The 133,475-nt window shown below is 33.8% G+C and overlaps 2 protein-coding genes across 3 annotated transcripts in view; one reads left to right on the top strand and one right to left on the bottom strand.

Annotated features, from left to right (window-relative positions):
- Nucleotides 1-26,759: 26,759 nt before the first annotated feature.
- Nucleotides 26,760-113,643, bottom strand: LOC124371855 (KAT8 regulatory NSL complex subunit 1). Of its 2 annotated transcripts, XM_046830225.1 has the most exons (12): nucleotides 113,292-113,642; nucleotides 111,111-113,052; nucleotides 89,291-89,820; nucleotides 61,371-61,580; nucleotides 54,271-54,369; nucleotides 46,967-47,132; nucleotides 44,712-44,819; nucleotides 43,884-43,968; nucleotides 40,420-40,585; nucleotides 39,887-40,047; nucleotides 38,841-38,972; nucleotides 26,760-32,402 (listed from the first exon to the last, which is right to left on the bottom strand). In XM_046830225.1, exons 2-12 carry the CDS (start codon nucleotides 112,472-112,474, stop codon nucleotides 32,325-32,327), a joined length of 3,099 nt encoding a protein of 1,032 aa, XP_046686181.1. In that variant the 5' UTR covers nucleotides 112,475-113,052; nucleotides 113,292-113,642; the 3' UTR covers nucleotides 26,760-32,324. The 2 variants fall into 2 exon arrangements, with proteins under 2 accessions (XP_046686181.1, XP_046686187.1); XM_046830231.1 differs by lacking the exon at nucleotides 54,271-54,369 and having other exon boundaries at nucleotides 113,292-113,643.
- Nucleotides 113,644-129,445: 15,802 nt separating this feature from the next.
- LOC124371848 (zinc transporter 7) overlaps nucleotides 129,446-133,475 on the top strand; it is an 11,980-nt gene continuing 7,950 nt past the window's right edge. Inside the window, exon 1 of the mRNA XM_046830211.1 lies at nucleotides 129,446-129,636. The gene's annotated coding sequence lies outside the window, so the exon portion shown is untranslated. The remainder of the gene's footprint in view (nucleotides 129,637-133,475) is intronic.

Genomic DNA, 133,475 nt, shown 5'->3' with positions numbered 1-133,475 from the left:
GCAACCGCAATTTTAAGAGACCTCATTGGTCAAAATAAGCGCGTCTCTGATTGGTCTAAAATAGCCGCCAAGCACTCTGATTGGTCGGTGTTCTACACAGGCGGCAGAGATTTCCCTGTCTCGCCAGTCTGGAGGTGGACGTCAAAGAGGTAAGACCTATGTCGCTCTGTTCCTTGATATTGCACAACATTGTGTATACAGAGTCGATATCAAGACAAGAAATTTTATAAAAGTAAATTAGCTTATAGGAGTTTTATTACATTTTCAGTTTATTAAGTGCTTGTACTTTATTTAGCGATCACAGACATTAAACTCCTTTACACTGTGTGTGTTCTTAAAGTGTTTATACTATTGCTTCTTTAAATCTAATACAGTGTTATTGTGTTTTTATGAAAGTGAACAAGTTAATTCGTTGTGTTACTGTGTTTGTATCGTAGTGACAAATCCAACATAGATTTCATTAATTTATTTGTGTGTCGTATTTATAATCAAGTTTTGTGTAATTTATTTCGGTTATTACATCATACCACAGTGCACTGTAAAAAAGTTTACTGCGCATGCGCACCTCCTACACTTACTTAAATGCGTGACGTGGTCTTCTTGTCATTCTTAGACGTGACGTTGAACAGTCAACACCCATTCCAAAAGCTTGTATCAAAGCTGCTTGCTGTATTATTTTAGAGCTAATTACATACAACATGGATCCCGTAAAAGTTTTGCATACCGGTGAAACCTACTGTAGAAGGTTTAGAACATATGGGTCAGAAACAGTTTTCAAGTTTAACCCAGTACCCAAAGGAGTGTCCGAACTTGATTGGATTAAAAAGGGTTTTGGGAGTATTGTCGAAAAGGCGAAAGCCGGTACTACCGAATATGACTACCTAGGCTTCACTTTAGATTCTCTGAATTTTAGGACCAAAGATTCCGGATATATCGCTTATAGACCTGCAAATCAAGTTCACGGGGATATAATTTGGGATATATTTGGAAAACTTATCCAAAGTAATACGGATTCGATTAAGTCCATGGACACATTTAGAGTTAAGTGCACCCGCACCAATATTCCAGTAGGTAGTGGTGGCCTCAGAAGACCAGGTTTGTACAATAATTTCCAAGAAGAATGTAAAGCACGTAATGGTATCGTAGTCATTAAGAATAGTGATAATCTGTGTCTGCCCCGAGCTATAGTGGTAGCAAAAGCCTATGCCAAAAAAGATCCTCAGTTCAAAGCAATAAGGCAGGACATGGGTAAGCGACAAACTTTTAGAGCCCAAAAATTGATGACTAAAGCCGGGGTCCAAATTTCTGAACAGGGAGCGGGGATCCCCGAACTTAATAAATTTCAAGACCACCTCAAAAAGTACAATATTACAGTTTATAACTACGATAATAAGGGTCGAGATGTTTATTTTTCAGGTACTAACTCCGATGCTCAGTACAAAATAAAATTGCTGTATCACGAAAGCCATTACAACGTAATAACTAGCTTAACTGCAGCTTTTGCATGCCATTTCTATTGTGAAGCATGCCATGTCCCTTATGACCACAAAGCTGAACACAGATGTTCAAATATCTGTCCTGCATGTCAAACCGTTTCTCCACCCTGTAAAGAGGAGCATGGGGGAATTTTATGCCCTGACTGTAACATGACCATGAAAAATCAGATCTGTTTCGCAGCCCACAAGAGTCAACGATGCAAGTCGGTAAAAAAATGTTTACAGTGCCAAAGGCTTGTCTTTCTCAACAGTCGTAAGTCAAAACACGTGTGCGGGGAAGTTTTTTGTAAAATATGTAACGATTTCATGCCCCCGAACCATCAATGTTACATGCGGGTCGACACAAACAAACCAAAAACCAAAGACTTTCTTTTCATTTTCTTTGATTTAGAGACCCGTCAAGATGAAATTTTAACGGAAGAATCTAGAGTTCATAAAGTTAACCTTTGTGTTTCTCAACAATTTTGTTGGAAATGTATTAATGGTAAATCTTGTGAAATGTGCAAAGACCGAACAAAGATCTTTGATAGTGATCCTGTGAATCAATTTATGAATTACGTAATGGAGGAGAGAAAAAAATTCAAAAACGTATGTGTAATGGCTCATAACGGTCAGGGTTTTGATTTTCAATTTCTGTTAAAGTACGTTCTCGAACAAACAAAATTCACTCCAGAGCTAATTATGCGTGGCACTAAAGTCATTCTTATGGAACTGGATAACGTTAGATTTATCGATTCGCTAAATTATTTCCCCATGGCCCTCTCTGCACTACCCAAAGCCTTTGATCTCCCCCCGGAGAAGAAGAAGGGTTACTTCCCTCATCTTTTCAACACTTTGGCAAACCAAAATTATGTGGGCCCCATACCACCCAAGGAGTACTACTGCCCTGAATCAATGTTTGAAAAGACTTACAAAGATTTTGAAAATTGGCACAACGACCAACTTAACCAAAATGTAGTTTTTGACTTTCAAAAAGAGTTGGTCGAGTACTGTATCTCCGATGTGGAGATACTGGCGCAAGCGTGTATTAAGTTTAGAAACATGTTTCTGAAAGAATGTAATGTAGATCCATTCATGGAAGCCGTCACCATTGCCAGCGCCTGTAATCTGGTGTTTAGACGGAATTTCTTAAAACCCAACACTATTGGCCTAGTCCCAAAGAACGGATACCGTATGGTTGATAACCAATCGCCTATTGCTTTACAATGGCTGAGCTGGGAGGAAGAACAGCGTAGTGTCCGCATTCAGCATGCGGGGAGGGACAGAGAAGTTAAAATCGAGGGATTAAAAGTAGACGGTTTTGACGGAGAACGAATCTATGAATTTCAGGGCTGTTATTTCCATGGGTGCCCGAAATGTTTTCCATTTAATAGAGAAGAACCACTCAAAGAGGACCCTTCCGACTCCCTGCACTTAAGGTTCGAGAGAACCAAAGCTAAAATGGCTCGTCTCCGAGCATCTGACTATGAAGTAATTGAAATGTGGGAGTGTAAATTCAATCATTTAAAGAAAGAACAAAAATTGGATTATCTAAATTTTCTCCCCATTCTAAACACACTCCCACTCAATCCCAGAGAGGCCTTCTTCGGGGGCAGAACAGGCAATGCAAAATCTTATCACAAGTGCGAGGACGGGGAAACAATTCAGTATGTAGACGTTTGCTCCTTGTACCCGTTTGTCAATAAGTTTTCTCCTTATGTTTTATCCCATCCAAAAATATATGTAGGGGACAAGGAGTGTAGAGAAAGAGGCATGGAGGCCGAAGGTCTCATGAAATGTAAAGTATTGCCTCCACTAAATTTGTACCATCCCGTCCTTCCAGCACGCATGAACAATAAATTAATGTTTGTTTTATGCCGTACATGTGGTCTAGAAATGCTAAACACGGACTGTAACCATAACATCGAAGAAAGAGCATTGACAGGGACATGGACAATGCAGGAAATGAGAAAGGCCGTAGAGAAGGGGTATACCATTTTAGAAATGTACGAACTTTGGGATTATAAAATTATTACTTACGAAGACGGTGGTCTTTTTACGGATTTTATTAACAAATTTCTCAAGATTAAACAGGAGGCATCGGGCTACCCCTCTTGGTGCCTCACTGAAGAGGACAAGGCTAAGTACGTTCAAAATTATTATGAACACGAAGGTGTCAGACTTGACCCTTTCAAAATTGAAAAGAACGGAGGTCTTCGCTCCCTTGCTAAATTGATGTTAAATTCTTTCTGGGGTAAATTTGGTCAAAGGGAAAATCAGACAAAAACATCAATCATAAGAGACCCCTTTGAATACTTTCAGTTGCTGTCCAACCCTGAAATAGATGTAAATACTACTCAAATTATTAACGATACTGTACTAATTGTGAACTGGCAGCATATTGAAGAAGCCGCAGAAGCCCTAAGGACAGTGAATGTTGTGGTTGCAGCATTTACAACGTCACATGCTCGATTAAAACTGTATGAACACTTAGAAAAGTTAGGGAGGCAAGTTCTTTACTATGATACAGACAGTGTCCTTTACGTACACAGGGAGAGTATGCACAAGGTCCCCACAGGGGACTACTTGGGCGAAATGACCGACGAGTTGGCTGACTATGGTCCAGGGTCATACATAGTAGAATTTGTTTCCGGAGGCCCCAAGACTTACGCCTATCTTGTCTGGTCAACAAATAAAAACGCACTAGTTGAAGTTTGTAAAATAAAAGGCCTTACTCTAAATTTAAAAACTAGCGAAAAATTAAATTTCGAAACATTGAAAGCATTAGTTCTGAGTAATTCATTTGACTCAGTGGACATAGAAGAGAACAGAATAAGACGAACCAAGGACAAAGACATTGTTACAGTCAAAGAAACAAAGTCTTTTAAAATTACAGGGCCCAAAAGGAGACTTGAAGGACCCTACGATACTGTACCGTTTGGATTTAAGAAACAAAAATTAACACTCTAACATGTTTAAAAAACTACATTTTCACCAATCACAACGTTAAAATTTCATTACAAATCCTGAGACATACATAGAGAGAGATTAAATGTAATTATAACCCACCACATCCGTTGGTTGTGACCGAACGTTCGTTAAACCGCTTCCTTCAGATGTGTACTAGTATTGAATTATGTTATGAGAGCTGACAACGAGTAAAAATTTTAAATTATTTTATTATACAGGTATTTCAATTACGTACAAAAGAACTTTTTAAATACTAGATAATTGTACTGTATTATTGCAGCCATTACATATAATTTTGCACTCCAGACCCTTCTTTGGGTGGTTGGCCGAAAGTGCAAAATACAAATGTTTTGAGTGTATATCTCCCCCCGTCATCTTTACCTTCAAATGTCACATAAGTGTGAATGTTTGATCACCCTCGCGTCAAGGGAGCTTCTGCTTCTAAGGCCGGCGTAAAACCTGTAAGTCCTGGAGCAGTTCGACCTCTTTCACGGCCGGCTTAAAACCCGTAAGCCCGGGAGAGGTTGACCCTTGGACAGTGTGAAGGGTGAGACTGATTTGAAGGAGTGAATGTGGGAACTCAGTAGGATGCGTGGACTTGGGCATGGAGATGAACAAGTCTATGCTCCGAACGGCTCAGCATGAACGAGGTCTCTAAGGCAGGCCTAAACTCTGTAAGTCCTGGGACCGTGATCGTGTAATATAGTGACCACATTGAATGTGTACTGATGACGGAGCCGATAAACGCTGATTTCCCTCTTCTTAAGCCATCTGATACAGCAAACTGTTAGATACGTCATTACATAGTTATTTGCTCGAATGTTAGCATTTTATATTTGTTTATTGTTTTTAATAACATAAATACCTTCCAGTGTATGGATAAAGTCAATTATCACAAACATTTTACCATACCGATTTTTCTACGTCACTTAAATATGCTCTTATGTGTGATCTCAGGTCCACTTCAATACATACACGCTGACATATCCATCAAACACTATTCACTCTGTAATTTCACCGCAAAATCAGAATGTCTAGGAGCTTTAAATAATTATGCCCCTCAAACACTCACATGCACTACACAGGCTTACAGGTGGATACCAACAGTTTTATTTATAAATTTGTAGATGACTCGTCTCATGTTCATTCGCAAATGAGCACTCAGAGCGTTAACATGGCAACCTTCCTTAAGCTTGAATCTAGAAATGTGGTTAACAGAAGTGAGAGGTTTCGTACCACACGTGAAGAACTAACGTTTATACTGACCTCTCCCATTGACTCAATAGATTGGCCCCTAGCATTTTCAGAGTACATTGTCGATCATATAAAGGATGGAGCCTCACCTACTGATCACTTTGGAATTACAATTAAACATCAAAGTATAGCCAAAGAAGGGATTATACCTTTCATGGCAGCATCTAAATTAACCTCTTACGTGTTTGATGATGCGCTTGAGAAGACATTCGTTAATGTGGAAACATTGATAGGGCCTTTAATTGTGACAGCAACTATAGTAAAAGTACCTGAGCAGTTTCTTCAGTAATAGGCATTTAGTATATCTCCTTGTATTATTAGTAAAGAGACAGAGAGAGGTTAGGCATTGAGTTGAGGATCACTTTGTGTTTGCTTTGAATAGGTACACGGAGGAGGAATAAAAATAAGTACAAAGACCCATTTTACGTTTTTTAGTAGAGTGAATTGAAAGACTTCTCCGAGTATAGTGAACTGTTGAACTTGCAATGGATAAAATAAAAAAAAATAAATAAAAAATAAAGTATAAAATCTATCTCACCGAGAGGTGAGGTACAAAAAAAAAATATGTTGGGAGGTAGCAGATTTGTCATGGAATGGCTACCACCGTAAAGAGCGATGGTTGGGGCTCTTTACACACGTGGATAGGCCTACTGGGGAAGGAGCCACGTAAAAAATCTCCTAACGCGCCATGGTCCTACGCCCTGGTCACGCGGCAAGCACGTGTGTACCTAGCGTGGTGGGGAAATGTGACCACTCGTCACAACACGGTTGTTAAAACATATAGACCTCACCGAAACATACGAGTATTTCTAGGACGTCAGATTAACATATATAGTGACACCATTTAATCTACATACCAATAGCATGACTTGTCTGGTTCATCTGAACCCTCATCTGCACCCTGCGCCTAACACTGTTGCCAGTTTTACTTGTAGTGAAAATTATTGGTCTCTCTCAGCATATGTTGCAATAAACAAACGTTATCAATTGTTACCGTAAACAAATAAATGTACATTTTATTTCACTCATCTATTTTACATTCATATACATTAAGCAGAGCCAGTATATGACCATATCCAGGTCATAACGGGATCAGCTGGTGATCAGCATCGATATGGTAACACCGTCTCAAATGTCATTGAACTATTTTAGTGCAGACTGTTTTAATTGTTTAAACAAATGGGTAAATAAAACAAAAATTTCAGAAAATCTTTTGTCAGTAATAGGTCCATTACCCGCAGGTTAGTGAGGCGGTAGAAGGCATCCAGCGAGACGGTGCAGTTGTTCATGTGCAGCTCCTCGAGTGTACTCTCCACAGGTTTGAACGTGTTCATAGACAGTCGGATTTGCTGTAATGTTAAATATGTATTTTTAACTTAACCCCTTGCGGTCGAATGGTCAGTAGTACTGGCCATGCAACGTCTTCAGACAGCCCGTTATTAGCTTCATCATTGCTTGTTCTCGCCGCTCGAATGGCCAGTAGTATTGGCCGCGCTAGTTCCACTCCCAGCTAGTCGCCATGTTTGTATACTTTCCCAGCCAGCTCGTAATTCTTTTCAAATGACCTTTGTATTAGAAACATAGGTATTTAAAAATGACGTAAACACCATTTATCGAATTAAAGAACAACTTTAATGAAACTAACTTATTCTAAGATAAACAAACTGTTTATTAATGTTATTTTTATACATACATTTTTAAATTCAATAATTAAAATAAATTGCTGAAATTACAATTTGATATTTACATATGACACAGTCATAAAACATTTTTCAACATTTTTAGTCTTTGAACTTTTTGGCGGAGTGGAATTTTTCAAAACATAATCCCATGTGAAGTCCTGGGTTGTTAGGACATGTTTTGCAGTAAGATTTGCTGCGTTTTCTGTCCTTGCCAGGTTTCCTATCACTACAAACTACGCAGTCCTTAGTCTTGCCACCATCAAGTGGATAGGGGATGTGCAATTTTCCGTTTAGTCTTTCTTCTTCATCTGAAGTGGAAGGCCTTCCTCTTTTCATTGAATTTCTTACATCTCCCACTAATTCTTTAATCAACATTTTCCTGAATTTTCTTTGTCGTATATGTTCTTCACTGCTATCTGTATCATCTACTGACAACTCACCACTGTCCTCCCCCACATTGTGTTCATTTGTTATATTTTGAATATCCTCTTCATCATTTATGTTTTGTTCCATTATACGATAATCGGCGGCTTCACCCAATTCTTCACGGAGTTCGTCTTCAAATTGTTCATTGAAATTGGAATCCAAATCACTATTGTGTTCAGAACCACTGTCTTCATCAATGTCACTTTCATCGGCCAATATATTTCTAACTTCATCAGAACGTAAACAGTCATTAATTGTTCATTTATTAAATAAATGTACTAAAAATATACAATATTTACAAAATAATAAACTTAACAAATTGTGTTGTTCACAAAGCCTACTACAAAAGAACTGTTCCAAATGTAAACACTAACTATTCACAAATATTTACAAAATAATCAATTGCACAGCTGCCATTTTATTATGAAAGATGTGTTATAAATATATTCAACTATTATTTACATTAATAAAAATTCACAGCTAAATAACATCAAACAGTACGAAACACAAGTCAAATGAACACACAACAAGTAGTAATGGGCGAGGGTGACTGACCTTCGAAACATCAGTTGTCTGAATCTTCTACGCAGAAATGTAATTGGCGGGAAACCATTGTCAGCAGATGTCAAATTTAGTTTAAGAGTTCCTCGATAGGTTACAGCACTCGCCGGACATAGAAGTATAAATTAAAATAATAATAATAAAGTGTTTACGTAGTGTCCAGTAGTACTGGCCATACGAGCAATGGTCGTATTCTGTACTGGCCAGTACAGGTGGCCATTCGAGCAGCCAGGACATAGCGTAAAAAATTAAAACCAAGCTGAGGCGGAAATGTCAGCGGGCTGTACAGCTGGCCATTCGAGCACCGAGGGCAAACTATAAATATTGCTTCCGAGTGCATAGGGTTAAAATCTATGAAAACAACTTTATAAAAAGGAAATTTTACTCTGGGTGATTTAGGTTAAGTTGGAGCGTAGGGTTTTAGGTTGATTAAGGACTACCTAGGATATAAGGGAGTAGGAATGTTAGGGCTACCAGGAATAGGACTACTAGGATACTCCAACTTAACCTAAATCACCCAGAGTAAAATTTCCTTTTTATAAAGTTGTTTTCATAGATTTTAAGTTAAAAATACATATTTAACATTACAGCAAATCCGACTGTCTATGAACACGTTCAAACCTGTGGAGAGTACACTCGAGGAGCTGCACATGAACAACTGCACCGTCTCGCTGGATGCCTTCTACCGCCTCACTAACCTGCGGGTAATGGACCTATTACTGACAAAAGATTTTCTGAAATTTTTGTTTTATTTACCCATTTGTTTAAACAATTAAAACAGTCTGCACTAAAATAGTTCAATGACATTTGAGACGGTGTTACCATATCGATGCTGATCACCAGCTGATCCCGTTATGACCTGGATATGGTCATATACTGGCTCTGCTTAATGTATATGAATGTAAAATAGATGAGTGAAATAAAATGTACATTTATTTGTTTACGGTAACAATTGATAACGTTTGTTTATTGCAACATATGCTGAGAGAGACCAATAATTTTCACTACAAGTAAAACTGGCAACAGTGTTAGGCGCAGGGTGCAGATGAGGGTTCAGATGAACCAGACAAGTCATGCTATTGGTATGTAGATTAAATGGTGTCACTATATATGTTAATCTGACGTCCTAGAAATACTCGTATGTTTCGGTGAGGTCTATATGTTTTAACAACCGTGTTGTGACGAGTGGTCACATTTCCCCACCACGCTAGGTACACACGTGCTTGCCGCGTGACCAGGGCGTAGGACCATGGCGCGTTAGGAGATTTTTTACGTGGCTCCTTCCCCAGTAGGCCTATCCACGTGTGTAAAGAGCCCCAACCATCGCTCTTTACGGTGGTAGCCATTCCATGACAAATCTGCTACCTCCCAACATATTTTTTTTTGTACCTCACCTCTCGGTGAGATAGATTTTATACTTTATTTTTTATTTATTTTTTTTTATTTTATCCATTGCAAGTTCAACAGTTCACTATACTCGGAGAAGTCTTTCAATTCACTCTACTAAAAAACGTAAAATGGGTCTTTGTACTTATTTTTATTCCTCCTCCGTGTACCTATTCAAAGCAAACACAAAGTGATCCTCAACTCAATGCCTAACCTCTCTCTGTCTCTTTACTAATAATACAAGGAGATATACTAAATGCCTATTACTGAAGAAACTGCTCAGGTACTTTTACTATAGTTGCTGTCACAATTAAAGGCCCTATCAATGTTTCCACATTAACGAATGTCTTCTCAAGCGCATCATCAAACACGTAAGAGGTTAATTTAGATGCTGCCATGAAAGGTATAATCCCTTCTTTGGCTATACTTTGATGTTTAATTGTAATTCCAAAGTGATCAGTAGGTGAGGCTCCATCCTTTATATGATCGACAATGTACTCTGAAAATGCTAGGGGCCAATCTATTGAGTCAATGGGAGAGGTCAGTATAAACGTTAGTTCTTCACGTGTGGTACGAAACCTCTCACTTCTGTTAACCACATTTCTAGATTCAAGCTTAAGGAAGGTTGCCATGTTAACGCTCTGAGTGCTCATTTGCGAATGAACATGAGACGAGTCATCTACAAATTTATAAATAAAACTGTTGGTATCCACCTGTAAGCCTGTGTAGTGCATGTGAGTGTTTGAGGGGCATAATTATTTAAAGCTCCTAGACATTCTGATTTTGCGGTGAAATTACAGAGTGAATAGTGTTTGATGGATATGTCAGCGTGTATGTATTGAAGTGGACCTGAGATCACACATAAGAGCATATTTAAGTGACGTAGAAAAATCGGTATGGTAAAATGTTTGTGATAATTGACTTTATCCATACACTGGAAGGTATTTATGTTATTAAAAACAATAAACAAATATAAAATGCTAACATTCGAGCAAATAACTATGTAATGACGTATCTAACAGTTTGCTGTATCAGATGGCTTAAGAAGAGGGAAATCAGCGTTTATCGGCTCCGTCATCAGTACACATTCAATGTGGTCACTATATTACACGATCACGGTCCCAGGACTTACAGAGTTTAGGCCTGCCTTAGAGACCTCGTTCATGCTGAGCCGTTCGGAGCATAGACTTGTTCATCTCCATGCCCAAGTCCACGCATCCTACTGAGTTCCCACATTCACTCCTTCAAATCAGTCTCACCCTTCACACTGTCCAAGGGTCAACCTCTCCCGGGCTTACGGGTTTTAAGCCGGCCGTGAAAGAGGTCGAACTGCTCCAGGACTTACAGGTTTTACGCCGGCCTTAGAAGCAGAAGCTCCCTTGACGCGAGGGTGATCAAACATTCACACTTATGTGACATTTGAAGGTAAAGATGACGGGGGGAGATATACACTCAAAACATTTGTATTTTGCACTTTCGGCCAACCACCCAAAGAAGGGTCTGGAGTGCAAAATTATATGTAATGGCTGCAATAATACAGTACAATTATCTAGTATTTAAAAAGTTCTTTTGTACGTAATTGAAATACCTGTATAATAAAATAATTTAAAATTTTTACTCGTTGTCAGCTCTCATAACATAATTCAATACTAGTACACATCTGAAGGAAGCGGTTTAACGAACGTTCGGTCACAACCAACGGATGTGGTGGGTTATAATTACATTTAATCTCTCTCTATGTATGTCTCAGGATTTGTAATGAAATTTTAACGTTGTGATTGGTGAAAATGTAGTTTTTTAAACATGTTAGAGTGTTAATTTTTGTTTCTTAAATCCAAACGGTACAGTATCGTAGGGTCCTTCAAGTCTCCTTTTGGGCCCTGTAATTTTAAAAGACTTTGTTTCTTTGACTGTAACAATGTCTTTGTCCTTGGTTCGTCTTATTCTGTTCTCTTCTATGTCCACTGAGTCAAATGAATTACTCAGAACTAATGCTTTCAATGTTTCGAAATTTAATTTTTCGCTAGTTTTTAAATTTAGAGTAAGGCCTTTTATTTTACAAACTTCAACTAGTGCGTTTTTATTTGTTGACCAGACAAGATAGGCGTAAGTCTTGGGGCCTCCGGAAACAAATTCTACTATGTATGACCCTGGACCATAGTCAGCCAACTCGTCGGTCATTTCGCCCAAGTAGTCCCCTGTGGGGACCTTGTGCATACTATCCCTGTGTACGTAAAGGACACTGTCTGTATCATAGTAAAGAACTTGCCTCCCTAACTTTTCTAAGTGTTCATACAGTTTTAATCGAGCATGTGACGTTGTAAATGCTGCAACCACAACATTCACTGTCCTTAGGGCTTCTGCGGCTTCTTCAATATGCTGCCAGTTCACAATTAGTACAGTATCGTTAATAATTTGAGTAGTATTTACATCTATTTCAGGGTTGGACAGCAACTGAAAGTATTCAAAGGGGTCTCTTATGATTGATGTTTTTGTCTGATTTTCCCTTTGACCAAATTTACCCCAGAAAGAATTTAACATCAATTTAGCAAGGGAGCGAAGACCTCCGTTCTTTTCAATTTTGAAAGGGTCAAGTCTGACACCTTCGTGTTCATAATAATTTTGAACGTACTTAGCCTTGTCCTCTTCAGTGAGGCACCAAGAGGGGTAGCCCGATGCCTCCTGTTTAATCTTGAGAAATTTGTTAATAAAATCCGTAAAAAGACCACCGTCTTCGTAAGTAATAATTTTATAATCCCAAAGTTCGTACATTTCTAAAATGGTATACCCCTTCTCTACGGCCTTTCTCATTTCCTGCATTGTCCATGTCCCTGTCAATGCTCTTTCTTCGATGTTATGGTTACAGTCCGTGTTTAGCATTTCTAGACCACATGTACGGCATAAAACAAACATTAATTTATTGTTCATGCGTGCTGGAAGGACGGGATGGTACAAATTTAGTGGAGGCAATACTTTACATTTCATGAGACCTTCGGCCTCCATGCCTCTTTCTCTACACTCCTTGTCCCCTACATATATTTTTGGATGGGATAAAACATAAGGAGAAAACTTATTGACAAACGGGTACAAGGAGCAAACGTCTACATACTGAATTGTTTCCCCGTCCTCGCACTTGTGATAAGATTTTGCATTGCCTGTTCTGCCCCCGAAGAAGGCCTCTCTGGGATTGAGTGGGAGTGTGTTTAGAATGGGGAGAAAATTTAGATAATCCAATTTTTGTTCTTTCTTTAAATGATTGAATTTACACTCCCACATTTCAATTACTTCATAGTCAGATGCTCGGAGACGAGCCATTTTAGCTTTGGTTCTCTCGAACCTTAAGTGCAGGGAGTCGGAAGGGTCCTCTTTGAGTGGTTCTTCTCTATTAAATGGAAAACATTTCGGGCACCCATGGAAATAACAGCCCTGAAATTCATAGATTCGTTCTCCGTCAAAACCGTCTACTTTTAATCCCTCGATTTTAACTTCTCTGTCCCTCCCCGCATGCTGAATGCGGACACTACGCTGTTCTTCCTCCCAGCTCAGCCATTGTAAAGCAATAGGCGATTGGTTATCAACCATACGGTATCCGTTCTTTGGGACTAGGCCAATAGTGTTGGGTTTTAAGAAATTCCGTCTAAACACCAGATTACAGGCGCTGGCAATGGTGACGGCTTCCATGAATGGATCTACATTACATTCTTTCAGAAACATGTTTCTAAACTTAATACACGCTTGCGCCAGTATCTCCACATCGGAGATACAGTACTCGACCAACTCTTTTTGAAAGTCAAAAACTACATTTTGGTTAAGTTGGTCGTTGTGCCAATTTTCAAAATCTTTGTAAGTCTTTTCAAACATTGATTCAGGGCAGTAGTACTCCTTGGGTGGTATGGGGCCCACATAATTTTGGTTTGCCAAAGTGTTGAAAAGATGAGGGAAGTAACCCTTCTTCTTCTCCGGGGGGAGATCAAAGGCTTTGGGTAGTGCAGAGAGGGCCATGGGGAAATAATTTAGCGAATCGATAAATCTAACGTTATCCAGTTCCATAAGAATGACTTTAGTGCCACGCATAATTAGCTCTGGAGTGAATTTTGTTTGTTCGAGAACGTACTTTAACAGAAATTGAAAATCAAAACCCTGACCGTTATGAGCCATTACACATACGTTTTTGAATTTTTTTCTCTCCTCCATTACGTAATTCATAAATTGATTCACAGGATCACTATCAAAGATCTTTGTTCGGTCTTTGCACATTTCACAAGATTTACCATTAATACATTTCCAACAAAATTGTTGAGAAACACAAAGGTTAACTTTATGAACTCTAGATTCTTCCGTTAAAATTTCATCTTGACGGGTCTCTAAATCAAAGAAAATGAAAAGAAAGTCTTTGGTTTTTGGTTTGTTTGTGTCGACCCGCATGTAACATTGATGGTTCGGGGGCATGAAATCGTTACATATTTTACAAAAAACTTCCCCGCACACGTGTTTTGACTTACGACTGTTGAGAAAGACAAGCCTTTGGCACTGTAAACATTTTTTTACCGACTTGCATCGTTGACTCTTGTGGGCTGCGAAACAGATCTGATTTTTCATGGTCATGTTACAGTCAGGGCATAAAATTCCCCCATGCTCCTCTTTACAGGGTGGAGAAACGGTTTGACATGCAGGACAGATATTTGAACATCTGTGTTCAGCTTTGTGGTCATAAGGGACATGGCATGCTTCACAATAGAAATGGCATGCAAAAGCTGCAGTTAAGCTAGTTATTACGTTGTAATGGCTTTCGTGATACAGCAATTTTATTTTGTACTGAGCATCGGAGTTAGTACCTGAAAAATAAACATCTCGACCCTTATTATCGTAGTTATAAACTGTAATATTGTACTTTTTGAGGTGGTCTTGAAATTTATTAAGTTCGGGGATCCCCGCTCCCTGTTCAGAAATTTGGACCCCGGCTTTAGTCATCAATTTTTGGGCTCTAAAAGTTTGTCGCTTACCCATGTCCTGCCTTATTGCTTTGAACTGAGGATCTTTTTTGGCATAGGCTTTTGCTACCACTATAGCTCGGGGCAGACACAGATTATCACTATTCTTAATGACTACGATACCATTACGTGCTTTACATTCTTCTTGGAAATTATTGTACAAACCTGGTCTTCTGAGGCCACCACTACCTACTGGAATATTGGTGCGGGTGCACTTAACTCTAAATGTGTCCATGGACTTAATCGAATCCGTATTACTTTGGATAAGTTTTCCAAATATATCCCAAATTATATCCCCGTGAACTTGATTTGCAGGTCTATAAGCGATATATCCGGAATCTTTGGTCCTAAAATTCAGAGAATCTAAAGTGAAGCCTAGGTAGTCATATTCGGTAGTACCGGCTTTCGCCTTTTCGACAATACTCCCAAAACCCTTTTTAATCCAATCAAGTTCGGACACTCCTTTGGGTACTGGGTTAAACTTGAAAACTGTTTCTGACCCATATGTTCTAAACCTTCTACAGTAGGTTTCACCGGTATGCAAAACTTTTACGGGATCCATGTTGTATGTAATTAGCTCTAAAATAATACAGCAAGCAGCTTTGATACAAGCTTTTGGAATGGGTGTTGACTGTTCAACGTCACGTCTAAGAATGACAAGAAGACCACGTCACGCATTTAAGTAAGTGTAGGAGGTGCGCATGCGCAGTAAACTTTTTTACAGTGCACTGTGGTATGATGTAATAACCGAAATAAATTACACAAAACTTGATTATAAATACGACACACAAATAAATTAATGAAATCTATGTTGGATTTGTCACTACGATACAAACACAGTAACACAACGAATTAACTTGTTCACTTTCATAAAAACACAATAACACTGTATTAGATTTAAAGAAGCAATAGTATAAACACTTTAAGAACACACACAGTGTAAAGGAGTTTAATGTCTGTGATCGCTAAATAAAGTACAAGCACTTAATAAACTGAAAATGTAATAAAACTCCTATAAGCTAATTTACTTTTATAAAATTTCTTGTCTTGATATCGACTCTGTATACACAATGTTGTGCAATATCAAGGAACAGAGCGACATAGGTCTTACCTCTTTGACGTCCACCTCCAGACTGGCGAGACAGGGAAATCTCTGCCGCCTGTGTAGAACACCGACCAATCAGAGTGCTTGGCGGCTATTTTAGACCAATCAGAGACGCGCTTATTTTGACCAATGAGGTCTCTTAAAATTGCGGTTGCAGCTGTACCGTTACTCGTCTGGGTTTTTACATGTAACCGCAAACCTCAATCATCGCATCCTGTATGATTAACTAAATTCAAAGTATACGAAGCGGTATACGTTTTTTTTTGAAAATAGACTATAAATAAGTTAAAGCTCTTTACATCACACTCGGGAGAAAAATTAAAACTTATTACACACCGAATGCAGTACCTATGTATTATTCCGACTGTATTCAGGATGGCAGATATCCCGTGCTGTACTGAAGATGTTATAATAGTTATTAGTTTTAATATTGTTGTAGAAAATGAATTATCAGAGTCCGAGGATGCAGGTAACCGCAAACCGCAAACTGTCCGTTACGAGCAGTGTCATGAGCCGGTGCAATGGGTAAGTCACTGTGGTCGAGATTTCATAAAGTGCTAGTATAGATTATAATATAAACATTAGTATAACGCGGTCTCGAGACGATTGGACTAATACCTCTGTATGCGTCTCTTTATAAATAAATTAAAGTAAGGGAACAGCTAGGAAACCAGAGTGAGGTATGATGGGTCTTTAGATGTCCAAGTATAAGCGACATATATAATTACACACGGTAAAGCTTAAATTGTATGGGATGGTATTCCGTATTAAGCTACGCCCGCTTGATATTATGAAAATGAGAGCCTGGCCGTTAGAAAGTGATGGTGGATTTAACGTGGATAAAAAGTTGGAGTGCCGTAAAGGGAGGCGTGGGTTAAGTGAAAACAAAATACTTGATTAATATGGAAACTAAATGTCTAAGCAGTAGTTGAAATAAATGTATGGTGCTTTGTTAATAATGAAATACGGTTCTTTTAATTACCGGTTAAGTCTGCTTGAGAGTTGGGTCCCGGAATGAAGTGATAGACATCCAAGTGAAAGGTAACAGAAATTAGGGTCCCGTGATGGGTTGCGTGGGATAAGAGTATATGAAGTACTTCGTAGACATTAGGTGTCCAGGTATTGAAACATATGCACGGGCATTGATCGGCAAATAGTAGTCGCTCAGAAGGTACGCCTCGTGTTATAAGCTGTTAGCTTGAGACTAGGACCTCGGGCTGAGAATATCCTGTTGGGAAAGTACTCGGTAAATATTAGCATTACACTTTCAGGTAATGTATGAATATTTGTCAGTAAAATGAGAGTCCCGTGTTAGGCCTGGTTTTTTTTAATGGGGACCTCGGTATGTTAGAAATTGAACGAAATGCAAGTTTGAACCCTACGAAGGTAAGGCTAACTAAGATTGTGCGATGTGCTCGGTAAATACTCGTATATGGAGATTAATACGGTAAAGGTGTTAACTATATGTGTGGGAACCAGTACAGGGTATTAATGGTGGGAAGACAATTTTCGAATGTGACGCTACGCGTAGTAAACACTTTAGAGTGTGGAGTCGTGGAGTATGTGTAAGGGCTAAGAGACGTGGTGTACGACATATTATATGGATGCCTGTTGGACTTTGTGGATACTAGTCGGTAATGTGTAGGTGGTCTAAATTGGGTATGGGTGATACCCCTGGGTAAGAGTACGGGAGGCATTTGGAAAGTGTTGTTGTCCCGTCAGTGTGAGGGTGAGGGCCTGAAGACGCTAGGGTACACGAGATATAGGCGCATACACACGTAAAGCTCGGGGAGTTAGAAATCATAGTATGTGCAATATCCGTAGTTAAGAGCGAGGTATGGGAGACAATAGGAAAGTGTGAAGCCTCTGCAGGATCCGTTAGAAAAGTAGGTCTTAGCATGTACAGGAGACGGACTATTGCAGGCCTATGTGGTACATTGGTCGGTAAAATTGTAAAAATCTGGGTATAGGCTTTATGCCTGACTAGGAGTGGAAAGTGTGGGGCCTCGGTAGGGTGCGGATGAGGGCTGAAGACGCTTGGGTACACGAGAGAGAGAGAGAGAGAGAGAGAGAGAGAGAGAGAGAGAGAGAGAGAGAGAGAGAGAGAGAGAGAGAGAGAGAGAGAGAGAGAGAGAGAGAGAGAGAGGTGGGAGGCTGTAGGTGTATACACACGTAAAGGTCAGGGAGTGAGAAATCATAGTATGTGCAATATCCGTAGTTAAGAGCCGAGGTATGGGAGACAATAGGAAAGTGTGAAGCCTCTGCAGGATCCGTTAGAAAAGTAGGTCTTAGCATGTCCAGGAGACGGGCTATTGCAGGCCTATGTGGTACATTGGTCGGTAAAATGGTAAAAATCTGGGTATTGGCTTTATGCCTGACTAGGAGTGGAAAGTGTGGGGCCACGGCAGGGTGCGGATGAGGGCCGAAGACGCTTGGGTACACGAGAGAGGTGGGAGGCTGTAGGCGTATACACACGTAAAGGTCGGGGATTTAGAAATCGTAGTATGTGCAATATCCGTGGTTAAGAGCCGAGGTATGAGAGGTAATAGCATAGTGTGAGTTTTCTGTAGCGACCATTAGAAATACAGGTGTAGGTCCGGGAAACGGGCGATTGCAGGCCTATGTGGTACATTGGACTGTAAATTGGTCAAAATTCGGGTATGAGCGATACGCTCGGGTAGGAGTACTGGAGGCAATCGAAAAGTGTAGGGTCTCGGTAGGGTACGAGTACACGGTTAAAAGATCATCATTCATCCGATAAAAGATAGGCGATCAGAGTACCGATTTGGGTATAAGTTGGAACCCTGTGAGGGACTGTTCAGGTGTGGGTCTGTAAGAGACCGGGGGTATAGATGGGTGGCTAGGTCCTGGAGTGGAGTGTTATAAATAACAGTGTGGGCAATATATGTGGTTAAGAGTATTGGAGGCATTCGAAATGTTTGGGCAAGGGTCGTTAGAAATGTGGGTGCGGTTTTTCATGCATTCCTGTACTCGAAAAGATGGGTGACGGAATATGTCGTGCATGGCCGGTAAAGGTTAGGCGGTCAAAATCCGGGTATGGGCATTACGCCAGGCTCGGAGTGCGGGAGGCAGTAGGACTGTGTCGGACTCCTGTAGGAGCCATCAGATACGCGGGTGCGGGTGTTAAGACTCTCAGGTACTCAAAAAGGTGAGTGTCAATAGGCTTCGACACGGGACCTGTGGACGGGTGGTTAAGCAGTACAGAAAGTCAGAGGTGTGTGACAAACAGGAAGTCTAGGTTGAGATAAGTCGTCGGAAAACAGGAAGTCTGTGGTTAGGAAACACCGAAATGTACCTCCCATAAGAGACAATCTCCCATTGGCTAGGGGAGGGACCAGGAGGTGACAGGGGGTGTAGGAGGGGGTGGGTGGGGGCAGGGGGCGTGGCCTAGCCGCCATTGCTGCCCTCTCATTGGTCCAGAGGCGATGGTGGTGGCGGGGGAGGGGTGCAGGGGGCGTGGCCTAGCCGCCATTGCTGCTCTCTCATTGGTCCAGAATAACTCCATAAGAGCCCATGTTACGGCTCGATCCGCGGGAGGTCTACTTATAGCATACCATTTAAAGTTAAACTAATAACCTTTTTAAAAACTCTGGATCAGCAACCACAACGTAAATTATTTACGTATATTATAAATTATATTTAATAAATTTTTTTACTGGAAATGTACTACGTAGCTTCATGGTAACCCAAAAGCTAAAAAAAAAAAAAAAAAAAAAAAAAAAAAAAAAAAAAAAAAGAGGTTGCCTAACCTAAAATCTGTATATTGTGAGTGAAACTTAACTTTATTTATTTATTATACTTATGAGAAGATGGACGAGTTTTTAAAACATTCATTTGAAGATGAAAGGCCTACAAAAAGGACTCCTAATAAAAGTAACTGGAAGAAAACCAAAGAAAAGATAGCCAGGTAGGACTAGGCTATCTTTTTAGAAAAGAAAAAAAGACGTTGACAAACTTCTATGTAAGAACTTGGAGAGACCTGGAAAAATAATGACAATCTCCATTTTTTATAAAAAAAATCATAGAAGGTGAACATAGGTCGGTCAACGGAAATCAATTAACCATGTGTGAACCGTGTGAAGAAATTCCAATATTATTAATTTAGACAACTTTGAAAATTGTAATCCACTCTTGACATTGTAAATAAAGTTTGTTTATACTATATTATTCGCCATATTTTTTATTTCCTGACCTATTGAAATGGTTTCTAAGTTCAGTTTTGAGAGCATAAGCCGGATCTGAAACTTCATTGAAATTGAATCAGAGGATTGGTTTACATTTTCTGGCCAAGTGGTACATTTTTAGTTAGTTACTGATATTGCTCTTAAAATATCTGCAATTCCATAACTCACATGTTCTAATCAATGATTTTCAAAACTCACATGATCCTCAAGTCAGTTCCAAAACTCACATGTTCCAAACTTATTAACAGTTTTTTTAACATGTTAACATGGAATTTTGATCTTTTTTACTGATTTAATAAAATCTTGCTATAGTTTTCTATTAAACCCACTTTTCTTGGTTTACAGTTTGCTGCTAGAAATATATTGATTAGGTTTTTCTCAATTTACCAAAATTGAATATTTTGGATCGTGTGCACTTTGATTCTAACCTCCTCATCTTATGTGCGACTCGATAAAGGCAAAATATGCTGTCTTGGCTGCGGGTAGGCCAGCAATACACATTATTTTACGGGCAACGTAAACTCCTGAGGCAAGTTGTTTGCACGAACAGTTCACGTGGTCATTCCATGATAGCTTGCTGTACAAGTTATTCCAAGGAATCTTACATTGGTTCCCTTGGTTATATCTGGTATTTCTTGTACACCACTTCTTTTGGTACTGAAGTTCACTTGGATTATTTTTTTTGGGGTTTATTGCCAAGTCGTCGGTTTTACAGTACTGTAATATTTTATTCAAAGCTGTTATTGCATTTTGGTGTAGGTCCTCTGCGGAACGGTTTTTTACAAGTAGGGTAGTGTCATCAGCGTACATAAAGTTTGCCGTATATCCGTCTTGAATATACCCTGGAAAGTCATTTGTCAGTAATATAAACAGGACATACCTCAGAATAGACCCTCGAGGTACCCCTCTGGACATTGGTGGTGGATTAGACCTCAATGCACATGGCAATCTGTCAGTTTGACGACTTGTGTTTGACCTTCCAAGTAACTTTTAAACCACGCAACCAGGTTTGTGACGGCTCTGGTGTTAGATGTTTTAAAACCCCATTTTGGTTGTCATTTAAAAGTTGATAGTGAGTTAGGTAATTCATTAGCCTGGTCAGGGCTGTTTTTTTCAATTTTACTAATAGTGGAAACTAGCGAGATAGGTCTATAATGCCTCAGTTGTTGTTCCTTTTTTGTGATGGATAGACTTTACTTAATTTTAGTGCTGAAGGGAAATGTCCATGATGAAATGATAAGTTAATGATGACAACTAGCGGTATTGTATGTTCATTGATGCAGTGTTTTACCATTTTTTATGAGTATTCATTCATCTACTCCACTGGACGACTTGGTCTTGAGGGATCTAATTATGACTTTTACTTCAGGTAAAGTTGAGTCAATATTAGTTGTTGCTCTGTAAAATGTATTATATGTATGTATATATGTAATGTATTATGTATTATTTTCTTTGGCAGTGGTTAGACTCTTGTTTTGACATAGGGTTGCTTCGACTATTTTAGTGAAAAATTGGTTCATGTGTTCTGCCACAGCGCATTGATCTGATATGATGTCTCAATTTGAATCAGAGTCACTCTTTTTCGCTTTGCCTGCCTTCCAAAACTTATGACTTGTCATAATGCCTTGCTTTGTTATCAGCTTGGTTTATAAATCTGGCTACGACTTCATGTTGAAGGCAGATTAAGCCGTTGCAATTTCAAGTCGTAATCTCTCTTCTTGGCGACTAAGTCCACTTTGTCTTAAAATGCCCGTCATGAAGGGCGTTAGTACAACTTTCTTTAAGTATCTTCGTTTCTTGGTCATAATACATCCAATGATCCTTCTTCTTATTCTTAATTTTTCTGATGGGACAGGTAAAATCCAGAGCTACGCGTAGGACTCTGTTAAAATTCTTATAGGTCTCTTCAGCAGTGTTGGCTTGTAAAACAGCTTTCCAGTTTTGGTTTGAGAGGGTCACTTTCAGGTGGTTTAAATTTTGATTATTCAAACCTTTTTTCATAGATGACAGTGCAGTATGTTTCTTAAATTGGCTGTTAAGTGTTGTGAGTTGGGCTGTATGGTCTGATAATTCTGATCGAATAATAGTGACATTTATATATTCCTCCGGTTTACTGACGCAAACACAGTCAATGGATGTGGCAGTGTGATGCGTTATCCGTGTTGCTGGTAGAGGTATCCTGGTAATGTTCTATGTGGACAGTTGATCTTCTAGCATAATAATGTTCATATCTGCTTTGTTCAGATTTTCTATGTTAATATCACCCACTATTATTATGGATTCTCTTTGGGCTTCTATTTGGTTCAAAATGTCTGACAAAACTTCAAAAGCAGGTTTTACATTTTTTCCAGGGTTTCGGTAGATGCCAAGTATGTAAACATGGCGGTTTTTGGTTTTAACAACCACCATTGCTGCCTCACATTGGAGCTCTCAATTGTGGCTGGAGATGTCAATAACCTCAACTGTGTTGGCCATGTCTTCGCAGTAAATTGCCACTCCTCCCAGCTTGTGAGCTTTTCTACTATAATCTGAGACTAGTGTATAGTCAGTTATTTTTTGGGCTTTCTACATCTTTTTGCTGTAAACCATGCTCAGTCTGTCAGTTCTAGTATGTTAGGCAATGTGCCACTGAGAAGGTGGTTAAGTCTGTTTAATTATTTTGCCAATCCACATATATTTCATGCAATATGGTTATGTGCAGGTCTTGGACTACACAGGAATTCCTAAAAATTGAAGATTGGTAGAATTTATTTTCTCTTCTGTTGTCATGTGAATGCATATTTCTCTAGTGTTTGTAGTAGATGGTGTGTGATTGGCAGTAATTTTGTGCGACTGAAGTAGGTGTAGTTACTGAATGAGGGTTGTGAGGTATAGGTCAAAGTGCAGCTGAAGAGATCAAATTGGAGGCCCGGGTTTTTTTTAAACTTGTAGTAAGGTGATGGATGTAAAAGTCAATGTTTTTGTTATAAAAGGCTTCTGATTTCATCCTCTGCTCTTTTTTTTAAACATAGGGGTTTTCTCTTCAGTGGCTTTTTGATGCTCATGACTTGTTTTGGAGCTGATCTTCAAGTCTGTTATCAGGCAGATGTATGGGTTGTACAGTCTTGATCGTAGGTGAGCCAGGTTTTTAGTTGACAGTTTTGTGGTTGTGTCTGAGTTGAATGGCATAAATTATTTCTCTTTTGTAGATACAGCTTAATTTTTTGCAACCTGTAGTGATGCACTAAAGTAATTAGATCTTTTATGTTGATCTAGTTTATCATTAGAGACCTACTTACCTTGCCCGATGAAGCACTTTCTTAGCATGAGAGTGCTGTATGTACGTAGTATGCTGTATGCATGGGTACAGTTATTTCCTGTTTATTTTGGTTTTGCACTTTTTCTTTTTTGTTTGGCTTTTATTTGGTGCTGTCGATTTTTTAGCTGTGCCAATAGTAGAACGAATGGTGAGGAGGAAACCTGAGGGTGTGAGTCTGGGTACATAAGTGCTGGGGTTTGGCTGCTTTTATTTTGTTTAGATGGTTGGGAATTGTACTGTCCATTATTGCTCGTATATTTTTATCTTCTTAAAGGCCTCTCAGAGTGCTTTCCTCTTTCATTATTAGATGTGGTTTCTTTTTCTTTGTCTAGTTCTTCAAAAATATTTTGCATTTCTGATCTAAGCTGCATTTCTTTAGCCAGTTGGGTTTTTAGTTCTTTTATTGTTTCAACCAAGGATGCGTTTTGATATTTTAAGGTGACATTATAGTGTAGCTCTTCGATTTCTGATATCTTCTGTCTTTCGGCTCAAATTCAGTAATTTGCTAAACCAGATGGGAATTTTTCAAGGGCATCTTACATAAATCTTGGTTGAGTATGCTATTTCAGCTAAAATCACATTTCCCACTTCCACAGCCAAACTGAGAGATATTTCAAGGTCATCATCAGTTTGGAGGTTTTTGATCTTATTTTGCAACACTTCCACGCTGTTGCTTTCGACTCAGGCTCTCATCTCTTTAAGAAATAGTGGTAGTTTGCAGAGTTGTCCACTGCTGAGGCCAGTTTTGTGATCTTCTGAAGCATAACAGGCTCCTTGTTCTTTAGTTTTGAATGTAAGTTCTGCTTCATTTAATGCCCTGTTAAAGGTCTTATTTCTAGAATTATCTATATGATAGTTCCCATACTTACTAATATTTTCATAGTAAAGAAAGATATCTCCATCATGTACTTTTGAAACAGTACTGTCTCCAAAAAAACTTAGTGACATATTTATTTGAGCCTTTTTATCATTTTTTTTCAACTTGTATAATTTTTGCTGGCCAGTGTTGGAACCCCTTCAATTTTACAAACACTAAATCCGCTTCACAAAAGTTATTAGATTGGAGGAAAGCCATTTTGAATAGTTATTTGTCTGTTCTCTGATTACGTTCTTTAGTTCCAACTGTGTCTAAGGTACTAGAGAAAGTAGTACTTTCAAGAGTTCTTGAACACTCTGATACAGAAAGGACAAGATGGGTTTATCCCAGGAAAATCAACTATTACTGCTCTGACTGAACTCATTGAAAAAATAATAAATAATATTGACTTTGGTAACACTGTCACAACTATTTTTCTTGACTTAAGTAAAGCTTTTGACTCCTTCTCATAAACTAATCTCACTAAAATCGGCGCCCTTAGAATAAAAGGAACAGCTCTTAGCTGGTTCGAAAGTTACCTTACTGGGTGAGAGCAAGTAGTGGAATTAAAGCAGTGTGTGAACAGTGTTAATGAAGTTTTACAGTCCAGACCACAAAATATTACAAGAGGATTCCCACATGGATCAGTATTGGGCCCTGTATTGTTCATATTATTCATAAGCGACCTGTCTGAAAAACTTGAAGCCTATAGTCACCCCGTCATGTATGCAGATGATACTGCACTAGTTAACTGCAATAAATCAGTAGAATCACTGTATATCAACACCTTCATTTCAGTTAGCTTAGCACAGCAGTATTATTGATTAAATAATGACCTGGTGTTTAATCCATCTAAAACCAAGCTCCTTGCAGTGGGAAGGCTTAAAGATCATGTATCACGACCACCAGATTTAGATAGAGTGAATGAACTAAAAGACCTTGGTGTGTTTCTTGACCAATGTCTGTCGTGGAACTGCCATATAGATAATCTTTGCCCAAAACTAAGCTGTGCCATCTTTGCCCTTAGAAGAATTAAAGCAACTGGCACACCATCAGCCTTAAGGATTGCCTATTTTGAATCTCACCTATGATATGGAATCACCCTATGGGGTGGCTCCTCAGTTGGTAATCTCCAGAGGGTATTAATTCTTCAAAAGCGAGCAATAAGGGTTATGGCCGGCCTCTCTCTCCTCGACAGCTGTAGAGAAGCCTCCAAAGACCTAGACATCCTTACAGTCACCTCAACCTACATAATGGAGGTAATTATTTATGCTTCAAAACAAAATCTGTTAAGAAATGAAGAGGTACATGCTTATCAAACTAGAAGAACTTAGGCATATCATCTTCCAGTCCACAGAACTACTCTCTACACCAAAAAGCCATAATTTGCTGGAGCCAAGCTTTTCAACAGACTTCCCGAGAAACTCAAAAGGTGCAACCCGAAGATGATGAAAAGACAACAACATGACTGGCTGGTGAAGAAGTCAATCTACACCATAGAAGAATTATATTGCATCCTTGACCTTTAATTTTTGCCCTCTTGTTTAAATTTTCTTCTCTTGTAATGTAACCGATTTGGACATTTTTACTATTCTATGATCTGACAAATATTCTATTCTTAATGTTTATGAATAAAGAGTTATTTTTCTTTCTTTCTTACGTGAATAAATAAAATAAATTCAGTGTTGTATGGAGATTTGACTAACTTCTGTGGTCAAATCTTGAAGTAAATAAAAATTCAGTGTTGTAAGAAGATTTGGCTTTCCGATATATTTACTCTTTAGTATTCTTTACTTTGTATTAATTTATTTTCTGTAGTAAAACATATATTATTTATAAAATATAATTACGGTTTTTAACTAAAAACTCAATAAATGAGTTAAATTTTCTGAGAAATTATTAAATAAGGAAACAAAAGTATATTTCCCTCATTGACATTTGATCCATGTTCCTCTGGATCTGAAAACAAGTATGCTATCCACTGAGCCTATATACCTGTTATGTCAGATAAGCTGCACCTTGCCTTGATTAGTTACTTTTGATAATGAAAAAGCTTGAATAGACTAGTTTATTGTTCAATCATTTTATCTTACTAGAAATGTCAAACTCATTGATGGTTGTTTACAGAATTAATGTTATTGTAATGTCATTTCTATTGCAAAGCTAATTTGTTATAATTTTCACAAATTTATAGGTGACAGGTTAGTTCTTGGTTGACAAATTTACAAATATTTAAAATGAAATAAACTGATAATATAAAATAAAAACTTATAATTTAAAACTTTACCATCGGTTCAAACTCTTAATTTAAATATAAAAAACACAGCCTTTTAAAATCAAAATTTAAACAAAATCAACTTGTATACACTGAATCACTATATCTCTATCCATTGCAGACAACATGCAGACATATTAATTTTTTTATATACTCGTTATCATTCATGGAACTATTTTGGTTGACCCCAAGTTTGGTTAACCGGGGTTTTACTGTATCTGTAAAGTAAATAAACATAGAAAGGTAAAATAAGATTCAATTATTTACAGGCATTATTGATGGTGAAATCTCTTTATTTGCAAAATATACACTTTGGAATGACAGCTATATATCAAACCCAAATGTAGGTAATATACGAAAATTTTACCACATGATTCGAATCATCTCAATGTAGAGAGATACTTCTAAGGATTAACAAAAATGTAATCAATATTTTAAGGATCTACGTAACACAGAAAATTGGTACAATCATTACAAACTTAACAGAGTTTTAATGTTAGGATATAACAATAACACCCAGGGAATAAAAATTATATAAATGGTTGGTTGTTTTTTTAATCATAACATATTTACCATGTGCATGGCCTTAAACCTGTAGGATATCGCCTGCGACCTTAATCTTACAATATAATCAAATCGATCAGAATTAAAAAATAAAATACTTTGTCCCACTCATTTAAATAAAATCATTCTGTTATTTTATAACACTCATACCTCAAAAATTACAAAAAATATTTTAAAGCTTTGTTTTCAGAGGCAAGGTTTTTTAATGGAAATGAACAGTTAATAAAAAAAATACTTAATTAAAGCAAAAGCACCATACAACTCATTAAAGCACTATTGTTACCCCATACTGTAAATTATGTTCTCACACCAATCTGGTGATGAATAGTTACAGGCCGTGAAGTAAGAGAGGAAACTGAATATGTGGGTGAGAGGGGGAGTAATTGGAAGTTTCCCTCTTGTGGCACTCTGTTAAGCTTATACAGAATATTAAGTTCAAAAGAAACATTTTTAAAACTATCTTGTAACTAAGAATAACTTGTTCATTAACTTTATCTGACAATTTATTGGCTTGTGTTGGGGGCAATTTAGACATTTCTACCTTTAACATCTGTACAGGCAAACTTTTATATACTGAATGGTTATGTTCTAGAACAGCTAATACAGACTGAACTAGTGCCACAGTTTTATTGCAGCTAGAGGTTGGGAAACATAATTGCCTTGCCATCAGTTTCTTTACTCCTCTCACGGCGAGTAGTCTATGCAATACAATACTTAACCCTAAAAGTGTACAAGTATAACAATCTTAGAGCAGCAATATATGATCTTAAAATTACTGAATTCTGTTAAGGTATATGTTAAGTTAAGGGTAAAAATAGTGATGGGCAAATCCAGAATTTTCGAATCTCAAATCCAAACCTAACTTCTTAAGAAATCAAGCCCCGAATTTTGAATACTAATAGCTTTTTTTATTTATAATAATCACAAATCCGATTATTAACATTTTTTAAACTGAACTCTTATTTCGAAGAAATTTTAAGAGGTTTAGGGAAATATTTTAATAAATAAGTCATATCCTGCACCTTCTACTTTAATTTCTCAAATTACAACATGGACTTTTAAGAATACATACCATTAATATGCAAAAAATATAGACATATTTGCATTATTTATAAAATGTATTTTATGTGCTTGATAACTTTCAAACCAACTCCAGCCTAAAAATATTTAAGACATAAAAGTACATATATTTTATAAATAAGAAATATTTATACAACTACACAAAATGTAGGGTAAATAAATATTAGTGAGTCTGTTAAATTAGACTTGAGGCAGTGTACAAACATTAATATAAAACTGCACAAAAATAGTATTTTAGAAAACTATTATACTTTGTTGATTAGTTTATCTATCTATGATTCGTCATACACAAGTACAAAATATGCAAGTTTAATTTGTGTACTGCTGATCACCTTTAATCTGTGTGTATAATCACAGAGAGACTCTCGTGCGATGAATTGTATATAAATACGGAAGTGTAAAAAGTTATTTACAAAATTATGAGTTTTTTTAATATCAAAAATGTTTTATCACAAAGTATAACAAAAACATATTTTAGCTATCAGTAATTCACGCACTATCGGTACTGCACAGGTGATAATTAACGACTTGGTAAATCTCTGCAAATACGATTGTTAAATCCCGTTGATCGATTCTCAAATCCGAATTTTGTTAAAGATAGGTGGACTCGAGATTCAGGATTCAGCTTTGACACATCACTAGGTAAAATCTAGTGATTCAGTCATATTCACTGGCAAATCAGAATGTAATGAGACTGTAGATTCTTAAATTAAAAAACAATTGAGAATAATACTATTAATGGATTAAACAACCAATCGGCAAAAAAAAACACAAATTAACAAATTTGAGTAGAGGAACTAATCCACCTGCACAAACACTCTAAGTCTTGGCTCTAAATATTTCAATCAGTCACAAGTTTATGAAGATATCAAGGCATGTACATATTGAATACTAGTAGCATGATCTTTACTTTGTAAGTTAAATTAAAAGTAAAACTTTCAGACAATTTTGACAACAAACATAGAAATCATAAGATACAACAAAATTATGATTTTGTACACATCTGGGGTTGATAATCAACATCAATTATTATAATAAATTAGTTACTGTATTATGAAGAGGTCTACATTGCAATTTGGTAAATATAAATTCGTTTTTACTACACAATGCAATCTCTCTAATTATTGCACTGTGTTCTACTACCAAACAATAACTGCCAATGTTTCAAATTAAAACACAAAACAGATCCGTTGATGTGTAGTTTAGTTGGGTGCTAATTTCTCAAATTGAGTTTTAAAAGTTAAGTATTGTCTACATCTATGAAAACCGTAGAAGACACAACTAATATTACGAATATTTTTTGAATTATATTTAGTACAACTTACTCATAATGTCCTCTTCTGTGGTCAAAATAGTTCTTTACATTTTGAGAACTTGAATAAAGCAATTTTTAATCAATTTTATCAGTAGTGCATATACATCAATATTCAATACTTATAAATATACATGTTTATATACACAAATAAAGAATTAAGTAATGTGTTAAATTTTGATTTGTCTGTCTGCTAATTAATAGATAGACTGCCATCTGAGGGAGAGAATATACAATTTTCAGTTCAAATGCCTATAAAAGATCAATGTTAGTGTTAGAAGATGCAAGAGAATATGTTGAATCGGTCCCTTTTTAAATAAAATTTACCTCAAAAATCTTGTGATGAACTAGTTCAAACATACTTTATTTTAAAGATAATTTTTGTAACTTGAATACTAGATTTCATTCACAGTTTTGCTCACATTACACAAATCATGCTAGAATAAAAATTTATAGCAATAAAAACAAATTTAAAAGCATAGATTACTTTATTTGTCAGTCCAAAATAACGCAATAGGTAAGTAACTCATGTTTTAAGGAGGTAGACATGAAGAAAAGAGCACATATCAGGTCTCAAAATTGAAATGTTTTAGCATTTTATATCTACGATGGAAAATGTATGAAATCCATTAATTTTTTAAAGTAAAAGTGGTTTAATTTATTGTAGGATCTTAGTAAACAATAGTTGGGCAGAAGCAGTTTAAACTTTAGATTTAGTAATGTGCAATGAGGAGGCATGTCATCCAAAACTAAAATTTGTTGCCGCTATGAAACCTTCTGGTTGTGTGCTATCTACCAGTGAACAACAGAAAGAAACAGCAATTATAAATACATTAAATGATATAATTAAACATTTTTTTTATAAACTCCTAGCAGCAATAACAGATTTTACATTATTTTAAAATGTAATTTACTGGAAGGAAAAATATTAAAAAGCCATAAATTAAGCAAAAAATCTAATATGTTGCCATTATCTGCACATATTACTGCATAGTATTACCGTCACATATTCCTAATATTGACTCCAGGTAAAAGATTTGGTTTTATTAACTCTGCTCTCTTTTATACTGAAGAAGCCAATAAAATATCATTGCTTTTTATGACATAGCCTACAAAAAGTAACTTGCCAGTGATACATTTAGGTGATTCTTGCTCATTCTCTATGGTTTTACAAGTTGTTATAAGAGAAACAGATACACATTACTAAGAACCTGTACGGGAAACTAATTTAATGTTGATGTTTGCCAGCAAAGGTCAAAATATAAACACTTATTTATACTTCAGAATTTTCTTCATATTTGCAGTAAGAATTTTCACTCTTATATTTTGTAGTAGGTTGCTGCCACCAGGCTTGGCCTGCTGAGGACTAATTACTCCCTCAATGGGTTAATTTGTATCGTACAACTTAAATATAATTTTCATAGGTACAAAATGTGAGGTGAATTAAAAAAACTGAAAATGAATGAGGAGAATGGTGGTTGTTGGTGGAGGGTTTCCTTAACTATAACTTTTGTCATCACACAATATTTTTAAGTTGAAAAGGATCAATCTTAAACATGTCATTAAATTGTTAGCAATTTTATTCTAAGAGAAATATCTGGGGATCTGTTTGTTTCAACATTCACAACTTTTTCGTCAGAAACCTGTAGTATAGCTTGAAGCACTGAATGTAAATTTTTTTCCATGATCAATAAGTCTGTAATTTTGTGTGTATAAATCTTTAGATTGTTAATATAGCTGCTATCACAGATCTGTATAATATATACACATGTGTATAGAGTACATAACCATACCACTTTAACTTTAGATTTTATTGAATAGTACAAAATAGTTTTAAAAATCTTCTATTGTTTACAAAATCAAACAGTTTCCTTCATGACATTAACTTCTCACCCATCTCAGTACTGCCAAATACCGATCTATAGTTTAGTGCCTTCACACTTCATGTTTCCCTATGCAGTATTATAACTCTGCAGTTATCTAAGCAAAATATTTTTGTATTAAATAATTTTTTGTGAGTTAACATTTAAAATTGAGTGTTCTTTAAAATAAAGAATATTTTTCTGAAGCAGTACTGGAGAAAACACAATGGACTACATAAAAAGGTTTGCATCTTCTAGAGTAATAAACTACGCAATATTAAGGAACAACAAAATTTGTCATAATACCAAAATTTGCTTACAAAAATAAATTTATGCTTGAGTAGTCATAAGTAAAAACTACTATTTTAACTTCACTTTTCCTTAAGGTAAATGTTTTACATGAGTACAAAAACTCACTTTCAAATATTATTACAATTTTGAATTTTATTGAAACTATTACTTAAAGTAATATCTACAAAATAAAAACTAACATCTGACAAAAATAAAAATAAATTTTAGGAATTTACATAATTTGAAAATTGTTGTTTAATTTATGTATAACTTTTGATCGGTAAATCTTAAAAATAAATCAACAAAAAACCTGCCTCTATTGAATTTCTCATGTATAGTAGATAACAAGATTTTAGGCAAAAATTTTAAAAGTTAAAAACACATTTCATCTGTTATTTTTTAGGACTAGTTTGGATGTAATATACACAAATTCTTACGCTATTTGCTACAAAATATAACAAAGTTATATAGTCACAGCCTACAGAAAAATAATAAGCCATCTTAACACTTTCTGCTATTAAAATATTTTTATTTTAATTACAAGTATTTTGACACTATTCACACATTACTTTTCATTAACATAAATTGTATCAACATGTTTGAAAGTGTAAAAATGAAATTATAATTATAAAAAGTGTACACTAAATATTTACATGGGAAACTGTACAGAGGAGTTCTACCTCTTGAACGGCAGTCGTTCAACAGAGGACTCATCAACTGTCCACTCAGGATCATTTGGGTCCTCTTCCACATAAGTGTCGGCAGACTCCGTTGTGTCCGACAGAGGAGTCAAGGGGCCGGCTTTCACTCTGCAAGTAAGTAAAAAAATGAGTAGGAATAATCAGGTCCAAAAAAAGGAAACTGACAAAGTTCTTTTTCGGAGAAGTTGAGTGTAATGACATTCTTCGTTAATTTTTATTTCTAATTAAGTACAGTACTGTCTCATTTTTCCAAGCTACATGGGTAGATGTGATATAGGTGAATATGTGGGATAAAAAGGTTATACAAACACCACTTAAAGGGTATATGTAAATCGCTTAAAGGCATCACAAAGAATCTTCCAAAGTTTTAAACTATAAGTTCAAGTAGGGGAGAGAACCAGAACCACTTATTCTTTTCTTTACAAGAATGTATACAAAATATTCATGTTAGTTTATAATGCAGTTTATGCTAGTTTTTACTTACAGTTTTTTTAAAATTATATCCTGTTTCCAGTTCAAGCAGCGAACAATTTAATAATGCATTTGGGTACAGTTTAAGGTGATATCAAAATGTCAATTATTATTGTATATCTAATGATTAATACTGATTTTTTAAATTAATTTTTTTTTAATTTGGACACTACACTGAAATAACATGCTAATAAAATAAAAAAGCTTATTAAGTACATTATGAATTTTATTATAATTAATTATGGCACTGACATCCGTATACTCAATTTGTTATATTATAAGTTTTTAGAGCATTCTGTGATTCCGAGTGCAACTTCAGTAGGAACCTGTAACTTCAGACCCTTATGAGTAATCTAATCTAAATTTCTTCACTTATTGTAAGAGGTTACAGTTTTATTTATTTTCCTTATGTTTTTTTTTTAAATATATTTCTGTACTTAGTTAAAAAAAAATTGAATCATCTCTTAAAACGATAGCAATAGGAAAATGTCACTATTTTAGTTATGGTCTTACGTAAGTACCATGGGTCTGAATATGTCACACTCCAGACCAATATGCGAAGAATACAGCAGAAATCTATCTTCTATGGAAGTTAGTTCGATCAATTGAATAAGTAGGTACAACTACCAAACAATATCTTCCACAGTTGCTCTCAGAATGCCAGTATAATTAACTTAATCAATTATTGGCTCTTAAATATTTTATATTTGCCTTCAGATGATATTAAAAAAAAAAAAAAAAAAAAAAAAAAAAAAAAAAAAAAAATAGAATCTGTCCAACAAAACTAGACATTTACTTTGAACAAACTACATCTTTGAGCTATACAGAAAATAAATACAAGACAGACTGTGGTTCAGCCACTCACAACTTGTTCACTAGATTGCATTCATGCACAATTAAATACCATAACGTAAGGTCCCATCCTGATACATGTAACGATAGGTTAATCTGAACAGTGCATGATACTCAACTCGGTCATACTGTCAATGTCTTTCTCCATATCTTGACGACCCACATAAGGAAATTATTTATTTTTTCAATCTGTGTTATGTGTTTAAGTGTGTAAAAATGTTTCCTAATTTAAAATACAAAGTAGGTAAAATATAAAATATTGGAGAAAGTTATATAGTCAGAAGACAGAATTGTATGAACAGGTTTAAAACATGTTATGTAATTCTGACACCAAGGACCGGAGTTCAGGTTGAAAGCAATGTTTAAACAGAAGCAGTTGACTTAGACTGATCCGGCTGCACAATTATGCATTAGGCTGAGTTATTCTTTTCAGCCCTGTATTATACTTTTGGTTTGTCACCAATTGACACGAGTTAGAGAATCTTGCCTGAGAGATTGGGTGACCATCGCAGGGCACGGATATTACGTCATCTGGAAGGGAATTAGAAAGGGGGTGTGCTTAAATTAATATTGGTTGACGAGACAAGTGTAGGAGAAAGTAGTAAGAAAACCATGAGGGAGTTTGTGTAAGTAGAAATTATTTGGGTATTTGTGAATTTCATATTTGAGTTCTCTTGCTCATCCAATTTGTAGTTTTTAAGGGATTTTCCTTCAATACTCCAACTAAAAGAATACACAATTTGAGATTAGTACAAAGTTTATTTGGTAATTTAAAATATTTTACGAGTAACAGTATTTTCATTGAATAAACGGAAGAAGCATGGCTTATTTTCCTTGTTATAACTATAAAATGACAAGTTTGAGTACAAAATATGTAATCTACTACTTGTAACCTTTGATATACTAGTTATAAAATTAAAAGTACTTGGAATTTTTGGTGACAAACTCGTAAACATTTGTCTCCACAGTGACAGATTTCTGCTTTAACATTAATAAAAAAATCTGGTAAATATTAAGAGATTATTTGAAGAACTTTTATTTAATTTGTAACAAGTGATTTTATTCCTGATTTGATTTTTGTTAGACAATGAGAACACCTCTTCATCTATGAGCTGGATGGTTGCAGGGTAAACCAGACTACTTCTGTAGTCAGGAGTATTAAACAATGTAAGGATATCGTTTTGAACGTCTTCAACGCGACTTAATTTTGAATCTCTTCAGACAGACGATGACCACAGTTTTCAGGAATTGAGTCTGACAATGTCAGATTTCAGAGACTGCACAAAGTGAAAGGTGAAATGGAGCCAAATTCATCCCTTCCCATCATAGCCGTGTCATGGAACTGCTTATTTCTGTTTTTATTTGTTAAGAATGTAATACAAATCTTACATGTTAACTTGTATTCTGTTTCTGGTTCAAGAAATTAACAATTTTAATAAAACTAAGTGCACATTTTAATGTTTTGATGTTAAACACTTCATTATTAAAAGAGTAAGCTAATAATTTGTATTTTTAAGTACTTATGGAATCAATATCTGAATATTCAGTATGCTATATTAAAAAATGGTTTTGAAAGCATTCTGAGTACAACTTAGTTAGAACCTTTATTAATTTTCAACACAACAGAACTGTTTAATCTTTTGCAGTTGATCTGTAGTCATCAGTTGAATAGTCAAATAAAAACAACTGAATCAAATCTAGCACTAAATGCTATAGGTTTTATGAAAAAAATATATAATTAATATATTAACATGGGCTGTGGATTAACAGTGCCATAGTCACCACAACACAATAACTTATGTAACTCATTTACTATACAGTACAAGATATATTTGAAAAATACACTTCTGTACTTAATTTGGCATAAAACTGAATCAGTTAACACAATAACAGAGAAATGCCACAATTTTAATTAAACGATCCTACATTTAAATGGTCTAAATGTCACATTGATCGATTGTGAAGAACTCATCAGAAAGCAATCTGCAACAAACATTACCGAATTGCATTTAATTTGCGATCTATGGATGGCCATCAGCGCCATCCCTGTTGGGTTATTTATTTTATGTTAGTATAGATTTGTAATACTAATATGATTTTGTCTTGGTACTAATATTTGTGTTTTTTATGAAATAAATCATTTATTCATTTATATCAGTAATATTGTGAAATCATGATTTTTCAAACGTATTTAAGCAATTTTGTTGGTATCGGAATCGAGTGAAAAGATACGCAGTATTGAGTATCGGAAACGATCTATCCCTAGTAAATCTTCTAGGGATATTATAAAAATTCACGCATATTCACACATGTTTTGTAGAGTCCAAAATTCATGCATATTGCACGCTTTTCCAGACTCTCACCGTAGGTGGTAGCCCTCGTAATGGCCAATACATGAAGATTGCATCAGAAAGGTATCTACTATGGAATTTACCGAAGTGGGTTTAGTTCGCGATCTGTAGAATAAGTACCTAGACACCAGTACAGAACTGTACCTCATATATTTGCATCCAGGTAACGAGCACAATTAATGCTATCAATTACTGGTTCTTAAATATTTTCTGTTAGCCTTTAAGATAATGCAAGAATAGAATCACTCCATCACGACAACACAATTACAAAGTAAATAAAGGCTGTGGTTTGTCACATTGTCTTCGTTAGAATATAGTCAAGGACTACGAAACAACATAACATAAGGCTCCTCAGGCACGTTGAACTATTTGGTTTGAACAGTTCGAATCGTCATGTTTGCTGCGGCACAAGACTAGAACTAACCAAGATAAACTCCACTACACTAGTGGAGTTAACCTCAGATCAACTGGCGTCTGATGGAGCTTGTGAACACATGTCAATCTTAATTTACAATTTCACAAACCACGTGGCGTAAAATACAATGTTTCGAGATTAATCAGTTCTTGATTCAAGAAGCTGTCAAATTATGTCTTAATATTATAAGTTCTCGGAGACAGAACAATTTTTCCCAGTTCTCAGAAAGATTCCCAGCTCATTCCTGATCCGTTAAATTCCCGATTTCCCGGTCGGGTAGCCACCCTAGCTCTTGTACATACTTGCTAAGTTTATATACTGAAATTTCAGAGCCAGAGAAAAAATACTGACTTGTAAAAAGTTTGAGTTTAAAGTTTATTTGGTAAAAAGGTTAATTTGGATTAAACTAAGTAAGTCAGGCTCACGCATCCCTACATAAGATTATTACAACATGCTGTGAAACACTGCATATTTTTGTTTGGAACCTTTGAGCCGGGGCTCAGTTTGGACAATTTTGTCTTTTACCTTTTCCCACCTCGGCCACTCTTGTCAGTCGGTGGGGGAGTCATTCCGTCAGAGTATTGATTTTCTGCCTGGTTGGACTGATTGGTCGAGGTCAGGTGGTTGACCTTGACTAGACTACTGACCAGCTGTTCACCGGCACCGGCTACTGTTCGGAGACACGTTCGGCAGAAGCTTACTGTGTTTCTGGCTGTTCTCTGCTCTTCCCGTTTCCCCATGGCTGGCTAACTCCACTACTTTCGGCAGGTAATTGTCTCTCTCACCCTCTTAACTTTATTTTGTTGGCAGATTTTCTCTCCCACGCAGACATATATTTTCGTAGTTTAGTTATAAGTAGTTTATATATTATTTTGTAACTTGTGTTCCTCGTGTACGTTTTTCGTGTCGCTAAGTGTTCTTTCCTGTCTTTCGTACGTTCTAAATTGTTAATTTATTAACTATGCCAGTTAAGTTTTTTATATTTTTGCGCCGTGCTTTCTAATTGATCCGTTCGGCGAACAGAAATTATTTATTTAGTAATCACCTTGTATTTATTTAGTGTAAGCGAGACGGTACAGACTTTGCAAATTTTGTGACCTCGTGTTTTGTGTTGCGTGCAAAATTGGGTGGCAACATTAATGATTTTCATTTTATTGCGTAATTAATTATTTGCCTTATAGTAGCGTGAACGGATTATAATTTAATTATTGTTATTTGGGAAATAATGTACTGTCATTATTTGTAAATTATATAATTATTATTAGGCCTACCTTACAATTAATATTTAATAATAGAATGTAAATTATTATAATATTATAATAGAATGATTAAAATCCAGCGAATTATAGTTACAAGTAAATGTTATCACGCTTAATCATTTAGTATGGCTGTTCTAGCCTATAAGTAAATGTTTATATATTTGAAAATTTGTTTTGTACATAAAATTTAAATATTTTATATATACTTTGTGGCAAACATAATTAAGTTTTTATTATTTCTCGGGTTATACTAATATTTTTTCTGAATATCTACTGGTTATGTTGGGATTCAATAGGGTCCCCGTGAGTGCCGTCAGCGGGACTGGTGCGGCGAGTCTGCCCGAACAACTGAAAAATTGAATGCCCTCGCCCTGCCAGCGCTACCGTACCGGCATCCATCCGGAGCGTCCGTATTCATCTTGAACAAGGTTGGATCCACAATGTTTTTTCCTTCTTCTTATACCACCTGAGAGGATTGGGTTGTATGGAGCGCTGCCAGATGTTAGATCTGGAGGAGGGCCAGTACCTAGCCAGTATTTATTTAGTTTAGTTACATGACCTGAAGGGATTTCATCTTTAATTCGGATTCGTGGAGGCAACTAAGCCCCCGCCTCCTTCGAAAATTTTCTTTAAATATTTTTTTTTAATTTTCGGTTACAAACTTGAAACAAAATTACTTTTTAAAAATAGTGGGCCTAGAAATTCTACAACCTTTTCCCTCCCCTCAGTTCATAAAAAAATTACCTGTTAAAAATTTTATATTTACTACTGCCGTACCTGATATTATGTTATTTAGTATATTATATTATTTATTTATTATGTTATTGTCATTATTGGAATTCTATTGATTGTTGTTATTTAGTTTTTAAGTTACGCGGTGCACCGTGGTGCTGCTTTAATTGTATTTTGCATGAAAATGTTGCCACCTCCTTAATTATATATCATGTACTCGAAATCTTGTCTCTCTTTGTCTCTCTTCCCACTAGTGGCATGTGATGATTTTTTTTTACTTTGCTCCGAGTTTGGGAGGGGCGCGCTTCCTATTCCTCCTGTCTTTTTTTCGCTAACTCGGGACACCTTGATGTTTATAAACAGATAAATATACAACTTATGTTACGGTTTGTAGTAAATTAGATGGTCTAAAAATATTTTATCACTACTTAAATTAAAGAGATAAACCATAATGCAACATACTTACTTCACTGTCACGAGAGGAGTTGAGATGGGAACTTGAATATGCCTTGAAAGGATGACCTGGTGGCATTAATCTCAGCATTTTTTCATATATTTCATCAGTCAGTGGGAACGTTCTGAGGTCATAGGGTGCAACCTGGGGAAAAAATGTAAAAAAGATTTATATATGCTTTAGTTAAGAACTAACCTATATGCTCTAGCTTATACTTTCATTTGATTGTCATCAACTTTAACTTAGAGACTATAAACATTTTATCTTAAAAACGGCATATTAATTTTGTTTTACTTATAAAATATCTTTTAAACTTAAAATATAAAATTTTTTTAACTACTAGCACCGAAAAAAAAAATAAAGATAAACTTACATATACTTGCACAAGCATACCTTTAAGTGGTTGTGCACACTTATGTGTTGACAGATTTGTAAAAAAATACTGTTAGAGTTGTAATAAAAACTGCAAAATAGTTGATAACTTATAAATGTTTTTAATTTTACACAACTAGTAAGTACCTAGTAAGTTACTAAACAAAATGTTTTTTCTCTATTATTTGGCTTAAAAATATTTTGAACAGGTGCTTTTGGTTAATATTAAAGCAAATACCAAATTATTTTTTTAGTGTTCCTCTTATTTATGATTTACTTTTGTGCAAAGTTTGGTATCTGTAGCATAACTACATTTCTCAACCTATGTTTATATGACATTTTTTGCTTGAAATTATGTGTCTTCTCAGCCACAGAATTTTGTGACACCCTTTTCTGAACACTCTTTACATCTGGCGGCTACACAATATCCAAAAAGGAAAAGATCAACAACGTTGCTGGGCCTCTTTAATTACAATAATCTGATAAATTAGAAGATACTCTCTTCTTTTCCATAATTTAGAAGATTCATAAATGACATACTTTATGTATAAAGGGAATAACCAAGTTTGAATAGAATGTTTTTTATTTTAAGCCCATTTTTGTAATGAAAACTAAATCAAAGTAATAGAAAAATATACCGACAGAACATGCCACAAAGCAGTTATATGTCAACAATGAACTCTGACCTCATCATGCAGAGTGTCTGTGGGGGATACACAGCGTGAACCGATGGACTGGCTGGCTGTACGTCTCCGTACGTTACAGTCTGCGTCGGCTGGCTGTGGCGTGGCCGGAGGCGACGTCATCGGCGAGCCTGCACAGTCTGGCGCAGCCGGAGACATCGGGTCTGGACATAACATGTTCAATATCATCTGCTACTTATATTTTTCAAGCTTGTTTTGGTATCAGTTTTTATGCTACTTGAAGGTATTATTTTTTTAAATCAGTACTTAATATGTTTTATTTTTCCTTTCAAACAGTTCTTATGTTATTTTGACTCCTTTTCAATCACAGATAAACTCAAATATTTTGTACCATTCTAAATAAATACATTATGGATATAATAATTGTACAATCGTTTTTCCAAGATCTTTGAATAGGACTGGAACGCTTTGTAAAATACATGTTTCTGGAACAACTAAAATACACCACCATAGTTAAGACGAAAAAAGAAAAACATTAACTGGTTGAGGTGTACACTCTGAGTGAGTAAACTTACCAGGAGTGTTCCCGCCGCTGCTCTCTGCTCTGCTGTCAGCCCTGCGATGGCTGCGAGCCCGAGCCATGCTGTTGGGCAACTTCAGGTACGTTGAGAACTTCTTCTTCTCCTCTTGTTCACACCTCTCATGTCGACTGACCAATACATCCTCCGCTAGATCCTCCGACTGTCAAAGCACACCACCAATGTGATATGAGCATTTTCTGTCATTAACAGCTGTAGTATATAAGAACAACTACCTTGATTTGATTCAAAACTCCTGAATGTTTATATCCTGTGATCCCAAGGAGTGATCCAGTTATTTTATAAAATTTGTATTGCTTAATTAAATTAATAAATTATAAGACTATGAAACAATTAAAAATATGATACCTTAATTTAATGTGGACTTTACTACAGCTATATTATGCAATGTTGAAGAAACTAAGAATTCAATGCTTTATAAGCCAAGGTAGGAATCTCTTTATTAATAAATGGTATATATGATGTACATGAATAGTGCCAAATACAACTTAAATATTACTAATTATACTAAATTTTCACAGGCACTTAACACCTACTCGTATGTCTCTAAAGCAATATGGGAATGTAAAAATGTTCTAGTGGAACTGGCAAAGAAGAACAGAGTTACACTCGGTTGAGTGCCTGGCCATGAGGCGTTCATGAAAATGAAAAAGCAGATACCCTTACCAAAATAGGTACAAAATCCCTTATGGTAGGGTCTGAGCCAGGCTGTGAAGTAGTTTTCTCCTAGAGCAAAGCTCTCATAAAGGATTGGGAAAGGAGGATTAGATCCTTAACCCTTTGAGTGCCACAGCATATTTTCCCAAGTCATACGAATAAATTGCCGGAGCATTTCCTTCTGTTTTGCAAGCGTGTGGGGAAAAAACTATATTAAAAAAAACTATTCAACCGATTTGAATAATTTTTTTTTAGTTTGTGTGTTATAAAACAAGGTTTTTTTCCATATAATATTATAATTTTATTTTTATTTACACAAAAAGAATATAGGTTATAACAAAAAACTAAAAAATGAAAAAAAATAAATTTCAAGTTTGATCTAAAATTTTATTTATACAATATTTTTTTATATTTTTTTTAGCTATACCATATGAAAGAGCATGAAAAACTGAACAAAAATCATGCATAATATGGTGTGTTACAGTAATATTTAACCAGATATATACTGCAATATATACAAAATACAACAACAAGCAATTTTTGTTCAAGTTTGTCAAAAGTTTAGAAACAATATTATAACTACCCTATTTCACTCAATGAAGTAAGACGATTGTAAAATACTAATTATATAAAAAGTATATAAAAATATACACAGGCCTACAATATAACCTTACTTCTATAACCTTACTTCACCTAAAATCAATAGTTTGATTGGAACTTGCGTTTTACCTCATCAACAATCCAACAATAAAATATACGTCACTAAACACGGAAAAAGAAGTTTATAAATGCATTGTAAGTTTTACTGAACACAATTGCAGAATAGTAATAACAACAGTTTTCAGCATAAACACACGAAACTAGCACTATGTAAACACACAACGAACGAAACTGTGTAGTTTTAATGGCAACAAGTAGCAGCTGACCAACTATTGCGTCATCTGTTTTTTTCTGATGACAAATAACTACAAGGGGGCGGTGAACAATAAAAATCAATCACAATTGATAGTTAGAAACTTGTAGATTGCCGTGAAATAAGTTATTTGTCAAAACAAAAATTAATTATATGTGATATTAATTAAATAAAAATCGTCTACTGGGAAGATGCCGGCAATTTATGCACATTTCACAACATCTACTATGTAGACACTGCAGCACTCAAAGGGTTAAACTGGAGTATGGTGTCAAGACTAAGACAATCTAAAAAGTTTCTCTCCTTATACTAAAAGGTAGGCAGCTCTCTTAGAACAAAGTAACGAGGATATAAGATTGATATGAGGCATGTTGACAGGATATGGCCCCCCTTAGAAAACATCTAATGAAGATGGGTCTTAATCAGACTAATGAATACAGACTCTGAGAAGAAACAGAGAATCAGTGAAACAAATATGGCTTAACTGTCCTGCCATACCTAAAAGTAGGAAAATATCCTAGGTGTGTATCTTCTCAGTTCCAAGGACATCAGAGAACAGGAGCCCTCAAATTTGATTTGCTTCTGTAAAAGTCTCAGATTCTGAGGGCACAAATATAAGTAAGGGAGGCGCAAAGGTCCTTTCAGGACTACATGCGGAGGTAACCGTCCCTTTCCCTCAAGAATACAAAAAACATTTTCAGGAACACACGGGTATGTTTATACATTTACATTGCATGTAAACAACAATGATGGTTACATCAAATGTTGGGTAAGAGTTTTAGCCACACCCATTCATCTATATCTGTAAGGTTAACATTGCCTGACTAGGTATAATTTGTTGATGGTAACTCTTGAGTGGCTTGTGGCAAAGTGTGCTATCTGATAATTAAAAGGATACTTAAATAGTTTTGTATAGCTGAATTCAAGAAGCCCTAGATATTTTTACTATATGCCAGCAACGTGGTTGTCGTGAGCCCCGGTAGCTCTCTCTGGTCGTCTTTGTATTGTAAAAGTACATCTACTGGAGTTCAAGTGACTGTCTTGGATAACATTAATACTAATTGTCTGATACACTAAGACCAATGAGGGATTATGCTTGGTGAAAAGATGACATTATTATGGCATCAATATTGCACGTATGACACAGTTTTGAGTCTTAATGATGGTTATCTCTATACTTGGCCACTTCTCCATTATTCAAACAACTTAAAAAACTTACGACCTTATGTGGATCAAGTACACAAAGATTGTCTTAACCATCACAAGCCACCAAAGATTCTGCAGAAATCGAAAGATCAATGCAAGTATAGAGTGACGTTAAATTCCATTAATTTTTCCAATTCACTTTATCAAGGACAAAATTGTGATGAAGAAGGGAATGAAAAATGTACCCACAACTTTTAAGAAGCACTGGGAGGAAGTGAAAGATGCACCATAACTCTAGTGTTACTCAGGTGTTACTATTCAAGTGTACCTATATTGGAACAGTTTGCATGCTGCTAAGTGTCTATAAGTATGCTACTGAGACCACAAATAATACAAGGAGCAAAGTTTTTCTCTCAATGTGCATGATAACTGGAGCTAAACTCAACATTCGCATTCACGAAATGTTAACAAAATTTTCCAAAATACCCTTTTTACTCACATTCCTATTTTGACTCATATGCCTGTTAGTTCCAAAACTTCAAGGAACCTTTTAATGAGAGGTCTAACTGGGCAAAATGTAAACTTTAATTTAAATTATATAAATTATTTGATGTTTGATTTTAAACGATTCCTTTAAAATCAAACTGAAAAAAACCTCAACATTAACATCCTTACAACACTATCATGTTTATAATTTCCTACTAGAAGTCTTCATAACACTTACATCTTCTTCCTGGCTGTTTCTTCTTATTAAACCGTTGTTCTTCGCATCTATCTTCACCAATGGATCAACAGGAAGAACTCTCCATCTGATAGGAAAAGATCATTTAATTATACAGCCTACTTCAAAAAATTACTTTTTTTTATTTTACGACATCATTCAAAATGGTTTCATGTTTTTAATAAAGCTGAATTGTGTAATTAAGCTATTTTACTTATTTAGCAAGGAATATGCTAGCAACGCATGCACTGCAATATGAATATCATTTAAACTACATGGGTCAATTTCCCTTTATAAAAACATTGCACTAAACAAAACATTACATATAAAAAACTATATTTTTAAGATGCACCATTTAACTAGATTTTAAAATTGAAATCTTTAAAATAATGTATGTAATATGTACCTCTAAACATAAAAATCTTATAAAATTTTAATTCTCATGAGAATTTTAAAAAGATTAAATTAATGGATACTTGACTACTCTGTACAATTTCATTGTGGAATTTAATACCAATCTAATATAATTCAAGGCCAATTAAATTGTGCAATGTTTAATCTTAATGTCATTAGTTTTATGTCATCATGCCTCTTTTCTCTGTAAAGGTATACAATGGTATAGTAATTTTACATTATATTATAAAACTATGATCAACTTGTGTAAATCTATTTTTTTCTTATCTAGGGTTCTTAATTACATTTTTTATTTATAATTTTTGTAACTTCTTACAGTTAACTGTTTTAGTATATATTGTTGAAGATATTATTACATACTTGCAATATTTTTTATAAGTTTGTATGTATAGTACATGGAGTTGTAAGTTTACTTACTTTGGTGTAAGTATTTCTTTGTACTGTAGTTTCTCCAGCCGGGTCGAGGCAGCCACACTGTAAGGGATTACTATATTGTCTATGTCGTACGAGTTCTCCCTCTTCCTCCTACAAACACACCACTACATAATAATTGCATACTATTATAAAATATCACTAAGATGTCATCTCTTAATATACAGTTACTGTACTGTTAATATACAGTTTGGTAACTGGAAAGCTTAAAAAATAGGGATTATAACATCAATGTACCCATATATTATTAGTATGACTGTATCTAAACAGTGTTTTCTCATGCAGTGATATGATCAGAACTGTGATATGTGACGAAAAGATTTGTGAAAACCATTGAATATCTGAGTTTCTCTGTTTCCCAAACTTTTAAGGACTTATTGCTTGAAATTGTTTCACAGAAGCTAGGTGGAGGCCTGGTAATGTACTACTGGAGTATGGTAATGTAATACTGGAGTATGGTAATGTACTACAGGATCGAATCGTAACAGACGAAACCTGTGAAACATGTGAATTATGAGACAAATTTAAGTCCATGCAGTGGGGGCACACAAGTTCCCCTAAAAAAAAACCAAGGCAATGTCTGCAAATTTTGTCGGCAAGTAAGATCATGGTAACAGGGACAGGCAAGGTGTTCTTTTTCTTGAGCGTGGTGCAACAATAAACTCTGAGTGGTACTGCCAAACATTGAAGAACTGTCCAAAACAAGTGCTGAGGAAAATTGCTATCTAAAATTTTGCTTTTAGATGACAATGCCTGACCTCAAACGGAAAACAGTAAGCAAGAACTCTTGAACTCGTTCAACTGGGAAGTTTTCCTCATCACCCTACAGTGCTGATCTTACTCTTACTTGGTCTCGATTTTCACTTGTTTTTGAAAATGAAAATCTGGCTAGCAATATTGCGTTTTAACATCGATGAGGACCTCCAGGTACGTGTCACTAAGTGGCTGAGATCACAGGTGGCAGAATTCTATGACACAGGAATTTCAAAGTTTATCTACTGCTATGATAAGTGCCTGATCTTGTATGGTGATTATGTAGAAAAGTAGTATTTTAATCCTCATTTCACATGTATATAATAATATGTTTTTCTTGTACTTGGTTTTACATGGCATTAACATAAACACAAATTGTACCATGTAACCAGAAATGTGCAAGAAGGTTACTTAGATAACACCCATATGAAAATCAATTTATAGGTCTTTCAAAGTTCAAAAGTATGGTGAAGATTACATTGATATCTAAATTTGTTTGGAATATATCCAGGCGTATCAGGACTTAATTTACACTCTGAGATGTAATGGGTTATTTGCTCATAATTATTGCTAGGAATGTCATAGAAATGTTTTATTCATGACATTGTTTTTATTAAATAGACCTTTAAAATCACATGTCACAAGATAGGGGTTGCAATTTGAAAATCTAAAGTTACCTCCTTCTACCCCCCTTTCAAAAGGGGGGGATTTTTTCATACTCAAAAAATAAAAAAAAAAGTATTTTAATAAGTATGGTGGTTGCACATTGATATCTAAATCCGTTTGGAATATATTCAGGTGTATCAGGTGTACCCAGTATAATCAAAGGTATTAGTAACTAGTATTAATAATAAGCTTCAAGCCATATTATGTGCTATTTCCCAGACACCATTACTGTTCAGTTGTAACAGAGGATCAAAAACTACTACATACTTTCTGGTGTATATATTTACAAATAATTTTATTTGTAGGGATTGTTCTATCTACAGGTGCTTAGAAGAGGGGCAGGAATATACATTAGTAGAAAACTAATTTAAGAGTAACTTGCATATAAAACACAAAAACCTTGGAACTTTTGTCGTGCACATCCGTAAAACAGAGTAATATTACCAAAGAGCAAGAGTATGTTTTAATGATTAATACAAAATGGAATTAAGACATTTCATTTCATTATAAACAATAATACTGATTAAATTTTGAACCTTCCCAGACATTTTACAGCCAAGGTTTTAATGTCAAGATGTGAGCAATGAAGAACCAACTATTGATTTTGAAAAATGTCAGCTTTTCTCCATTTTACTCTAAATAGTGTTGAGTATATAAAGTTCAGTAAATGTGATATTTATGTTCCAAGATCAAGACAAATTTAATTGGTACTATGCAGTAAAAACAACACAGGACTAACAAATGATTTGATGTAGAATCAACGATCTCTCAAAAAACACTCATACATGATAAGAAGCACATAATAAATCTTGGACACTAACCTGACACCATCACCTCTTTCCTTGCTGCAGTGTGGTGAAGGTGAGGGTGAGGGGATGGGTGATGGGTGGCTGGTCCCACTCACCACCATATAGGGTGAGGTGTCTGTGTGGTTCTCATCCCCCGAGTGTCTCTGGTCTCCCCGATCATCCCCTCCTGCTGGTGCTCCTGGAAATAAATATACCCTCTGTTATTTTAAAAGTACCTTGAACATTCTTCATAACATGTAACAACAACATCTTCACTTTTAGCTTTCATTAGATTCCAACTGTCATAACAAATATGAATATAGGGTGTATTTTTCCTACACATAATTAATGAATATTAATTCCTGCTTGTTATACAGTGTTTAAAGTTGTAATTATTATGAATAATTTCACTTCTGCAGAATACTGAGACATTCATTAAGTGTACGAAGTTTTTGGTGGAAATGCTACAGAGGCTATACGATTGTTTTTTTTCCAAACATTCCACTGCCTTCACAGCAATTCATAACAATCTGCACGAATATGGTTCACTTAAATTGACCGTGAACAATATTGAAGGTACAGGACAGTTACAACTTTCAGAGTTCGAAGAAGGTGTGCTATGAAATTTAATGTCAATCCCACAACAGGCACTCTTAGCTGCAAATGTACTAGATACAAATCAAATGTCAGTTTTTACAGTTTACATCCGTACTAAATTCAAAAGGTGCACACATTGTATAATTCCTGAGGACTACCCATAAATAGCAAATGTTCTCCTAAGGTTCATGAGTCACAACATTTTCTAAATACAGTTCTTTTAAATATGGGACCTAATTTAACAGATATGGAATTTCCAATTTGAGAACCAGTCATATTTGGGCATATGACAACCCACCTGCTACAGTTGTCTATGATCACCAAGAATTTTCTGTAAACACGTGGGCCGGAATTATACATGAAAGATTTATTGGGCCTTACATATTGCCTATCTTCCTAATTCACACAACTATTTAGTCTTTATATGAGACTATAATACTTATAAAAATGATTCTCATATAATTTTTCATTCTAATGTCAAAATGTACTCTTACATATTCCAATCAGATACACCAGCTGATCCCTTCCCTCATCTCTGATTAGTTAAAGATTACACTATGAATGCAAGAGGGTAATGTCACACCACCTGCTGCCAAGGAGCAATGTCACTGGGGCGGCGCCTAATAATCAATAGTTGGTCCCAACTTTATGTTATTATAACTTTTTTATTGCAATAGCTTGTTTAGTCGTGTTGTGACAGAAGGACAACCTTGTTCTTATCACCTCCTTCTTATACTCTGTGCCGAATTACTCAAGACCCATGACCCAGACTATGTTGTTGAAGACCTACAAGAGGCAGTATGGTGTTATTACGAGTGTGTTTTACTTGAGCTGTTATCATTGCTAGTGATCAGAAAATTTGTGTAAATAGACTTGATAGCACTTTACTAAAAATAATTTGTTACAAAAATGAACAATCAAAGGTAAACCTTGTAGTTTCGACTTTGATGATAAGTTGCCACTTTAATCATCTGTACTTATGTTTTTCTTATTTATTTTTATCATACACCAACAGTTTTTAAACCTCCAACATTTTTGTTGCATTCAAAATTAAATGCTCTACAATTTATGTATTTAATTTTTTATATCACGAATCATAACTTTTGCATAGATGAAAAAATTGACTCCCACTTGTTTAGAAATTTACTGCTTACAAGGATGCAGAGACTATATATATGTATTATTTATTACAATTTACAGGTAGAGAAGTAAATCTCTTTCGATACCTAATATATATATATATATATATATATAGGTGCAATCCACCTAAACGTTATACACAACGTTTACAATAACGTTTTTACACAAAACAAATCATTAACTATATATATATTACTTTATAAGAAAAGTTTTCCTTGAACATCCCTGAATAAATTGTAATAATATAGTTATTTTACATTGTATATAAAACAATTAAATTAAGATGAGGCCTGGCTGTTGAACACCATAAGAATACGTATTATTGGTAACAAAAATAAAAATCTTGAAATTAAACTTAACCCTTTCCGAGCCAATGACGTTACTAGACGTCATGCCTAAACTAGCGCTAAAAGCCAACAACGTCCACTGACGCAAAATCAATTTTTTGTATATACATTATTTAAAAGCATTTCTGGGTTACAAAATTAGTAAAAACTGTTAAACAAGGGACAACCGTTTGTGTCTATTTTTAAGGTCACGGCTCTTGTGCGAGCGACAAAATAGCGGGCGGCCGGATGATCATAATCTCCCGCAGAGCCAACGACGTCTACTTACGCGCGCTCAGTCTACCTGTAGCCTTCCGTGAGGTAGATGTTTATTCGCCCTTCCATTTTCGATCCACGTATTTATCTTTTCAATTTTGATGTTAATCAATATTTTTACTCAATGTACAGTGTAGTTTATGTATTATTATCGTGATGTAGGGCTTTATTGTGCGCAAGACGTGCGCATCGAAGCTTGCCTTGCATTCTGACGTGTATTTTGAGCTGTACCACACACAACAAACCTACACCTAAGGATCACATATATGTAGCTTATTTTCAATAAGTATCATTTTTAAGTTTTCACATGTTATAATATTGTAAAATGTAGTGTGTTCTTTATTTTATACTTGGAAAATTGAAATTTTTTGTAGTTTTATTGCTTTTATTTAATTTGTATATATATATATATATATATATATATATATATATATATATATATATACATTTTTACTATATTCTTTATATTTTCTCTAAATAAAAATTACTATATGCTTGGTTTTTGTATAATATTACAATAATTGTGTTCAACTATTGTTAATATTATATATGAACACATAGAATGTAAAAATTAAAATTTTTCAGTGAAATTATGATTTTACCATTTTTTTACTGTAAAACAATAAAGAGTGAAAAAAAATATTTTGTTGTTTTTCTTACCTCTTATGTTATAAGAATTATTAAAAAAAATTGGTTTTGGTATGTGGGAATTTTTTTATTTTTAAGGTGTATGGCTCTTAGGAGTAGTTTTGGTTATTTATTTGTGGCTCGCTAAGGGTTAAAACTAAATATTAATTATTGCAATGATACTGTAAGAATAAATCACACTGGAAGTTTATTGCCAAACTGTTATGAATAGATAAGATTCCTTATAAGATTCAGGAATAAGGCAGGTTGAGACTATTGTATCGAACTAAGAGTTACACAAATATGTGTTACATTGTCTTATCAAACTTATAATAACTCAATGATCTAAATTTAGATCAGCTTCAGAAAAGCATTTTATTTTTGTAACATAAAAGAACAACGAAGCTTTTGTTCAAGTTCATGAGTTTATATAATGATCTTTTTAAACAACCAAATCATGAGTAAACAGAACTCAAAAATGCAAATGTATACTTGATTGAATTGATTTTCTTAACGAAAACAAAAATATGGGTATTTATCTAATCAAAATATCAACACTTATTCTAAAGATTTAGATTAGGAATTTGAGCTTATCAGTTGCTAATTTGGCATTGAATGGAATGATGATAAGCCTAGTAATACATGGGCAATATCATTCACAATACAGTTTGTTGCATTATATAATTATGAGTGACATGCGCTTGTGGATAGTATATTAATGCTAATACGAAAATACCTACTAGAAAATTGCAGCTACTCATCTGATATTTTATTAAAATATTTTAGTAATGTTTTATCTAGTCCTGTATAATACATACTGTTTATATACATAAAAATCCTGTAAATTTTTTATTTTTAAATATAATTAATTTCATGAAAGTAATGGTAACATTAAGGGTTCTTTGGGACACTTGACCTTTTAACCCATTGAGGTAGTAGTTATATGAGCTCTGGTTGCAGCAATTGATGTAGGTGAAAATGTAAGTGTTTAGTAATACTGCAATAACTTTTTTGGTTTATTAAAGAGCAATGAAATTTGAAACATTGTCTAAAATAACTGTTCCTCTATATTTTTATGAAACAATTGAAAAAAAAAATTTTATTTAATGAAAAATTAATTAAATAAAAACACACATTAAATAATAAAACACATTAAATTTAATGTGTTTAATTAAATAAAATGTAATGAAACACAATACTTTATTTAAAAACTTATTACATAAAAAACTTTTTTATGAAAAAGAAATCAAAATGGAAATACAATACAATTTTTTTAAAGTGAAACCTTTCAAACTGTTTGTAATAGTCCATAACGTTTTTACACAAAACAAATCATTTACTATATATCTAAAAATTCGAACTTAAAACAAACAAAATTAAATATCACCACTATTTTTTATTGCTTTGCACAAAAGACAATAGCTATAGTAACTATGTTGTTCTATGATAAGATTCATATTTCACAACACTAGATGCAGACAAGTCATTTTTATATTAGATATTAGAAATATTAGATAACCTCCATCCTCAGGGTCTGAGTCGTCTAAAACTAAATTAGTGAACAGGTTTCTAGATCAGGACATAATGCAATCTTCAAAGCTTTTATCACTATCACTATCACTTGAATTATACTCACAATCACTATACAACACTGTCAACTTCAGAATCACGCATACTCACAATCACTGTACAACACTGTCAACTTCAGAATCACGCAAGTATTCACACTCCATCATTACACATAATGTAACCAAACAGTTAGAGAACACAGTGTAAAAGATGAGCTATCAGCTGATCAACAGCGAAACGGACTCAAAATATTAAAAAAATTAGGTTATCCACAGTATGAAAACGATATTATTTAATTGTTTATGGCATCGTAACACTTAGTAAAAGACTTACCAACGATACCTAGTGGAAATACTGTGAACTAGGTAAACAGTGTAATATCAAATGCCAACCAGCGCATGACTCGACATATGTCCCGGCCGAGCGCCACATAACAAGCGCATGTCTTAATCGGTTAACCTGGGTAGAGAAATGTGTGCCCACCAATTCCATACTTAAACTTACAGGTATATTGGGCAAAACATATTTTTAATTATGTTTATAGTATTTTTTGTTTTTGGCACAGTCGCAGTTAAGATAAAGTTATTTTTTTTATTACTTAGGTGTATTTAGACATTAACAACTTTTTGTAGGCAGCATCAAACAAGCAAATATTGTTGTTTATGTTTACGTTTGTATTATATTGAAACAAAACTATTATAGGCTCATCAAATCAATAGGAACACATTTGATGCCCCAGGTAATTGATATTGTATTTTGATCTTATTTTCCAAAACTTTGTGCATTTCATTTTTCTTTTGTTTTATTATAACATTGTTATTTCTTGATCTAATTCCATGAAAATTTGATATGTCTAAGTCAAGACAAAGTGGAAGGATATTACAATGTGGACTTTCGAGATATTTTCTGAATATTTTAAATACCTGTCCCATGGAGGTGTAAGAAACACATTCTGGCTCATACGTTTTGGGAATGCTTAACCACAGCCTTGCAGTATTAAGTCTTTCACATGTGATGGCTTGCAGGCTACTGTTCTACCAGTCATGATCATCTTTGCAGAGAAAGTCTACCGTTTTAATGATTGTTTGACGTTTGTCCCTATTTATTTTGTTTTGTGTGTATATATAAAATTTACATTTTTTTAAACTTTGACATTTGCATGTATATCACTTTCACCTTTTTTTAACCACCTGATGGAACTTCAGTTCTGAAATATTAAGTGGTAACCTATAATATTTGGGACTGTTTTGATAAGTAAAGTATAGTACCATATTTTAGTTAATTATAGAGTTTGGGGGCTATAGACAATGAATTTTGATTCTTTAATATATTTTTATGATTTATAATTTATTGATTTACACAAGTAGTTAATTTAATTATGTCAATTTTTCATAAACATGTCCGAATATTTGATTATTTTCCCCATGTAATCTAATGTCAGTATTTATTTGATTTTTTTAAATGTGTAGGTATTTTGATTTATTATCTTCTTGTTGCTGCACGTGTTTAAGTGCCATGTGGTTCAAACTAAGACCCTATAAAGATTTTTTATTTTTAGACTTCGTACAATAGTCTTTCCCACCTGGATAGTTTTCAAGAACTATTCTCTCCAGAGGAAGTTACATATTTAGTTACATAGTATAGCTTCCACCTATAAATCCAAGTTTCTCATAAATGAAACACTTTTTATACAACATTTTAGATCTAAAATTTCTTTAATCTTTTACACACAATACCATTGGTATTCCAATTGAAAATATAGCAAATTAATTTGGCTAAGTAATAAGGAAGTATTGACCTCAAAAAATCTGATAAATTTCTTGAATTTTTTGTACAGTTAAAGATTAATTCTGTACTAACAAGATTAATTCTGTACTAACAAAATCCAGAAGTGTTCACACACAACTATGAAAGTTACTTTAACATCTTCTACCTAATCAATTCGAAATCAGGCACAACAAATCGTCATCGAAACAGCATAGACAAATAATAACAACTGGATAATAAATTATTACCTCTGATGTTCATAACAAAATTGACCAAGCAACAGAATAATGAAAATAAGTACTAACAAGAACTATATCAACAAAAAACCTTCAAGCCTAAGAGAAATGATATCAGAAATATATGCTAAAATGTAGGAATAATGTTGGCTGACATACAACAGGATTACACAAATAAAATATAAGTGACAACAGACTAGTGTGAAAGGGTTAAGTTTAAATTCAAATCTTGTATTTATCTCCAATTTTGTTTTTAATAGATTAAAAAACGAATTCATGTATTAATATCATATTCATTTAAATTACATAGATTTTAATGTAAAGTAACCTGTTTTCAGTAGACCCACAAAATTCTTTGTTGAAAAACAAGTACTTTAAAAAGATGAATAAACTTAAACGATACTTCAATTAAAGTGTACTGAACTCCATGATAGCCAGCAATACCATGATAATAATGCAGTTTAATTAGCCATAACATCAAACACAAACAACATTTACTGTACTTCCCATTCGCTACAGGAATTGTAGAAGCTTGCATACTAATGGCTAGGAAAGAGAACAGAATATAAGTTTTGTTCACATCCTTTATGCCATCAATTGCACAATGTTAAATTAAAATTAACGTGTTCAGCTCCTTAAAGCGTGTCAAACAGTTAACACCAAATGGGAAGAACAGCTTATGTGATTCCTGAACAGATTACAGCTGACTGCACTGGTAAGTGGAATTCTCTTCTCTGAAATCTCTAAGATTTCACACTCATAGACAAATATCCCAGGCTGTGAGCTAGCTCACACGTACCAGGAACTTTGAGGGAAGAGAATCTCCGTCTCGTCTTCAACCTTTCCAATGCATAGTTGTTTGGTTCTCTCTTCCCTTTAGTCAACTTCTTTTTTATTTCTGGAAAAATAAAGCCTGTTAGTTTGTGTCCAGTCACCAAACATACGCAACGTCTACTTGATATAAAAAATACTCTGCTCAATGTTATATCACTACGAGAAATATAAATTTATAATACAAAAGTAAATGTGACTGATAAGTCTTTAGAGACTCAATGGACACAGTTCCTTGATATTTTCTCTACACAAGCTAGCACACAACATTACATGGGCCAAAATCTTAAAACTAGTTATTCACGACTGGTCTGCTGCCGAGATGTTATCTTACAAATTGTTATGAGGACTGTCCAGAAAAAACTTACGTTTTGGAATGACAAACATTAAATGATAATGAAACAACAAACTATAAAAAGTGGAAATTCAAAAGGTACACACTTAAAAATGTTTTCTATAGGTCATTGCCATTCATTGAGACAATGGTAAGTAAACTCCATCCTTGCAGAATTCGGGCTGAATATTTAACCCATTGCGGATCACTGACGAGCTGGGCTCGTCACGCAGTGGCCGAGCCTAACTGAGCTCAGGTCGCATAAGCGGCCTGTTTTTAAGTTTCCCTCCAAATAGTTCTATTAATGTCTGATAGATCGGGCGATCGTCTTCACTTGTCAACTAAGAGTGTTTAACAACGGTCTACGTTTCGTTTTCAAAAGTTTTATAAATATCCTACAGATCGCAGTTGTATGTCGAAGTTGAAAAATCATTCATATGAGTTTACTCTCTGCTTTATAGCGCTTCTGATTGGGTGTTTTCCTCGGTTGTTATTATAATATTTTTGAGGTTAGTGACACAGAACTAAACAACCCAAACGTACATGTTGGAGGGTTTAGTCTAGACAATGGCCTGGATGTTGTAATCGCTTTGCCCGAGCCGCTTTATTTAGACTATGATTCAGACATCATCCCTGCCACCCCGGAACCTTGCTCGCGTGTTATCGTTCCTACATCACGGATACCGCAGCAGGCCCATGTTCCATCTGAACGAATACCTTCACAGCTGAAATACAATAGCGAGCGATACAATGTGGCGCACCATTGCTGTTCGTGCGGCCGCTGGCCGTAAATTAATTCATGCCCGCGCGCCAAAACAAGACGATCCGCAATGGGTTAACCTCCTCATATTTAAAGCAATTTGAATACAAAACTTGAGTATGGAAGTGTTTATTATGAACAGCCACAAGTGAAAGCCCATCTTTAACCATTTGAGTAACAACACCACATCTCGTGACACCAACAGTAGCCTCTTTGGTACTTTACTGTACTTTCTTATTTAAATGAGGAAGTATTACTGTTAGTATGAACGTATCTGATGATCTAGTGGGTGTTTACAATATTTATTACAGTTTCTACTAAATTGCAGTTCCATTTTCGCTTTTTATTTTTATTATGTCTATTTTTCCGCTAGATCTTAGAAGTATTGTGTTATTGTCTTAACTTCTTATAAGACTTTCACTCCAACAAAAACTTTTAAAGATGATTTTTGTAACTTTTACATAAATATTAACACCTACACTAATTATAACAAAAAATTGTCTTAGCTTTTTATGTTGTACTGACCTCATATTAAATCAAGTATAACAAAAAAATAAAATGTTTGAATCACAACCAAGTGAAAAAAATAATTTTGTATCATAAGAGTTTAACTTATAATTCAAGCTACGTTTACTCATGAATCCATTGCTTTACATCCCTTTAATACGGCTTACAAAGTTGCAACAAAAATTCATTTGTTTTATGGTTTTTGCCAACAAAAAACTTATCATTGAATGCACCTCAGAACTCAATGTTTTTACTATTGCAGTACACATATTGGATACAGTAGAAATATATTGGTTAGCTTGGTATACCACAGCTGATGTGTAGTCAGTCAAGGACCAAAATGATTGCCTACCAACAGACCAAAATGTAAACTGCTTTCTGGACAGCCCATTCATTTAATTATGTTTGTAAATTGATGTATTACTTGTATTTTTAAATGCACGAAGCTTTACCACATAGAATATATATTTCAGAAATAAAGAAGACATGATTTGCAGTGGAATATGTCTCACCAAGCGGGATGGTCTGAAACAAGATTGTGAATTATCACCCAATATGTTACATCAGGAGTAACCCACTCGTTGCAACTAGAATTTGTTACTCAATTTTTGTCACATCAGAATAGCACCACATGTCTTCTCTATAAATAATAATATATATATTTCTTAGTGTCACATTCCAGACTGAACAGATATTATACACTTGTAACAAACTGGTCTTGAGAAATCTAATATTACTACTGACTTTCAAAAGGAAGCAATACTGACAGCGGAGGATCATAAATTGATAAAACCTAAACAACTTGCATAGCTATTGATAGTTTGAAAACGTTAAATGAGACAGTAACGATCGACTCACACAAATTCAGTTTTCCAGTCTTTTTAACCCATCACCTTAAACCAGTAACAAAGTTACGCCACGCTAAAGTATAGGTTTACTTACAGACATAGTTTATTACAGATTGAAGTACTGCTTTAAACCAAGCAACAATTACACGAAGGGATGTGAATTTGATCCATAATACAAGAAGTTCTTCAACTAACAAGTAATAAATTACATTTATAAAAATAATAACATATTTTACGTTGAATCTATGTATTATTAAATTTTTATATATTAAAATGATATAAAATCCTTTATTCCTATAGTTATAACATCATTTTTTATGTTAATACCATTATTTTGCATGAATAATCTATATTATACTGATAAGTTATGTCAGCCTATAAAGGATGGATGATATTGCACAAATGAGACTGTTTTACTCATATTTTAAATTTATTAATTTATTACTGCCATCAGATCCCGATAATTAATTTTATTTTCCTTTTGCTTATTAAGAGCCAGCTGTACTTTTGATATTTTTATCCATTATTCCGAAGAAAAACAATTACAAACCTTATCAATTGTGCATAAGCAAAAACGCATAAGAAAAACTAAAAAAGAATTTCATGTGCATTAATCATTCCTTTAAATTGGGACATCTCCCATAATTTTACAATCAAGTGCAGGGTAGAGCAACAAAACTTCCTTTCTAAATGCACGCCATTTAGTTGGTTGATATCATAGCGGAGCGCTAGCTGTCTCGTTCAGGAGGCGGGGCTAGAAATTTTTGACCTGGCATAGTTCAGTTGCCATCATGCGTTGGAACAATGAGGAGCGTGTGTTTGCCGTTGAGGCCTACTTTTCGAGTGGATGTTCAGTGATCGCAACCAAGCGCACCTTTCGGAATTATTTAAATTTAGACCCGTTGGCACCTGTTCTGGACCAGAAATCAATTGTTATGTGGGTCACTACGTTTAGACAAACTTAAAGTGCGACAAAATAAAGAACTGGAGTCCCACGGCCCATTAGATCATCTGAGAACGTTGAGGCAGTGAGAGTTTCAATCTTGGGATCACCACGGCATTCAGTGAGCAAACATGCATCTGCCCTTGGACTTTCCAATCGTTCTGTGAGGAGAATTCTCCATGAAGACCTATATTTCCATCTATACAAGATGGCGATTGTGCAGGAACTGTAAGAACGTGACTACAATAATCGGAGGAACGCGTGTGAGGTTCTTCTGGATGTCATTCCTGAGGACGCTATTGTGTATTTTAGTGATGAAGCCCATTTTCATTTGTGTGGGTCCATGAATAAACAAAAAATGAGCTACTGGGCTGACACCAATCCTCGAGAATTGCATGAAAGGCCTTTTCATTCACCAAGTGAGGGTGGTGTGCAATTTCCCCATCTGCAATTGTTGGTCCCTGGTTCTTTGAGGAAAATGAAGTTGCAGTGACAGTGAATTCGGGCAGATATGTAAACATGTTACATCTACTTCTTACCTCGCTAAAAATTACAAAAGGTTCCATCATGAGGGCTTTGGGCCTACGACTGCAGTTTTAAAAATTAAATGTTTGTAGCAGTTATAAAATATTTACATATGATCTGTTTGTACGAGAAACATTGTAATTCAACAAGTTTTTATTATTTTCCACTGTAAAATTTATGTTATTGTTATCTGTAATATTATGGAAAAACTAGATCTAATTTTTTAAATCCTGATTTTAAATTCAGTGTTTAACTATACAAACTCTATAACTAATAGTGGATTACTGAAGAAATGTTATTTTATTTATAGAAAATCTCCAAGTAAAAAATATTTTAATGTACGAGGGTAATTCGGAAAGTAAGGTCCGATTCATGTTAACCAGACAAACAGTAAGCGAGCAGCGAAATGCGCATGCGGCATGACTCCCGGCATGCATTGCGCGCAGAACGACGCCATTTGCAGTGAAATCGTTGTAGTCTGCTGTTGTCTGTGCCTTTTTAAAATGTTTAAAACTATTGAACGTCCCGCCGACTGTGAAATACGGTCTGTGATATGGTTTTTGACAGCAAGGAACGTTTCAGCAGCGGATATTCATCGACAGATAAATGAAGTGTACGGTCCAAATGCAATGAGTGACAGCAAAGTGCGGAAGTGGGTGAGAGCTTTTAAAGATGGACGGGAAAATGTCCATGACGAACCACGATCTGGTCGGTCGTCAGTGATCACCGAAGATTTGGTGAAAGCCGTCGATGAATAGTTAAGTCTCAGTTATAATTATTTTTATGAGATATTCCTATTTGTATAAAGAACATTCTGTAAAATTTTCATTTATTTTCATTCAGTCCCCTTTTAATTATTAACCCTAGAAAACTGACACTATTAGGCTTTCGGCCATTTTTGAAAAGCTCTAGAAAAAAAAGGAAAGCATTCTCAGGGCTTGAACCTTTTCAGTAGGTAGTTATATTAGTTTTCAACAAAGAAATAAGATATTAGTTGTGAGTCTCTTTTCCTTCTTAAACTTTTAGGGTCTTAAAAAGTAACAATTGATGATTTTCTTCCGAGATTTTGCAGAACAAGTTTGACTGACTTTCTTGCACAAAAGAAACATTATTATAATGTCAAATTGAAGTTCATTTTAAGCTGAACACACTGGTTTTTGGATTATTCTGATATCTTTAAAAATAGCTTGGCAATTAAACTTTTCACAAACCGCGTATTTTACTAAAATCTGCAAAACCGCCATTTTAAAAATGGCCGCCAGGAAAAAACTACGGCTTGTAAAATTTTTTCAAATAGTGTTTTGTGATTGTCTACCCATAGGAAACTCATAATAAAAAAATTAGGCAAATTAAAAATGTTGAGCAACAAATTTTATTTTTATTGGGTGATTTGAAATGGATTGACCCGTTAGCAAAAACTAGTCTCAACTAAGAAAGAAGTAATGAACATGAAGCCGTGGCAACAATCGAAAATTGAATCAACTGATGGAGAAGGCAACTACAGCTGATTCAGTTTCAGTACTGTTTATTATGGCTAATACTGTAAATAAGGACATGGCTCCACACACAGCTGGCTCTTAAGTCAGTTTTAGTTCATTCTTCTAATTGACAATTTGTCTCTTTTTATAAAATTACTGTTCACTTTTTATATTCAATTAACTGTGACCAGATGAGTCGGCTCATATTGTCAAGATGTTTGTTATTTACAATATAACCAAACCTGTCTGTTGATATAATTCAATTAGACATTCTGTAGGCCTATATAATATAAATAATACAAATGTAATATAATATTTCATTACTTTTAGAAATTTTGAGAAAATATTAATGTTCAATTCTAATACTTAATTACTCAGACATCAAGTTAAAATAAAACACTTTGTCACTTTAAATATAACAAAACTCTGTTTCTTGTACTGCCTGTATTGGATATGGCAAGTTTAGTGGTGCATGATTGGCACCAAAATTCAGGACATATATATAGAAAGAGAAGAAGATAAATTAATCAGATTATAATTCTTTCAGAATATGTATCATAGGAAAGTCTAAACACCCCAGACAATCATACAGATGCTGGAGTGATAGATATTTAAAAAATAGAGACAACAAAGATTGTTCAAAAGAAATTATCTTACTTTTTAAATAAGCTTAGTCATTTAAACATTTTTATTACTTTTAAACAATACGTAATACATTTTGCTTCAATTAGTGCCTACTTCTTGTAATAGTCCAAAAAAATATATATTATTCTATTTTGATTATGCTAAATATCGATTCCATTTCCAGTGGTAGAAAAATGTATGTCCATAGATAACTAGTTCATAAATTAACAAAAATACATTCAAGCTGAATTGTTTTAAAATTTTGAACAAATGTTAAATCTGACTATAAGTTCCCAATTTGTATATATATATATATATATATATATATATATATATATATATATATATATATAAAGGTCACCAAATCAAGGAAATATTTAAGCCCCCAAATATGCAATAAACCACACAAATCTACTAGGTTTAATCTGTTATCAGGAAAACACCAAATACGTCTTCTAAACAACTATACTGAAAGTTTAAACAATATACTGTATACACTGTTAAATATATATGAAGAAATTTTTTGAATCAGTTAATGATACTTCTTTCTGTGTAAATCAAATTGAAATAAAACTTTTGAAAACCCTTTCTCTACTCACCTTTACAACTAAATCAGACCTCATTAAGAAAGAAATCAAAAGCTGTATAAAATCTAAGACTACTAACCACTAATAAATCTAAATAATCCAAAAAGAGGTGTAACTTTAGGGAACCAATATTACCAACATTATATTGATACTTTAAAATAGACTTGTAACAAATTTATGATTTGTTATGATCCCGTATTTATTAGGACATGATTTTTTCTCTTATATATTGAACAGCTTTCTTCCTCAGAATCCTAGACAGTTGGTATTGTAGCAGTCTTTATTCAATCCTACATTTATGAAATTCATGTATAATATCATGCAATAATTAATTATAATTTATAGTGTATTTCACGACCTATGTATAATTCAGAAACATGCATAATTCTGTGTATGTAGATAATTCAGAGACAGTAAGTGTTAAAATCTCAAACTGTAGGATAATGAACGTAAGCGTCTTACTGTCAGACAGCGCAGTGACGGCACTTCGCTTGAAGTACCTCCTCCGCTGTTCTAGCAGTGGCCTTTTCGAGACAATCTCTGTGGTTCCAGCTTCCTCCACAGGTTCCAGGATCCTCAGCGTAGATGACGTCTTCACCTGGTTCCTCTGGGCCTTCAGCTGCCAATCAGGGTTTTTCATGATGGCGTCAAAGTGAAGACTTTGGGAGATATCTGAAACCAAAATAGTAGTGTTATTTTTAACTATGAATATTTATTGATGTATTTAATATTCAATTCCATAAAACTTAATTGTCTTTTGGGCTGTTGAGTGGTAGTTCACAATAATCACAAACCACTCAAAACTTTAAATCTGTATCCAAAGCATTTATGCTCTGTTCTGAACTCTTTAATGCAGATCCTCTCTCCAAATTGCTCAATTTTGATGAGTAACAGTTGGTTTAAAAATATTCTTTTAAAAACACACAAAACTAAAAGAAACTAAAGCTCAAGTCTTATTTACAAAGAAGACCACACATTTGATGATAAAGTTATTTTGAAGTATAGTGAACCGTCATTCCAAGATCTTTAAAAACATGATTAAATCTAACATCAAGCAACAAAATTATCATAATGGAGTACTGACATGATTTGCAAGAAACTATATTTTCTGATTATTAAAAATAAATTAGAAATACAGTTATAAAATGTAATACCCCTACTAAATGTAATCAAAGAATTATAAAATCCAGTTTGTTTGTTTCTTGAAATGACATAATTTATTAGCCCAATAGAACATTACACTGTTATAAGGCTGATCAAGATATAAGAAAATGTAATTCTATATAACAATGTTAAATACAAACACTAATGATATATAGCTTAAACTATGTGAAGTATTATAATTAATAATTTATTTTTTTCTGGTCAATTTTGACAAATACCATCATAAGTATAAATTTCAGTTTGAAGCATATATTCTTTAAGTTTTTTTAAAGCCTTCAATGTTGGGATCTCCCTCTACACTAAAAGTAGTTTATTGAAAAAAAATGGTAATCTTTGTAAGAAAATGATTTTTAAAATTGTGTATCGCCAAAGGCAGAGAATGAAGATTATATTAGGTATCAAGTATGAAAGGAGGTACAATCATTAAATGTTTTAAAATCACCCTTCAAAAACAAAGTTCAGTTTTAAGTTTTGGAAATCATCTTATACTACCTCTGAGCATTTATTATAAAAAGGAAATGGCAGAAATAGCAGCAATCAAGTAAGCACAGATACTCTATAAAAGAACCCTAGAACAAAGACATTTTTATAAGGTTCTCCTGATTTATAGAATAATACCTTATATCATTGATAGAACTACAGCTAAAAGAGCAACAGGATAGACAAGGTGGTGTATCCCTTTTCTGATAAAAAAGTAGTTGACTAAAAAAGACTTTTAGACAGCCTATATTTGTCAAGCAGCAGACAGATTATTGATGTGGGAATGGAATATCTAAAAAAAAGAAATCGTTCATACATATGAAGTGTCACAGTATAAAAACTATAGCAATAAACAAACTATAGTGAATTCCATAAAAACCTAAGCTTCTTTGGGCAAGTGTACCCAACATGTAGGTAGCTATATGCAAAAAAAAGCACAGCTAGCCTATTTTTGCCTATTAATGTAAAACAATATTTTTTTTAGAAAACAATACATAATTGTACTAGCACCAAATAGGTTTCCATAATAAATTACAATATCCAGAAAATTTCCAATAAGTTAGAAAAATTAATTATATTTTTATCACAATTACCACCAGGCTGTAAAATATTATTTTTAACAGACCACTGGCTCAGGAGAGTGTTGTTATTTAAGCAATAGTGGCCTTTCTTATACTTATACTGCCATACATAACAGAATTACCAGAATATAAAAAGTAAAAGTAAAACAGTTGTTCTGGGTGGTGGCTAACATCACCTTAGTTATTGACAAATACTCAAAGCTATTACTGGACATAACTCATGTGTACGGACTAGTTCCCTTGTCTTAACAGGCCTACTAGAGAAGCAAAACAAAACAGTTGTTCTGGGTGGTGGCTAACATCACCTTAGTAATTGACAAATACTCAAAGCTATTACTGGACATAACTCATGTGTACGGACTAGTTCCTTGTCTTAACAGGCCTACTAGAGAAGCAAAACAAAATCAAGAACCTGTACTGATGATAATAATATTAGCTAAACCCTTAAAATACAACAGGCATGTTTTTTATACGCAACATCTTACACAGTTTAGTCTTAAGTTTAGAGGAAGAAAACTGGGATAAACTTTATCCTGTTCCATATAGCAATAGATATGAATTTATTGATAAACTTTACAATGAGTTTTAAAACACATTTTTTTATTATTTAAATATTAACTTTCAAAAGAAATGTTTTATAAAAATACACTAGGTAACAGATGAAATATAAACCTGATGTAGTAACATAAGGAAGGTTTAACATGCAGCTCAAAAGCAACAAGGAAAACATTAACTTATTAGACAGATAAAACATTATGTAAACCACCAGCTATGACACAATATAACAACCAATAATGCCTCTAAAGCTTCTTGGCAGATAGCTAACAGAGAGTTAAGGAAGACAGATAAATTCATCACTAATGAAAATGGAAATCAAAGTTGATGGTGGTATGATCAGGAAGGGTTGTGTGGAAGCAAACTCGATAAATGATTATTTCAATCATTTTTCAAATAGACTTATTTTGTCTAAGCCCAGATCCTGTAGGTGCTATGCATGGTTTTGGACGGTATTGTGACTAAGGAAGTGAGACCCTCTTACTGACCCCAGTGACACCTAATGAAGTAATAGATGTTATTTCATAAAAGATCAGTTGGTTAAGACAAAACTCCAATGTTCTTTGACCCCAGTGACACCTAATGAAGTAATAGATGTTATTTCACAAAAGATCAGTTGGTTGAGACAAAACTCCAATGTTCTTGGTAAAACCTATCTCATATTTATCAGCTTCACAACTTGCTTATAATTTTAACTATTCTTTTTCATTGGGTCGTTTATTAATTTTAATTAAATACTCTGATATCAAACCTCTGAAGAACAAAAACAATTGTGATTAATAAATTACCATCCTACCTCCATATAATCAAAGTTTTTTTAACCCTTTGACGCCGGCGCTATTTGACGTGTGCTGTGCCTGAGTGGCGGTACGTGCGAGACTTGCCTGCCCTCGCTGGGCGGCGGGATTTCACTCAAATCTCATGTCCCGCGCATTGTTCTAGTTATTTGCCTCTAACTTTCTTATTTTGTATTCAATTGGTTCAAAGTAAAGTTTTTATTTTGTAAAACTAAATTACCTTTATTTTGAGTTAATCTTGCGAATTTTCCGACAATTAATATATGTGTTTTACATTTATTTAGTTTGAAAACCTTGTGTTTAATTACATTTTAAGCGTGTTTTGTGGTAAAAAAACCTAGAATGAAGCTGTTTTCAAATACTTATCATTGAAATTATTTTAAATATCAGTATACAGCTTATGTTAGATTTTAATTATAAATGAAACATTTTCTTTGGGATAAAAATACACCAATACGTTTTTATAGTTACAAATTATATTGAGTAGAGTTCAGTAAATTAAAGTTATTTACACAGATTGAAATAGTTTCGAGTATGATCTTAAAGTCCTTTTAATAATGTAGGATGGTGTGATACCTTTGAAAGCAAGGATCCAAACACAATCCTACGTTACCACCACTACAGTAGATAGTGAATATCTTCTCTCTTCCGGCTTTGCGGCACACTACACAGCGTCGTCGAGTGTTGGATTGTTTTGGCCAGTGATTACTATTTCTAGCAGAAAGCTTATGGTTTCTCATATGGTAGGACTCTGAACAATTCGTGAGTGGGACCAAAACGAAGAATAAGTCCTTGGACAAGCTTTAGTCGAAAGTCACTAAGAGGCTTCTTTGTTCCATTTTCAGATTTGTAGAGAATATAGCTGTTCAATACAGTGGTATCCAAAAAATTAAAGAATAGTTTCTTTGCAAATAAACGTTCCAAAACAAAGTCAACAATTTCGATTTGTTTTTTTGTGAAAAATACAACTTTTAAGAAACAAACAATATACAATGATCTCACATAAAATTAAATACAACAAATTTAGCCACCAAGGTAGTAAAAAACACATGACAAATTGATTTTAATTATTTATTTTTATAATTAACTTAACCTTATTTTGTACCTGAAGATGGAATCAATGATTCCGAAATGTACATAGTAAGAAGAATAAAAGTTTAAAAGTGTTAAAAGTTTATTAATATTATGTTATTTAAAACAAAACACATTTGGCATGATAAGGTTAGTTCGTTAAGGAGATACAAAATAAAGAACAAAGCACTACAGCGCGGGACAGCAGGTGTCCCGCTCGCTACTCAGCCACCCAAGTATACCGGGTCAGACTATATCCCGCACGCTACTCGGCCACTCATAACAAGTGGGACAGATGCTGTCCCGGCCGACCTCAGAGGGTTAATTTACAAGATTAATATTTAATAGGCTGCTACATTTTCTTAAAAAGCACAATATTCTTAATAAGGAGCAATATGGCTTCCGAGAAGATTTGTCTACAATACATGTAATTAAAAACTTTACATGATATACAACAGTACTGAAAATAAAATTCCATCTGCAGCCATATTTTGAGACCTAACTAGGGCTTTTGATAGTATGAATAGAGATATCCTTTTTAACGAAACAAAACAATATGGAGTTAGAGGTGTATTGCCCTGAATTTTTTTTAATCCTACTTTAATCGAAGATTCCAAAGAGTAAAGATAGAAAAATTTTGTTAAAGTCATATTCTGACCAGAGAACAAGTGAGATTGAATGCCCTCAAGGGCTCTATTCTGGGCCAAACTCTCCTCCTTAGCTTTGAAGCTGATCTTCCTTCCAATGTCAACACAACACTATGACTTGTATCAATATGCAGATGACACATCGGCCGTGGTAATAGGGAGGCTTACTTGAGTTGACTAGTTCCATACCAATAGTTTGAAGCTCAGTGAATCAAAGTCTACATTAGCCAATTTTAGTAAGTTTTAGTTTTCCGTGGAGTCTTTCACCAAATTTCTCTGACTTTTTTAAACTAAAAACTAGACTTTTCTTCCCAAACTGAATAGTAGGCAAAAGAAATTGAATTCGGTTTGCTTTAAACGTAGAAATCTTGTCAATTGTGTATCATTTGACATCATAATAACAGTATATTTTTATAATTTTCAGAATATTATGAACTATGGTTTACTTGTATACGGCAGCATAAATTTACAACATTTTCATAAAATATTTATCATACAAAAAAGAGCTTCATGAATAATATATATAAACCCAAGTACCATTATAAACCATTATTGACTTCAGCACAATGACACTGTCAACTTTAGGATTTTTTTAATTTGTAAATATTTGTAAAAATTCAACACCTTTTTATAAATAATAGCAAGAGCTCTTATAAAACAAGACATAACTTTATAACCTTGTTTATTGCTCTGATAAACTGGAACAACCAACTTACTATATAAAATGTAAAATAATCAAAATAATAAACTCCACCAGTTGACTAACATACAGTATATAGTATTCAATAACTTATTTCTTAAAAAGTTAAAACAGTACCTTGTAGCCATGAATGTTATTCCTTGGACAAATATTTTTAAAAAAATGCACCTCTAATAATAGAAATGGTAGAACGAGGTAGGTGATGGATGATTCCTGTACAGGTCTGGGGGGGGCCATGCAATTGGCGCATCACGGCCAATCCATTGACCTGGGAAGCGGTCATTTAGAAAATCCCAGACGTCAGTCAGATAGTGTGGTGGTGCGCCATCTTGCATAAAGAAAACATTTCGTTCTCGGTCATCCTCATCGATCTGTGGTATTAAAAATTGTTGCAACATATCAAGGTACACTATCCCATTGATGGTTCTCTCTTGGAAAAAAAAGGAGCCGTACACTTTCCTCTTGCTCAACGCACAAAAGAGTTCACTTTAGGACTATCACGAACATGTTGTAATGTTTCATGTAGATTTTCGCTGCCCCAAATCCTACAGTTATGTGTGTTTACCTTGCCACTTAAGTGAAAACTGGACTCGTCAGAAAAGATTATGTTGTCCAAGAAATGTTCATCATCATCCACTCGACATATCCACACAAAAGTTCCTACGGGCAATCTTATCAGTGTCTTTAATTGCTTGTAAAAGCGATTATCGGTATGGTTTCAAGTGCAAATGTGATACTTGCAGCTCACGAGATGCACGCCGGTTCGATTTCGTAGGGCTATTTACATAACATTGTTTCACTTGCTCAACGACTTCGTCAGATGTGCTTGGACAACCTGAGGATTTTTTATGTTTCACTGAGCACCCTGTTTCTACAAAACTATGCCACTCATAAATTGTAGGCCTACTAGGAGGATCTTTAGCGTACTTGGTACGAAAATTACGCTGAACTGTTGTCGCAGACTTAAATTCTTCAAACCAAAACACACAACTAGCACGCTCTGGTCCAGTGAAGGCAGCCATGTTTAACGTAACTGTCACTAGCGCTTGTATGGCGCGATTAGGCACTAGCGGACTACGTGAGTCAAAACTTGAACTGTTTTCCTTTAAAACAACACCAAAACCAGCTCTGTACCTTGTTTAATAAGTTTAATATAAATTTTCAAAGTTGTAAAGTCCTTTTTGAAACGCCCTGTACTATAAAGGTTAGACTTATTTTTTAATATATGACCAAAACAAATTTTTGCACTGTCAAAAAACTTATGACATACTACATTTAAAACTAAAATAACCAAAATTAATGTATCTTATCATTTATTTGATGACACCAATTCGGAACACATAATAATTATTGAAAACATTCAGTTGTGAACTTTGTGTTATATTGTAGGTTATCATGTATCGAAGCAGCAACTGCTTTCCACCCAAATCTTATCACCACAGATATGACTACTCTGTGTATTAGACTCATAATAACCAAATGATATCAGAATTCACTTCTACTACCTTTCATTAATAATAACACTTGGAACAAAAAGTTTAATTTAGCTTTTCATAGATTGGTTTCACTAAAATTAGGATCAATCTGTGATCAAATTATATCTGATATTTAGATAATGAATTATTTATTAATGTAATTATCTTACCTAATATAAAAATTCAATTCACCTTTAAAACACTAAAGTTGAAAGTGTTAAAAATTACTTATCAAACAAATCTGCCTTTAACTTCAGTCTAATACTCCACTGAATAAGGTTCTTATGTCATATCTTTTAAATTATCTAAGATTATTTATTAAAATCTCATACAAATTATTTGGGCATACAAAGAACTTTCCGCACAGCAACATAAGAAGCCATCCTTGTCAATAGCTTGTGATGAAACAAATAATAGATTCCTCATATGACATAAGTAAAGTTTGGTTTAATTTATAGTACATCATTCAGAAAGATGTTACGTACCATTTAAACTGAAATATAGAATTAGATTACAGCACTCCATCGAAAGAAAACAAAAACTGTTGCTTGATTGAAATGGGTACACGTTATACACCTAAAAAGAGATTTATCACCTCAGTTTACATAAGAATATTGTTACTTGTTTTTAATAAAGGTTTTTAAAACTTTCAGAAGCATTAGCTTTTAGAAGCCCAAAACTTTATTTAAATCAAGTAATAATTTCAGTAAATACTCAAGATGCACCAGAGTAATGATAACAATTTATTACTTACCAGAAAAATTGGTATATGGTACCAGTTACTCATGGAATAATAAAGGACTGTACAAGACGATAAGCTGCCCACTTTACAAATAGCTTCTGCACCCATTAACCCTAAATTTAGTGTAGCCATGCATATATGTAACCACGATCGCATTTGTATGTACATCACATATTGGCAAGATTAGTCGCTACTAAAACAAATTTTATTAACGAATAACACAATGTTTTTTGTACAAGAGGAAAGAGAAGATTCCAACGTGTAGAAATCAATAGTGATTATGTGCTCCAATCCACGTTTGAATGAACAGAGAGGATAAAAGTAAACAAAGAACGACTGTAGTGTCACTACCCTACACTGTATAAAAGTAATATTTCGCTCCTTGTTTTTACAGAACGATGATTTACTAAATCACCGATGGGCAATATTATTTATTTACAAATTCATGGAAAATTTTAAGTGTCATGAAATAATACAAATTAAATAAACTTACTATATACAAAGTTTTACCCAGCAGGGATCACTTCTGACTGGTTTATACATTCCAGTTGAACCCTCCACTGGGCACAGCAAAAACCGATATGTCACTTAAATCTGGGCAACCTTATTGATGTCCATATTGCATATTGATGATATGCAAATGTTGAGATTCTGGGGTTCATGGGCAATTCGATAGGTCTAGTTTACTGTGGGAGATGACTGTTTGAGTTGGTGGGATTTGCTCCCTAACTATCGGAGGTTCTTGCTAACCTCAACAAGGGAATGCGACCCCCTGCCTACTTTGACTGGAGAGGCTGGTTCAGAGCTGACCTCCCCTTCTTTCGGGGAGACATGACTTTGAGATGTAGTGCCCTAATTTTTCCTCATGGATATCGATAGGAGGCGACCCCTACTCCCTAACCTTACCCTTCCTTAATATCCTGTCACTCCGGAAGCAGCGCAAAGGTTCTTACAGGACTATGTGCAGTTTATAAGCTTCTTGTCCTAAGAGAACAAAAAAAATATATATACAAAGTTTATATTGGTCTTCTGTTTTCATCATGTCATAATCTCTAGCACAATACTCTTTAATAGTGCAAAAAGGATGTTGTAACAGCCATTTCTTTACATCACTCTTGAATATATAGGCTCTCTCTTGGTTGTAAGCTAGCAAGTACCCTCACAGCCCACTTCTGTATCACTAAGATATGATGTAAAATCCCCATAGTAAGAGATCATAGTGGAGATAAGGTTCAAACAATATGTGGTATGCTGTTTTAGCAGTGGCTTTTTGTCACCATGATACGATGTAAATTCCACATAGTAAGAGATCATAGTGGAGATAAGGTTCAAACAAAATGTGGTATGCTGTTTTAGCAGTGACTTTGTCACTTATGTTTGGTAGTCTTGTTATGACATAGATCTCAGTACTCAGTTTTCTACAAAGATTGTGCAACTCAGGCCTTTTACTATTATCACTCCAAGTATTTTGCCTCTGTTGCCAGTCTAATACTTTGATAAATGAACTGTCTGTTTCTTTTTATTAGCCTTTATAATATGTTGGATCTTGCCTTCAATGACTACAGCGTTATATTGGCAATACTGCTGTCATGTTGGTATATAAATTTAGCTCTTTGGTTTCTTCTCTTTGTGACCAGCACATACCGCTGGTGACGAGGAGGGTTACTATGCGGCCAGATCCCTGGATCACAGATCTGATACGTAATTTGCAGGCTCAAAGAGACTCTGCATTTCATATAGAGAAAAGTACTAAATCACCTGCTGATTGGCTAATATATCAAAGACTAAGGAACAGAGCCAAGCAACAAGTACCTGCCAAAATAAGATTTTTACTATATACAATTTTCTGTTCCACAATCAACAAAATATTTATAGAAAAAGGTGAAGAGCTTGGCATAGGTTAAGTTAACACTGATAAGCCCATCGCAATTGATCTAAATATAATCAACAACTACTTTGCGGATATCCCTATTGATCTATCCGATACCCGTGATTATACCAATGAATTGAGTATTGCTCCACTAAATCATGCTCGGCATCAATTTTCTTTTGTTTATCTGACTGATACTGACATTATGAGTGCAATCTTGAGGATTTCTAGTAACACAGTTGGAGCCAATAAAATACCTATCAAATTAAACATATTCTCCCAGTAGTTGTTTCTACAATTACAAATATTTTTTCTTCTTCAATATTTCTGTCTGTTTGGAAACTTGCTCTAGTGGGCAAACACACTTAAAAAATGTTCATGTCCTGGTGACCCTTCAGATTTCAGACCCATTAGCAGCATTCCATCAGCTTTATTTAAATGCCTTAAGCAAGTGGTGCATCAGCAAATATGTTTCTTTCTTGAATTCAATAAAATTTTGTCCAACTCTCAATCAGGATTTCGTTCTTATCTAATTACAACCAGTGTTCTGTTAAAAATCACTGAAGATATATGTTCGGCAATGATAAAAGACTTGTTACCATTTTAACGCTTCTTGATTTTTGGAAGTCTTTTGACTGCATTTACCGCCCATTGCTTCTTTTGAAACTGTTTAAAATCAGGTTCTCTGATGGCAGTATGGAGTAAACCACCTGCTCTTTATTGGTCAAGTATCTCCTAAACCATTCAACTGAGGTGTCTGAACGCTCCAGGACAATAGTTTTGTCAAGAGTTGTTCAAAAACTTTGCTTCGATACAATAATCAATTACAGTAGTTTAATTTTTTTTCCTATTACTTGGTCAATAATGAAGCTAACACGAGCAACAATGTTCATGTACATGTTCATTTGTTCTTAGTGAATTCATGTTACTAGTGATTAAGAAATAAATATTTGCTTCAGTTTTACACCATGCTTAAAAACATGAATAACCTTAGCTAGTTTTAGTTTACTGCGAAATTTGCTGCTTTGAAGAATATACCTATCAAGTTGGTTATAAAATATTAACCAATTTTGCAGCCCTTTAACCTGTTGACGAGTGCGCACGGCATTTGCTGTGCCGCTATGACGGTCCATACTGAGTGCCTCATTGACCAGTGACAGACTTTTAGGGAGTAAAATACAAAAAAACTTAATAATCTTGTTTATTGTAGTTTAAATGTATATAAAAATACATTGTAGATTGTTAAAGCATTAATCTCGTTTTAAAAATTTGCTAGTGTGTGTGTGATACTGCTCAAAACAAGGATATATACAAAGGGCGCCCTCACATGTTGAACATTCATAGATGGTTTCTTTTCTTCTTTGTCCAGTTCGAGTGGTGTGTTTGCACACATAGCACTGCCTTAGTAGTTTACGCTTCTTTGTGTCATTCTGGGGGGAGTGGCCTTATAAAATGGCGCCCTTGGAGGCTTAGCGGGTCATGTGTCCCTCCTCCGTAAAATAGTTTTAAAAGTTATCACCAGGTGTCACCACGATACAGGACTAGCAACACTGTACAGCGAAACTATTAGGAACCACTGAAAAGTTCCAAAAATCTCCGCTAGACGTCACAATAAGAACGAAACTGGAGAACGAACTGACAGCCATTAGTCTTCAACGGAAAATGCCGTGCTCCCTCATATGGGACCAAACGGCAAATGCTGTGCGCACTCATTTGGGTATGTTTTGCGGCACTCGTCAACAGGTTAACAGGTTGGCTAAATGTTTACTGTAGCCACTTCACATTATTTGCTCTTTTTTCAAAAAGGAAATAATTGAAAAGTCAATTAAAAAAACAAAAGGAACAATGAAGTTTCATGAAGTTAAAATTTGTAGTTGAACAACGGTAGTACTGCTTCCGGCCATCAACGTTAATGCTCCACACTGATGATAATGAATGAAATGCATTACTCACGATAGTAACAATCAGTAAAATATAAAATTCTATAAGGCTGATCTGATCATTAGTGCTTGAGAGCCAAAAAAATGTCACAAACTCATCTAACCAAATTATTCTACACAGCATTAATTTCCCTAAAAATTAAATCGAACAAAAAAGTCTTTTCTATCCATTCCGATACATAAATATAGTCTACTTTAAAGGGCACTCATGACATTTACTTTAAAACTAAATATGAAGAAAAAATCATTCACTAGCAGCACAAAAGAGAATGAATAATGTCGGTTTCTTTAAATGAACTACACCATAAAAATATGACACCAAAAAAAGTTTGTTATCACTATACACTGGTTTTGGAAACTACGACTATGTCTATTATCATTTATAGTAAATAAGACATGTTTTATATAGCAACATTATTTTGTATGTGGTTAATTGGTTATAATTTATTTATTTATTGACCAAATCATTTTATATGTGTTATGGTTAATTGGTTAAAATTTATTTGTATATTGACCTTGTATATTTATATCACTTTATTACTTTTGAACAACTTTGTAACAATTCTTAGAAGACTTTTTTTCTCAAAAACTATACTAAGTGAAAACAAAAAAAAGAAAATCATTTTATTTTCAGATTTGACCCTCAAGATTCAAAATGAGCAAATTTAGTAGTTTTCATGTAATTGTTTTTCTAAATGGTTTATATACTGTTTTTGAACAGAGACTTTAACTATGCTTGATGCGTGTATACCCTACCTAAAAATAAAAGAATACAAGACATTATTAGTTGATACAAGAGGTCAGGTTGACACTTAGGCAAATGACATAAGATCCATAATTAATTATATTGCTCTATGTATTTTATACAGTAATAAAATATACTATGTTTGTATATAGGAGGCTGGTTAGTTTTGTGCTCTTTATTAAACTGAACTAAAATGTAATTTTAGTGAATTTATATTAGTGTCAGTGAGTTTTTATGTTTTAACATTTTAAAAGTGAAACAAACTAAGAATAAATAATAGTTATCTTCCATTCTAAAACAATAATAATAATTTAAATTACAGTTCAGCCTTAACCCTTTCCGGGCCAGGCGGCACAATATATTGCTGCCATAGATCGCGTCTGAAAAGTGCCAGGCGGCAAAATATTGCCGTCAGTGACATATGCGAAAAGAGCCAGGCGGCAATATATAGTTTCCTTGATATTCGTAATTTTCTTAAATAATTACGACGTCAAATGATTAAAGTTTTATGTTTTTTTACTCCCTAGTATATTTGTAGATAATTAATATGAATATAATTTTGATTTTGGAGGTCTATACATTTTTATTTCGTAATTGTCACGTGACATTATCAGCTAACTCGATCTTTTGTTGTTAATTCTTTATGCTTTAGTGTAATTGTATTATTGTATACTGGATTCTTCATTATTTTATTTTGTGGTTGTAAATATTAGTAGTGTTAGTTGTTACGTGCTTAGATATTGTGTGTAGCTGACAATGACTGACAATTTGCGATCTCACAGGAGTAAAATTATAAATAGCACATTTATAAATAGAAAATGAGAGAAATAACACAACATTTTGTATGGTTGTTCCTTTCTAAATGTACAATATAATAAAATAGCTTCCCACTGTAAAATTATTTTTCCTTTTTTAGTTATTTGCAAAAAAAATTTAAAAATAAAATTTTTTTTATGTAATCTATTAAAACATTATTATTTTAATTTTAAATTACTTAAAACTACATCTATATATTTTTTCTTGATAGTATATATCTATACGAGTAATTTGGTGCAACTTTTAGGTCATTCTCTAATTTTTATGAAAAATTATAAATTATAATCTAAGAGACTGCAAAATCGCCAATTTTAGCCTGCCACTTTTGACTAGTCGCAAGGGGATATGAGATGTGACAAAATTTTGCAACATCTCATATTTGGTCCTGGCTCTGAAAGAGTTAAATAAAAAGCACATGTTTTTAATTTATTTTAACTATAATAAATTTTTATCATAAATAGACACACACAGTTAAAATTAGTCAAACTTCAAAGGAAACATTTTTAAACTGGAGATAAATATTATTTGCTCTTTATATAAATAAAATAAAATTACAAGAAGGACAACTTTAAAGTAAAAAGGCCAACAGCAAGTAACCTGAAATTTACTCTGAAATAAATGTGCATTAAAAATTGACATAACATGATTGACAGTTTTTGTCTGCAAAATGAAAATAGCTGCTTGTAACCAGCTAAGCACAGCAACTAACTGGTTCACAATAATCAGACTACAGTGATCTGTTACAATAGTAGTTATTAGTGATTATTTAAACATTGTTTAATGGTGAATTGAATATCCATTAAGAATAATAAAATAAAAACATTTTTAAATTTAATTATTGTTAGCAATGAAATATATTCTAAATACCTCCCCACAACAACTTTGCTGTTTATGACTTTGAAAAATAAAGAGCTCCAATATGTCATTGACTTAAACAACCTCAAACACAGAAATTAAATTAAATTAACTGAGGGATCTAAAACGCTTTCTTTTCCACCTCTAAGGCCAATCAATTTTGAAACCTCACCAACTTTGCCTGTACCAAATTAAACTTCACATTTTAGCACTAGTTCACACTTTGTATAAAAAAACAGCTATAGCCTGCTTGCTACCCATTGATCCTCTTTAAGACATAGATAAAGACTCTCTAAACAGGAGAAATCTCAACAACAAAATGAAAGAAAAATAAATAACAATCAATTACTAAAGACTTTATGCAAATCAATTCATAAATAAGCAAACCGAATGCAATTATTTTTATCTGATAGTCATGGCCGTGATAAAGGACAACTTATGATGTATGTTCCTTTGTTAGGCCTGGAGCTGATTTTTAACAAATTAACTGAAGATGTGCATGAGCTAAGCAGACACTTAGGAAGTGATGATTATGCTCTTGTCTTGGCAGGCAAATGGCATTGAAAATACTGATGAAAAAATCCTAATGAAGGATATGCTCAGCCTTTTAAATAAAACCCAACTTATCAACCTAACCTTAGGAACTATTCCTATGAGGAATGATATCTTTCACATAGACACTAGGATCTCTACAGTAAACTCTAAATTAGAAAGGACTGCTAGGGAAAATTCAAGACTAAAACTACTTCCTTTACATCTGATGCCCATACATATGTTTACTACCCATGATCTTCACCTAAGTAGAAGAGGAAAATCTGAAGAGTCAGGAACTTATCAAGTTTGTTATTTAAAATGAAAAGTATATAACAGCACCCTCAGAAGAACAAAATTGCCCTTCCATATAAATGATTCAGATAAATATAAAAGAGATATTTAAAAAATTTAAGAATAACGAAGACATGGGATTTGCCCATACTATATTTGCTGATCTTGAAAAAATAAGAGAATCTTGAGTGAGGGTGTCACAGTAGTTTTCAAAGACCATTGTATTAATAGCCATTTGGCTTATCACAAGTACAAGGATGTTGTGTTGTGTTTTTAGCGTAATCACTAAACCAGAATATCATCAAAAGACTGACTACAATGCTGCATTTCTGCAATTAACAGAAGAGTTCAGGGAAAGAAAGCTGTAAAAACTTATATATTCTACGATGGGTTATGTTCGAGATCAAATTTGGCCTGATCATTTTATCAGGAACTAACAGAATTTCAAAGATGTACAGGTACTACAACCAACAATCTAACCGGCCCTTATAAAATGGCTTACCCTTCAATTATTTTGTCAAGTGTCTCAGCCAGTATTTTGTCAGGTCATTGATCAGTATCCCCTTCAAGAATCCTCCCCTGTTCTCCAACAACAGTCCAGTACTGTTACAGACCTTATGACCATCCCCAAAGAGGACAATTCACCCCCAGTTACACCCAACAGCAGCGGTTTTCTCTCCACAGACCACAACCCAGTCCATCATGTGCCAACATTATCAATCTGATTTTTAGACAATCCACTTCATCTTATACTTCAAACCTAAATAAACTTCTTGATGTAAATATCTTCTGTGTTCTCTCTTAAATATCAAATAAATTTCAAATTAAATCTAAACTATCTATTTTACACCAAAATAATTCAAGAATTTAGCTCCCGTAAAATTGATTTAGAATTAATCCTTGACAAAGTTAAACCAGGCTTTCTTATTCTCTCTGAACATAAACTGCAGGATATTGATATAAGTAATACAACATTAAATAAGGATGTAACAAAATCATTCTTTGGCTGAAAAATTGCTAGGGGTGGAGGAGGAGTTATGATTCTTACTAGAGAAAAAGATTGTGTACAGTATAAATATTCCTGAAATAACAGATGTAGTAAGTGAAAAAGAATTTTAAAGCTGTGCAGTAGATGTTATATTAGATAATCTTCACTAATAATTATAGTTGGATTATATAGAACACCTGGCTCAATGCATGATAATGGTTTTTTGAATAAGCTTGAAATAATTTAGATATATTAAGTGTAACAAATATGATAATGTAATTTTGGCAGGAGATACGAACATAGATGTTTAACTCATTGTGGATCGTATTGTTTTGGCGTGCGGGCATGAATTACTTTACGGTCAGCGGCCGAACGAACAGCAATATGGTGCTCCACATCGTATCGCTCGCTATTGTATACTAGAAAATTCAGCTGTGAAGGTATTCGTTCAGATGGAACATGGGCCTGCTGGGGTATCCGTGATGTAGGAACGATAACACGCGAGCAAGGTTCCGGGGTGGCAGGGATGATGTCTGAATCATAGTCTAAATAAAGCGGCTCGGGCGAAGCGATTACAACATCCAGGCCATTGTCTAGACTAAACCCGCCAACATGTACGTCTGCGTCATTTAGTTCTGTGTCACTACCCTCAAAAGAATTATAATAACAACTGAGGAAAACACCCAATCAGAAGCACTAAAAAGCAGAGAGTAAACTCATATGAATGATTTTTCAACTTCGACATACAACTGCGATCTGTAGGATATTTATAAAACTTTTGAAAACTCTAAACGTAGACCGTTGTTAAACACTCTTAGTTGACAAGTGAAGACGATCGCCCAATCTATCAGACATTAATAGAACTATTTGAAGGAAAACTTAAAAGCAGACCGCTTTTGCGACCTGAGCTCGTCATCATTAGGCCTGGCCGCTGTGTGACGAGCCCAGCTCGTCATTGATCCGCAATGGGTTAAAGGAATCTGGAGCTCATGACAGGTTAGAAAAATTCAAATTAACCTTCAAGCTTGTTAATTTTCCTACAAGACTTACTCTTGATACTAAATAACTCTATTAATATTTTTACTAATATTGGTGTCACAGGTTAAAATATGTGGACTAGTTACAGAGTTATCTGACCATGATGCTCAACTAATGTAAATAGCCAATAATAATAAAAATAAGACATCAAATTTCAGAACTAAAACAAAAACTTACTAGACTTTTGGTCTTGTGTTGTATGGAGAAACTAGCAATTTGCAAAGTATATGAATATTGCAAAAGAAAGCTATATGTATTATGCTTACTTGACAGAGGCAGAAGTCGGTGACAAATGTGTTCAGACTTAGGTATTCAAACCATTTATAGGCTATATATAATGGAAACGGTTTTAGCATAAATAAAGAAAAACGGCACTATTAATTTATTGACATGCTGTCTTAATTTGTTTATAAATGCTGTCACTAGACTACAGATAATTTTAGCTATTCACTCACGGGAGCCACTCTTTATGCACGTTATTTTGTTATTGCTAACAACCAAAATAGTTTTGACTTTCCCTTAGTGTTTTCTTTTATATTCTTAGCTTTAATAATTATAATGCAGGTCAGAAACATGTAAAATGCACACAAGGAATCTTTTTGGATGCTATAAAACTCATTAAAGCAATTATTTTAATGCCACATTTTGAGTAGTTAGTTTCGCAAAGTAGTATGCTGTGCTAAACATTAAAAAAAAATCAAAAAAGATTTTTGTTTAGTAAATAACTTTTCAACATGAAATAGTAATTGTATTTTTTTAATGTAATTTACTTAATCTGTAGTTTTTTTAACATCAATATATAGTATGTTACATTTTGAAGTACTTATTAATATGATGCACCACGCCCCTGCAATCGAAGAAAACTGTAAGCAAAACTTTCACATTCAACCGAACTTGGCGTCCTTTTTTCGGTCTTGGTTCGTGCGGCAGCTTCCATTAAGATGATTGAGCTTTGGTTTCCACATAAAAACCATAAACCCACGATTCGTCACCCTCTGGAGCAAATTTGGGCCGTCGTGGACAGATTCCAACATCTCATTAGCAATGTTCATGCGATGCTGTTTTTGATCGAAATTGAGCAATTTTGGTACGAATTTTGCGGTGACCCGTCTCATGCCCAAATTATCGATTAAAATCGAATGGCACGAGCCAATCGATATGCATAGGTCCTCGGCAACTTCTCTAACGGTGATTCGAAAATTGGCCAATACCATTTTCTTCACTTCATCAATTTTTTCGTCTGTTGTTGAAGTGCTCGGGCGTCCGGCACGCTCTTCGTCGTTCACATCTTCTCGGCCTTCTGAAAACATTTTGTACCACCGATAAACGTTGCTTTTGTCCAAAGTAGCTTCTCCGTATGCCACAGTCAACATTCAGAATGCATCCGCGCACTTAATTTCGTTTTTCACACAAAATTTGATACAGGTTCTTTGTTCCATTTTTTTGAATAGGTAAAAATCGAAGACGAACCAAAACACGTGCAAGCAAAGCAGCTGTCAACAATTAACTGAACATTCAAAATGGCCGAAATTGTCAACATAAGTGAGAGACATATGTATCAACATAACGCCACAAAAAAATCGAAATTCGAATATACGTAACCCGTGAAAATTCAAAATTCGCAATACATTTTTGAACACACCTCGTATATATATATATAATTTTTATTACAATTCTTGATTGTGATGGTCTTCAAGAAGATTGTAGACATAGCCTACTTAAAAATAAAACTATGAAATTTACTTGTGTACGGAAGTATATTGGCATGATGATCATTTTGAAGATCTAGTTTGTTTTTAATTTTAATTAAAATAAATTAAACATTAGTAACAAAACTCTATCTATGAAAAAGTTTTAGTTTAATTTGGTTAGGTGATTTTTGTCAGTGGGAACATGGTTGCAAAAGACCTGAATGAAACGTTTACTCTTAATATTTGTTCAAAAACTGTGTAATTAAGGTACAATAAGGTGTAAATAAGGTTAGAAATGAGATGCAGCCATACATGAATAGTCCAGTTGTCCAGGTCACGCTGCAATACAAACTACTCAGTATTAATGCTAATAAAATAATGATAAAATAACAAACCTGTTAATGCTATATGATAGCTTTTTGCTTTTCTTAATGTGTATTGGTAATTAATCAAAACAATGTACAGTGCAAATTTTACAAATTTTTCTGAGACTCAGAATAGATTTAAAATATATGAAAAATTAATAAGTAGTTGCTTGTTGTTTTGATGAGATATATAAAATACAGAATTTTGTTCTTTTTTGTTTATTAATTATTCCTGTTGCAACTTAAATAATTTGTAATAGTAGTGAAATAGTGAGGTCCGATGCTTGGTTGTGGATGGTTCTCAAGCATTTCCTCCCCACATTGGCGAAAGTGCTGTAACCTAGCTTCACTTGCCACTCACATAAACCCAGTTTTATTTCTTTCTATGCTCTGTGGATTATAATACGACATTAGGTATGTGTGATCCAGTGACTGTCAGATCGGTGACTTCAGTAACAGCACCAAAGAAATATTGGTTTCTCGTGCATCTCTGGCCAAACAATGTGGTTACAGCGCCACTGAAGAGTTCCAATCAAAACAGTACAGACGATAGTTGGCACTGACAAAGTTTGTTTCATTAAAACCTTTTTCCATTGCTTCTTTTATACTTCTTTGTGGTTAAGTAAATTATTTGGACTAAGAAATAACTACTCTATTATTGTGAATGTTGAGTTTAGCTCCAGTTCACCTTCCTATTATTGCAGCGTCTGGAATCTGATTTCATAGACTTAACTCCTGGAATCTGGAGTTACAATCGACTGAAGATCCAAAAAAAGTCAGTGAAGAAGAAGCTTTAATAGAACTCTTTATATCGCTTCAACACTAGGGACTAGTAACTTGTAAATTGGTGGACATTGGAGAGATATTTTTAAGTGGTTTGACGATATTTTTAATAAGTTATTTGTACAGAAAATTATTTTATTTTTACATACCTTTGAAATTTAGTCATTCTAGTGAAGTGTTGTTTTAGTTGAAGGAAAGTATTTAGTGATAAGTAAGGGACAGTCTAGGGTTATCTGCAACTGGACTTTTTACAACTAGTCCTGTACATTCTTGTCTGGTCACATTCCAAACAAGGACCATTCTTATCTCAGACAAGCATTATTATCTCAGACTAACATTCTGAAGTTTATCTTAGCTGATAAGGAATTGCCAGTTTGGAAAGAAATAACTAGTTCTCCTACTGATCTCACAGCTAATATTGTTGGATTGTTATATCCTAAATAAGTTAAAAAAAAATAATAAAAAAAAACATTGTTCTACTTTAACTATCCTGCTACAAGTAAATCTTAAAATATTCAGTACTCTGATATCTTTTTATTTTTATAAGTAAATACATTTTAAAGTAAATAATTCTTAGAGAATCTGAAAAACCTGATTGTATTCTGTTTTGAGTTTATAATGGATACATCTAGGATAAATGACTGTGGAGTATGTGCAAAAATGCCAGGAGTGCAGCCATTTTTTGTACTGGTTTATGTAAGAAATGGATCCATTTTAAATGTGCTGGTTTGGCGTACTCAAATGTAAAAAATATGTCAGACAAAAGAAATTCAAGTCTGGATTTGTCCGACTTGCAATGAAAAGTTAGATACGAGTTCGTTAAACTCTACTTCTGGTAATGAAGACAATGTCTGTAACCAGTCACTGGCGACAGAACTAGGCAGTGCCATTCTGCGAGAAAATGAAACCTTAAAGCAGGAGTTGTATGATATGAAAAACCAAAAGTCTGTACTTGAGCTAGAATTGGAGGACACAATTCAACAACAAAAAGAAGAGATGGAAATTATGGCCAGGACGCATAGCAACAAGGAAAGCCAACTTAATTCAATAATAACATCTCTTGAGAAAAAAACTAAAAACTGAAAAAAAACAACTAACAGACAAAATAGTAGCTCAAGTGGAACTAGAAAGTAACACTGAGCTTGGGAATAATATGGACTGTGAAGCAACAAATGATTTTTAACTCTAAACACACAACACGAAAGTGCAAGACACCCTTAAGGCAGCCCCACATAGAGACTTTCAAACAACCATTATCCTTCAGGAGTTGAAGTCTTGTAAAGAAGAAATAAAGAACTTGAACACTGTCATAACAGTACTGGAACAAGATAAAGAAACTTTACAATACAAAGTAGCTGATTTACAAGCTCAAAGTTCCAGATGCTTAAAACTGTTATATCCAGTCTTAAAAAAAATACTACAGGTAACAAATGGGCAGCAGAAAGTGCATAAAACCCAAACATTATAAGTCAAGCAACATACAAATATTAAACAAGGTAATAAGAGAGCCTGACTTCATCTCCGAGAATCGTTACAAGCTGTTGCAAAAATGACTGTGCATCTGACGACTCTGAAATTGAGGATTTTACTGATAAACCTAGTACTCCACTTAACTCTAAATTGAGACAAGCTTCCAACTTAGAGAAGCAAGAAACTAAAGAATTCTCTGAAATAAAGGAAAAAACTCTCCATAGTCATAAAAGGACAGAAACTAAAAAAAAAAAAAGCCTAAAATGCTCATATGTGCTGACAGTCATGGTCGTGACTTAGCTTTTCATTTGAACAAATGTCAAGATTCATTTGAAGCGGTTGGTTTTGTGAGGCCTGGAGGTTTGGCTGGGCAAGTATTAAAACTACAAAAACATTGACGGAGAGGACCTGAGTTCTGAGGATGTTCTTGTTATTGCATGTGGGTCTAACGACATAGCTCATAATGAAGCTGAGAAATCAATAACTTTGATCAATGAATCTTTAAATAAAATATAAAAAAAACAGAATAGTCTTAGTTGATTTCCTGTTAGATATGACTTGAAAGATTGGTCCTGCATAAACCAAGAAATTAAATCATCTAACGAATCACTGGAGGCTTTGAGTAAAAAAATATTCTAGTGTGTCTTTGGTGAAAATTAGTACAGCTAACAGACAATTACACACTCAGCACGGTTTACATTTAAATTACAGGGGGAAACAATGGCTAGCTAGAAGTATCTACAAAGTACTACATGAAAGCACTGAGCCTCAAGTCCCTGTTGACCAGAAGTGCATGCAACACTCCGGTGACAGAGTTGAAATCACCTTCAACACAAAATGAAAGTAAAGGTTATGTAGAGCAACCCACTGCTGCACGATGTATCTGACTCCATCGAGATGACCTGTGTCACTGTCCTTACTCCAAGCTCAGAGTCACTGGAAGGTGTAGTAATGAAACAGAAATCACAGAGTGAGTTTTTCCAGTGTACTTATTGATGGTGAATCCAGTTCTTTAAACCGGGAGGTTTTTGACCCCTTTAATACAGAAATGACTCAACGGCTTAGTTTTGTAGATGTTGATAACGTAGCTTCAGCCAGTGCAAACAAGTTCCGAAGTAAAATTCAACACAATCTACCGAGGTTACCTAGTTAACGTTATAAATTACAGGCCTAATTTTAAACTATTATTTTGGAATGTTTGCAGTATTTTCAACAAGCTTCCTTTTATTGACATTCTAAATAACCAATACATGGACTGATGTACTTTGTATTGCGGAACACTGGTTTAATCCTCATCGGACATGAAGAGCTTGGTGATACCTGGATATGAAGTTGCTGATTTCTTTGCAAGAGAGAAACATTCTCACGGTGGGATTTTTATTTGTGTTAAAAGTGGTACTGAAGTCATCAAATTTGACAAATTATCTTGTTTCTCGGAAGAACTTACCTGTGAGTTAGCAGCGATTGTATTGCCTACTTTCAACACAGTAGTGGTAGCTTTTTATAGATCTCCAGCAAGTAGCTTTTTGTCTATTTTATGATAAACTCCATGATATTTTTTCCCTACTGAATGGCAAAAAAATGAACCTAATTATTGCTGGTGATTTTTAATGTAAACTTTTCTCAGTAACCATGTGGAAACAAAAGAACTCCTCAACTTGATCAATAGCTTTGGACTTAATATCACTGTCTCAGAAATAACTAGACCAGGGCTTGGTGATAGTGAAACCTTGGGTAATTCTAAGCAATATATGGGTCAACCTCGAGTTTTCTCATATTACAATATAATGTTCCAATAGTCAATTAGAAAAGGAAATGACTAGAATTTTCTTGCCGGAAAGCAGTTATAGGGAGAAGGCAACTCATATTACAATATAATGTTCCAATAGTCAATTAGAAAAGGAAATGAAAGGGAAATGACTAGAATTTCTTGCTGGAAAGCAGTTATAGGGAGCAGGCAACCGCGAGAATTACCTATTAGTGATCAGGGGCACTGACGTGATCTGGGCTTCAAATTTGGAACTACTCGAGTTAATTTTTTTTCTAAAAGAGCAAGCAGCGCGAAGCGCTGCGCAGCGGGCAAGCATCGTGCGTGTGATCTTAGTATATACTGAATTGATTCACGCCAAAGGAATGACACAGATTCCTTTACCAGATTTTTACGGAGATTTTGTATTGGGCGGATTATATTGGTTTACTTTGCTTTCCAGCATGTAATTATGTGTTTAAAATTGTTTTACATACATTACCTTACCTACATTATATTGTAATATGTAATAACAATTTATCAGAAATTTTTTAATAAAAAAAAAGGATCACGCACGATGCCTGCCCGCTGCGCAGCGCTTCGCGCTGCTTGCTGTTCTAGAAAAAAAATTAACTCGAGTAGTTCCAAATTTGAATCCCAGATCACGTCAGTGCCCCTGATCACTAATAGGTAACTCTAAGCAATATATGACCGTCTGACGGTTGCCTGCTCCCTATAACTGCTTTCCGGCAAGAAATTATAGTCATTTCCTTTTCTAATTGACTATTGGAACATTACATTGTAATATGAGAAAAATCGAGGTTGACCCATATATTGCTTAGAATTACCAAACCTTGGGTAGCTGTATTGACAATCTATGACTACTGTTCACCCAGACAGAGTAACACTCTCAGTAATTCACACGGCTGCTTCCGATCATCTGGCCATCCTCTTCGAGGCGTTCTTGGAGTATAAAATGCCACAGATGTCTCAGAAAAGTCAATAATTTAGACCCATTTGTGCCATTGGTACCTCATTTTTGTTATCATATCTTAAGCTTATAAATTGGAATGATGTATACCGTTTGGAATCTGATATAAATTCTAAGTTCAAGCTCTTTCTAGATCTGTTTATGTGGGCACTAAACTGTTCTATGCTCTTAAGACTAAAAAACTTAAAAGTAAGAATATTAATGTTTCCTGGTACCATGATAGCCTAGTTAAAATAAAATCTGAATTAGATAAGCTACATTATATAATTAATAACACCAACTCAGAGAGTAACATTGAATTCAAAACTAGGTACAAGAAACTTAAAACAGTGTATAAGAATGAAATCCGAAAGGCCAAACTTAATTATAATAATGGTGTAATTGACAAAGCTGTAAATAAGAGTAGAGCTGCTTGGGGTTTAATAAATCAAACAGCCAGACCTAATAGTAAATCAGTGAGTTCTTCTGTGACACTGGAACCCAATAGTTTTAATAATTATTTTGTTTGTTCAGTTGAAGATACATGTAATAATATCCCCACTAGTAATAATACATTTTCTTTTTATCTTAACAGGTATTCCAACTTGACCCTTCCATATGTTGATTTTAATTTTATTGAATTTAAAGTTGAAGATGTCTATGCAGCTATAATTAGTTTAAATAACAGTACATGCTTAGACTGTTTTGGTGTAAATGCTCCAATCTTGAAATTATGTGCTGCCTATATTTGTGAAGTATTAACTTACCTATTTAATGAATGTATTAAGTCTGGCATTTTTCCTGATGTATTGAAAGTTAATAAAGTATATTCCTGTACATAAGAAGGGGCCTAAAGATCAAATCTGTAACTATAGACCGATTTCGATAATTCCAGTTGTGTCAAAGGTTTTGGAAACGCCTACTTCACAAGCAGGTAGTTTATTATCTGGAAACTAATGGGTTAATTAGTAACTGTCAGTTTGGGTTTCGGGCTAAACGGAGCACTACTGATGCAGTTCAGTCTTTTGTAAATGACTGTTTTGAGGGTTTGGAACTGAAAAATGCTGTTAATTTTAGATCTTATGACCTTTCCAAGGCCTTTGACACGGTCGAACCATAGGATCCTAATAAGTAAGTTGAGCTACTATGGTTTTCAGTCAACTTGCTGTAAATTTTTTCAAGTCATATCTCTCCAATAGGAGTCAATATGTTTACTTAAATGGTTCTATTTCTGAAAACTCGCCCTGTTAATTATGGAGTTCCACAAGGCTCCATTTTAGGTCCAACTCTATTTATTGCATATATAAATGACTTGCCTTCTAATCTGGGCGAGAGCGGTGTAAGCACTTATTTATTTGCTGATGACCTGGGGCTTACAGTCAGCTCTAAATCAGAACGTTGAATGTAAAAGTACTCGTTGGTTCTAAGACTTCGATTATAAACGATTGGTGTGCAGCTAACAAGTTATGTGTTAATAACAAAAAAATCCAGGATTTACAAATAACACTAGCTCATAGGCCCAATGAAAATGATTTCAGTCTCAAGTTTCTTGGAGTACACATCCAGTCTAATCTTAAATGGCAAACTCACATTGATTATGCTGCTTCAAAGATTGCTCGGGGCATTTTCTTAATTAGATCTCTAAAGGGTGTTATTTCCTCAGACCTTCAGCTGCAGATATACTATGCTTATGTCCCACAGTTGTCTAACCTATGGGATATTGTTTTGTGGGGTTACTCACAAGCTGCAAGCAAGCTATTTATTCTACAAAAAAGAGCTGTAAGGCTGCTATGTAATGTAGGAAAACCGCGAACACTGTAAACCTCTTTTTATAAAACTTAATATTTTAACACTGCCTTCTATTTATATATTATATGTGCTCCTGTATGTAAAAGATAACTTTAACTACCTCTCTAACCATAGTAATATCCATAGTTACTATACACGTAATAGAAATAACCTAGTATTAACAAAATGTAATTTTTCAAGCACCCAATCCAGTTTTAAGTATCAAGGAATTAAGCTGTACAATTGCATTGCCTTTAGTTATAAAAGACTTAAGTAGAACTAATTTTAAGAACTGTGTAAAAAAATTGTTACTCAAATCTTGCCTGTACATGTCAATGATTTTTATACTGTATTAAGAGAAAATTTAGAATAGACTATTTTAGCCTAATATTTGACGTTGTTATATGTATGTACATTACATCTTGACAATAAATGATTTGATTTGATTTGATTTGACATCTGAAACACCTTGACTATGTATTCTCATTGTCTTATCAGGTACACAATCGATTGCACTACATGTTTCTGACACTCTCTAAGCATGGTGGAGTAACAGAGTTTTTACTCATAACAGTGAAAAGGGTTAATTCTATGTGAATGTTGAGTTTAGCACCAGTTCATCCTCCTCTTAGTGAAGTATCTAGAATGTCTAGCTGTCAGAGACTTGACTCCTAGAATCTGGAGTCATGTTCGCCTGAAGAGATCCATACAATCACATCAAAAGTAGGCCAAATGTTTATTTATTAGACCAAAGGGGATTATTTGTGTTGGACGAAACTAACAAACTGTTATTAAAATGATACCAGCACAGCAGTAGGTACACTATACAATAAACGCTCAGAGACAGACTCAATTGAGAGTTAGCTATACCTGAAGTCACTGGTGCTGGTTTGTCTGTCACACTGGCACCAGTTCCACCAGTGCCAAACTGATCATAGTGCCAAAATCACCGGTACAGAAATATTTACCATCCCTATTAGATGTAATAAGAGTACCCAACAGCAGAAATGGATGTTTAAAGTAAGTTAAGTACTATAGAATGTGTAGCTTTGTTATGTATTTCTTTAAATATATTATACTGTAATAACAGTCAATAAGCTTTGTAATATAACCCTTCCACAAATAGTAATAGTAGTGAGTAGAATGGTATTACAGTCACCTTCCTCCAAGGTGGCTTCGGACCTTCTCTCATTAAACAGATCAATGTCTTCTAAGGTCATTGGTCTCATTACGGGGCATGGTCACCTGAAGAAGCATCTACACAGAGTTGGCATCCTTCAGGAGGATCCGCTCTGTGGAAGGTGTAATGAGCAGGAGGAGACTGCTGAGCACCTGCTCTTTGATTGCCCTGCAATAGCAAGAGAGCGGCATGCCATCTTTGGTAGCTTGAACAGGGGTGGTGAGTTTTCCCAGGAGGTCTTGATAGGTTGTTTTCGGCGGTTTGTTGAACTGCTGAAGTTGTAGACTGGTAGGCCTCATGGTGTTTCCGGGGTGCGCAAAAGGCCCTTGAGGCTTAAGTGCATGGCAGTAGGCCGCCCCAAGAAGAAGAAAAAAAAAAAACCTTGTAACGGACTTGTGAATTTTAAGTATAGCCTACTTTAATGTTTCTCGCTTGTGTTTTGTAAAAAATACATAAAAGGTATTTACATTACACAGATTTAAACAAATGTAATTAATTGAATTACCAGAGCTTAGTGTAAAAATACCTCCTGTCCAATATTTTATAATTCATTGAATTGTTTTGATAAGATATTGAATGATATATTATTAAGAGTACAATTCTTTCTGAATCTGTGAATGCATTTGGTATAAAGTCCTAAATGAAAGCATTTATCAAGGATCATATCATGTTCGCCCACATAAACACAAGACCTAGGACTAACACAAGCCACAAGAAACTTTCTGGATTTCTCTGCTGCACAATATTGGAACTATACGCAATTGGAACAATTCACTCAATATATGGAGAAATATATAATAAATATTATTAAACAAATATGTTTAAAGAAAAATGGACTTGAAATTATGATGAGGAAATCATATAACAATAAAAATTTGTATTTCAACACGTTAGCTACTTTCTCACCAACCTTCATAGATACCTGTGTGATAGAGCAAATTGTTTAATTTCTGATCCACTAAAGGTTCAGAACATTTCTATTAAAATAATTGTTATTTAAATTTTGCTTTTAATTTTGTTGGTACCCATTGAGTAGCCAAATCTTTAAAAACTAATGGCGATATTGTAATACCAAGGTTAATTTGAAGAGTTAACTTACCACCGAAGAAAGAAAGAACTGGATGGAACGCAGGGTCCAGCAGTGCTATCCTCTCATTAAGGGTTAGAAGGTCTATGTCCTCGTGTGGCTGGGTTGGATCAGGGCGGCCAGTACACAGTACACAACTAGGAAGGGGTGGGTGACAACCGCAATGGACAGTTGAGGCTTTGGCTATTTTCTTGGAGGTCAGGTGAAGACCGGACGTACGAAACAGCTTCCGTTTCCGGAACGAACTCCGCATAAGTGGCCTAGTTCGACACGCACTCCCGTACACTATTTCGTCATCCACACTCTTGGCGGTTGTTCCCGGTAACGCACCATGATATCCGTTCACCACCACACTATCACTCAATCTAGGAGGATCATCACCACCAAGCACCACACCACCTTTGCCTGTCCTTAATTGTTTATTCAGGTCATTATTCTGCCTGATACGGTACTCGAGATCAGATATTTGTGCCTGAAGCCATGACCAGCGACTGGCGATTGCAGCTCTGTCCTGGGCCCATCTCCACGACGAACGTTTGGAGCTAGAACAAACAATTGCAAATATCACTTAAGGCTAATTATATCAAATAACATTGTATTCAAGTTGTTAATTCTCATTTAACCATGCCTAAAATGTAATTGACCTGAGTAACAAAATTTGCCTCAAGTAAAAAATATTATTTATTAACACAGGGAAAATGTACATAGTTACACCTTAAGAAATAAGGGTAAGCTTTATTCTTAAAGTCTTAAATTAGAGTCAACAAAAAAAGTGATATTTATATGGAATTAAAATATTTGAATAAACTACCTGAAAAGACATAGACAGTTAATTTAAACAAGAATAAAAAAAAAGCGGTGAGCAACTAGCTTTTATTCTACGGATCAATATACGTCCTGTGATATAGTGTTATAACTTTAGCTTTTAAATAATTTTATTAACAAATTTTTAAAGAACTAGTTTAATATGAGGGTGGGATTTCTGCTCATTAAGTTAGTTGCCAGTAATCTTTCATTACTGTTAGTAATAACCTTTTTATATGAAGTACTTACCTTTATATACAGTGTGTCCATAAAGTATGGAATACATAGAAAATCTCAATAAGGAATTAGACTACCAGTTAAATCTTAGTATGTGTTCATAAAATAGAGGTTACTTTCATTATTGCCAATTTTGAGTATTGGCAGCCAACTTGGATCCACTACCTTATACTAAGTGTTTAGTATTTCACATACAAATAGTAGGTTGTGTGTAATCGTTTTAAATTGGGTTTTTATATTCTGAGTTTAATGGTAAAAACTGTGCAAGTTTTGAATCTGTAATGGTTTTATATCCAAAAGCCTTGTTGCTTCTGAAACATGAAACTAACCAAATAATGTATTAGTTAATACCTAAATGAAATAAGTGAAAAATGAGGTGTTTATCACGAGATTCATACTGGTGAAAATTGACTATGAATTCATTACCATTAGTTTCTGAGCATCACATAAATTTTGAAAATAAAAAATTACATTCTTGGGAAAAAAAACTACCTTCTTTCAAAAGTGACTTAATAAGTTTCTTATAATTATGAGTTTTAAAATATATAATTGTTAGTTTTATGTAGGTGTCATCCTGATTTTTTTTTAAATATTACTTCGAGCTGATATTTGCTTTAATAGCCTTTAAATTATATACATAAATGAAAAATTAAACACCATTTTTGTTATAACAAATTTATGGTCATAATTTCCTTATTCAATTTACGATATCAAATTTAAAGGTTCAATGAAGCTCAACTGAGAAGTTAATAACTGTTCTAAAAGACTAAGGTACTGAGCTAGGATTTCAACATTGGACTCAGAATAAAAACAATTTAAAAGTATATATAATCTGTTATTCGAGTATTACATTATTAAATCCAAGATTACTGCCAACATTTAAAACTGATCAAACAAAGTAACTTTTACCTTATTTAAAAATAATACAAATTAACCGGTAATTCTAAATCACTATTCAGATTTTTAACATACTTCATCCTTTTTGGACTCTGTATTAAAACTCAATTAACAAACTGTGCAATATTCTCGAACATTACAAAACAAGGCATTATACGAATATATATATATATATATATATATATATATATATATATATAAACAGAAATACTTGTTAAGAAAAAACTTACAGGATCTTTCTGAACTATGTTTCAAGACCTGCATTCTGATCTATTCTTCAAAGGAATAACTGACAACATATAACTACAATCTAGATTGAAATAAACAAAACATAATAGAGTATACATAAACAAATCATATATAAGTAAAACATCACAACAAATATGTTGTATATCAACACCATGCACATTATCTCTAAAACGTGAACTTATTATTTACTAAAAAAACTCCCTATAATTATAACCAAACAAAAGAATAGATCACAATAGGTCTGCACTGAACAACCAATTGATAACTAAACAACGTAACATTGTAAATAATGTCAATCATGTTCTCCTTCTATCCAACTTACAATGAAAGTGGAAACATAATTAATTGTCCAAAACAAGCTTTTTTTAATGCATGTGTGTGTGTGTTAATAGACAGATAAGGATGGCATTAAGACTAAGCTTTTTGAAAGAAAACGTATAAAACAATATTAAACTATGAATCAAAAGCCATCAAAAAAAGTTGTCAATGAAGGAATGACCCACTTCTTATTTGATAGAGCACAGAGCTTATATCCAGATAAAGATGGGGAAATGGAGAAATTAAGGAAGTTGAATCGAACCTTAGACAGAATATAGACCCTCTGTCAGTAATAAGCATGTGCATAATCTTGAATCGGTAAAAAAATAAAGATAAATTTGTGTTTATGACAATCCCTTGTATGTGCCGAAACAATTGGAGAAAATTCTAAAAGTAGGCAGAGAGTAAATTAGAACTATGTTTAAAACATACAAAACTCTTTGATAGTCTTGTAAAAACAAAATCTAAAAATGGCACACAAGATTTCAGAAACTGTGTTTAAAGTAAAATTTAGTTGGCAGAATATGTAGGGGAGATATAGAGAAATAAAACATAAGGATAAAATATCACAAAGAAAACACATCAACATTGGCCCAAAGATCATCATACGAATTGGAATTAAGCCATCATAAGTACATCATAGTGTATTGGAAACTCTGTTTCTTTAAAAAGAAAATAATCGAGGCTTCATATATTATATTAGTGAACATCTGATCAGTCAAAATTAGGATGCCAATTCTGAAAAATGAACTAAAAAGGTAACAAGTATCACACAGATTAAAATCTCTAATAAACCAATGTGAAGTCAAAGTATGGTTATGAAAAATTCATCTAGAATGAACTAATAACAAAAAAAGGTCCTCCTCTGTTCCCTGATTGACTGGCATATTGTTTCAGCTCTTTTATATTAGCATATGGTCAGTTTCCAGTAGTTGGTCGTTCAGTTCAGACCTATTTAGTAATATGTGACCTTTATTTCTTAGTTTGGTTTCAATACAGTAATTAGTTTTTTTTTATTAATTGCGTATTTTAATGAAAAGAGTGAATGAGGTTACATACGGTTGTTGTGATGCCTGACTTATGCGTGTCACAATACTCTGGTGTGATTTATTTATTTTAATCTAGATATTAGTTATTTATTAGGCTAGTTATACACCTGAACAAGACAAGATTGCAAATCTCAAAAAGTAGAGTTACAGATTTCTTGCATCACTGAACAGATGCAAAATTTAATAAAGTTAATGTCCAGAAAAATTCCTGTTTTTTCAAAGTTTTTCCATTATCAAAAACAAAAAGCAACACTGAAAATGTGTTATGTTATTGAAATGGGAATACAGAATATTGTTATAAGGACTCTTGTGTTACAAAAAACTTTACACAAAGTAATTAGAATTAAATCTTTGTTCACAGTTACTGATTAACCAATCCACAATGCATAAAATATAACATTCTTTTCTTTGTAATATTCCACAATAATTGATCTACCAGTTGTGTAAGGAGTTACTATTCGTATTATATAAACATTTTATAAAATAAGAACTATAAGTGTAATCAGAGTGGAAGCACTGATGTAAATGACCTCTCATTTAGTATGCACCGCCAAATGCTAATCACTCTCACCCAGCATCATAATGAACATTTGTTAGCCAATCTCATCAGTAGTACCAATGTTTGTATGTACAGCAAGTCATTTTTCTTGACTTTTAATACAAAGTTATAAGGATGCAATAAAACTCACTAAAAATATAAGAATTTGCATTAGATTTAAAAAAATATTATTACAATTGTCTGTTTTGTCACTAGTTTTTGTCTTTATATTGGTACTTTGATTCTCATTGTGAATAAACTATTTTGTTTGCAGTAATTGCATAGTAAGTTGAAATTATAAATTTTCTGAATAAAGTTGAATATTGCATATAACTTTGTAAATGAAATTTATATTTGAATACAAAGAAATTGGAGCTTTTTGGATCATTAGAATGGTGAAATCTGTCATAAAAAAATTATGTAATGCTTTTAATTGCTAATTTAAATATTTGCTATGTAACGTAATACTACTTCCAGCCTGATAAAACATAAATTATTCCAATATAACATGTTGCAATTCGAAGTTTTTTCTTCATCAAACAAAACATTTCCTGAAACAAATATATATATATATATATATATATATATATATATATATATATATATATATTTGAATTTATCTAACGAGTATTTATGTACCTTAAAAACGTAACTATGCATTATAAAAATTACAGCCTTTTAAAAAATAGCTATGACAAATTAAACAATTTTTAGTATTTTTTTATAATGTTTATAAAATACTATTTAAAGACCAAGAAAAGTGGCCTGCCAATAAAGGTAGGTTGAGTTAGAAGTCGCGCTGTATAATCGCTTAAATGCATATTGATTTAGCTGGAAGACATTCATTTTTCCAACTAACATGGTACCGTAAGATTCCATGTTAGTTGGAAAAATTAGATGAGTTTAAGACTGAGAAATCCATCAAATCAAAACAACAAATCGATTGGGAAAAACAATAAAACTACCCTTCATAGTTTACTTAACACACAAGTGTAGTGTTAGAATAAAAACAAACAAAAATTGTCGTAGATATCAAAATAAACATAAGAATACGCGAAAAAGTGGGTGGCTTAATTTGGAGTAATAATACAATATATTACTAGTCAAAACAATAACGAGAAACCCACCGAAAACATTGAAAGGAGCCGGACATGTGCTCGTGATGCCGTTCGGCGATATGGCAACACCGCAGACCCGGCAGCGACGTTGCCACTTCTACGACATGACGAACTTTGTTGTCCAACTCTACACTATCTACTGCTCGCTCTCTTTTCTCTCCATCTCTGTCTGATACCGCTCCCGCTTCCCGCTACACAACCTCCCCTCCCCGCACTCTCCACCTCATCCAACACGACCCCGCCTCGGTCCACTGTGTTCGCGCCAACCATGCCGCTGCTGTGCCCGGCCTCGGCTTGCTGTTCGTCGTCAATGTCATTTTAGGCAATTGAAATAACACCTCTTTTCGGCGGTTAAATGGTCAATTAAAAATATCATCTTTTCTAATTACATGAAAACGCTTAACACAAATACAATAAGCGTTTCAACACCAAAACGATTCATTTGAAACCCAGACTCCCTTTCTTGCAAACTCGTTTTCATGTACAGTATTCATTATTATTGAAACAGGCAGTAAAACTACATGTAACTGAATTTTTCATGTTTTGCCAGAAATCTACCATTTATTCACTTTTGTATTGTTAGCTATTCCCTGAGAACTTGAATGTGAGCCATGTCTTGTTTATTATCTGATTTAAATCAATTTTGTATTAAAATTGTGATATAACTCTCAAGGAAATGTTCTTGTAATTCTTGCAAAACATTAATGGTTTTTTAAGTAGTCAAAATTTAAACTTTTTAATGGCCGCTATTTTAAAATATCAGTAAGTCCATTTCATCATAAACATTTAAGCCAAATTTGGTCTAATTGAATTTATTAGTTTTTAATATATTATTCTTTTATAATAAAATACAGACAGACTGATGGGAAACTAAGCATCAGAGATGAAAATGGATTCATATGGTGAAATGTGTTTGTCTTGACCTGAGTAATGATGTGGTGTACCTTTGCCCAGAGTTACCACACAAGCACAAAAATCATATCCATATCAAAATTGCTACACTAATTTAAAATATTTTACAAATACACGTTGCTACTAATAAATTGTGAAGATTTAAATTTGATATGACCATTTTTATAGTAATTATGTAATAAATAATTGAATTACATGAAAAATTTACAAGTGTAGTTTACCCTTTTGTTACTAAGATTTTACTATGAAAATTGAAACAAAATTGAATTCCAAGATAAAGGACCCTAGAGTTTTGAGACATGTGAATCCCAAAATGTCTAAGCTTTAAATACTAATTTCGTAGAGCTTTAATTACAAATTCATAACTATATTAAACTAAAAAGTATTGGCTTTGTTTTATATTATACTTTTATTGACTACTAATAGTGTTCTCTATAACATGACTATATATCATTAGACTATATAAAAATATTTATGCATTAGTCTTAAATCTTTAGGCATTGGTTTTCAGAAGAGCAAGTTTTGAAAAGAGTAAATTATTAAAACATTTTAAAATAACAACCCAGAATTTTTACTTTTAACATGTTTTTCTGATCTATTGAAAGTTTTCCCTGACCTTTTTTCCTATTCCCTAACTTTTCAAGTCTATGTGAACCATGTAATAAAAAGGCTATATTAATTTGTGTGTTTACATTTATTTTGTTGTGACTGTAGCTAACAACACAATGCAGTGTCATATTTTGTTTGTAACCAATACTGGAACTTGTAGAAAAACATACATTTTATTTAATTTAATCGGATTAAAAACCATTTTTTAAATATCTATACGCAGGCATTTTGCTATAACATATGGTACTGTTTTAAACATTCAAAATAGATACAATAAGCTATTTTTTATATTTTATATGAAAAAATCCTATAAAATGTATTTTACAATAAACAAAAAAGCGTATAATTATAAGAAAATTGTTCAGCGAATCCTAAAAGAGCTAAAATATTAAATGACAAATAGTAGAAATAATTATGCACAATTACAGGTTGGATAATTTCTATGGAAAACATTATTTAATTTCTTAGATATAGTATCCAGACTGTTATGGAAATTCATTACTATTATTTATAAACAACTGAATCCCTTCCTTTTAAACTAATGCTCATAACAATCAAATTCAGTATTATTAGCTGCTCATTAAATACTGAATTTTTGGGTTTCATCCAGTAATTTTACATTTCAACCAGGAATCATACTACACTGTTCATTTTATTTCTTTCATTGTGTCAACAATGGTCAATACAGTTATTGTTATATGGAAAATATCCTTATCTCTTCTGTCTATTATTTTAAATCTATGACATGGATTTTTTAGTTTATCATTGACAAGTTTATTGTAATGCACTAGTAATGCACTAATAACGGTTTATTATGCTCAGATCATGTAGATGATCCTTATCATTTATAGGTAGGATCCAATGGAAGAAAATCTCTAAACTTACTATCATTACACTCTGTATACCTGATTCCAGGTATGAGTTTAACTCTTTTTGCCAGGTGATTTTCTCACAACCAATTCCAGAACCACCAAGCTTTTCCAACCACCAAGCTTTTCCACCAGAGGCAACCCAGTTTTAGACATTCTGCAATGTTCTAATTTTAAAAGTGTATATTTAATCATTATTTAAGAATCATGTAAAGATTATTATTTGTTTCATTATTTAAAAGATCATTAGTATCAGAAACAGTGTTCTACATTAAAACTTAAAATATAATGTTGGCATTACAAAAAAATAAAATTTTAGTAAATCTTGATTATTTTATAAACTAAAAATGCACTTGTCTAACTTGAACAGAATACTAAAAATTACAAGTTATTTTAAAAAATGATCAACAATTTTACAAGTCAAGCCTTTACGAGTCATAAGTACAAATGCAGAAGTAATATAGACAAATAACTTTAATAAAGATCATTTGATCTTTATACTTAAAATAGACTTAAAATACTAAATAAAAAAACTCAACTTAAGTTGAGAACTTAATAAAGCTAAGAATCCTTAACTTGAAGATTACTACAAAAATAACTTTTTTATTTATAATTACTAAACATTTAGCAGGACTGGAGGGTAGCATTTCAAACTTGTAATTTATTTTAATATTAATTTGAAAATATCAGGAAAACTGGACGATGGCGTTTTATGCAGTTTTTGAACATCTGTCAGACCGAAATTAGCAGTAAAAGGGCTAATAATCAATTAAGTTATTTAACTAATATTTTAATGTATTATTACATAGAATTTAAACAGAATCAAATCAGTGCAATCAATGTCCAAGTTACATTACAGTAGTTATTATTAATTCTAAAATAGTTTGATAATGTTATTAATACTGTTTTTCTCATTGCTTAATAAAATCAAGTTTGATACAATAGGATTTACCCCCCACAGCTTGACTGAGTTTGAGTTTTTTTGAAAGGGTGGTTCTACATAAAACATTCAGTTTCAATTAAAGAACTAAATAAATAATACTAAACAGTATTGAAAAAAATTATCAGTAGTAAAGTAAGTTGACAAGCTTAAATAAATCTACGAGTTTCCAGAGACATATGTTAACATAAAGTGATATCAAAAAAAGTAAGACCAATGTCCACATAAGCGATTATTTTAATTATAAAATATGTTATATCAAGAAGTATGACATTTTGTTTGATACATTTCAGTTAATAATATTGTTAAAAATACTGATTTCTATTGTATAATGGGTTTAAAAGTAAAATAAAAACATATTCATTATTACTGATATAATATTACGGAAATTATTACATTCTTAATACAGGGTGCGGCAAAATGATCTGACTGTTTTCGCCACCGTGCTGTAGAGCGAGTAAGTGGTGGGGGGTGGTGGGGATAAGCGCGTTCAGGAGCCCACATGTGGACATTTTCAGTAGCCATGGAGCAGTAGTCGGCTGAGCATCGTGCATTCGTTGTCGAGGCGTTTTTTAAAAGCGGCGATTCCTGCATTGCTGTTCAGCAGCAGTTCCGTAGACGTTTTAATGTTGGTCCCAGAGGAAGAGTCCCAACTCGTAACACAATTATATTATGGGTGAGTAACTTCAGAGCTACCGGTTCAGCCTTAAAACGTAAGTCGACTGGACGTCCAGTCAGCCCGGACACCAGAGAATATCGATAGAGTGAGAGAAGCGGTGGAAGCCAGTCCTTGGCGGCCGGCCCGTAAACAAGCTGCTGTTTTACGCATGTCTGACCGCTCGGTACGACGAATATTGCGTTTTGATCTGCATTTCCACCCATACAAGATGGCTATCGTCCAGCAGTTGAAGCCTACTGACTATGCAAATCGGCAAGCGTTTGCAGAGACAATGATTGATTTGACGACTGATGACAAAATTGTCATGATGAGCGACGAGGCACATTTTCATCTGGATGGTTATGTCAATAAACAGAACTTTCACTATTGGTCACCTACAAAAACCTGAAGAACTGCATGAACGTCCTCTGCATAGTCCTAAGGTTACTGTGTGGTGTGGTGTAACTAAAAGTTGTGTGATCGGACCATACTTCTTTGAGGAGGGTGGTTGAACCGTTACGGTCAATGCAACGTTACCTCCTGATGCTGAAAAACTTCCTTCTCCCTGAACTCCAGAGAAATCGTTTAGTGCGCCGGAGGATGTTATTCCAGCAGGATGGGGCAACTTCACATACAGCCAATGAGGTGATGGACTTCTTGATAAGTAAGTTTCGTGGCCGAGTCATATCGCGTTTTGGGGACATTGCATGGCCGGCTCGCTCCCCAGACCTTAGTATATGTTATTTTTCCTGTGGGGGTTCCTTAAAGCAAGAGTATACACAAACAAACCCCGCAAACTGATCGAACTAAAAGAAGCCATAAGCCAAGAAATTGCAAACCTGCCTTCTGCAATGTTAGAGAAGGTGTTCGACAGCTTCAGTGCAAGACTTGAAGAATGCTTGGCCAAAGAAGGACATCATTTAAAGGACGTTATCTTCAGGTCTTAAATGTGTGGAATAAGTTGTACTGATGTTATTTCCATTAATTTACATCAACACCCTTTTGTAATAACCAATAAAATACTTTTTATCACTTTTAATTTTTTTTGTTTCTTTTTTATTTTAAATACATCAGATCTTTTTGCCGCACCCTGTATAAATGTTAATTCTCTTCCTTTCCAAGTAAATCTTCCCACAACTGAATCTTCTAGAAGTGAGAGTTCTCATATACTTCACAAACATATTTCTTAATGCTTTTTAACTAATCAGAGCTTTTTTTCATTCCTGAATTCTTAAAGTATTCTTTTTTTAATATTACTTCGCCAAATAGTAATCTTTTCACACCTTCAAGTGACACAAAACCAGCTCCTACTTGTGGGGGAGTATCAGGATTCCATTGTGTGGAAGCTTTAAGGCAAACTACTCTAACTTTTTTACTTTATAACCTTTTGTTCAGATTTCCAAAGTTTTCATTGTTAATCCTGAGTCATAAGTTTAATTCTCTGACATTTTTAAAAAGCTTTCTTAATCAGCCAGGGTAGTCCTAACAAATAGGTTTAAGAAAGTTCTGTATAACTGGCTTGTTACACCAATATTATTCAATAAGAGAATTTTTAGTTTGTTAAGGTTAGAATAAAAAAATTGCCTTTAGTACTAGACTTAGAAAATACCTGGGTTATTTCTCGTCTTCTTCTAAATATTTTTATATTTAATTTTAATAACTGAAAAAGCTTATATGATAAGTAAATGGCTAGTAAGGTACATATTGCCGTGTTGTTATTTTATCTGGTTCTATCAATCTTAGATCTTTCCCCATTCCTTCCAAAAGTTTTACAGCTTTCTTGAGCTAAATTTACCGACTTTATGTTCCTTCTTGTCCTAGTTACCATTTTGTTTTCTCTTTAATTCCAGTCCTTTATGTTTTACATAATCACTTTTACTCTATCTCATACCTAGCTTATATTAACTTTCTTTTGTATCCAAGTAGCTAATACTTGCCACATATATTTTTCTTATTTTTTAGTGTCCATCATTTCTAAGTATCCTAATAAAACTGAAGATAAAATAAACCTGCATGTAGCAATATAACAAATTTAAAAAAATATGGTTAAAAGTTAAATAAATTAATTAATGTAAATTTTAATATACCTAAATAATTAAAATAATTTTTAATGTTGCTCTTAATCTGTGATAAGCAAATTTCTGTGTGCTTTTAAGTTTTTAAAAGTTAATATAAAACATAATTTGTTGGGTCAATTCATTTCAAATCACCCAATATAAATATAATTTGTTGTTCGCATTTTTTATTCTCCTGATTCTTTTATCATGAATTCTCTATGAGTAGATAGATATTAACAAAACTCCCATTGAAATAATTTACAAGCCATATTTTTTATTTGGCAGCTATTTTAAAATGGTAATTTGGTGACTTTAATGAAAAAACAGGGTTTGCAGAAAATTTAGTATCAGATTAATTAAAAAAAAACTAATATGTTGAGCATGAAATGACCTTCAAAAAGACATAAGTTTAACTTTCCTATAACGCAAGAAAGTCAGTCAAACTCTTTGTCTAAAAACTCAAAAAGTTTACTAATCGTTAATTTTTAAGACTATAACTTTTTATGAAGGAAAAGAGAATCACTAACAACATTTAATTTCTGTGTTGAGTACTCTTAATACTACCAGCAGAATAAACTCCTTTTTTTCTACGGCCTTTCAAATATGACCAAAAGCATGTTAATGCCAATTTTCAAAGGTCAATATATGAAAAGGGACTGAATGAAAACAAGTGAAAATTGTACAAAATGTTCTTTATACATATTGCACACAAAACTTTTGACAGACTCAACTACGTTTTGAAGTTATAGAGCTGTAATTTCAATAAAAACACCAACTTTGTGGTATATATGTCCTGACTGATTAATTCACTAATTCTCCAAGAATAATAAAATGAGAGGGATAAAATTTGGTACATAGGGTTATCTTGTACCTTAGAGATAAACGAAAAAACGATTTTTCTTTCTAACTTCAGGGCTTTGCCCCACTGACCTCTACAGTTGCAAACATTTCCGCAGGAAATGCATTGGTCCAAACAAATGTTATTAATAGAAAGAGCATATTAAATGTAGCTAACTGTTCTATAAAAACGTATTATGACAACACTATCATACATTTAATTAGGTTAACAAAACTTTTCCCATTTATAATATTTAAGCATAGAGTAATCTTGATTTTAAAACTTCTTATATATCACTGTTGAGCACAGAGTTTATCTAAATAAGACCATTAGAAGTTTGAGTACACATGTACTTTTAACTATACCTTTAGCAAATATTAAGTATGTGGGGCTAGATGAATAATATATAGCAGATAACTAAGACAAAACTATTATCTAAACTTTATAACAGATTTAAAGACTGTTATGAAAGCCACCTTCATTATTTTTTAGGGAAGTAGGCTTCCAAGACCTGCATTATGTACATATTATTGATTGGGGCAACAAAGCAAACAACTGTGACACCAGAAATATCTTTGACTGAAAGTAGATTACAATGGCCAAAAATAGATGCTTTATGACTGATGTATAAGCTCTCTAACCTGCATATGTATATTTTCTTTATCGGAGAAATAGTGCCAAGAATACCTTAGATTGAAGTAAATTACAATGGTAATAAGTATACACCTTTTCACAAAGAACAAGACAAACTTTTGGTTTCACAAATAATGTTCTTTTGAACCAGAAGTGCTCATACACGTGCAAAGACTAAAATAGGAGGCATTAGCAATTTCGTTTAACGACTGAAACTGTTAACCATAAACACTGACATAATATGTATCTAAAATATGCTTAATTCTGTTTCTAAACTACATAGACCCCAATCATTTACTACTGAAAAGCTAACACATTCTTTTTAAAATCTTTTTTATTCGATTTTCTGAAAATCAGTTTAACACAATGCATCGCTAAAGAACACTCTATTCAAATATTTAAATTGAACATAATGTAATTCAACTTAATTTCTTTAGTTTTAAAAATTGATTGCTACAGGCTATATTACAGATTGTATATACAGTGACCTAAAATACTTTCTGAGAAATAATACTACTGTAATGTGATGACTATTACTTAAAATTTGAATAATAGTGGCGCGATCTGTTTATGTGAATGGGCAGTAACTATAGGGCTGTGACAATGGTTTCAGTACAAACTCCACTTTAGACTAAGTTATAACTGACCTAATAAGCTAAACAATGTATCTAAAAAAAATTCAATCTAGAAAATAAACTGCAGTTAATCCATTTACTTTACTGCTACTGAAAGTTTCCTGACAAAATAATAAAATAGTTCATAACGCACAGATTTTTTAAATCATAACTTTGGTACAGTTATTTTAAAATATGTTTAATTCCAGAAAATATTAAAACTTAAAACTGATATTAGCATAACCAAAAACAGGAAATAGGCCTAACTGGTTTCAGAATTTTAATTTGACAGGAAGTTTGTTTAATCATAAGTAGATTGTAGAGAGCGAGGATTAATATTAGAATATACTCAAGGGTTTATTTAATCTTAATGGAGAATCAAATGTTATTATTTCGTTAGTACAGCAAAGATGAGACTGAACCTTCACAATATGGTATGCAATGGATGTGATCAAAAATAATATCAAGCTCATTAATTGATATTAGAATACATTCACCCACAAAACAGTTTTGCTCATAAATCATTTCAAAACTCAACAACATAGTAATTGGTGTTGTAGGCTATGGTAGTTCACACGACATGTGTACAGTGCCGGAAAGAGAAGGATTTTATGTCTAGACCTGTGCCCAGATATTTTTCTAAAAACAATTGTCACAGACCATGGGAAATATTAACTGGAGAGGGTGAAATGACATACTCGCTTACTGACGTTAAAATTTTACAATAAAAAAACAGTTCAGCAATAAGACTTGCTATAGAGGGTTAGAAATTTGACCTGAATTAGAAAAATTGCAAATGTTATTGAGAAACACATGTTTTTGAGGGTTGTATAGTGAAAGCATTGTATCAATAATAAAACAGGATGCGCATATTGTACTTTAGTCCATAGTCCTAGACTAGCAATAGCCTACTGTAATATTAAGACTACTTTTTGCTAATAGAAAAATAGTGTATTCCATTAGTGTCAATATAACACACTGCAAAGATCGACCATTAAATAAACAAATTGCTAAATGCCTAATTTAATTACTACTTTAAAGCTCTTTATCCTTCCAACTGGCCATCAACTAAAATCCAGTCCACGTATTGTGTTGGATTTCATTACATATTAAACCATTAGGCTATAATATAATGAACGGCTGTCACTACGATCAAATCTGAGTGCTAAATTATCAATTAGAAATACCTAAACTATCCAATACAAAAACATTCTAATTATAGTCATTTACAATTAATTATTTCCAGCTCTTTATAATGTATTAAATAACAAAATTGCTCCAAATTAATTAAAACAAAGTAAAACCATTCGTATGGTATTTAAGTAATGTCCACAAGTGCAATGGCAATGTACATATGTTATTCATCTCAAACTCCGTTAGACATGTTAATCCTTCAAAATAGTGAAATGTAACTAAATGTAACACTGTTCTGTTTGTTACATTTTACAAATACATATGGCATAGACAGTTTTTTATTCATCACTAGCTGTTATTCAAGATCTTATGCTACTTAGTAAAAGCACTTTTAAGATGTAATATGATGAAGTCCTATGAATTGTTTCTAATGTAATTAAGCATACATTAGATAGATATTATTTATGAGCTCATGGTTAAGAGAATCAGAGTTTAACCTGTCTCTAATATCATGTTTTGCACATGTAAAAGCATCTCTGGTTCAAATTAATGTTACAGCTGAATTTGCCTTGTGAATCTTGAGTTTAGCTCCAGTTCACTTTCCTTTTAGTGAAGCGTCTGAAATCTGATACTGTCTCAGGCTTGATTTCTGGAATCGGGAGTCATGTTAGTCTGAATTGATAAAAAAAGTAGGCGACGAAGAAGCTCAAAACTAATGATTTGTACTGTCCGCATCTGACTTGTTTGCGAGCTCAAGGAATGCACCTGCCATTGGCTGAGGCTGTCAACCAACTGTCACTTCCTGCACTACTACTCTTATCCTAAGACTGTAAAGTTATTTAAATTATAAATTATTATTTAAACCATAGCAACATGAAGTTGTTTTACTTATTATCTTGAAAAATGTTGGGACTTGAAACCATATGTTTTATAATAAAAAGTTTGTATATTTTTCAAAATATGACACAAAATACGTTTTGTTTACTAAGCTTAGTCGAGTGGACATGCGAGATCTGATTCAGAAGAACTCTGGTCGTCGTCATCGGGGTCGTTACTTTCACTGGAGTCCACACCACAAAGTTCAATAACGAAGTGGTTAATGACGTCTTCTATTAATCCATCCTTTATCCAGAAGTCTCTAGTTTTAGGGTGTGATCTGTAAAACCTTTCCAGTCTATTTTGGTAACAGAGTTCATAGCATGTGTTGTCACTTCCTCAAGTTTTGTTAAACATAAATCACCTTTGATACTGTGATTTTTAATTTCGCGTTTCATGGTAGCCCAGGCTAACTCTATAGGATTTAGCTCGCACATATAAGGTGGTAAACGGATTACTAAATGTCCATGTGCCTTTAGTAAAGAATCTACACGGAAAATCTTTTGTGGAGGTTTGTGTTGCACTATTAAATCGTACAGTTCAAATTTTTTCATAGTCGGGGAACAAGCTATATTATTTTTCATTAACCATTCAACCATGTCATTTTTAACTGCATATTTAGAAGGAGGTTTATTGTCCTGAAGGCAGTGATATGGTGCATTATCAAGGACAACTACGCTGTTTTTTGGAAGATGTGGCAATAGTTTTTCGTGAACCCATCGTTCAAAATTAACGCCATTCATTTGACCATGGTAATCACCGGTAGCTCTGCCAGCTTTGAAAATTAAATTCCAATTATGAAGAAATCCATCTTTCGTGCCGGCACTAACCACTATTAGTCTAATAGATGAACTTGTGTCTGTCGAGACGCCAGGAACACCAGGACCATTTAAATTGTTGTCCACCCACGTCTCGTCTAGGTACACAATAACTTTACCCTCGTGTCTACACTTCTGTATCTTTCGCAAATAACGAGCACGCCAATTTACTATATCAGGCCGTTCTATTAAAACGTTCCTGATTTTTCCACATCTCTTCCACTTAAACCCCATGGTATGAAGTAAGCATTGTAAAGTGTGTACTCCCCAAGGAAAGTTAATCTTTTCTTTAATTGCGGTTTGTGCTATGGGTATGTCCATGTAAAACAGGACAAAAATATTAAAAAATATTTTTATGAAATAACCTAGGTTTGAATGTTTTCAGATAAAGATTATTCTGAGCAATGTTGACAGCATTAGCTTTTTAGAGGAAAAATTTTATTTTTGTTGGTATTTTGTGTTTAGTTTAACACCTGTTTAGCAGAGTTTCATTGATGGCTATTTGTTAAGTCTCACATCTCAATTTTATAACTGATTATACATTAATCTAGAAGGTGGCCAGTACCAAGAAGCCATCTTTGGAACAAAAGCTAACTAAAATTATGCTTTTTTTTTAAATTTAGGTTAAGAATTGTTCTTTCTATTAGGTTATCTTTTAAACCTTACTTCATGTAACGTGAGTTACCGAAATTACAGATTTTTTCAAGTTTTACTCATGTAATACACAACCAATAACAATAATAAAACAGATTATATTTAAGAAAACTATTACAAGTATAAGTACTATTTTTTTAAAATTTTTTAATTTGTTTCATTTGCAGGAATTTCATATAAGTTTTTCTGTAACGTGAGTTACTGTAAAGATGTTTATTCATAGCACTTTAAAAACATTGTTTTATATATTGGAGTTAATACTAATACAAAACAAGCTCTTAACATAGTTAACCTCAAAACAATTAAATAGTTATGGTAATATTTATATTTGTATTGGTCAGAATATAATGCCTGTTTTAATTGTTCAAACATACTTCTAAATATAAGTGTAACATGAGTTACCGAAATTTGTTCCAATATTTTGGGTTTGATCTTATGATTTTAATAAATATAAACTTGCATTTAACTGAGATAACCTTACATTATAAGCTTATATAAATCTTTTTATTCAGGAAATTATTATTTTGATTTATTAGGCCCACTTCAAGTACACACCAATATGTTTGTAACGTGAGTTACCACTTCAACCTAGTGAAAAAAGGTTCTTTGGTTACATTTAATTATGTTTTGCTATTTGCCAAAGTGGTATTGACAAGTTTGGAGAACCCAAGTAATGTGTTTGAAAAGTGATAAAAACTGTTATACATTCAAACCGATCGAAAATGATGTTACTTTCGTCAAACTTGGACAAATTTTGAGTGTCATGCCTCTTCCAGAAATTAAAATGAAAGGTGGTAGATATTATTATTATTTTAAAAACAAAATAAATATCAGAGAAATGTAAAATGTTAGCTACACAGACTGTCTAATTGTTTTTAAGCGTTAGTGAATATTCCTTTATATATACAAACCAGGTAAAAAATGTAGTCTGTAATTACCATAAAGTTATTTGATCTTATCTTTTTATTCTTTCATAGTTGTGTTATGAGAAAAAATACAAACTAGAAGTTATAGAAAAGGGCTAAAAAAATATGTTGTTTTTAGAAATAATAAGTTTAAAACTTGTTTTTACACTTGTAAAAAGTTGTATTATTTTTACAATTAAAACAACTATTTAATCATACCAAACTAAAATAATTAAGTGTAACTGATACTAAAGTAGTTATTAAACACAATTCAATATATAAAATTACATAACAAAATTTATTTCTACAAATAACAAATGTCCTTAGGAAAGAGACACAATGTAACATGAGTTACTGTAACGTGAGTTACTGTCAATTAGGTCAATAGTATATTATTAAAATTATGTTTTTCAGTTTTTATTGTTGTAGTTGTCACAGTTAAACTACAAACTCTTGAGCCAATCTTAAGTATTTAGATTAAGAAAAAATTAAACATTTAGGACAAAAGTTGTTTCATGTTAAAGTTTGCTTTCCAAATTGTGACGTCCTTTTTTGTGTAACATGAGTTACCAAAACTAGAGAATTATTATTACCTTAATTATTAGTCTCAGGAAGTTGAAATCTGGCCAGTGTGTATTATAATTCTTGCTTAATACTGCAAGATATTTTTGCTTAATATTATGCTTTAAAAAATTAAAATATTTCAACAAATAACTTAGGACCCACGTTGAAATGTAACGTGAGTTACCATGGACATGCCCCTATGTGTTAGACAATTCGGTTACTCCACCATGGTTAGAACTCGTGTCTAAAGCATTGTAGACACGATGAGACAACGACAATAACTTTCACCTAGATTACACTATATTTTGAAGTTTAGGTGTCCCCAATGAGAAAGCAAGTTCGCTTTGAGCTTCTTCATCACTACATTTTTTTATCTATTTCAGGAGTGTGACATCATCATATTTCAGACACTACACTAAGAGGAAGGTGAACTGAAAGCTAACTGAAAATTAACATCTGAATCAACCCCTTCCCACACCATATCTACGTTATGTGGTAAGCCTGACACTTATGACCTTGATAAAGAAAATACACAGATCTTGGAAACTTACTTCAGTCAAAAAATGTTTTCTTTTAATTCTTGCCATATACTTCAGCTCTAAGATACTTCCGGTACCACTGCAGAGATTGTCTTGTTGGCCAGACAAAGAAAAATATATACATACGACCGGTCTGGGGATAAATCCTACATACTTCCTATATAAGTGGGAAATCCTTATTAAATCAGCATACCGAAATAATAATTTATAAAGTCTTGCATTATAGAAGTCTTGTTGTTTTTTCGAACAAACATATAGTCACGGATCGTTGAGGCATATTAGGGTTCATTTATCTGTTTTTCTATAGGCCACTGTTAAAATAGCATATCACAACTTGAAGGAAGCCCACTAGTTTGGAATACCTTAAATCTGATAATATTCACATCTTTGTTCATTAATGTTGATTTTATTTATTTTATGCATGTGTTAATTTCTTTAATGGAACAATCTGTCCAGAATAAAATTTTAATATTCACTTTTTATTTTATATCTTCATTACACTGAACAAAAGATCACCAAGCACTGTATGCTTAGTATTTAAAAAAAATGTTAATGTTAACAAATGTTTCAGCCTAATATTGTTGAACTTATCTGAAAGTGCCAACAGCTGTTTGGTGTAAACTAAATTTGAATTATAAAATGTAAATAGGCCTACTGCTATTTTTTCTAAATTTCAAAATATTCCAGGTACCTTTTCTATTCTTCCTCTTTATATAAACCTACCTCCAATTTCAATTAATAGTCTATTATACCAAAAATATTACCTGAATTATAATATTAATTTATTCCATTAATAATTTATAAAGTATAATTCACAAAAACTTCTTTGGAATTCACTGACCACTATTACCAGTAGTTGTGGCCAGTGATATAATTTAATAATAGTATTAAGATACTTAATCTAGAGTCTAAAAACTTAAATAATATATAAAATTGAGTCTCCAATTGTAGTGTTTATTTACTTATTTGTTTTTTTTTTTTATTTAAATACTTTTAATTGTTCCATCCATTCTTACAATTAGCACTTAGCTACACATTTAGCAATTCAATTTATTTATAAGATTTCGTGGTACTTTGGGATTATACCGACCACACTAGTATGAAGAACACAAAAATAGAAATTTATAGAAACAAACATGATAGAACGAAAAAACAACTCTTCAATTACAAAATTACAAACTTAAAAGCATTTCCAGGTATTGTGATCGCTATTGTTGTCGCTATTATCTTATCTTTCTCGAGAATCCTGATTACGGCAGGCCGCGCGGCATCACGTGATTTGCACGGTACATAATTGCCTTTCCATTACAATTCAATTTATATTTCTGATTAGCCCCTCTAGAATTTGATATTTTACTGATAGGTACTATCTCGAGGGATGTTTTTCTTTCGTCGACATCAGCGCGGGGCAGCACCGAAGGTGCTGCCAAAGCCCGCGCTGATGGCCGGAGGCACTCGCATTTTGGGTGGCGGAATGTGATCAAGAATAAAAACAAGTTTTTAGTGTTTTTTTAATAAAGAGTTTAGTTTGAGAAATGTTTGTTTTTGTTGAATTTTTGTGTTTGGAGAAATGTAGAGGTAAAACACGGAAGTACAACCACAGCGATGCACCAGCTGAACGGGCGGCGAGACTGCAATCACGTTATCTACTAGACGCTCGACTTTGACCTCTGTCTGAGGATGGGGAGGGGTTTGCGATAAGACAATTCCTGTTTTATATTGACGAAATATTGTTCTACGCTAATCTAGTAATCAGTAGAAACGAAATGTGAAATAACGATTCATGTCTGGGTGTGGTCGGTATAATCCCAAAGTACCGATTTCGTTATTACTTTTTTATACAGCTTAACTATACTGTAATTTTAAATACTTGTAGTAAACATCGGTTTGACATTTTGATTTTGGTAGTTTAGACATTTTGGTTAGTTTTGACATTTTGATTTTAATAAGCACAAATATCGATATTCAATGATGGAGGTAGTCACTGTAATCAACCATAAATTCAAATATTATAATCAACCCCAATAAATAGGTTACAAGTATGTATGTATCTAATGAAGAGTACTATCAAAATCTGTTGTATAATTCAAAGTGATTCTGGGCAATTAAAATAAAGTATAAATGCTAACACATACGTGATACCAACCGCCATGTTGATATTGAGCTTCTAACTAAGTCAGCTCTTGTCACGGAAGGAACTTTCAATCTCAGAGATTGAAAGCTACATCAGTAAGAAGATTAGTTTTGTTGTAATCTTTTTTTGTCATCACATTAATAGCCTAGCTATTTTTGCTTATAAAAAATATTCTGCAACAAAAAGCGGCAAGCAAATATTTCTATGCTGGCTGGCCATTGGCTAGTTTTTAGTCACTTAGTTTATATTGAAATTGTGGCCTTTACTTGGATTATTTGAGTGAAGGTTTGGAATAGCATTAAAGAGAAGAAACTGCATTAGTTCAGCCAGCTGATAGGTAATAAATACTGCTGTTCTTGCTGCAGAAAAAATACAGAGCGAGAAAAATGTATTGTTTTATTCAGATGACCATAATGTTGCTAATGTAATTGTGTTGAAGAATTCTTTTCATTGTAATTAAAGGTTTAGGAATTGATAAATAAGCTAAACAAATCTATTTAGCTATAATGGTTTTTTTAGCTATAATGATTAGAAAATACCGAGACATTGATAAAAATTGCCTAATTGTGGGTAGGCTAGGCCTATTTAAAACCCTGTAACTCAAAAACCAAAAGGCATAAAAATGTAAAATTTTGCATTTTAACTAGTCTTGGTAGGTACTTCTATACAACAAAATCAAAATCTGAGAGATCATGGTTTAGAACATTGGTTGATTTGACATGAAATTAATGATCTATCTGATAAACAAATTTAAGACTGAACACTTAATAAATACAACCAAATAATGAGTGTAGTGTGGCAGCTTATTAAAAATTAACTGAAATATATTAGCTATTAAAATAACTGTAGAAAAAAGCACTTTACTTACATAGATAGGTTTTGTTGTTGTAGATTGTTGAAGCTCTGCAACTCATCACAACTTTCTCCTCCAGAACTGCTAGCAGTTACATCTGAGTCGAGTCCAGTTTCAACAACTTTCAACTGAAAGTGCAGCTGCCCTGACACATTGTCCATTTCTTTCCGCACATCACTGTTAAGCTTTGGTAAAATCGAACCTGACAACGCCAGATATCCCTGTCTGTTACTTGTAGCAATCTCAGACGAACCAGAACCAAAATATTTACATGGTACATGATGCTGGGAAATGGCCAGAGCCTGCTGCTGAGAAGATTGATCCAATCTTCTGACCAAAGTGGAAACACAGGAATTACTGATTTCTCTCTTTTCATTTTCAATTTTTCCAGAAGTTAAAGCTGAATAAAGTGGAGACGACCTGGTAGAACTGCTACTATCAGTTAAAATGTTACTCACATATTGAAGCATGCCTGTTATTTCTTCACTTGCTTGCTTTCCCATTGCCCTTGCTTGTAATTTACGTAACCTACGAAGAAGCCACTCACATTTTCTTTCTATTTTAAACTGTCTGTCCTGTGCTTCGTCTATTTTATCTTTGATCAAAGTGTCTCTATTTACAATACTTAAATTATTTTCACCTAGGTTTTCATCTACACACATGCTCATCATATTGTCAACATCATTTAAGAATTCTCTTTCAAATGTTGACAAACTTCCTGCAATATCATTCCCATCACTGATTTGGAGGCTGGATTCGAGATTCTCTTCAATATCATTTCCTTTAGACTCCATATTTTTAATTACTTGCATTATTTCTTCCACATTATGTCCAAGATCACCACCGCCTCCAAGGTCACTTTGAGTATTGCTACCCAAGGTTTTGAAAATATCCATTTTTAAATAACTATTACATGAATCCATACTAGTTACCTGAGAACTTGACTTTTGCAACCCCATGTTTTCATCATCTGCTGAAGGGTAACCGCTATTCATCATAAAACCTCCTATTTGTAGTAAAGAATAATCAGATTCTTTGGGAATATTCTGATCAAAGAACTCACAACTTTTATTCAAAATGTCTTTGTCTTTTGTATTATCATTACAAGGACTTGATTGAGGCGGTACGGTTTTTAGTTCTGCAATGTTTTCAGAATCACCATTCATTCCCACTGAGGTGTCTAAAAACTTCAAATTCCGTGTACATTTAATATCGTACTTCAAATTACTATCAGTATTCTCACTAAATGTAATCAAAGACACAGGTGATGATAATTTTCCAGATTTTAAAGGAAAACCCTGAGGTTGACCTGTTTCTGTTAGAGCTGGTGCCATGACAACCACATAGGGCTGCCTCACCGAGGCATACCTCAGGCCCATTCATTCATATGAATGAATTATATTGGTATACAAATAATTTTACAGTCCTAACATGAGATAATACAAAATACCCATATAAAACTGTTTACATAAAACTACCTGCACAGGCGAAGAATATATATTTTAAACATGACGACTAAGATAAGTTCAGGTTCAAAATTTTAGCAAAATGAATTGCCTAACTTATATTGTTTTTGCCTGTTAACTATGTTAATTTGTTAGCAACGTTCCATTAATAATAATAAACATTAATATTTTCAGCGATCGAGTTAAATGACAGAGAATTAACTGTCACATAATAGCCTACAGACAGCAATATTGATAAATAACAAAACCCAAAGTAAAATAACCAATGTGTAGATCACAATTTAAATTATAATAAAAATACTATCACTGCAGGTTATGTTTTAGTTGTTTGAATTTAATTCCACTATAACTTAATTTCTTTCATCACTGATTTATGAAAACTAAACTGATCATTTCCGTATCACTCAACACTTCACAACACTATCACCATATTCCTCAAGCGGTAATGATTCACAGGTTCCAGGAGCAAATGGGTCGTTTATCCAGTCCAACTGCAACAAAACAGTAGAAATTAATAACTTAAAATATTGTAAAAACTTGTTTGGAGAATAATAAATGTGTATGTCCCAGAGTAGGACGAATTCATATTAATTTTAATGCAATAATCACCACGTGACGAAACAATAGCTTGTGAGGGAAATCTCTAAATTATTTCAACTACTGAAGACATTGCATCACCATACTATAAATATTGGAGTAAATTTAGTTCATTTTTGCTGTTGATGCTTACCAGAAGTTATTGATTGAGAGTTCGCTTTTACTAGGTACACACCGCGGCGCACTTTACTCCAAAGGAGCGCGGAATTGTGAAATTACACAACATTTACGTACCAGCCATGATCACTAATCACTACCAACGGGTAGCCCAAGACGAATAAAGCTTCGATCAGTCAAATCAATTACTGAAACGTAAGCAAAAATTATTGAGAGAAGTGTTTAGGGGATTTAAATTCATTGTCGGTTTTATTAGGCACAGTTAACACTATTATTAATTAGGTTAGAAAGTTTCAAACAAGAATGAGTCACCACAACTATTCGTAAAGGAACAGTTAGTAAACTCAACTTGACTCCATTTTGTTTTACCATCGATGCTACTTCCTTGAGGAGAGACGGCTGCGCACAAACGCCGGAAACGTCCAAATAACAAAACAGTGCCCGTCAATTACTGTATTTAAAGTACAATTGATAAATTATTTGAACTTATACAACACCAAATATTTATGAAAACGATAAATTTAACTACTATCTAAGATTTTTACTGACAAAATATATACTTTAATAAAACAAACCTCGGCAATGTGCTCGTTTGTGGGTTATAAAAGGGGAGTATGGCGCTATTAGTAACAACAATCTCCTCCCATTATGTGGTGAAGCAACCGCGATTACGTGTATGATTCAAATCAATCTTTTTAACTATACCTTGATTGAACATTTATATTCGTACTATGTTATATATAATGGACGAATAAAGTACTTAACATTAAAATATTTTCATTTAACTTTTAAGTATTAAAATAAAAGCTTTCTAGTTTCGTTATAAAAAACAATAATTCAAATCTTTGTGGATCTGTCCTTTTTCTGTCCATGTAGTAAATTTGTTATCCTCTCTTTATCTTCACATTGCAGGCTACTTTATAGAAAAAACACTTTAATGTATAAGTTAACTAATATATCTAGTCGTAGACACTATTATGTTTATTTAATGTTTTTAATTTTCACGATAAAATCAGTTTTACTATCTTGATGTCCACAAAATCATAAAGAACTGTAATTTATAATAAATCATTACAATAAACAGGAAAAACAAGACCTATGCTATTATTTTAAAGATTGTATTGTTCTTTTTTATTTTTTTGGAATTTTAGCATAAATAACACAAATTTTAAAAAATTTAAATAATATAAATGTACTACTTACTCGCCTTTTAGATTAAAATATTATATATATACTAGCTGTTTCCCGCGGCTTCGCACGCTTTTCGTAAGTTTTGCCCGCGTATGAGCATTTCTGGTTGAAGTAAATTATATTTCCAACCCCGATGTAGATTTTACCTTGATGTCACGATCAAGAAAATATGTCAAAAATGTATTGTACATGCATAATGTATTTTATTACAAAGTGGTCTACCACTCAACCTTTAAGTTCAACCAAAAATTTAGTTTAGACAATTATACATCATAACTTAGCGCCTTCAAATAGTGTTTCACTGTTTAATACACGTATCTATCTCGTAATTGCAGGTTATAATGTGCAGGCGCTTTGAAAACTTTTCTTCATTTTATTCGTTTATATTCACGACATAAGCGAATAATTCAGATAATAACTATCCTATCTTCTAAGTTAGACTAAATTACGGATACATGTGAAATTTGATTGAAATTGGTTCAGTCGTTTTGGAGTTTATTGGCAACATACATCGTGACTCAAGATTTTTATATATATAAGATATATATATATATATATATATATATATATATATATATATTTCTGGTATCATACTTGTCAGAAAGGGGGTTTATTTATAAAATATATATATTTCTGGTGTCATACTCATCGGAAAGGGAGTTTATTTATAAAATCCGAACTAGATGTTGATCCAGTTAATGTTTCTAATTTTTTTGGAGATTTCAACGTAGACATTTAGAGTGAGCGCCCCTAGTAGTAAGATGTTACATGTCATGGGAACACATGGTTTGAGGCACATAATAATCTCCTATTCATGGGAGATTTAAGGCTCAAGATCTACCATCGACATTTTTACAAATACTGAGAGCAGCCACATAAACAGCAGAGTTCTAGTGACCTTTTTTGTCTGACCACCATGACCTGGAAGTGGTTGTACACAAACCCCCGTTTGAATAAAAAAAATTCCTGTTTATAAGGAGTCTCAAAGATCCAGTCCTCAAAGCATAAGCTCCTTCCAACATTATTCGAGCAGGGAAACTTGGGTGGATTTTTAGGATGCTGAAGGTGTTAATGCAAAATTCAGTGAATTTCTAAAAAAAGTAAATTATTACTTTGAAATATCATTCCATGTGGTTAGAAACAAAGTTAGTACTCATAAATATTTAACTAAGCCCTGTTCTTAGTACATAAATAATGCCTTTAAAAAATCGCCTTCAGTTCTTGAACATAGCTACCTAAAGATCTTGATTCTCATCATCCTTCACGACTAGTCTACAATAAAGCAAAAGGAGAGTATAGGAAATTAATTAGAAAATCCAAATCATTTTAATTAAACACAATTGAACTAGGCCCTAATATAAAACAAACATAATCCGAAGCACAAAAATATTTTAATGTATAAAACTGTTTATTTACATTCTCCCCCGCTATTTTTTAGTGTAAGTTATAATCTGAGAGATAAGCTGGAAGTCCTTCGACTCTAGAGGTATTTCGCTCACAAGGTAGAGGCAAAATAGACTTTTGATGACTGATAAAGTTTTGGTTCTGTTGTTGGGTAGGCAGGTCTTGACTTCTGATGGTGGGCCTGGTTGATCCCTAGTAAGGTCTTCTCTCGTAGAAATGTTCTCTTCACCACGCCCTGAAGTATACATGTGACATTGTGAGCCCTTTGATAAATAATAGTCAACTGCAGAAGCCAAGTGTCTTGTCGATATTGTAGTTTCTCGACCATCAAGGAGTTGGACGTAGCAAAATCAGAATTTCCATCTATCAATGTTAGGTCTTCCACTGAAAGGTCATATTTAAAGTTAAGAATATGGCGCTTCATCCAAACCGGGCCGGATTTCATAAACCAAGTTGGTGTTGACACTCCACTACTCTATAAGATGTTAATTTCCTGATGTCTTCTAGGTTGTATTGTAAATTCTTACTCCTGACCCAGTGATACATTCAAGTTTTGCCTGGATGGCATAGTAAATATAGGAACTTCTAAGCAGATCAAGTTTTTAGTTAATAGAACTACAAATTCCGGCATGTTTTAAGGTTTCAGCATCAACATTTTTTCGGCCAGACCTGTAAATGATATGGCTGTAACATAAAAGTTTAAGTCATCACCTCATGGTCTCATTTTTTATTTTAACGAACAACTATGAATTGACCATAAGGAAACAGATTTCTGGTCTGTAACCAACTTAAAGTGCCTGCAGAGTAAATAATGTTGCTACTTCTGGACAGCCTCCAAATAACATAGACTTCTTCTTCCACAGAACTATGCTTCAAGTCACTTAAATTGAGACCTCTTGAAAAGAACACCAATTCAAGTGAAGACGACCATGTTGAGTGAGAGTTGCAGCCATTGTAGTATCAGAAGCATCTGTATCTACAATAAATGGTTGATGAGGGCAAATAAAATTTTTTATGAGTCTAGAGAAATGAGAAAACATGTCAATTGTTCTCCTGAGAGAAGCAGTATCTGTAAGAAGAAGAAGATTCTTTAGAGGCACAAGACGGTCCAGGTCTGGTTTGATCACCATATTACTGATTATGTAACCCAAAAAATTGTGTTCATTGAAAACGAACTAGTAGTTTTGTTAACAGTTAGACCATATTTAGTCAATGTTTGCATGAATCTGTCCAGATTTTTATTGTGGTCTTCCAGAGTCTGGCCACATATTGTAACGTCATCTATATAAACAAATGTATCATTAAGATTTTCAAGCAAAATTATTCCATCTATGACACGCTGAAACGCAGCAACACCATTAGTAACACCAAATGAGATTCTTTTTAATTGATACATTCATCCACATGTTTCAAAAGCTGTATAATGTTTATCTTTTTCTATGATTGGTATCTGATGTAATATGCATTTTTAAAGTCAGTGGTACTAATATTACAATAATTAACTACTTTGTTAATTATGTCTTTAATCTTTGGAAGTGGATAAGAGTCAAGGAGAGTGAACTTTTTAGTAAAAAAGTAATTAATGACCATTCAACGTTTATGATTATACTGGACGATGTGACGAGAGCTTGCCATGGTGATATTCTAGGTTCAATTATACCTTCCTTTAATCGATTAGATATTTCTGTGAATATAACTTTAGAGTATAATTCAGAGTAAAAACAGGATTTAATGGATATCGGCCTACAGTCTGAGGTAAAATATGCAAACAGTAAAGCAGGTGTAACTTTCATTGCAGCCAGACAACTAACAGCAAAAGCACTGTCAGATCCACCTAGGTACATTTCTATTTTGAGTGCCGAGCAAGTAAGTCATGTCCAATTATTCATCTGTACATAAACTTGGAAAAATATAGAGATACATCATGATAAACATTACCTAGTAGTTTAACTCATACTGAACATGCACCTCTGAGAACTGAGATAGTTAAAAGTAGAAGGGTAAATTTTTAATTTCAATTTTTTAACTAATGAATCGCTTATAAAGCTAGACGAACCTCAAGTGTCATTCAAAGCAGATGCATGTAAGTGACTTACTATTGGAACAGTCGCTTTTGAGAATGAATAGTAGCTAAATATTCCTTCTGTATTCAATGTAATGAGAGCACAAGATGCAGCATCCAGTCTTATGAAGGGGTTCTACTTTTGGAATCATTCGGCATACGTTAATGAAATGGCCTTTCTTAACACAACCCTTGCATATGGCATTCCTGGCTGGACAAATGTTCTTCTGTTGTCTGTCATAGCCGCAAAACATACACTCAAGAGCAGCAGGGGCAGCAATATGCGTGCCTCTTCTGATAGGTTCATCAGTTTCTTCACTTTTCTTATTTACATTAGATATCTTGTTTAAACTGGCTGGTATCTGATACATATTAGCATTATGCTATGCTATTTCTAAGCAATGTACATGTTCTTAAGCGTCCTTTAGAGGTAGATTAAAGCTTTTTTCAGAAGTCTTTGTCTTATTTGAGGGGATATGAGTCCATTTACATACGCGTCTTGGACATGTGTTTCAACTTATCAACTTTTTCCATAAGCTGCTTCTTCTGAGTTAACAGTTTATGACGTGCAAACACTTCATTAACTAGTTTTAAAGTAGAATTTTTGTAGACTAGTCATAACATTATTAAGAGTTAAACATTCACTTAAGTGCACATAGACTGAAGGTATAACAAGATTTGTTAACAAATTTAGATCATTACCTCCATCAACTTTTGATACTTCCAAAAAGTTCTTAAATGTTTTATATCAATGATCCCAATCTTGTGAAGCAGTGGGACTATTTGAATCTACATTTAGTTTTTCAGGCATGAAGAGTTGTTCCATTTTATAGTGTTTTATTAATTTGAAATAGATAGAATTCAAAGAGTATACCTGAAATTAGGTTTAATTAAACACAATTGAGATAGGTCCTTATATAAAACAAACATAATCTATGTTACAACAATCTCGTAAAAATATTCTAATAATTCAAAACTGTTCATTTAGAGAATAAAACATATGATAACTAATTAACATATGATCTTTTATATCACACATACCTTATTAACACATTATTTCAGAAGGGTATATTTCCAGATTCACTTAAACATGCGGTTGTGACACCATTGCACAAAAAAAGTGAAATTAGATGTTTGCTACAACTATCAGCCTATATTGTTAGAATAAAGTTTCTCCAAAGTCTAGACTACTAGCTTTTTTGGATAAAAACAATGTACTTCACCCTAGCCAATTCGGATTCATTAAGGGAAAGTCGATGACTGAGACAATGTTGTTTCATTTGTTTCACAAGCTATTCACAATCGGCTATGGGAATTTTTTTTACCTCACCAATGCCTTTGATATAGTTGATCATAATGTGCTCCTACAAAAACTGACTATTGAGGGATTAAAGGAGTTTCCCACTCTTCAAATCTCATGAGAAGGACTCAGGCTGATTGAGTTCCCGTTAGAAATTCTACAGGTTGTAAAAGAACTGTTTCATAAAATTGAAAGGAAGTAAAGTATGGATTTCAAGGGTCAGTCCTGAGTCCTCTATTTTTTATCATTTTTATTACCGACCTTCATCTTGTATTACTGGCATGAATGCTAAAGTCTTTCTGTTTGCGGATTACACTTCTATCTTCCTTCTATGAAATTGAGTGGTAGAGAGGGCTTGATAGCCCTAACTCCACCTCTTTAATAAAGACATTTTTCATTTCCTCTTCATAAAGGCTCATAGACAAATGGACCTTGAGATTGTTCCTTCTAGAGAAACCAGTAATTTAATGCATTGGTGCAAAGAACCTTCTTGGGGGTGTATATTGACAACCAACTAAAATTCCAGGATCACATTGATTTTATCTGTAAGAAATTGAGTTCAGAGATATTTGTAATTTGTATCTTATTCATACCACTTGAGTAACTTTGGCTGCATACTATGAGTTAATATATCCATACCTATCTTGTGCTGTGGCCATTGGGAGATTTGAATGTTAACGCACTTGGCCAGTATTCAAACTTCAAAAGAGGAGCATTTGAGAAACCTCACCGTTCTTCCTCCAGGTCAATCTTCAAGGATACCAATATTCTTACCATTCCGTCCATTTACATTTTGAGTTGTTTAACCTTTGTGTGAAAACAGTTTGAATTGTTTCAAGTAAGAAACACCCCAATTCAATACAATCTTCAGTCCAACAACATCAAAAACAATGTCCTAAGCATCGCACAAGTTTCCTTGATCTGGATATCCTCATCAGCGGCATTAAGGTTTTTTAATGTACTGCCTGAATCCCTTAAGCCGGAAAAGCTTTTGACCGTGCACACTCTTCTTTTGAACAGTTGCCCTACAGCATTGAGGAATATTTAAACTGTACTATTATCCCTACCTAAATATAGAATATTTTAGTCAGGAGCGGCGTTAGGGTAGGGCAACCGCCGGACGAAAAGGGGCACTGGTAGCCTTTTTTCGTATGTAATTGAATTGCAGTTAGGGGATGCTGAAGAAATCTCACCCAGGGCGCTAGTAGTGCTAAAACTGGCACTGATTTTAGTACATGTATATTTTAAAATAATAATAGTAATTACTTTATAATAGCTAGCTGTGAAAATGGATTCCATTGACACTATTATACAGTTAAACACTATGTATAATAATAAATTTTGAGTTTAAGTTCTGACTTCCAATGCATTTTCGAAAATAAATCAAAAAGTTGGATTTGTCTTTTGGAGGAATTGGAGCTTTAGGGATGTATGTCAAAAAGTAGAAAACATTAAAATTAGTCACCTAAAATTTAGAAAACAACAAATTTAGTTTTTATTAGAAAATATAAGGTTAAACACATGTCAGATTTCGGGTCAGCAAGGGAGGCTTCGTTTTCACCTCACAGTGGACATTACCTTGGCTTAAAGAGCAACCCCATTAGACCAACATTTACCATTTTTAATTTTGATCAAGAGGTAGTAGAGATGGAGTTTAAAACCAAATTTCAACCCTACAAGATAGTTAATTTGAATGGTATGGTGTATACAGATGGACTTGTGTCTGCCATCAGTTGGTAGGAGAGACTACAGTAAATCCTCAGCCAATTAAAATGTGTAATTATTAGTTTTAAATATATGATTACGTTCTAAGGGCAAAACAGTAAATTTTACTATGAATAAATATAGTATAGTAACATTTCCTTGAACACAATTAGACAAAATCAGAGTTTACTTGCATCTGCAAAACCATGCAAATAAATAAAAAAAACTGATCTTACAGTTTTGTCAATTAGGTATTCAAGAACAAAACAAACTCAAAGTAAATAAGTTTTTTTTTTTACCAATACATTAAAAAAAGGATCACATGATGGGGGTTTGCATTTAAACATTTTGAACTGTCCTTGAAATTTCATGTCTTTACATAAATTATGAGTTTCTACCCAACACTCTAAAAAATTTTCTGACTTCTCCAGACTCAAACATAAGATGTTTATTGTGTTGAATTGACTGGGATGATTAATGAAAATTAGAAGGGATGGAGCATGGGTCTCAAGTGTAACAGTTCAACAATTTCTATTAATTAACTCACCTCGTTGTCTGTTTAGTACAAGTATTTTATTTATTTTAAACTGACTTTATGAAGGTATAGAGTCTTGAAATTTTTATCATATCCCAGAACTGGATAACAGTGCTATAACATGTAATGTACTGCTTTATATAGTAAACACATATATAGTAGTGTTTACATATATTCCTATGATAGGGCCCTTAAAACAGAGAAAATACTTTTTGCCACCTGAAATTCAACTGATGTTTGTCACTGGATAATGCATCTGGGCGTCTTTACACTTTTAATTAACCCTGTACATAATCAAACAATATGTAACATTTCATTTATATTATGTTTTGTTTCCAAATACCTAATTGACAACACTGTAAGAGGATTTAAACCTGACAGTCAAAATCATTTAACAAATTAAGGGACTAGGTGACGTTTTTTCAACTAAAAGCTTTCAAAACTCCAGTGTATTATTCTACAAAAAGTTTTAAAAAATACTTCAACAGCCTGTTTTTAAGGTATTTGTAAAGTTGGACAAATCTTGTGGTAAACATCATAAGATTCAAGTAATAAAAAACATGTATCAGTAAGCATATGTATATGTGATAGCTGAGTGATAACATTCAGTACTGCCAATACACACACATTCTTAAGCAATAGCATTGTAGAGGTAACTTCACACCAAATTTAAACCTACCAAGTAAACTTCAACAGTTATCGTGCATGCAGGCATGTATAAATGTAAGTCCCATTCATCAGCAACTGGTGGGAAAGGCATAAATTCATCCAATAATGAATTTCATTTTTTTTAAGCAGATCATTCCTGTGGGTTAACAACAAAACAGATAAAAACTCCAAAATTGGTTTTATTTATGTATTAAAATGAAATTTTTGGAGTTGTTTTTTTTCTTCTAACTGCAAACTAATTTAATATTAATTTAATTATCCAATAAAATGAGACTAATACTTAAGTAGTTAGAAGTCTACATCAATTAATGTATTTAATTAATTATTTAATCTTTCTAAGGATATATCTACCTCAGTAGTGTAACTAAGTGGGCATATGAAGGCGACACCACCCCTCCTAAAACCTCAACACATTTAAGTTAAGCAGGTAAGTAGTTTACTTTGAAATAGGCTTATCTAATTGATTTAAATTTCGATTTACTTATATTTGTTCCAGTTGACTTATTTCAAGTTTAATCCAGCATGCATGTCCAATCTCAAGTTTGTTCATAATAAGGTAACAGTTCTACAGTGGAACACTGTAAATAGCACATTCAAAATAATGTTTTAGATGTTTTTGTTCCATTGTTGAACTGTTATCTTACTGTAAGGAAATTTCATGTCATACCTTCACGGCAAGGCTTAACTTGAAATAAGTCAGTTATTTGCTATCAACTTTTTGTATTTAAATTGTTGTTTGATTGTTTTACAAATGTTTTATAAAACATATTTTTGTTAAGTTGGTTTATTTTAGTATATTTAAATTTAAATATTTTTAATAGCCGACATTTTAAAGTTTAATTTATTCAATTTTGTTATAACAATTTTGAATTATTCCGTTTTTTTTCTTAAATAAGATTTTAAAAATAAATACCATTAATTACTGCCAGATGACAAACAAAGAGACATGGGCTGTAAGAGAAGAATATGGGTGTTTTTATAAGGATCGTTTAGAGAGTATGTTCCCTAGACATATAATTGTCCACGAATAAGTAGACACCACGGTAGGAGTCGTGGCTGGATGCGCAGTATCAACTGACGTCACTCCCTTCATCTCATGCCTCGGCGCGGCATCCGCTACTTATTCACTACACCCTTGTGGCGAATAACTAATTAATACAAACTATCATATGTTTACATCACATGTGTTCTCAAGTCAAAACTTATTACTCTATATTGTTCAGCTGTATTAATCTTCTATGGTTTGATTTGAGATGATTAAACCCTGTGTTCAGTTACTTCACTGGGTACTTACTACTGGGTTTTATTTTTGATTACAACCCTACCTCACGTTTTGTTAGAGTTAGCTACTTGAAGTGTACTAAAAATTAAAACTATGAAACAGTATGTCTAGAACCATCTTTCTTTAATTTTCACTGTTTAGTGGAAAATTATTCAGACTTGTCAAAAACAATCTAGTAACCACGTACCTGGTGTTTTTTCCACTAAGCGGGCTTATTAAATTTTAACATTGAATTGATAAATCCGGGCGTGTTAAGAATGACAAACACTCCAACATTCTTATTGGTGTTTGAAATTTATTGTAAACTTTAAAACTTCATGGAAAACAGTTCCTAGACACTGGTTTCTATCGAACTGTAATACCTGTTTTCATACGTATTAAACATTATACTAAATATCACGCCGATATCTTTGTAATTTGTTCATGTACAGTGTATTATATTTATTCATGTATATGTTATAGTGTGTCACACCATTCTTGGCGTTGAGTGAAAGAAAGGGCTAAAACAGGACTAACTCCGTCTAAAAAAGAAATATTTCATTTCATCCCTTGTTAATACGGTACCACATGTAAAGTATAATCAATTTTTGTTACACCCAATATCTTACTGCTCATATTATCCATAACATTACATCCAACCGCTGAATGGCTATATAGTATTTAAACATTGGCTACAAAAGAGTTAAATACTTAAGTTATAAGTTAAAAATTAGTTAAACAATTAAGTGAAATATTATTTTAATTTTTAGCTTATTTATATTTTGGTATGTAACCAGCGGTTCTGTAATAATACAAGTTACATAACTATGGGTAATAAATGTCTAGCATCAATTGCAAACACCTTTAAAATAAAATATAGCATTAATCTCCGTTACTAATTTTAGCTGAAAGGAGTGACAAGAAAACTGGAATGTAATGAATTTGTTATTATAAGGGGGGTTTGTCAAAACTTAGGAGAGAAAAAACTGCTTATAATGTTGATAATTTTTAACTCGTGGTGTGTTTTTTCCTTATTGTTTAAGAACACATTTTTATTACTTTGGTTTTATTTCCAGTTATATAACAAAAAGGGGGTTATCATTTTAAAAATTGTGGTTTGAGTGCGTCCACTTCCTCTTCTTGTCACCTCTTCAGATTGCTCAATGTGCCGAAAAGCAATGTTGTCTCCATTAACATTGGCATGTTCTACAAGTATTATATTTATGATTACTTTTTTCTAGCTAGTCGTAATTCAGTACATCTCTTTCTGGACATACCGTTATTAGAAGCAACGAACTCACTGACGTACTGGCGACAAATGGCTCAAATTAGTACTTTGGAAAAATGGCCCATGATGCGTACCTACATAAGAGTGGCGAGGGCAAGTTTTGGTTTAGGCGGGTTAAGGGTGGCGATTTTGACACGGAGGGTAAAGAATGTCTAGGAAGTCTAAACACTTTTAAATATAAAGTATTTGAGAGCATATAGGAAGAAAATTCTTTCCAAACCCAAGAAAACCTTACGGCAACATTGGAAGTAACTCAAAAACCATTTCGGTCTAAAAGCCATGGGCATGATCCAGAAACCAGGAAACTGGGTATCACACATGTTGAAGCCAAGATATGTCGAAAGGCGAGTTTCCACATACGAACAGCTGCTTCAAAGGCGAAGAAAAAGTTTTTTGCATCACATAGTGATTGGAGATGGAAAATGGATTCATTATTATAATCCAAAGTGAAAATGTCATAGGGAAAACCGGGCCACTCATCAACATTGACTGCAAAGAAAAGGATTCATGGATCGAAGGAGATGCTCAGCATTTGGGTTGATCAGGTAGGAGTAGTGTATTGGGGCCAAATGCTTCTTTGCTAAATTCTAATCTTAATTTGATGCATTACAAATATTTGCATTTTCTCAGGGAAACATAAAAGACAAAGAAGTAAATGAAACATAATTAGTGCAATGTTGGTAAACTAGCATACATAGAAAAATAAGACAAGGCATTTTTATATTACCTACATTTAAACAAATCAGCATTTACAGCAACATTTTGTAGGGAAAGTAAAAAAAAAAACCAAATATGTTCACAAATGTAGTGTTCTTTGAGTGAATTTACAAATTAAGCCGGAATAAGTCTTTTTTAATTCGGAGCTGGAGCGGCAAAGATAATCACTAACTTTGGATCTGTCGAGTTGAATATATCAACTTCTGAGTGCACAAAACGTAAAGATTCAAAATGTTCGTTTATCAAAGGCGATTGCAAACTGGTTTTAATAAGTGTAAATTTATAACATGCTCCATCACAAGAGACTCGATTCAATGGGATGGTTAGAAGGCATTTTTAAGTTTTCTGAGTATGTAAACAGTACACGTTATATTCTAATACTATTTTATATTTACACTTAATACAACTGTTGCATGATGAATAAAGAGCTTAAAACAGCCAAACGTACGAACGCTGCCCTTTCTGAGAACTGCAGAGTCTTACCAAAAAACTGAATCAAGTTTCTCGGGTTGAAGTTTTCGTGCCCTTGCTGGCTGCTGTGATCATACGTCAAACCTATATCAGTGTCTTCTGGACTCCGCCCATGAAGACAACTCTACTGACAGTGCAACGTTGCCTTTCCGTAATCTAAATAAAGTGCAATGTGGGGGAAACACTTTAAACAGAAGCAAAGAAACATATCTGAGTTGGTTTTAGGAGACAGTCACGCTCGTGGCTTAGCTGGCCAATTAAGGAACAGTTCTTCTGAGAAAAATATATTGGTTTTGCCAAAAAATGTTAAGCCGGAAGCTCCCTTTCAGGAGGTAGTACGTGATATCTAGAATGTGTCCGGGAGTCTTAAAAACAACGATTTTTTGAGTGGAACGCTGAGACAAATGACATTGCTAATCATAAGCTAGATGATTAGGAATTTGTGTTGAAGTACAGTACCTTAGCAGCATCGGCACCAGATTGTAGGCTTGTGATAGCCACAATCCCATCACAATACACCTCTAGTCTTTTCTTATCTGAAAATAAAGAAATTAGACATGTCAACGATAGCATAATAACTTTGACATTTAAATCTAAAAACTTACAAATCTTAGAATTGGGAAATAAATTACCCTATTTGTTCAGAGGTATACACTGGAATGTGTGAGGAAATAAATCTATTTGTAAAGATATCCATACAATTATAGAAACATGGTTATGTGAATTGTTCTACGCAGCCACTTTGAGCTTAGTTCACCAAATTTTACCAACATAACCCATTAAAAGATCTCCGCTCAACCAAGTTCTTTGTCAACCGATTACGTAGCAAGCCTGATAACAATGTTAATAACTGTAATGTTCAAAACAGATTACGTGTAATCATCATAGTATTAGATCATCAAATAATAAGGTTCACGCTTTTGTGGTTGTGTTGCATGAAAGGCCTGTAGACGTGTCTTGTATTACTGAAGACTGGTTGAGTGAAGAGGAATGCGACTCTCTTTACATAGACCATTTCACTCTTATCAACTCTTTCTGCAGAGCCGGAAGGTACTACGGAGTTTGCATTCTAATTATAAATGATTCAGCTTGTATTGTAAAGCCTCGTCGCGACCTTATGCGTTAAAGCCTCGAGAAGCGCATTGAAGTTGCTGCTATGTCTGTTTATGGGTTTATGCTCATTATGGTTTATTTGTATCGCTTCCTAAATGGTCTCGTTGATGTCTTCCTTTAGAGCGTAAATTTAATTTTCAGTCCACTGGCGAGGGTTGGCTGCCTTGCGATGGTTGTTGGTGATTTTAACATAGATTTTCTCAAAATATCTAACGAAAAACATCTCTTGTTGCCCTTATCACAAGCTATGATTTGGATAATATTTTTGAAGAGGCGACGCAAATGTCCACAAAAGGAATCTTGTATATCAACAACATTTTTACTAGTTTACTTGTTTCTGAAAGTATCGTGCTCAAGTTGTTGACACTTTTAAATCAGATTATAAGGGACAGTTATTGATTTCAACTGTAGAAGTCTCAAATATAAAAGACAATCTCACAAAATCCAATGTCGATCTTTTTCTTGATCATACAAAGCTACTTTTAGATCTATATTTAAACTGAGGATTGGAGCAATGTTTATAGTGGTACTTCCGGAAATTCCGCGTTTGAAAGTTTTGTAAATATGTTTATCTTTCTCTTTAATAATTCTTTTAAATTACGAATCAAAACTTAGTCGTTGCCCTCGAAATCTAAATGGCTCACCCCGACGTAAAATCCAACCGTAGTAAAGTACAAGACGCTTTCATAGGACCGGAAGATCATAAACTAAAGCTCACTATAATATTTGTTTGTTCAAAATGAGCTATTATAAAACAAACAAAAGCGAAACGAGTAGCTGACACCATTCAACGATTCAGCAGCAATCCACCGAGCGCAGCCTGGGATCTAATAAGTAGTAGTAGGCCGGGAGGTCGGCTTCGGCGATAATCGGAGTAGATGGTCAAGCATGTCAGTGAGCTTATTAGAGATTCAAAGAGAATAGCGTCAATGTTTAGTGATCATTTCATTAACACAGCTTCCTTGATGTCAGCGTCAAACACTCGGCTCCTGAATGTTTCTGCCCATATTCAAAACCATACATTTGGATCCCCTAAAAATGTATCATTTGTCGTACATCCTATAAAAACTTTTCATATGTTTAAGAGTATAAATTCTCTGAAAACAGCAAAGCTAAAAAACTTTTGGTGTGTCTTCTACATTAATAAAAGAGTTTTCGAGTAGCATCCGTCCTGTCTACCATATTTAATAAATCTCTATCTGTAGGGTTACACAAGACTTCAAAACTTTGAGAGCGGTCCCTGTCTTTAAGAACACTCATCATGATTTAAATTGTTATAGGCCAATTTCTATTATTCATATTTTTTCCAAAATCTTTAAATCTATCATCCACCACCGACTTCTTCAACTCCTTATCTCTGAAAACATTGTTTGTATCTCAATTTGGGTTCCCGCCAAATTCTAAAACATTGTCTGCTGTATATTCTTTGCTCGATCTAATTCACATTTCTCTAAAGTCCGGTGATTGGTTACTGGGCCTCTTCTGTAATCTTAGCCTGGTCTTTGATAAAGTTGACCACCACTATGGAGTAAGAGGCCAGGTTTTTGATCGGTTTTCTTCCTACTTGGCAAACAAGATTAAATTTAATGGAATATCCCAATCTACAACTGTGTGTCGGACTAATTTTAGTTTAATTAAAACAGGTGTTGCGCAGGGCTCCATATTGGGACCGTTGTTATTCCCAAGATTCATTAAGGACATCTTATTCTGTAAACAATCCAGCCTCTCTAACAATCCAAAATAATTTTGTTTACCGACTTCTCTCAATGACATAATCGTAAAATGTATAACAACAAGAAGAGAAGTTAAAGTGCACATAATAATAAACAACAATACAAATTAAAAATAACAAACATGTAGGGGTCGAGCCGCTGTAATTTAGTCAAAACTACTTGATAGGAAAAACAAGTTAAAATTAATGTAATAAATTAATTAAAGAACAGCAAAAGTACAATGAGGGAAAGAGAAAAAAAAAGAAAGTTAAGACGTCAGGTGGCGTCTAAGGCACTCTACTGTAGGTTCCCATGACTGGCCGAGATGTTAGCACTGCTCCTCAGCCATTGAGGAAACAAGGAATACATCCGCGTTGAACATAAATAGTGGGCTGGAATCGTTTAGCGAGGAGACTCCTGGATCGAGTTTCTCTTAGTCAAGAATCTCGGAGCAATCGATGTCAGTTTAGCAATTTGTAGATGAACAGCTTGTAAAGAATTAATTTCCACGTCTCAAGTCCAAAGAAGAGTTGAAGTTCATTAACTGGTACTTCAGACTAACGGAAGCCCACATGAACGTAATAATTAGTTATTTATAATATGCCTAGAACGCCCAATTCCTTAACATTTTGTACAGATTGTGCTTGCTGTGTGTGAAGTGAAACACACAGAAAAAGATCCACGTATATTGATAACAGCTGTTGTAGCAGAATGCAGAGTTGCAAAAGAAAAAAAGTATAAGGTCCAAATGGAAATGCCACAAATGCCAAATTGCTTGCTGCCCAGTAGGAAAATGTGTGTAAATGACTGCGTGGACTAAATTTTCTTTTTTTAAAGTGTTTTTATAATATTTACATTGGATTTATCGTAGTTTTTAAAGAATTTAGAATTATGTAATCACAAAACAATAAAAATATTAAGAGATTTTCCTGACGTAAGTAATGAAGTAGATTGTAAACGTGTTTCAATATTTTAAGGGTTAAGTTAGACCTGTACAGAACACACCTCATCAATACAAATATTTAGCGAGACGTTTGTGTTATCAAAATGTTCTAATTACCAAGAAATATTAATAAAGTGTAGAAGTACACTAAAAATAATTTTAATAAGAAATACATTCACATTACATTGTGGAGCCTAGGATTGATTAATGCTGTTATGAATATAAACTATTATTACAGTGTATTCTATGTTCGGAAACGCCCCTGGCCATCGGTGGTGCCTTCACCACGCACTTCTGGCAAAAAAAAGGAAAACATCCTCGATATAGTACCTAAATTTGAGCTCAGATCGCGTGAATAGACGTTTCTACCCTACCCAAAAATTGTTAACCCTTTCAGTGCCAGACATTCTCCCTAGTGCGCGTGCAAGAAATGCCAGGCATAGTGCCATATGCTCATGCAAGAAGAGCCAGGCTATAATTGCCAATTTTTCAGCAGTTTGCAAAAACTGTCACAGTTTTGTTATTTATTGATGAAAATTGTTACTTTTTGTTTTGTTTTGCTCTAAACAATGTGCTTTAAATTAATACTGAAAAATAAATGTACTACAACACGCATTAAAAATATAAAACCAGACAAACTTTTACTTACATAAAATTTTATGATGAATTTTTCAGTTTGGTGTAAATATAAGGCCAGTAAAAAAATCCTTGTTCCATAAATTGAGTATGTATTTGAACCTCCACATACTTTTGAACACATACACAGAAAATTTTACATCTATCTTCAAAAATAAAGGTTTTATCATTGTTTTTCAAAAATAACGCGTATTTGGTTTTTCGCACATCTTGCTAAACACTGTTTTTCACTTTATAAAATTATGTATTAGGCAAATATTGAGTAAAAATAGCCTATTTCAAGTTTACAATTACACAATTAATAAACACATCTAGCCTACTTAAAAGTTTTTTGTATTTGAATGAGAAAAAAATTAACACTTATGAAATGGTAAACAATATGGGTGGAGTCCCCGTTTTTTTCACTATCACTCACAACAACATCACTATCGTCTTCTAACACTCTCCGTACAGTGTTTTCACTAAGAGGTGATGCACTACGTTTCATTTTGTAAACATTTTACAACAATAAACGAAACAACAACAAGTTAGCTCGGTGCAATCGGCGAAACTGCGTAGTTGGTTAGTAAACAACAGACGACAGCTGACTCAGACTAGCGACGTCCACAGCCACTTGTATTTTGTTTTATTTATAACACTAATGTAATGGAAATACATTCAACTGAATGTTTTTTATTAGTTTATATCTTTATAAATAAATAAAAAACAATCTTGTTTGTTTAATCTTTATAACAAAATTAGGATTGTTTAGATATTTTTTGTATTTTTTACGAATATTTTAAAACACGTCCGTGTAGTCGGACGCTGGCTCTTCTTGCACATTTTATGTACGTCCGTATAGTCGGACGTTGGCACTGAAAGGGTTAATCGTGATCTGACGTTAGAAAAGTGGCCTATCCAGGAACCAACCAGCCAAAACAAAAATTAAAGCAATAAAATTCACATAGAATTAAATAAATAAATAAATAAAAATAATAGAAACTTGTAAATTATTTAATGTACTCTCAGCTACAACAGTGTATCCTTAGCTAGAGGAGAATGGCCGTCACATTTTACAAACAAGGAAATCCTGTTTAAAACTCCATGTTGGACTAAAAGGCTATAATTTTCTAATTGTTAATTGCAATGACATAAAATAACTTCACAGAACATCCACTGCACATATTAATCACAAGTTGTACCCCTTCACTTCTTGAAGGTAACTCCATTGTTCTACTTAAAATCTTCTAAGAAACAAACTTCACTGAAGAAAACACAAAATGGTTCTTATCACTCTACCTTGTTATTTTTGTATTAAGTTTAAGCCAAATAACAGTATTTTGCATCTCTAGCGGCCATTAATCAAATAACATACACATGATTTTACTGTGTTTTAATTAATTTTGAACAATAATGTCGAATTGAATTACATTATGAATATATATATATATATATATATATATATATATATATATATATATATATATATATATATACAGGGTGTATATTATGTCTGGAAACACCCAAATATATCCTTTAATAATTTAAATATAAATTTGAAACCTCTTACAATCGTGATAGAGATTGGGCATCTACTTTTTGGAACAATGTTTTGTTATGTCCACACCAACGGGGGACGTCCTGCCGAGGGTATCGTGAATATTCTTAATGGAAGCCTATACCTTGTGATACATAATTTTAAAGGTAATAGCTTACTGAATTGAATGCCACAAATCCGCAACTCAAAGGAATTATTCTATCAGAAAATAGAGCATTTTTAGTATTGAAAATTTACTGATGTTCAACAATGTAATTTTAACATGGTTCTTGCCACAAAATGTGTTTACACTAATTTTTTAGCATTTTTTAAATGTTTCAATTAAAATAAAATAAACAATTTATTTTTAAGCTGGTTTCATTAGTACAAATTTACCAGTTTTTTATTACAATGAATAAAACTTATGAGTCACTTTCTCTGATTACTTATGAATCTGTACTTGGTGTTTTCCAGTCAGCAGGAAGTTTAAAGAGACAAAGATCACTAGCCTATGAGAAACATTATTGTGTTATTAATCATCTGGTCTACAGGTTTCAGTTTGTTGAGCATGGAGCTTTCACTAGACAGGTCTAAGCTTGGGAATTACAAATGGACAAAGGTCATATCATTCCTGTCGAGTTAATCAGTGTCTCTGAAGCATTGCTGTCAACAAGTTATCTAATTACAGTAGTTCAGTTTTTATTTGGCATTTTAATGGAATTGTCTGAAAGAGAACGAATTACTCTGTTGATGATGCGAGGATATGGCGATCGTCAAAGATCTTATCGGGAAGTTTGTAATTTGTTTAATGACACTTTCCCAGAAAGGAATCCCATAAGTGTTTCAAACAATATCAAAAACTATTGAGCGTTTTGAAATGACAGGGAGTGTACGTAATCGGCCAAAGTCGGGTAGGATACAATCTGCAACAGATGAAGAACATGCACTAGATGTTTTGCAAACATTTATTGAAGACCCACATACATCGCTCAGAAAAGCTGCACAGCAACATGATATGCACCCCTATGTCTGTGAGTAAGATTTTGAAAATTAATAAATACAAACCATTTAAAGTTCATTTAGTCCAACAGTTAAGTGAGGATGATTACGACAGAAGAGTTGAGTTTTGTGAACTTGTGATGCGCAAATGTGATGACAATAGAGATTTTCTGACCAACATACTATTTTCTGATGAGGGCAACTTTTTTCCTAAATGGCAATGTTAACAGGCACAATTGCCGTTACTGGGCTAGTGAAAACCCACATTGGATTACTGAGTCCATTCACAGCAACCACAAAAAACTGAACGTATGGTGTGGAATTTTAGGTAACAAAATTGTTGGACCCTTTTTCATCAATGGAAATTTAAATGCCGAACTTTACTACAATATGCTCCAAAATGAAATAATCCCAGCTATTCAAATTGCATCAGGAGAATACTTTGATAATGTATGGTTCAGCAGGATGGTGCTCCAACCCCATTATGGGAGACAGGTAAGAGAGTATTTGGATTTAAGGTTTCCTCATAAATGGATTGGACCGAAGAGGAGAAATCGAAATGGCCTCCAAGATCTCCGGATTTGTCACCAATCGATTATTTCCTATGGGGTCATTTAAAATCCAATGTTTATAGAAGAAAGCCTATAATTTGGAAGACCTAAGAAACAGGATTATAGAG

Source organism: Homalodisca vitripennis, chromosome 1 (assembly GCF_021130785.1).
Source record: "Homalodisca vitripennis isolate AUS2020 chromosome 1, UT_GWSS_2.1, whole genome shotgun sequence".
Taxonomy (NCBI): Eukaryota; Metazoa; Arthropoda; class Insecta; order Hemiptera; family Cicadellidae; genus Homalodisca; species Homalodisca vitripennis.
The sequence above is the reverse complement of the archived record's forward strand: the minus strand, read 5'-3'. Positions and strand labels throughout refer to the sequence as shown.

What these genes read in the sequence shown, in the direction of transcription:
- LOC124371855 (XM_046830225.1), bottom strand. Translation starts at nt 112,474, where the DNA reads ATGGGCCTGAGGTATGCCTCGGTGAGGCAGCCCTATGTGGTTGTCATG. An exon ending in CTCTTCCCTCAAAGTTCCTG is followed by an intron (nt 47,133 to 54,270) that starts GTACGTGTGAGC and finishes ATTTATTTCCAG; the next exon opens with GAGCACCAGCAGGAGGGGAT. An exon ending in GAAAGAGGTGATGGTGTCAG is followed by an intron (nt 44,820 to 46,966) that starts GTTAGTGTCCAA and finishes GTGTGTTTGTAG; the next exon opens with GAGGAAGAGGGAGAACTCGT.